The sequence below is a fragment of the Nelumbo lutea genome, chromosome 3, assembly GCF_056320005.1.
Source record: "Nelumbo lutea isolate HS-2025 chromosome 3, American lotus-T2T, whole genome shotgun sequence".
NCBI lineage: Eukaryota > Viridiplantae > Streptophyta > Magnoliopsida > Proteales > Nelumbonaceae > Nelumbo > Nelumbo lutea.
In genome coordinates, this window is record NC_142686.1 from 98,822,455 (window position 1) to 98,936,230 (window position 113,776).

The 113,776-nt window shown below is 38.6% G+C and overlaps 2 protein-coding genes and 1 long non-coding RNA gene across 23 annotated transcripts; all 3 read right to left on the reverse strand.

The window, feature by feature from the left end:
• Positions 1-8,256: 8,256 nt before the first annotated feature.
• On the reverse strand, positions 8,257-9,109 carry LOC148867113 (uncharacterized). Its single transcript, XR_016110667.1, has 2 exons — positions 8,956-9,109; positions 8,257-8,849 (listed from the first exon to the last, which is right to left on the reverse strand). It is a non-coding gene; the product is annotated as an uncharacterized LOC148867113 (long non-coding RNA).
• A 13,325-nt stretch (positions 9,110-22,434) lies between these two features.
• LOC148867114 (protein trichome birefringence-like 41) lies at positions 22,435-25,469 on the reverse strand. The gene is made up of 5 exons (XM_088975067.1): positions 24,985-25,469; positions 24,145-24,316; positions 23,166-23,341; positions 22,913-23,071; positions 22,435-22,811 (listed from the first exon to the last, which is right to left on the reverse strand). Exons 1-5 carry the CDS (start codon positions 25,263-25,265, stop codon positions 22,514-22,516), a joined length of 1,086 nt encoding a protein of 361 aa, XP_088831193.1. The 5' UTR covers positions 25,266-25,469; the 3' UTR covers positions 22,435-22,513.
• An 18,989-nt stretch (positions 25,470-44,458) lies between these two features.
• Positions 44,459-111,957, reverse strand: LOC148867115 (putative leucine-rich repeat receptor-like serine/threonine-protein kinase At3g14840). 21 transcript variants are annotated; one of them, XR_016109961.1, is made up of 25 exons: positions 111,800-111,957; positions 111,543-111,715; positions 111,245-111,419; positions 107,648-107,719; positions 107,459-107,527; positions 107,281-107,352; positions 107,129-107,200; positions 106,932-107,003; positions 106,754-106,825; positions 106,579-106,650; positions 106,385-106,456; positions 106,214-106,285; positions 104,918-104,989; positions 104,757-104,822; positions 104,511-104,579; positions 89,691-89,726; positions 89,483-89,529; positions 54,595-54,968; positions 54,317-54,515; positions 53,471-53,617; positions 52,850-52,968; positions 52,530-52,740; positions 52,181-52,418; positions 45,171-45,334; positions 44,459-45,084 (listed from the first exon to the last, which is right to left on the reverse strand). XR_016109961.1 is itself a non-coding variant. In XM_088978367.1 (25 exons), the coding sequence occupies exons 2-25, from the start codon at positions 111,640-111,642 to the stop codon at positions 44,689-44,691; spliced, it is 3,045 nt and encodes a 1,014-aa protein (XP_088834493.1). In that variant the 5' UTR covers positions 111,643-111,715; positions 111,800-111,957; the 3' UTR covers positions 44,459-44,688. The 21 variants fall into 21 exon arrangements, 16 of the variants coding, with proteins under 16 accessions (XP_088834493.1, XP_088834490.1, XP_088834499.1 ...); XR_016109963.1 differs by having other exon boundaries at positions 54,595-54,743; positions 54,837-54,968; positions 111,543-111,831; XM_088978367.1 differs by having other exon boundaries at positions 45,171-45,321.
• Between the last annotated feature and the right edge of the window lie 1,819 nt (positions 111,958-113,776).

A 113,776-nucleotide genomic window follows, 5' to 3' on the forward strand; every position in this document is an offset into this window, starting at 1 on the left:
ATTAGATTTAAATATTATGTATTCATATATACTTAAAATTTATATCATATCCGATCAGTAAAATTGGCCTAAATGTTGTATTTCTCAATAAATTCTCATATGTTCAAAATTCATATAAGTAATTTTCAATTCATTTTATTCATAAAATATAATATTAAAGTTAGTTTTAATTCATTTTATTAATAATATATATCATATTTTTAATATTTTTAATCTAATTTATTTATACTAATTAATACCCTATCATAACCCGAATTCAATTTGGATCCATTATATATCCAATGGATATGTTCCGATTCAAATCTAAGAATAAACGAATCAAATTTGGATCTACCTTTATCTGATTTGATTCGTTCTATTTGCAGCCCCAAGTGGAATCTCCACGTGTTGATACTTGAGGATGGGTGTGATATCGCTACTATGCTGATATGGGCTCCAAATGCAAATATGCAATGTTTTAAAGGACATGTTTGGGTACGGTCAATTTAACCGTTCTCATGGCTTTCTTCTACATTTTGTTGGAGCATGTTACCGCTTACCATTGAAAATGTGTCCACAGATCCATAGGTGTTGGCAGAATTTTAGGCTTTCTTGAACAGTGAAGTTTTCTGAGTTTTGTTGAAGATAGGAGTAATCAATAGTAGTGGATCTCTTCATGCGTGAAAATGAATCCATTTCTGAGTTTTAAACTCTAATCAAATGTACCTGCTTAAGAAATCTTCTCCGTTGAATCTACATCACAACATCTAAAACAAACAATCCAAACACTCAGCTTAGTCTTTTAGATAAGCTAGAACCCTTTTACAACAATGGATTTAGGTCAAATTTCGTCAAATTTGAACAAAGCCGTGGATAAAAAAATTGAGAAGATTTATTTCATGGGAAACTTATTTACAATATAAATTAAAATTATAAATATCGAAATAATAATAAAATTGCCAAGTAATCTGGCTCAAAATTCAAATATTTTGAAAAATTTCACCACCAAATGGCTTCATTTAGATTGTATTTGGTACTATTGCCACTTTTAGTTATAACATTTTATGTTGGTAAATATAAATTTTATGACTATATATATATATATATATATATATATATATATATATATATATAACATTTGGCACCAGTGCCACTTCTTCAGAAAACATCAAATGTAATATTTCTACCATGGTTTTCGAACTGCCATTGATTCAGACGGTTGGACTGTTCGACTCAGGAACCGTCTAGGCAATTGGTTCTGTTTTACCCCAAATCCAGTCTTTGGCCAAAAACTATTGAATCGATCAATGACCTGTTGACCCAGAAGGTCGAACCGTCAACCCATTCAATGGTGTTGGCCATTTTTTATTTTTAATTATTATTATTTTTTTATTTTTTTAATTTTTGTTGTCAGAACAGACCATCCATTCGAATCGGATGGTCAAACCATGGTTTCTACTATAAATGCCAACATGCAATTCAATACCTATATTTTTTATTTAGGAAAATGATTATCATATGTGATATGATAAGATAATTTCTCAAAATTTTATATTGATAAATTTCAAATGTTTCTTGCGAAAACAGCAATGATATCAAACACAACCTTAAAGGCCCACCCCCAAATTGTTCAGACTCTTAATCCATGAGTCCAGTCCCCAGTTCTGTTTCAAAAGCTCCACGTGGTATTTTTTTGGATTAAACCTTCTTGCGAAGAAAACTTCTGAGATTTCACCATTCCACATTGTTTACTTGTGTCAAGCGCCAAGAAACAAAGCTGGCCATTTGTTTGGCCAAACATTCTCTCTCTCATTTACACTTTACATATTTGTATTCGTACTCTTTCCAAAATGAGATACGACTGCGTTTGGTTGTAGTGCAATTTTATTTGTACTAGCATGAATGAATGAAAGTGCAAATAAAAAAATGTAAATTCTCATTTAATTTCATTTTAGGCTTTACTCTATTCTACTTTATCTCTTAATTTACTCCATTTGCACTGCAATCAAACAAAATAAGCTAAAATTTGAAGCAAAAATAAGTCAAAGTTTATACTCAAATTATTTGCACTATCATAGTTTTGCATAAATGCAAATTTATTTGCATTGCAACCAAACACAGCTTACGTTCATTTGGGATGAGTGCAAATACAAAGTTTAAAAATATCATATACAAGGTTTGCATTGAGTATATTTTTATTTGCACTCTTACCAAATTGAGCTTTCTTAATTTCCTTGCTTCCACTATAAGCTTTGATTTGTAATCAAGGTTTTCAATGAATGGAATTTGGTTTAGTGCCATAAAAAAATAAAATAAAATAAAATGCTTGTAAATTCTAGGGTTCATTTGGTTTGTGGAAATATGATTCTAAAATCAGAATCAGAATGCCCATTTGAATTCTAACCATTTGGTTGAACAGAATCAGAATCTGATTCTCATTCCTAGTGGGATGGCACTCCCCCATTTGAGGGAATAACCATTCCCTCCCCCTCCCTTGGGAATAAGAATTCCATTCTAGTCGATTTCAATTTCTATCTAAACCAAACAAGTAGGGGAATAGATCACTCCGATTCTGATTCCAAAGGATTTTGTATTTCAATTTTGACTGTGAACTAAATGAACCCTTAATTATAGTTAAGTCACACAAATGAGGGGAAACAATTAATTAACTATTGGCCATGGGAAAAAACCCTTAGTCCTTTTAAATCGTAGGTACAATCACTTTTAGCCCATGTTTGGGAATGCTTATTGGATAAATGCTCATGAGTGTTTGGTGAAAAGCCTTGTTTCAAATAAGGGTAATATAGGTATTTTCAAAATAACGTGATGGGCCAAGATAGGCCAAAAAGGAAATAGTGCTTAAAAATAAATTCAAAATTTGAACTTCAAGAATAAACACTTATTTGAGCTTTTTTTCCAAACACAAATAAGTTCTTATTGGTGTAATCTTGGCCCAAAATAAATGCTTAATTGAATAAGCACTCCAAGCCTTGTTGTGGATGACAAGGCCACACTGTTGGTTTTGAATGTTCACAGCTGTTGGACACTTAATGAAGTTTGTGTTGGTTTTGAATGTTCACAACTGTTGGATAAGTCTAGAGAGATTTATCCTGCCAAGGCCGACACTGGTGTGCTGCCAACTGTTGGGGTGGCTTGTCTCAGCCGCTAGGGTAAGACCCAAGGTACATGTAGTGTAGGATTAATTGAACCCTTGAACCGGACTAGATTTCCAGTATTGCCCTGGACCTTGGAGATAGATGGGCAAAACTAGAAAGTTACACCTGACCCCTAGACCCGATTATGGTACTGCACTAAGTGTCGGATTAGGCTGTCTTTGATATGTCAACTAGTGAGATCATTAGCGGGGGTCAAAACCTGGGTATGTTGGGACAGTCTGAGAATTCATCTGAGTGGGTGATCATAGTGACGGGATCAGCCCCTTTGTCGGACAAAGGTCATGATCGGTAATGCACACTCTCTGATGGAAACCAAACTGCCGACAATTGATTTCAATCGTTGGAATTTTGTTTTGCAAAATTTATATATGATATATAGATACGTACGGTTTCAAAATGTTTGCAAATGGTTTTAATTCATGGGATCCATGTGAGTAGAGAGTGCAACACTATTCCTTGCAGCCGAGGGAGAGGTCCTCTCTTGTCGGGTAGTGCTTGATCATTATGAGCTGAGAGGTTAAGTGTAAGGCCATTTGGGATAATACCTGATGGGCTAATCTTGCACCTGCCCACAGTCCCTGGGTTTTTATAAGATGGCTTGGCCCAGGGACCACTTAGTGTAAGTGTTGGGCCCATAGGGTGCATATGATGGGCTCAGGGGTTCACTGGGATTTCTAGTGAATTCAGCTAGGCCTTGTAATAAAGGCTAGGCCGAATCCATGTGGCTGATGTGTAGATCAATGCTTGGGTCCCATGCCATACAAAGAAGCCCAACTGGGCAGCAGATTGGAAACTAATTGAGCACTGATTATTTAATGGGCCAAAAGCCCATTTCAAACTGGGCTGATATGATCACCCACTTATGGGGCGGATCTGAGAGTAGGGTTAGCTGATAACCCCATCCAATCTTAGAGACCAGATTCATTTGAATCTGGTAACCTTTTGATAAGATCAGGAGTAAGCTAACCTAATCTACAGACAGGATTAAGATTATCCCCATCCAAATATAGATTTGGATTGGGATAACTCCTAATAGGATTAGGGGATTCTTAATCAACAAGAAAGGAGGAAACCCTATCAAGAATTATTAGAATTTGAACCTAGGATTTTCAGAGGCATTCTTCTGAAAGATAGAGATAGGATCTCATTCTCTCTAAGCTGAAAACTGCTTCTACGCCAATTTAGCATTAGGGAACTCCTCTAGTCGCCACCACTTGCTGCATAGTTCGATCTTCACTGAGAAGGGAATCAAGAAATCAGTTCTTGATATCAGTTTTTGCTGAAGAACTGATCGAGTTCGGCGCTCATTGTTTCCAGAGGATTCTTCTGAAGAATTCAGTGTGTAGGACACACTCTGCTGGTTCCGTTCCACAGTTGTTGTGTCATCTTCAGCAAGAGCGAATCTTGGTGTCTTCTTTGGGCATGAACACCAACTTTATGAGACATTATTTCTCTGGATCAGGTATAATCCCTCCATTGTCTTTTGATTCAGATCTGGTTTGGTTATGGTTTAAGTAGGATCATTGAATTTTGATTCTAAAATTAGGGAATATGATTCCCAGTTGGAAGAAAGTGGGAAATTTTTTAAATTCGCCCTACCCTATTCCGCAATCTTTGGCGTCCATACGATGGATCCCACCATTCTTTCACATCCACCATTAAAAAGTGATTATACCTACAATTAAAAAAATTATGTTCTTGGGTAAGTCTAGGGCTTGGGTCACCCGCACCTACTCTGGCTTATGTGTGATTGGTTGTGACAATTCGGATACAGGTGGGTGGGTTGGGCCAGAAATTACAACCCTCATTACCTTGGCAAGTTGCATGAGTTGGGCTTTCATTTGATTTGGTTAATAATAAGAGAAAAAAAAAAGCCTTTTGTTTCTAGTGGTGAGTCATGAGAAACAACAAACCAATGAACCGCATAATTTTTTTATAAGCCCGTAAGCAATTTCATTGCATTTAATTAGGGGTGGCAATGGGTGGGTTGGGTTGGGTTGGGTAAGGGTTGAATACCAACCAACCCATATTGACCCACCAACCTACTATGACCCATTATCAATCCTTGTTAAAGGGTCATAACTCATCCTACCAAAAAAATTGCAAAAAAAAAGGCAGAAAATATAAAAAAATACAGAAAATAACAAAAAATTACAGAAAATGCAAAATAATACAAAACATTTATAAAAGTGCTTTTATGAAAGTACTTCCACAAAAGTACTTATATAAAAGTGCTTTTATAAAAAGTGTTTTTGTGTAAAAGTACTTTTATAAAAGTGCTTTCGTGTAAAAGTATTTTTGTAAAGTAAGTCATTTTCATAAAATTGCTTTTGTGAAAGTGCTTTTGTATAAAATTGCATGTAAACACGAAAGTTTAATAAAATCGATTTTATTTTATTTTTAATCCTGAAGTGAAACGTGGCATAGTGGTTTCGAAGGTTCATAAGATATGGGCACCGTAGGAGGCATGAATTTGAGACCCTAATGGGTTACTCAACCCATATTGGCCCACCAATAAATTGGGTGGGTTTGGATGGATTCCAAAGTGGGTGGGTCAAATAGGTTAGGGTCAAGATTGCCGGCCCTACATTTAATCTTTCAACAGTACAGGTAAAAGAAATAAGGGGGAACAGACTACGCATTTGGTCTTGAAATAGAATAGGGATGTTTCACCCAACAATGAGCCATTGTATTACCCGTACGATGAATGAAGGAGATGCGGTAATGATCAAAGTCATGCAACAGGTTCCTGCAATCAGCCAAAACATGATGTAGCCGCCAAGGAACCTCTAAGGATTGGTCCAACAGGAAATTAATAATCTGTTGGGCATTTCCCTCTAAGCAAATTGATTTGATTCCTTGTTCGATTGCCAGCCTCAGACCCTCCCTAACTGCCATAGCTTCGAGCACTTCCGGGTGGTTACAAGGAACATTAATAGCCTGACCCAAACAAAAGTCCCCTTTGTGGTTGTGAAAATACTATATCAATACCTGATTGCAAACCACTAGAAGCCCCACCGAAATTCGGTTTAATGTAAGTAGTCGGTGGAGGGAACATGATCTAGGAGGAAGATTTGGAGATGGGTTGGACGTCATTGCTGTGTTCAACTCCTCGTGTTTGTACAGTTCGGCCAACTGGGCAGAAGCTCTATTGGTGACGTTTTAAGGGAAGAAGGCCTCTCCACTCATTAGACTCTTGCATCTGGCCTTCCAAGCATGCCACATGATGATGGCACATAATGTAAACATGGATTTCTCATTAATTTTCCACAACAGAGAAAGCCACTCTTTCAGATTCCAGACTTGCACTGGATCGATCTTAGTAGCCACCATCGAGCCAAACCACACCGGCCTCGTAGCTGGACAGAAAGCAAAGCGATGATGATCTACTGTTTCAAGCTCATTACCACACAAAGATACATGTACCATCGATTTTGGGATTATGCCTTGCCATGTTAGCACTGGTTGGTAAACAGTGATTTAAGCATCTCCAAAGAAATGTGAGAATCTTTGGTGGTAAATCACTGATGCTCCACAACTCTTTCCAGGAAGCATCGAGGAAGGCCTAACTTCTGTACGAGGAGCTAGTTTCACCCTCACACCGATAACGATATGCTGAGGCACTTGTGAGGTGACCTTTAGGGGTATATGTCCATACCCATCTATATCTTCTACAGGAGTGGGTCTCAGGGTGAGAGAAGTACCAATGGTAGCCTCTGTTACTGTCATTAAATAAGGCTTGAATCTTGGAAGTACACCATTGTCCAGTGATTGAGTCGATGAGCTCTGCCACTCTATAGACCTACACGGATGAATCAGCTTGTGGAGAAAAGGTAATGGGCATGTCAAGCCAGGGATCCTCAAAGACACAAACACTCCAAAGGTCCCCAATCAGAACTTTACAACCTCTACTTAAATGGTGTCTACAGACTCTACACTCAAGAATAGAAGACCATATTGGTAGAGGATTGATTATGTTAATTTATTGATCGCCCAGAAAGACTTGTTATCAGTTAAATACTATTCGGATAATACACGGGCTCATAATTTACGTCTTTCCGTTATAAATCTCCACGTCTCTATTCTTTTGGCGTTTAGCAAAAGAGTGCACTCCAAGCATTCTTGCTAGTAAAATTCTATGTCGTCTATGGGAATTTTTGCTGAAGTAGATAGAGGATTTTTCAAAATTAGCTCTCTGTCCTGAGAAGTCGTAGAGATCAATTGTCTCTTTAATACGGTTGATTTCTTGGGGAGTGCTTTGTTCGAAGATTAGCATGTCATCGGCAAAGAGAAGATGGTGAACTTTGCAATAACCTCTTCCAAATTTGAGTCCTTTTAATTCCCCCATCTCCAACTGTCTCAAAAGCATTCTAGAAAGAACATCAATACAGAGATTAAAGAGGTAAGGAGAGAGAGGGAAACCTTGTCTTAGTCCTCTCCCAGGCCTAAACCTCTCTCCTAAGTATCCATTTAAGGACACGAAAATTTGTAGTAGAGACACAACACATAATTAACTTACAGAAGGAGGGAGAGAAACCCCTTTGTCTGAGGACCCACTCAAGAAAATTCCATTCCATCCTATCGTAGGCTTTGGATAGGTCCAATTTTAAAGCAAAGCAACCAGTTCTCCCTTTCATGTGATTTAAACTATGGACAACCTCTGCAACAATGACACGACTATCATGAATGTGTATGCCAGGTGTAAAAGCATTTTAGAAAGGAGTGAGTAATTGGTCCATCAAACATTTTAATCTGTTCACAATGACCTTAATCAACACTTTGTATGGAACATTCATCTGGCCAATCGGTCGTAAATCCCTCACTGATTTGACCTTCTCCCCCTACGGAATGAGAGTAAGGGTGGTGTCATTCACTTCTCTAATCATTTCAGGGTTTTGGAATATTTCTTTAATAAATAAAGTGAACGCAGCCCAACATTTTTGGTAGAAAATGGCAGGAATGTCATCCGGACCCGGTGCTTTTAGAGATCCAATACACCGAGTGCAGATTTGATTTCTTCTTCACTAGGAGAACAGCAGAGGATCTCATTTTGTTCCATAGTAATCTGTGGAGGCAAAAGATCGGAAGGCAAAGACACTATGTTGAGATGGGAGGTTGAAAATAATTCACTGAAATATTCACTTACAGACTTTGTCATTGTAGTAGGATTTGAAACCCAACAACTGTGATCATTATAGAGACCATATATGGTGTTCTTCCGCCTCTGATTGGTAGCTTGGATGTGGAAATAAGTTGTGTTGTGGTCGCGCTGCTTCTAGAACAACTCCTTTGTCTCTAGAAAGATAATTGAGCTCCATTCTTAAGTTTATTTCTTCCATCTGGTTGCAATTAGTGGGTAGTTTCAAACGAAGTCTGCTCTTGCCCCATCTAGCCATATTGAATTTACAAGAATGGCATTTCTGGAGGAAATTACCGTTACACTCTTTACAAATTCTACCCAGCTCTTGATTGAATCCTGTTTCTTTCAACTAAGATTGGAACACAGAAGCTCCAGTTGAATCCACACTGACTGGCGATGCTCTTTAACAGGGTGCCCATAAACACAGATGAAATGCCAGTTTATGTTAAAAGGAAAATCTTTGACGCAAACATGAATAATATTGGAATTGGCAGACACAACTTCGACCTTAACATTTTTTGGCCAGCCCACCACCCATAGACCGCCAGACTGACCTGTGGAGCTTAAGACAAAAAACTGATAAAACTAAAAGCGGTGCAAAATTTTAAATGATTTAGCCTCTTCGCATCTAGTTTCAGAGATGAAAAGGTCCGGTTTTACCGTTCTGAGGAGGTTATGTAAATGTCGAATTGCCGATCTGCTCCCCCCTCCCCGGCGATTCCAGGCTAAAGCAATCATGGCTCCTGTGGTGGCACATTTGGGCTCGCCACCTTAGTCCCTGAGTTGATTGTCAGATGTGTTGGATTTGAGAAGGAAGACCCGAACTTGTACCTTGCTTTTTTCTTTATACTCCCGTGTTCCCCTGTTAGGCTTTCTCCACGTGGGCCCTTAGTATCATGGGTAATCCACTTCCTTTTTGCCTTCTCTCTTTGAGTAAAAAGTAGGAGTCGAAGAGTTCACCTCTGTTCCAGCTTCTTCAGGTGTTTGATGCACCACCACTTTTTTCTTTTGCTCTGATTTCCTTAGTGGAATGGATTGAATGCTATCATTGTGTTAAGATTTAAACTCTGAATTATCAATTAATTAGTATGGCAAACAAGAAAATAATTGAGAAATATGTGAATTATAAAGCAAATAATAAGAGCAAAAGAAAGGTAAAGATAGCACCAGATTTACGTGGTTCGGTCAAAGAGACCTACATCCACAGGAGAATAAAGAAAACTTGTTTATTCATGTCCTTGATGAGAAAACTATAAATTAACCACCTTACTAGTGTCGAAATGTCTTTAACAAAGCCTTGAAGCACTCAAAAGCATAGATGACTGCTTTGAACTGGTGTGAAAGAACCCTTGATGGCAGCAATGAATAGGAACAAATCTTGCTGGAAGATGGCGATGGAGTTCTCCCAATCTCTTCAGCTTTCTAATGCTCTCTCTCCATACCCTTACTACCCCTAGGAGGCACCATTTTTATAGAAGAAAATAGGGAACATGGTCCCTAAAATTCTGGCGAAAAATGGAGGGGCAGAAGTGGAGGAGTCAAAAATAAATGCAGCAGTTCTGGTGGAGTAATTGTGACTGTTGAGTCTTAGCAGTCATACCAAAAGACAATAGTTATTGTGGCTGTTGAATTCTTTAGCCACACCAAACGTCAACAATCTCCACCTTAGCGAGAATTCAAACAGTAAATCTTCCTCTCCAAATGCCTTAAGGGCATCAAGCATCAAATGAGACAAGACCCACCAAGTTGATGCAAGCATCAAACTTGGACGATGGTAATGGCTTTGTCAACATATCTACAGGATTCTTAGCAGAAGCTATTTTGTTGACCAAAACACGACCATCCTCAACAATATCACGAACAAAGTGATAACGCACATCAATGTGCTTGGTCCTCTCATGAAACATCTGGTCATGAATCAGATGTATGACACTCTAACTGTCACAATAGATCACTGTAGCCTCCTAACTACTTGTGAGTTCACTAACTAGATTTCGCAACCATAAAGCTTCCTTAGCGGCATCAGCCACCGCCATATACTCAGCTTCAGTCAAGACAAAGCAACAGTTGACAGAAGTGAAGCTTTTGCAGCTAACAGAGGTACTACCCAAAGTGAAACAATAGCCAGTGAGAGATCTCCTCCAATCAAGATCTCCAGCATAATCAGAATCAAAATAATCGACAAGCTTCTCTATAGATCTTCCAAACTTAAGGCAAAAATCAGATGTACCTCTTAAATACCTAAGTATCCACTTCACTGCTTCCCAATGAGCCTTCCCTGGACAGGACATATAATGACTTACAACACTGACTGCCTGAGCAATATCTGGACGCGAGCATAACATAGCATACATGATGCTACCAACAGCACTAGAGTAAGGCACACAAGCCTTATATACCTTCTCCTCATTAGACTTCAGTGACTGCTTCGTCGACAGTTTGAAGTGAGCTACTAGAGGAGTGGAGACAGGTTTGGCATCTAACATGCCAAAACGATCAAGAACTTACAGTTTCCCGTTCTCATGATCACGAATAATCTCCATACCCAAAATTTGCTTCGCTGGACCCAAATTCTTCATCTCGAACTCACTGTTCAAGAGAGACTTCAACTTCACAATTTCAGACTTATTCTTAGAAGCAATGAGCATATCATCAACATATAATAACAGATAAACGAAGGAATCATCAAAGAGCTTCTTGAAATAAACACAACTGTCAAAGGCACTCCTGGAATAACCATTAGAAGTCATAAAAGCGTCAAAGCGCTTATACCACTACCTTGGAGACTGCTTAAATCCATAGAAAGACTACTTCAACAAGCAAACGTGGTCTTCCTTTCCTTCCACAACAAAACCATTTGGTTGTTTCATATAAATCTTCTTTTTCAAATCACCATGCAAGAATGCAGTTTTAACATCTAACTGCTCTAATTCCATGTCATGCATAGCTACCAAAGCAAGCAAGGTATGAATTGAAGAATGTTTAACAACAGGGGAGAAGACTTCGCTATAGTTAATACCTTCAACTTGACTGAAACCCTGTGCCACTAGCCTTGCTTTGTGTCGAGCATCCTCAACACCAAGAATACCCTCCTTAGTCTTGTAGACCCATTTGCACCCAATAATTTTCTTCTTTGGTGGTGGCGATACAAGTTCCCACGTGCCATTCTTTTCGAGAGATGCAATCTCATCTTCCATGGCAACTAACCACTTACCACTATCCGAACTGGATATGACTTCATCATAAGTGGTTGGATCGGTAGTGCCTTCTACCTCACAAGCGACGGACAATGCATAAGACATGCAATCATCAAATCTTCTTGGTGGTCTCATCTGTCGCCTCGGTCTATCTTTGGCAATAGTATGCGACTCCTGACTGGGCTGAACATCACCCGATGTGACTGGCTCATCTGAAATAGACTGAGAAGGTTGTGAAGATGGACTGGCCTCCACCTCCACCTGCATCTAGGCATCCTGTGATGTACCTGAATCACCAGCAACATAATCCTCCTTCCTTGGACATAACATGTGTGATTCATCAATTATAATATCATGGCTAATAATAATTTTCTTGCTCGAAAGACCACAAAGATACATTTCTTGGCTCTAGGTTCTAGCTTTCCATCGTTAACATGATTATAAGTAGGACAACCAAAAATTCTTAAAGATGAATAGTCAGCAGGAGTACCTGACCAAATCTCAAATGGAGTCTTAGCCTCAAGAGCTGAATGCAGAGATCGGTTCACCAAATAGACTGCCAGGGAAACTGCCTCGGCCCAAAAGGACTTATCCAAACTTGCATTGGACAACATGCAACGGGCCCTTTCCAAGAGTGTTCGATTCATCCGCTCTGCCAAACCGTTCTATTGAGGTCGACCAACACAGGTGCAGTATCTAATGATACCTTCCTCCAAACAATAACTTGTAAAGTCAGACTCACAAAACTCGAGCCTATTATCAGTCCTCAACCTTTTAATCTGCCTCCCTGTCTACTTCTCGATCATAGTTTTCCATTGCAAGAAGACTCCAAACACATCATTTTTATTTTTGAGAAAATACACTCATACCATTCTGGAGAAATCATCGATGAATGTCAGAAGATAATTCACTCCACCCTTCAAAGAAACACGAGAAGGGCCCCATAAATCTGAATGGATGTAATCAAGCGTACCTTTGGTCCTATGTACCCCTTTGGCAAAGCTAACCTTTTTGTGTTTACCAAGCATACAATGTTCACAGAATTCAAGAGTACCTGTGACATGCCCACAAAGTAAGCCCCGCTTGCTTAAAGAAGTCATCCCTTTCTCGCTCATATGTCCGAGCCTCATATGCCACATCTTTGTAAGATCTTCCTTGGACATGGATGACGAGACCAAAGCAGAAGATTCTATCACAGTACTTCCCTGCAATACATATAATCTACCAACATTGTTAGCTTTCATAACTACCAAAGCACCTTTGGTTACTTTAAGAACTCCACCTTCAGCTGAATATCTACAACCCCTGGAGTCGAGTGTACCCAAAGAAATTAGGTTCTTCTTCAGATCAGGAATATGGCGGACTTCATTTAATGTCCTCACAATACCATTATGCATACGCACCCAAACGGTCCCTTTACCGACAACCTTGCAAGCTGCGTTGTTGCCCATCAAAACAACTCCACCATCAAAATTCTCATATGTGGATAATGCACTTTTGTCAGAACACATGTGGTAAGAACATCCTGAGTCCATAATCCATTCTAAACCCTTCCTTGCAACTGCATTTGCAATTAGCAGAAGATCATTCTCTGACTCATCTTTCGCAACACTTGCTTCGGCTTGAGGATCTTTCTTTGTGTCTCCACTTGCCTGATGTTTCTACTTATTTTGCAACTTGAAACATTCAACCTTAACATGACCTTTCTTTTTGCAGTAGTTGCAAGTCAAATTATGATGCTTTGACTTAGACTGACCCTTTGACTTACTGCTGCCACTTCTTTTAGATGGCCTGCCACGAACAATGAGACCCTCGGCTGTAGAGTTACTTGAGTTATTGGTCAGTTGATTATCAATCAATTCACATTGTAACAATGCATTTTTTACATCTTCAACTGTAATCTCCTCACGCCCATACAATAAGGTCTCTCTATAATGCTTATATGATGTGGGTAAAGAACATAAAAGAGTGATAGACAGATCTTCGTCATCAATTCAACATCCATATTTTGTAGATCCATGACAATCGAGAAAAACTCATCAAGATGGGTTTTAATCAATTTACCTTCTCGAAGACGAAAGTCTTTAAGTCTGCTTTTCAACAAAAGCTGATTGGTCACACTCTTTGTTATATAGAGTGACTCCAACTTGAGCCATAATTCTGCTGTAGAGGTTTATTTAGCAACTTCACTAAGAATCTCGTTCGATAAGCACAAATGAATAGCCGACGTGGCTTTCATATCAATCTCCTCCCGCTTTTCATCGGTCATGGATTCAAGCTTATTCTTTTGTCTTGCCAAGGCTTTCTCCAAGCCGTTTTGAATAAGAATTGCTCTCATCTTGAGCTTCCATAGGCCAAAATTCATAGGTCGATCAAAATTTTCAATGTCAAACTTCATTGATGCCATTAGTAACAAAATTAATCGGTAAATAATCCCATAAAAAACAATGCTCTGATACCAATTTGTCAGGATTTAAACTCTGAATTATTGATTAATTAGTATGGCAAACAAGAAAATAATTGAGAAATATGTGAATTATAAAGCAAATAATAAGAGCAAAAGAAAGGTAAAGATGGCACCAGATTTATGTGGTTCAGTCAAAGAGACCTACATCCACGGGAGAAGAAAGAAAACTTGTTTATTCATGTCCTTGATGAGAGAACTACAAACTGACCACCTTACTAGTGATGAAATGCCTTTAACAAAGCCTTGAAGCACTCAAAAGCATAGATGACTACTTTGAACTAGTGTGAAAAAACCCTTAATGACAACAGTCAATAGGAGCAGATCTTGCTGGAAGATGGCGATGGAGTTTTCCCAATCTCTTCAGCTTTCTAATGCTCTCTCTCCATGCCCTTACTATCCCCAGGAGGCACCCTTTTTATAGAAGAAAATAGGGAACATGGTCCCTAAAATTTTGGCAAAAAATGGAGGGGCAGAAGTGGAAGAGTCAAAAATAAATGCAACAGTTTTGGTGGAGTAATTGTGATTGTTGAGTCACAGCAGTCATTCCAAAAGACAATAGTAATTGTGGCTGTTGAATTCCTTAGCCACACCAAACGTTCAGCACATTGAAACTTGCTTCTTTTGGTCTCCTCACACCAGCATGTTTCAATTCGGTTTGTAATTCTTGCTTAATTTGAAGCTGCATTTCTCCATAGTATGTCCCAAACGTCCACACAAAAAACAGAACCTGGGCATTCTCTCATACTGCACTGTCACCATAATCCGTTCATCATTCAGCAACCTATAAGGTACCACCGGCACTAGAGGGCTATAAACATTCATGGATATTTGTATCCTTACGATCTCGCTCCATTTTTTGTTCTCCCCTTGCTTTGGTTTGTAGGGTCTACCAATTTCCTTACCAAATGATATAACTTCTGTCGTAAGGTATTCCACCGGAAGGCTATACAGATGTACCCAAACTTCAATCCTGTCGTCTAACTTGTATGTATATGGAGCTTTATTTGGGATGCAACATTCCACGATTAAAAAACTCATCATTGTAAGTGCAGGGACCTTTCTCCGCAACCGCATCTTTGTCAACTCTAGAGGGGAACTTGACCAGAAATGAATCCATGCAGACCTTGACCACTGCATTTGGGTCTTTTAAATTCCAAATCTGCACAAGGCATTCACGTAGACCAGGAAGTCGCGTAGTTTTGTTTGTTAGAACTCAAACCACCAGACATCTGTTCAAGTCGAGTTCCTTCGAGATGTCTTCTTTCCTCGCTTAAACTTCTTGGACATTTGGATTAAGTAGCTCCTTAAAGTATTTGATAAGCTCTTCATCTGTTTTACTGAGATCTGCTTCCTCTTCCGGTTTACAAAGATTGCAAAATAGGTAGTACAGGTCAGAAACTCATCATAGAAGGCGAGAAAGAGACTCACCCTAGCGGTGAGAGAAATCAACATTTGTTCAAATTGAGATAAGTTTGAACCACATCATTTATGGAATGTAATTTTTCTTTTGGTCATCCTTCAAAGTCTATTTTTCTCCATTCTTTTATTTCCATCTCACATAGGATTAAATAAGCAACAAAGTCAGCTGATAAACTAGTTTTCTTTGGGAGAAGGAAATTTAAGCCTACATTTGTTTCCAATCATTTTGAATCAGTGTAAATTCTGCTTCACTTTTCGTTCAAGTTTTACTTTGTTTTGTTGAGTTCAATTCCACTCATAGAGGATTAAATAAGCAACAAAGTTGAGCTGATAAACTAGTTTTCTCTGGGAGAAAGAAATTTAAGGGTACATTTGTTTCCAGTCATTTTGAATCAGTGTAAATTCTGCTTCACTTTTCGTTCAATTTTTACTTTGTTTTGTTGAGTTCAATTCCACTCATTTCATGAATGATGAAAATTTTAAATAAACACAAAAGTGATGCAAATTTTGAACTGAGTCTTGAGATGCAAAATTGGAACCATATACGAGTGCAGATGAGACAGAAAGAGCAAGTATTACGGAAAACAAAGGGTGTAAACTTTAATTTCAAGAAAACACATGCAAATCTAAACTGGGTACAAAATTGATATCAAATTTGAACTGGCACAGCAAACAAATAGAGTCTAAGGCTATGTTTGCTTGTGGTGCAATTTTATTTGCATTAGTACAAATGCATAGGACTGCAAATGAAAAAAAATTGTAAATTTTGATTCATTTTTGCTTTGGGTTTTATTTTATTTTGCTTCAGTATGTATTTTATTTCATCTGCACCATAAATAAATAAAGCGAAGTAAAACCTATAACCAAATTTTGGATTCAATTTATTTGCACATTGCATCAGTGCAAATGGAGTTACACTTCAAACAAATAAGAAGAATGAAATAATGAACCAAGGGTAGTAACCTTTGAGTATCACCATTTGAGTGATATGGTGGTGTAGAGGTGTAAATTGGGTCATGCCGAACGGCACGGCCCGACACAATTTTGAGCTGGCCTGGCCTACAGGTTTTCCCGAAGAACTAGCCGTTGGGGACCCCCCCCCCCCCGCTCAATGGGTAATTTCAACTTTTTGGGTTTTTTTTTTTTGCAGAAATACCCCCCATTTATGTATTTTGGCTTTGGGGGAAATAAAATGACAATAATGGCCCCCAACAACTAAATAACAACTCGCTTAGGGGGTATTTAGGTAAAGTGATAAATGACTTTATAATGACCAAAATATCCCTCCCAACAACTTAATATTGACTAATTTTTAGGGTATTTTGGGGAATTAAATTATTTTCAATTCCTATAAATATCCTTATCCTCCACCATTCTCATCACACCAATTCTCATACTCTGTTATATTCTCTCAAATCTCAATCTCTCATACATCATACTCTCACTGTCTCACATATACTGTCATACTCTCTCTACTCTCCAATTCTCAACTTGATTCAAGTTTCAACAAGAAGAAGGCTTGCTCGGGTATCTCAATTTAGCAATTTGGGAGACTTGGAGGCTTCAACCGTTGAAATCAAATTGATATTCTGAACCGAGAATCTGGGTAAGCGCAATTAAATTAATTTTTATTTTTTTATAATAAAAAAATGCTCGGTTCTTCTTCTAGCTCTTGACACCAATTCCCTAACGTGGTCAATGTTGACAATGGCGATGTTCAGTTGCAATATGATAGTGTTAGCGCCGATGTTGATATTGCTGACATTTCCACACCTAGTACCACTACTAGAGGTATGGGAAAGAAAAAGGAGAACACTAGGTTGATTAGTCCGGTTTGGACAATATTTAAAATAGAGGAGGTTGAGGGGAAGGTAAACAGAGCCATTTATCAAAAATGTAGGAGCGACTTTAGCTACAGTAGTAGTGGTGGTACTAACCACTTGTGTAGGCATTTGAAAGTTGAAACACCATATGATGAAAGAAGGGAAAGAAACATCACAAGCACAAACAGGAAGTGAGATTTTTGATACTTTTAAATATTCCCAAGAAAAAATGAGACAAGAGTTAACAAAATATATTGTGCATGATGAACATCCATTTTTATTAGCTAAAGATACGAAACTTGAAAAATTTTTACGTAGATCTGTAAGTCTACAATTTAAAAAAGTTTCTAGAAATACTATTAGAACAAATTCTTAAAAAAAAATTTATTCGTATAAACAAAATTTATTTTCTATGTTATCAAATCTTAATTCTAAAATTGCAATTAATTCAGATATTTGGACATCTATATTTAATATAAGTTATATTTGTGTTACTGATAATTTTATTGATGAAAACTGGTTTTACATAAAAGAATTTTAAGTTTGACTAGGCTTGAATGGCCACATATTGGCCCAATTATTGCTATAAGTATTTTAAATACTTTACATATTTATGGAATTGAAAATAAAATTTTTTCAATTAGTTTTGATAATGCTAGTAATAATGATTCAACAATAAATATTTTAAAATCTCAATTAAAACCATATTTAGATGGTAAATTATTGTATATTAGATGTGCATGTTATATCTTAAATTTATGTATTCAAGATGCTTTAAATATTATTTCTCACCATATTTCTAAAATTAGAAATTGTATAATATATATTAAAAATTATAGAAAAATTAACAAGAATTTAAATATTTATGTCAAAACTATGGTTTAAAAGATAAACATTTTGTATTAGATGTTCAGCATAGATGGAATTCTACCTATTCTATGTTAGAAAGTTGTATTTCTTATAAACAATTCTTACTTATTTTTATAATGCAAAAATGCCACACGATATGATACTTGAGGAAGACTGGGAAATGACAATTTGTATAAAAGATTTTTTATAATTTTTTATGATGCAACTAATGAAGTTTTGGGTGTTTATTATTCAACTAGTTGACTTTTAGTTAATCAATTATTTATGATTAGTGAATGTTTTGCAAAATATAGGAAAAATCCATAATTTCAAAGTATTGTTGAAATAATGGAAAATAAATTTTAAAAAAAATATTGGGGGAAAATTTCTCCCCTTTATTGCTTAGATACAATATTAGATCTTAGGATTAGGAAAGAAGGTTTAGAAGTTTTACTTGAATCATATTGTGAAAATATGAATATTAAAATTGGAAATAAAAAATAAGAAATTAATGGTTTATTATTTGAAATGTATAGTTTATATGAATCTTAAGTGGTAGGGCATAGGAAATCTTGTATAGGTGCAAGTTCCACTTCTGAAATAGATAATTCTAGTAGTAGAAAAGACAAAATTCGGTCTCTAATAAATAAGAGGCATAAATCTACTACCACTTCATTAACAAGTTTATTTAGTGAACTTAACTTTTATTTACAAAGAAAATTTTCTACTTTAGTTGATTCTTGCAATTCGAATGAATGAGATAGTTTTGATAATTTTGCATGATGGAGAGGGTATGAAAAAAAATATCCAGTCCTTGTCGCCATCACACATGATCTACTAACCCCTCCGGTGTCTACAATTCCATCGAAGTCATGTTTTAGTGCACATACCAGGGTGTTGGACAACAAGAACCTACATGAATGATGAAAGTCTGAACTCTGAAAATGTGAATTTACCTTAAAGATTGGTTGGATGCTAAGGATAAATTACAAAACAAAGGAGGGCATGACATTACACCTGATGTTTCACTTGAAGTAGATGATGAAAATCAAGGAGATGAAGATGCACGTAGAGGTGGAACTTAAAGAAAAATGATAAAGTCAATATTTTTTAATTTTTTGTATACTTAATATTTCAATTATTGTAATTTTTTTAATTTTTAAAGTTATTGTAATTTTTTCAATTTTATTTAAATTAGATGTTATTTTTTTCAATAATGTAGTTTTTATTTTCAATTTATAATTGCATTATATTTTTTTATATTTTATTCCATTCTCTATATTTCATTCATCCATTGACAATTGTGTTGTTCAAATTCAAGAAATAAAATTCCTTTTTTTTTTCTAATTTGTTGTCCATTTTATATTTTATTAAGTATTTAATTATTTTTTTCATTTCTTTGTTAGATTTTTTATTTTTCCAATTTGTTCCCAAAGTTCAAAGGAGTTAAGGAAAGTGAAGTAGTTTCGCCTGGTTCGGTCTAGGCCCAAGGCCCAACCTGACACAGGCCAGGCCCACGACATGGGCCACAGCACACCCGGCCCAAGCCTGCAGCACGATACGACCTGGCATTGGCTTGCACAGGCTCGAGCCGTGGGTCATGCTGGGCCAACCCCCTCAAGTGCCCCAGGGGAGGGAAGCATGGCCCGGCTCTGCCTGTGGGCTGCCCATGCCATTCCGGCCCAACATGGCCTGATTTACACCTCTCACTGGTGTAGAGAAGTTAAGCCAAATATGTTGTCTCTTGTTATTGTACATCATCTTTTGAGATTAAAAGCTGTGAATACCAAACTTGTCGCCCATTTTTTTTTAACATTCATAATTAATGTACATTATAAAGTATTTAAAACCAGTTTTTTCAGCAAATATAGCTTCTAGGCTTTTGTAAGGGGCTCACATTGGCTTTCCAAAAGCCGTTGCATGAAAGCCCTCCCAAATGAGTACGAAGTGCTTAATCCTTGACATTAATTAGGAATTAACAAAAACATGGATGAATTCACATCTATGCCCCACAGCATATCACAACCGTGTATTAAGAACATCTCCCAGAGATGTGTATGTGGGGCACCTTCTGTGGGGTGCAGATGTGATGTGCAGTAGTAAAATAGGTTAAGCATGAGGCAAAATGCTTGATACCACAGACGGCTATCAATTTCAGCTAATTAATCCGTTCTAGAATGAATCTGGTTCTTGACGCAGAATCATCATCATCATAATCTAAGCCTTGTCCAACTATATGGGGTCGGTTATGTGAATTTTGTCAATCATTTCGTTCAATTCAGTGTCATATCTCCAACCTATATCTCTTTTTTTTGCCGTTGCCTTTGGCAACCCTTCATTGTTGACCCGAAAAATAATTTCTAAATGATAAGAACGAACTTAGCCTATTTAATACTCCCAATTTAAAACCATACATAATAAATCTAGCTATCCATTGATATATAGGATAATACTCTTATCCATTCGAATGAATGATTTCTTTCTCCACCAAGAAAAAATTCTATCGAAATGAATGGTTCTCATTTGACCAATGGCCATAATCGTTTTTCCTCTCCATTTTTCTTGGGTGTAATGGTCTCCATCATCTCCTGGAAGGTCTTAATTTGTTTGGGCCCAATTGCCTCCATGATGAAGGCTATCATGGCCCATGATTTATTACATGTCTAATGGCTGAGTCATTAATTGTGGGCCTATAGGTCTTGGTAGTTGAGAAGTTGTAATTGTAATGAAAGTCATAATGGAAGAAAGTTGTAGGTAGTGGGGTTACCTGATCCATTGTAATACGGGTTTGTGTTGGGTAATTACTTTTAGTAGGGAGTGGGTGTAGTGAGTTTGGATATGTCATACGTGGGCCTCAAAGAATCCTTCTAACTTAAAAGTTTAAGCAGTTAGTTAAGCTATTAGATGAGGTCCTTGAATAGGTTTTTGTTATCTAAGGCATCCCCTCATGCAAAATTTCATTTGGGCTTGATGCATAGACAAGCATAGGCCCACCTATATCTTATGCTGAAATTTAATTAAGGGTCATTTACTAGAACACCCCCTATAGTTGCACATATTTACTTAAACCTACCCTATAGTTTGTATTTTACTAAAACACCCTTCCATTTTAGTTTTCAACCTATTAACTTAATTGACCTTTCATTAGGAATTATTTGTTTTGCCATCTGAAAATAGTAACACAATCACCTAAACTAAGTGGAAAATGTTCAGGGGCATGGACCCATGGTTGTTTATTCCAAAAGTACCCCTAAACTGAGTGAAAAATGTTCAAGGGTATGAAAACATGGTTTTTGATTCCAAAAGTACCCCTAAACTGAGTGGAAAATGTTCAAGGGTATGAAAACATGGTTTTTGATTCCAAAAGTACCCTTAACACTTTTGTATAGAAAAGAAAATTGACCAAATAGAGAAATATAGTGGTTGTTTGTGTTTTACTAGGGGCAAAAATGATATTTTTGTTCTTAGTTTCTTTCGATTAAATTTATTTGAATGGGTATTAGAGTTAAAACTGTCATTTTCCACTTTCATCTAATAGAATGTCCATTAAGTAAATCGATTACAAAGTATAGGGGATGTTTTAGTAAAATACAAACTATAAGATAAGTTTTAATAAATTCATGTAATAATAGGGGCATTTTAGCAAATAACCCTTTAATTAATTATAATAGAGTGATATGGATTAAACAGTAGACCAGTAGGCTTTTGTGTGAAAGGGCATATTAAAGACTAAAACCCCATTCAAGGACCTCATCTAAGAGCTTAAACTTTTAAGTTGAACAGTTATTTGATAATAGGTCATGGTGGTGCCAAAAATTTAAGAGTCAATTGTTGTTCAGGAGACTATTTTAAGTTGTAACTCTTCCCTTAATCAGATTATTATGAAATTATTTTTTTATCATCATGAGAGAAATCTCTTGGAGGTCTTTCATCCCTCTTAAAGAAGATGAAATTCTATTACGTAGTACCACGAATGTAACATGCTTAGATAAGGGTTGGGATCTTATGTGTAAGATGGATTGATTCATTGAATCATTTCTATATTTTCAACACCAAACTACATGGGAGACACCTTTCCCTAGCAGGTGGGCCCTGTTTTGGTCCATAGTAAGGGACAGATTCACCTTTCTCAATTGGGTGTAGACAAGGATCAAGGGTCCAGTGAGGGGCTAAGGACCCATACTTGAGTGGATAAAGCATAGAGGACACTTAATTAGGAGCTGATCTACCAATTGCCATCCCTCTCTTTGCAAGAAGAGAAGAACCCTCAGGCCTGCCAAAGGAAGATCAGTAAGACATCTTACTGTGTTTAGGCTGCACTTAGACATTAACATTTCCTCTTTCTAATGAGAAATTCATGTGCTTCAATCAACACTAAGGAATCTACTTCTTCAGCTTATTGCCATTTCTATTATTGATATAAAATTAATCAATACAATAATAATTCATATCATATGATCTCTTCAACGTATAAGAGCATTATAGAGGAGTTGGTTCCAAGTATCCGGAACGCCGGCCAGACACCAGTGGCTGCAGTCCATTCCCTCTCGCCCAGAAAACCCATAAATAGACGGATGGCCGTCCTTCCTCAGAAGCGAAAGACCCGTCACGTCAAGCAGGTAAACAGGCTTCACCATCTTCCTCAACACACTCTTCAGCACGTCCAAGGCCGGAGGTGAACCTCCTGGGTATGTAGACCCATTCACAGGCTGCGTCTGTCCATGGCAGCTCTTCACACTCGGCTCGTTCCACCCAGAACCGCTGATAATTCAGTCATCAATATGTATATTTAGAAAACATGAAAATTAATTCATCGATTAGTTAGCTATTAGCTACTCAGCTCAGTGTGTCTAGAGCCTTACTTGTAATGTGATGGAGAAATCCCCTGAAAGAAGACTAGAGACTTTGCGGGATCAACGTTGGCGTCTACCCATCCAGCCCAGGTGATAAGTGCTTTCTCGAAAGCAAGCAAACGATCTATGTCTCGGTAAATCCTGTTCCCCACTTGAATGAAGTCCCATCTGAAAATTAAACCACACCGAGTCATGAACGAATGGTTGAATGCTATCTGAAGGGAATATGTGCATGGGGTTTCCAGGAGTACGTAGTTCTCACGGTTGGGTGCTGCCTCTGCGATTCCACCAATGCCATGTGTTGAAGACCAACATATCGATGCCTAACCATGCCTTGCCTCCTTCGATGGAATCCAGCTTCAGAACTCGACCAATCTTTTCGCTTACAACGTCTACCAGAAACACATTACGAAGTAGCAGCACTGAAACTCCATAATCCTGCCAAACTTCTATCAACTTGTTTAATTTCTTAGCAAACAATGCTAATTAAAGTGTAGCTTATTATTCATTAGGGCTGCAACTTGGGCCGGTTTAGCCCACATCCAACCCAAAAAAGCGAAGTTGGTATGTATTGGGTTAAAGTTTGGGTTAGGGACCTGATTAACTTCGGGTTAGATTAGGGTTGAGGCATTTGTTGTTAACCCAATTTAATTTCATATTTTTATGTATAAATTTTTGTATTGAAGTATTGTGTGTATATATATGTATGTAAAATTTATATATAGAATTATGCATTCAAATATATAAATATATATATTCACTTTAATTTTTTTTCTAAAAAAAAGTCATTTTTCTGAAACATGCTAACTATATTGTTTTACACATAATAATCCTAAAATTGAAGTAACACAGGAAATAGGAATATTTGACAAAACAAAAAAAAACAATAGAGGAATTGGGCCAGAATCCAACCCAATCCCAACCCATTAGGGCTGTGGTTGGGGGCTGTTGAACAGCTCGGGTTGGATTGGGGTTGACCAACCCGACCCAACCCTGCTCGACTTGCACCCCTACTAATACTATTCACAGACTCTAATCCAAATTCATGAACCAAATTGACAACCAAATCCATGGATATATATTTACATTACATATACACATCTAATCCAAATTCATGAACCAAATTGACAACCCACTGTTTGGGTCCATTGGCTGGATGGGGAATTGACTATTGAGGGATGGGAAGTGGGCCCGTGCCAATCTGTCCTACAGAAATTGATTGAATCGTTGAGCAAACTCACCGGCAATGTGAAGTTAGAGAGGGAGTCTTGTCTCTGCAGGGTGTAGTTGGCATGTGGGACAGCAGTATGAAGCAAGCACGTCAGTGACTCCCACTGGTTCCGGCTGAGCGAGTCCCCTACGAACATTATGCTTTTCCCTTTAAATCTCATTAAGAAATCCTCACCGTTGAACCTTCACCATCAAATAAAGATGATCCCACAACATTAAAGTATTAAACAGTTTTTTCATTTAGTAAGTACAGCCTGCACTGAAAAAAGGCAAAGTAATATTATCACTCAATCCACTGGTCAGTGATCGACCAATCTCAATCTGGAATGTGGAGGATTCTAAATGAACGGTTCTTAATTTTGGGCCAGTCAGAGGCTGGTTGGACCGAAATGATGATTCGGTTTACCAATAAAAAAATGCCAAGTGGCGAACGTGAATGTATGTGATTTGTGACATAGATTCCTTGCCACATGATGACAGGGAATCTATGTCATGGTGCACATGCAATTGCACACGACATTGAAAAGGGAAGGAACCAAGAAGGGAATGAATATAGGGCTTAGGGCTTAGGCTATAGAAAATTAGAGACCCTTACCAAGGAGGCAAGGATCATCACTACATGAAAGCCATTGGATCGGAATCTTTTCTGGGCCAGGAGATAGGGAACCCACCAAGAAAAGGGGTACCCTAGCTACTACCCTTCATGTTGGGACAAATGGTGTCCTACGGAGATGGAGTCGGTGGCCAAGAAAAGGAAAGGCAGATTCTGTAAGTACTGTGTAGGGCAGCGGTGGGGCGAAAAGACGAGAGAAGAAAGGAAGAGAGAAGGAAAGGAAAGAAAAGAATGATACCTGGGCAAGTCGCAAGCAGTGGGCTTCCATCTGTAATTGAGGTACAGATGATCGGGACGGCCGTTCTTGAGGCAGGTGAACTCGTGCTCGACGAAGGGGCAGTGTGATGAGTTGTACATAGGGTAAGAGTCGTCGAACACCCAACTGCCTTCGAAGTAATTGCAGCCATGGCCGACGCTGCGGCCCAGCCGCCCAACATTGCCATTTGCGGGGTGGAGAAGACAAATCAACAGCAGCGTTGCAGCAGCAATGGCAGCGGAGTGATGAGACCGGAGATCCATCTCTCGCTCCGTTTGCAATCCCCCCCAATGGAGAAGAAAACAGATGGAGAGTGGGCTAATGTTCGGAAAGGAAGAAGATTAAAAGGATGGTTTATAGAGCGATGAGTAAGGAGGGAGAGTGAGAGGAGTTACTGTTTGGATTTGGGCCCCTTTAATTCCAGTATTTATGTCCAAATGTGGACTTGAATTTCTCTCTCTCTCTTTCTGTCTTAATATTTTTTTGGTAAAGACTTATATTTCTCATATTAAATGCCCAAAAGCATGAATGGTGATCCAATCCAACCCAGTCTACTGGACGGTGTAGGTGCTATATGTTTTACTCTGTTCAAATTGGAGGATTCTGATTCAATGAGGATCCTCTCACATGAGACAGCGATTTTCCATGGTCAGATTGGTATCTTTTTGGCTACCCACAATCTAAGTTGGTGGTTAAATGAATCAATCGTATGTTTGGAAAAACTGGCCCCCACTTTTGCGAAGATAAAAAGTTAAAAACTAACCTTTTAAACCGCACAATCCATCTACTGTCACTCAGTGAGAATGTTTAAATTCATAGAGATAAATTTCCAATGTGAGACGATACCCCTACTTTTACTTTTAGTGTGCGCGCGGAGTTTTTACTTGCAAAGATGTTATTGCATTAAGTCCATGCCTACATGGGAGATATTCCCTATGTATGACTGGATGTCATGCTTTGTACATAATTTTTGCTTTTAATAAATTGTGTGTAGAAGTCCCTTTTTTTTTTTCTTTTGCTAATCTATTTTATACATATTTATACCTTATATTTTGTATTTATTTACACTGTACATATTTACATATTGTACATATTTGCATTTCAACTACAAAGTCAACTAATACTAAGCACTCAATAGTGAAACTCCTATGGTTTCAGGTAGGAGTGCATCAGATTGTGCTGGGATTTAGCCAAATAACGAAACCCTAGGGCGCTCCCAAACGAATTTGAGATTTCTCTTAAAGAGACAATCATTCTATTAAAAATTATACATTTATGAATTCAACAACTCCATCCAAAACCAAACCATAATTTGTAAATGGTATTTTCATGTCAATTGATGCAAATTCAAAGAACAAATAAATCCATCTAAAAATAAAGATGAAACCAAAAAGAGAGAAAGCAATTCATTCCATCTATTAGAGCTATTCACCAAGCCGATGAAACTGATTAATCCGACTCAACTCAATCTGAATTGATCAATTTTCTATTATTTTTGACTAAATTGATTTAATCATTTATAAATTGACCAAAACCGAACCAACCCGTAAACCCCTATCATCTACACCTTAAGAGGCAAATAGTATCTAACATCGGAAGATATTTAATGGTGTTGAATATCATTAAAAAGGACTATAAGAATGGATAACTGTCCATTACATATTGTCACATTGACCCCTTTCTACAAGTTTATCAATTTATTACACAAAGAACCTCCAAGAAAAGAGAGCCTATTATAAAAAGCAGCAAATTAAATGCAGTTTAAAGCTATAGTGATATTCAATAAAGACAGGGTTGTCCATGAAACAAGATCTTCTTAACGTATTTTGATTTGATCAATCTACCCTAAAAACTTTTGAGTAAGAATCCAGTGGGTAATCCAGGATTAAATGATGTTTTACCATTGATCACTGCAGTTTATATGCTAAAGCAGTATCTCATCAGCTATTCTCCGTTCATGAAATCACCTTCTAATTAAAGCTGAAAAATCAGATTCTGATCGAGTGGTTTATAAAATAAAAAATAACCAAAATATACAAAAAAACTAAAAGGGTATAACCTCCAAGTAGAAACAAAATCCCAAAAAAAGGGAAAGAAAAAAGGAATAAATGAATGAATTAAAATTGAAGACAGGAACAATCTTATTATTGGTTATAAAGAATTAATATTGGTCTCGCTATTTCAAAGCTATAATGCATTCCCATAATTATATATATCCATTAATCTATTTTCTACTATTAATATGTTAGGATTATTTTGGTAATATTGAAGTTATTTCAAAGATGAGACTATTAAAGAGTCCAAGTCAAGGGCAGGCTAAAACACCTCAACTAAACATTTAAAATTTGATAAATATTAGTTGTGTATCATAGTCCATAAAGGTCTAATCCGTCATAAATAACAAAACCCTACGACGCTCTCAAAGGAATTTGGGGGCGGCTTCCTTCAAGGTTTCCTCTTGATTTTTCTCAAGGTTTTGTTTTTTGTTTATGGTTTTCCGGAAGATGATGATGAGATCTGTTCGTTGTTTTTCCGTTAATGGAAGTCGTTTGGAATTCTACTTGCCGATTCGCTCGCCTTGTGGATTGGAGATATGCTTTTCTACTTCAGTTTGTGATGTTTATTCACCATTATTTGACTGTAGAAATTCTTTATGTTCTCCTTCATCCAGTTCTTATTTTATTCTCTTGAGAAATTGTTTCTGGATTTTTCTTAATGGCTTTTTTGACATCTTTTATATCAATTTCTTGATTGAATGAAATATGACGCATATGAGCAATTTCAAAAAAAAAAACAAACAAACAAACCGTCATAAATCCTCCAAAGATTTGTGGTGGTTACGCTCCATAACCCTCCCACCTCCTTTTCAAAATGAAAATATTAGTTTTGAATCCTCATAATTGTTTTCCTATGTATAGTTGTGGTTATGTTCTGAATTATATAGGACCACAATCACCATTCATCTGGAATGAACATAATTTAGGAGATCCCTACCTACAATTAAGTAAGCATATCGTGGTGAAAATATACCTCTAAATTTTTCTAATGGACTTAAAAGATATTCACCATTATAAAACATAAAAATAAAGCCGTTAACATATAACATCACTTGAACCCTTTAAATTTTTTAAAGTCCTATTTTGACCTTCTTTGCCCAGTTAACTCGTGCAAATCAAATTCTGGGTTTAAAGAAACGGATGACACCCACCCATTAGGGAACGGGATCTGCTCCTCACACGGGGGCGCCTCACATGCACATTCACCCTGCATGGTTCGATATGGGTGTGAGGTATGAGTGAGGCGCCCTGTGTGAGGAGCAGATCCGGTCTGACCCATTAGAGGAAATGTCTGAACCACCTTCCTTAAATTTCTTAGGTGTCACAAAACTCATAACAAATATTCTGCACACCTATTACAATGAATTTGAAATCGTAAATTGAAGAAGCCCAACTATTTCTTCAAACTTTCAATTGACTCGATCCCAAGCGACGAAGACCCATCCCTCAAATTGCTATAACTGTATATCCTATATCCCCTTTAACAATAACGATAATAGATGATAGTTGAAACCCTAAAGTCTCAAAGAAATAGGGGCCAACAGAGGAAGTTCCTAAAATGACTACTTTCCATGGTTTTCAAAATCGGATCGGACCTGATAGTCAGACCAGAAAAACTGAGAATCGGTCAAGTGGTCAGTTCCGTTTTTCCCGAAAACTGAATTTTTCCATAAAATCATTGATTTTGGTTAGTGAACCGCTGAACCATATGGTTAATCGTTCAAACCGTTCGAATGGTTTTGACCTTTTTTATTTTTTATTAGAACGAGTCGAGTATTCAGTTCGAACGGTCGGACTATTTGACCCGGTAACCAAACCCCTGACCGGTTCGATCTCTGGATCGGTTTTAAAAACCATGCTACTTCGCACCGATCAAGACTTCCCCTTCTCATCGTTTTATTGTTAGATTTATCAAATTTGCAAGAATCAGTAGCCATCGGAACCCTAATGTCAAAGAAGGTAGGCACCTTTTATGTCTACAAGGCAATGGAGTTTGATTCTGGTGAAGGTGGTGTCTCAAGGTAGAAGACCATCCTACTTCACTTGTCAATGAAGAGTACATTATCTTTTCATTCAAACAGTATAAGATAAGGGTAAAAAAGGTATATTTAAGTCATTTTTAATAACCCATGGTACACTAAAATTAGGATATATTTTAACTCTTTTACTAAATAAATGTGAGATCCTTCTCTATATACTTCCACAGATCGATTTTTCTAGGTAAGATCACCCCAATGGTATGTCCAGTAGAGGAATCCAGAGACCATTATAAAAAATAACTTCAAACAAGAAGTAGTGGAGAAACAACCATATGGATTTGGGGCCCAAACTAGTCTAACATAATAGATGATGGTAGAGGAAGCCAAACTTGTAATAATATGGAATCAGTCGTGGTAGATGTGAACACAGAACACCTGTCTAAGAAGATCTCTCCATCAGCTCATATTAGAAAGGTTGATGAAGGTTGCAACCTACCAGGTTCTAGTTGAATTAGAAAAGGTATTATCAAATAGAATTACAAAAGCACTGAATGAATGGTAGGATCCATCTAATGGACGCCATGAAGGGTGCGGAATGGGGGGCGAATTTCAAAAAAATTTCCTACCTTCTTCCAACTGGGAATCATATTCACTAAATTTAGAATACATTATTCAAGGATCCTCTTGAACCATAAACAAACCAGATCTGAACTAAAAATAAACAAGAAAGATCATACCTGGTCTGGAGAAATAATATCTCCCAAAGTTGGTGTTCATGCCCAAACAAGAAACCAAGATCCGCTCCTGCTGAAGATGACATAGCTGTTGATGGAACGGAACCAGCAGGGTGTGTCTTACACACTGGATTCTTCACAAGAATCCTTTGGAAACCTTGAACACCGAATCCTTTTGTCTTTCTTGCAAAACTGTTGTCAAGAACTAATTTCTTGACTTCCTGTTGCTACAAAGATCCAATCTTCCAACAGGAAGTGGCGGCGGCTGAAGGAGGAGAAGTCCAAGGACGAAGAGGGCAGAACTGTCTCTTCTCTCTGGAGTCTGTGAGAAATCTGATCTCAATAATGCAGGATGTGTTTCTTGCTTACTCAAACCCGTAGTTCGAAATCTGATATTTCTGCTAGGGTTTTCTTCTCTTTCTTCTTGATTAAGAAACCTCCCAATATTTTTGGGAGTTATCCCAATCCAAATCAATATTTGGATAGGGGATAATCTTAATCCTATCTACAGATTAAGTTAGTTAACTCTTGATCTTATCACGAGGTTACCATATTCAAATCTAATTTGAATTTGGTCTCTTAGAGTGGATAAGGTTAAAGACCCAATCCTTTTACTAACACTAATCTCAGATTCGCCCCATGAACAGGTGATCATATCAGCCCAGTTCAAAATGGGCTTTTGGCCCATTAAATGTTTAGTGTTTAACTAGTTTCCAATCTGCTACCCAGTTGGGCTTCTTTGTATGGCGTGGGACCCAAGCATTGATCTACACACCAGCCACATGGGTTTGGCCCAGCCTTTATTACAAGGCCTAGCCGAATTCACTAAAAGACTCAGTGACCCCCTCGAGCCCATCACATGGACCTTATGGGCCCAACACTTGCATTAAGTGGTCCCTGGGCCAAGCCATCTTATAAAAACCCAGGGACTGTGGGCAGGTGCAAGATTAGTCCATCAGGTATTATCCTAAATGGTCTTACACTTAACCTCTCAGCCCTTAATGATCAAGCACTGCCCGACAAGAGAAGACCTCTCTCTCGGCTGCAAGGAACAGTGCCGCACTCTCTACTCACATGGATCCCGGGAATTAAAACCTTTTGCAAATCTTTTGAAACCATACATATACATACATATATATATATATATATATATATATATATATATATATATATATATATATATATATATATATATATATATATATATATATATATATATATTAATTTTGCAAAACAAAATTCCAACAATTGAAATCAACTGTCGGCGGTTTGGTTTCCATCAGAGAGAGTGCATTCCCGATCATTACCATTGTCCGACAAAGGGGCTGATCATATCACTATGACCACTCACTCAGATGAATTCTTTGACTACTCCAACATGTCCAGGTTTTGACCCCCACTAAGGATCTCACTGATTGACACATCAAAGACAGCACGAACCGACACCTAGTGATGTGTCATAATCGAGTCTAGGGGTCATGTGTAACTTTCCAGTTTTGCCCATCTATCTCCAAGGTCTAGGGCAATATTGGAAATCTGGTCCAGTTCAAGGGTTCAAGCAATCCCATACTACATGTGCCTTGGGTCTTACCCTGATGGTCGAAACAAGCCATCCCAACACTTGGTGGCACATTAGTATCAGCCTTGGCAGGATAAATCTCCCCAGACTTATCCAATGGCTGTGAACATTTAAAACTAACACAAGTTTCTATAAGTGTCCAGTTTTAGGGTCTTACACAGAATTATACCAAACAACATGCATCAAACATGCACTTTAATTTATTTCCACTAAATAATAAAAGTACATCAAATCCGATTGAAGCTAAGGGCATACAAGACTGTCTAATCTGATTAGTCTTTAAGGGGCAAATTCTGAGATAAGATCAGCTGATAGGATTGGGACCATACCCTATCCACTCAGAGAGTCCATGATCTAAATGAGATTTAGATTTGAAAACTTCCTAATTAGATTAGGAACTGGATGATCTAATCTGCAGATAAGATAAGGATTATCCCTTATCTTAAAGGGACTTCTAATCCAAATATGATTTGGGTTAGCAACTCCTAATGGGATTAGGAGTTGATCCCTTTAAGTCTATAAAAGGAAGAGGGGGCGGCAGCGTTTAGACACAACATCCAACTCAACAGACAACCAACAGTCTTGTCTTCAGAGCTGAGATCACAGAAGAGAGAATTCTGCACCCTGCAAATTCTCTTTAGCCGCCGCCTTTTGCAGTTTGATCTCCATTGTTTGGGAAAAATCAAGATTGGATCTTCATTCCAATCTTTTGGAGAAAAGATTGGTAGGAGTTGTATTCACAAGTCGTCTAGGTGATTCTTGGGAAGAATCAAGTTCTTATGAAGGACACTGTCGATTCTGCTCCACCTTGCACTGCGCCATCTTCAGTGGGAGCAGATTTTGGTTTCTACCTTGGGCGTGAACACCTCCATTGAGAGATATTGTTTCTCTGTGTCAGGTATTATCTCTCTCTCCTCCTTTTGGTTCAGATCTGGTTTAGTTTATGGTTCAAGAATGATCCTTGAAAATATGATTTTCTAAATAGGGAATTCGATTCCCAGTTGAAGGGAAAGAAAAAATTTTTAAAATTCGCCCCCTTTATTCTGCAATCTTGGGCGTCCATATGATGGATTTCCTATCCCTTCAGAAACAAGCCATCCCAACACTTGGTGGCACATCAGTATCAGCCTTGGCAGGATAAATCTCCCAAGACTTATCCAATGGTTGTGAACATTTAAAACTAACACAAGTTTCTATAAGTGTCTAGTTTTAGGCTCTTACACAGAATTATACCAAATAACATGAATCAAACATGCACTTTAATTTATTTCCACTAAATAACAAAAGTACATCAAATCCGATTGAAGCTAAGGGCATACAAGACTGTCTAACAAGCACTTCAGTGGGTAGCCACAGATCTTATAAGATATTTATATAATCTAACCATATATCCCCAATGATCCATTTACACCCCTTTCTCAAAACCTCTCGAGTCAAGTAAGCCCGCCTAGGTTCGGAATGTGTTTCCTTAGGGTTTATAACACTCGAAATGAATGATTAGTGAGGTATTTAGATTTTAACAGCCTAACTTAAAGGGAGTTTTCTTCTTTGCAGAAACTCCAACATAACTTTCCCATCAGTTCTTTGTTTCTCCATTCAACATCAACAAGGCCCAACCCATCAATCTTCTTTGGGCGCAAAACTGAGTTCCATGCCTTCAGATAAGCATTTTTTTAATCTATTGTACCATTGCACCAAAAGTCTCTCTATTGCACCAAAAGTCTATTGAGAGAGATTATTTCAGATGCAACCACCTTAGGGATCTAGATTTGCATGTGATACATGAGAATGGATTTCAGGATTGATTTAGTAGGTGCTTTAGAACAATGTTGCTTCTTTGAAAAATACGCCACATTAACACCATGTCTAAAATCTGTTTTTCGGACAATGCTTGATGTTTCATTATGAAATTTTTTCAAAGGAGAAATATTTTCTCAAACCATGCATTAGAAATTGAGAAAGGTGTGGTTTGAGTAAAACAGTACGCTAATATGGCATTCGAAAATGTCCATGTGGCACCAACAGCAATGGTACCTGATGGTGCATGATTTGGAAGCTTCGGATAGCTCAGACGTCGAACTATGTAGGTCACTTGGTCAAACTATAAAGAAAGAGAGAGGATCAGAGTACCCAGTACCCAGACTACTTTATCCGGTGTGGGCACTCCGATGTTTAAGTAAAAGAATTGGAGTTTTTTGAGAACTAGAAAGCAAGAGATAGAGAGTTTGAATGCTAAATCGTGCACACCTTATGAGGTTGGATGTGAGGCCCTTATATAGGCAAGTTGCCATGAGCCTCACGAAACGTGTCCAAGATCTCCGATTCGTCTAGTTTAGAGGTGGTTTCACGCTTGGAAGTGGACTCCCTGTAAGCAGTTAATGTCTATCCAATCCCACCCAAAGTAGGCAAGGTGATAACCAGCTCTTCCTATGTGGCATCATGATCTCGGGGAATTCGGAGACAATAGCCTTCTTAAGGGAAAGGTCGCTCGACATGTCAAGCAGGTCGCTAACTGGAAACAGGTTAGATCGGTGGAAGTATGTCGCCTCTTATACCAACCTGAGGTCTTGCCTAACTGTTCGTAGTTTAGCCTACCGAGGTGGTGCCGAGGTCGCTTATGCAATTGTGAAGTGTTCAAAGTGCTTTTGGGTTCTGCTCATGTGGTGCCAAGGTGTCATTCTGTTGTTCTACAATGCCATGTGTCATCATATCATTAGAGGACCAAATTACCCCTCATCAATATCAAATGGAAAAAATGTTTTTTTTTTAGAAAACGACATGCCAATGCAGCACATTTTCTCAAAAAACACCTCTCAGAAAATGGCATCGACTCCAAACACAACCTTGATAAGCATTGTTCTACTTGGCACAAGTTTTCCAGGTTTGAAACTTATTTTTTATATTCTCAATGAGGAAATTCCAACCCTCTCCTATTAGATTGGTATACAAATATAGGTCCACCCAAGTAGGAATAAATAGCCCTCATAATTTTGATACAAGGGAAGAGGCAATTCTCAACCTCATCCTTTTGTGAGGGCCTGTTCGCTTTCTCTAACTCTTACCTATTAAGAGGAATCTTACAACTTTAAGAGGAAAATGGCCGTTCACTTCCTCTTATCTCTTATCTCTTGAAGATGAATCTTAATTTTTTTTTTTTGTTTTCCAATGATACCCCCAAAACATAAAGCACTTCTCCTTCCTTATAACTCAAGGGCCTCATATGCACTAATAATTATTATTAATTATTAATTATAATTATTACAATTAAGAGTTAAATTATTAATTAATACTTATTTGTATAATCATTATTATTACACATCATTTAATTATTAATCATTATAACAATTTTTTAAATTATTTCTTTATTGAATTACAAAAAGTTAAATAATAAATTAATAATAATTATAGTTAATTATTAGTTATTAATTAACAATAATTATTAATTAATACAAATTATTATAATTATTGATTAAAAATAATAATTATTAATTAATTTATAAATTATTATAATAATTATTATTAGTTACAAATTAAATTTTAATTAATTATGAATTATTATTTGTTAATTAATTATTAATTATTATATTAATTAGTATTAATTAATAATTATGAATTATGAATTAATAAATATTATTAATTATTGAATAATTATTATTATAGTTAATTATTAATTATTGTTAATTAATTATTAATCATGAAAATAATTTTTAATATTATTTTTTAATTAATTACATAGACAAACAAAAATTCTCATATATGGGGTTAAAGTGGACATTTGACAATTTTTAGAATTTAGAATTTAGAATTCAAAATTCAAAATTCAAAATAACATTCTATGCATTCAGACTTTAGATGAAAGAAAAGTTCACCAATACCAATACACCTCTTTATATAATTATTGCTCTTTTAGATGTCAGACATCAAGACAAACGAATATGCCCTGAGTATTAGAGATAAAGAAAATTGATGATTTATGGACCAAATTGGTTTAGGATGTCTTTACCACCCTCCACTTTTCTTAGGGTGCACTTGCCAAAAATAAGAAGGTCATCTACAAATAAGAGATGATTTAGCCGGAGACTGCTCTACCAAACTGAATTCCATGAAGTTCTCAAGAGTTTAACATCTACTGCAACAACTGTGAGAGAACATCCATACCCAAAATAAATAAGGGCGAGAGAGGGTATACCTGCCTCAACCCCCTAGGAGAAAAACAATCATCCAACTACCCATTAACCAAAACTGCCAAACTAATGGTAGAGATACAATGATAGATCAAATTACAAATGTGTTCTACAAAGTGTTAAGAACCTCTTCCCATTGCCAGGGAGAGAGCTTCGAGTTTCCCCGAGCTATGGTGAGAATCACCGCTCGAAGGGGATGGCTAGAAGTGAGACCCAAGAGAACACTAATGATAAGGCAAGTTCAATCATTTATAATCATGGGCGGTCGGAGACCGTTACATTAATGATGAGACACTCAGTGCAATACTAACAACCTGTACGGAGGATCAAGTGGTTGGAGCAGAATATTTGGAGTGGCTGACATGGCTACTGTGAGGCGATAACGCCCCATATCATCCCCTCCTCCTCAGGAAATGCCTTGTCCTCGAGGCATGCTATTGGGTAGCGACGCAACATCTGGCTGAGAATTTCCCATGTGGCATCGGCTGGGCTTGTCCCTTCCCACTATACGAGGACTTCAGTGATTGCCCGGTTCCCCTGTTTTATCTTACGCCTATCGAGCATTGCCTTCGAGTAAGGAAGAAGGTCTCCTCTAGGGGTAAGTGGTGGTAGTTCAGGTCGAATACGAGCTGGATCCCCGACCGAGCATTTTAGCCATGACACATGAACCACCGGGTGTATCCGACTTTATGTGTGAAGGGCCAGCCTATAGGCTACCAGCCTGATGCGTTCGGTGATGGTGTAAGGGCCGTAATATTTGGCCAATAGCTTTTGCGAGCGGCGGGCAGCAATAGAAGCCTGTCGATACGGCTATAGCCTCAAGAAGACTTCATCTCCTACTTCGAACTCTCACTCGGTCCTCCATCAATCTGCCTGCTTCTTCATCCTTTCCTATGTTTGAGCTAAGTTTTCTTTTAACTTCATCAGTGCCATCTCTCAATCCTTGAACTCTTCTTCTACTGCTTGAACCTTGGTGGTACCGGGAATGTAGGTGAGGAGGTTGGGAGAAGGGCATCTGTAGACTGCCTGAAATGGGGTGGTGTGGATGGCGGAGTGGTAAGAGGTGTTATACCACCACTCTACCAAGGCTAGCCATTTGGTCCAAGTTTACAAGCTCTGTCTAGCAAAGCAGCGTAGATATGCCTCCAAGGAATGGTTTACCACCTCAATTTACCTGTTAGACTGAAGGTGGTAGGCCGAACTCATCTATAGTTGCGTGCCTTGGAGATGGACCAGTTCCTTCCAGAAGTTTCTAGTGAAGACTGGATCCCGATCACTCACGATACTATTGGGCATCCCATGAAGCTTGAAGATGTGCTTCATGAACGCATGAGCGACCACCTGAGCCGTGTAAGGGTGTGATAGGGCCACAGAATGGCTATACTTGGTCAATTGGTTGACCACCACCATGATAGTTGACTTCTTATTAGAAGGCCGCAGTCCGTCAATGAAATCCATTGACAGGTCTCTCCAAATGTACACCGGTATTGGCAGGGGCTACAATAGTCCTGAAGTGGGAATGTTTTCATTCTTGTTCCGCCGGCAAGTGTCGCACTCGCGGATCCACTGATGCACCTGCCTTTGGTACCCTTTCTAGAAGCAGATCCTTCCTAGTTGCCGCATTGTCTTGCGGTAACCAGCATGCCCTCCCAAGGGACTGGAGTGAGCTTCAGTAAATAGCTTCCGATGGTAGGCAGAGGTTGGCCCAAGAACCACACGTCCCCTTTGCCATACTAGTCCGTTCTTCCAAATGTACTTTGTGCTGGGGACCTATCCCTATTTAATCTTCTCTATCAGCCCTTTCACCCATTCATCCCACTCCTATTCTTGGCATAGCTCTTCCACCTACTACGACAATGGGCTCGAGATGGCCTACACCTTCCCTTCAATGCGGCGGGATAGCACATCCGCTGCGGCATTCTCCTGACCCTTCTTATATTGCAATGTCATACCTCATGATCTTGCTGAGAAGTCATTGTTGGTAAGGAGTGGTGATCCTCTGCTTGAGCAGGTATCCCAAGCTCTGATGGTCACCCTTAACTACGAATTGCTGCCCCAAGAAATACTACCGCCACAGTTGGATAGCCGTTACAACTGCTAAGAATTCCTTGTCGTATGTAGATCTGGCTGCGTTGGCTGGGTTTAGTGCCTGGCTGAAGAAGGCTATTGGTCTCCCTTGTTGTGATAGAATGGCGCCAATGCCAGCATATGCTGCATCACACTCCAGCTCAAAGGGAGAATTGAAATCTGATAACGCCAGTACCAGAGTGGATGTCAAGGTCTCTTTCAACCTTTGGAAAGCGTCCTCGGCTTCCGGGTTCCAGTCCCAAGCACCCTTCTTGAGCAGTCCGATCAATGGTCGAGCCAGTTTTCCATAATCCTGGACAAACTTTCGGTAGTACCCTATGAGTCCCAGAAATCCTCTGAGTTCTGTAGGGGAGTTGGGCCTGGACCATTTCACCATACAATCGATTTTATTGGGATCCGCTTCCACCCCGCCGGCTGAAATCACATGTCCGAGGTAGCTTACCTTGTCCACCCTGAAGTAGCACTTGTTTCTCTTGGCGTGCAATTTGTGGGCCTTGAGGGTTGACAGAACAGGAGATGCTTGATATGTTCTTCTGTTGATCAGCTGTAGACCAGGATGTCATGTAGGAAAACCAGGACGAATTTCCTCATAAACCCTTGAAAGACCTCGTGCATGAGTGCTTGGAAGGTGGCCGGTGCATTGGACAAGCCAAAGGGCATCACCAAAAATTCATAATGACCTTCATGCGTTCGAAATGCTATCTTAGGAACATCTGAGGCCTGTACTCAGATCTGATGGTAACCAGCTTGAAGGTCCAATTTGGAGAAAATTTGGGATCCGTGCAGCTCGTCCAAAAGTTCATCGATGTTAAGCATTGGATATTTGTCCTTCACTATTATTGCATTTTGTTGCCTGTAATCTATGTAGAATCTCCAGCCTCCATCTTTCTTCTTCACTAGTAGCACCAGTGAGGAGAACGGGCTTGCGCTGGGCCGGATGATCCCATGGTTGAGCATCTCCTAGACCAATTTCTCTATCTCCCCTTTGTGATAATGGGGATACCGATAAGGACACACACACACTGGTGCCACCCTCTGATGCAGCGAAATAGCATGGTCCAAGGCCCGTAGAGGAGGTAGACCCACCAGCTCTTCAAAGACCTCGAATTCTTTTAGTACTGATTGGACCCCGAGATCAATGGTGGGCTCCGTCATGCTGTGGTTGTCTAATATCTGTAATAGGAAACAACTCCCAGAAATTGCATACCTATCTCTCCATTCGATCCCCAACTACTGCTCTCAGCTTAGGGGGTCGGTGGCCATGCAAAAGGTGAATGTTGGCTTGGTCTTGGTATTCTAGGGAGAGGCTGTTGAAGTACCATGTGACTGGGCCTAAGGTCCAAAGCCATTGGACTCCGAGAATGGCATCCAATCCAGGCAACGATAACAAGAAGAAATCTGTAGTGATCTCGGCCCCTTGTGTCCGGATGCGGACTCCATCGCAGTGGCCCTGTCCAGATACCTGATCCCCATTTGCTACCATCACTCAGAACCTGGTGTCAGAAGTCAGTGCCACCCTCACCTTCATCGCCACCCTCAGGTCCATGAAGTTGTGTGAAGATCCTGAGTCCATGAGAATGGTCACAGGAAGTGCCCCTACCGTCCCATTTAAGCGCATAGTCTGTGGGGTTTCAGCCCCGGAGATGACATGTAGGGAGATGGTTGGTGTAGGCTCTAGTTCTTCTTCCTCCAGTGTCGGACCAGGGTCGTCACCTTCCTCCTCCTCCGCTTCCCAGTTGATCAACAACAACTTCCGTACCTTGCACCGATGGCCAAGGACATAGCGTCCCTCGCAGTTATAGCATAATTCTTTCTCCTACCTCTCTTTCATTTCCGTTGGTGTGAGCCGACGAATTTCCGGAAACCTCCTTGGAGACAACCTGCTCACCTAAAGGTCGCTTGCCGTTGCAGGACATGGTCGCAAGTGCTCCGGTCTAACGGTCTGTCTTCGAACTGCCCACTCTTCTTCCTCCAACAGTGCCAGGCGGAAGGCTCTAGCTAAAGTCACTGGTTTGAACTTTTCCACCCTTGCTCGTACCTTTGTTTTGAGACCCGCAATGAAACACCCGACTAGAGATTCTTCGTTCAGCCCTTTCACTCGACCGGAAATCCTTTGGAACTCCTCCATATACTCATGGACGGTGGAGGTTTGAGAGAGTTTCGCCATCCGCCCCACATGGTTGCTTCCTAGGGGCCTGTTGAATCGAGCATCCAAGGCAACTATAAATTGATGCCAAGTGGGCTCAACTTGATGATCCTTGTACCAGCTATACCACTCCACTGCCCGTCCTTCAAACCCAAGGCTCGCCATTGCAACCCAGCTTTCCTCGGGTACCTCCTGTAGGCGGAAGTACTATTGGATGAGGAGAACCCACCCGTCCAGCCCGGTGCCTCTGAACTTCGGCAGTTCCACCTTCCAGAACTTCTGCGGGGAGATGAAGCCACTGCCTGTTGCCCCCGAGCTCTTCGTCCCCTTCCCGAAGCCACCACCAATGGATGACCAGTGCTGGGACTCCTCCTGTTGGTCCATTTGTGAAGCGATGTAGTTTAGACGCTCCAGCATTTCAGCGAACTTCGTATTGATTTCTTCACGGGATTTTTCCAGGCTTCCTATGCGATCCTCCATTGCCAGTATCTGAACTGCCCAGGGATTCGCTTGCTCTGATACCACGATGTTAAGAACCTCTTCCCGTTGCCGAGGAGAGAGCTTCGAGTTTCCCCAAGCTATGGTGAGAATCACCGCTCGAAGGGGATGGCCAGAAGTGAAATCCAAGAGAATATTAATGATAAGGCAAATTCAATCATCCACTTCCATTATTCAATCATTTATAATCATGGGCGATCGGAGACTGTTACATTAATGATGTGACACTCAGCGCAATATTAACAACCTGTACGGAAGATCTGGTGGTTAGAGAGAAATATTCGAAGTGGCTGGCGTGGCTATGGTGAGGCGGTAACGCCCCGTATCACAAAGGCCAGGCTCCGAAGGACACTCATCATGAAGAACCACTCCAAGCTTTACTAAGGTCACACTTAAGCATGAAGTAGCTAATCTTGCACATCTACCTTTTCAACGTGTGAATAATCTCATGATAAATGATTGTATTATCTGAAATTTGCTTGCAAGGAGTGAAAGTTGACTGGTAGGGTGATATAATGTCATGGAGTAAGTGCTTGAGCCTATAATTAAGTAGTGATTTTGACTATAACCTTGTACAAAACATTACTCAAACCAATAGGACGAAAGTCCTTTGCTTCTTCAACCTGTTGCAGTTTGAGAATTGGACGAATAGTAGTTTGGTTGATCTCTCTAATTCTTTTAGGATCCCTAAAGCAGCCCTGGATGTATTCAATTAATTCATTACCAATAGTAGGCCAACTGGCCTCAAGAAAGTATGCAATCCATATATTTTGTATTATTTTGCATTTGTACTATTTCCAAACTAGGGAGAGAAGAAGTAAACAAAGACTAAAGTAACTATATACAGCAGAAAGTATGACCTAGGGGACCATTTGTCGTTGACGTCCTTTATGCACCGGTGTCCTTCAATATGCCATTTTACTTTAGCTTGTTGTTTCCAATAACACTCTTCATAATCAAGCCGAACTTAGGCCCCGGTTGGTTCGCAGGAATAGGGATCTGGAATCGGAATCGGTAGGAATGGCGACAGGATGGGGCGGGTGGGGCCAGGTTTTGCCTGTCCCGTACCCAACCCCAAATTTAGATTCCCCACCTCATATTCATGTTCTAAAAATCTTAACCCCATCCCCATCGCCGCGGGGGATGGAGATCTCCGACTTTGCCCCGCCCCACCCCGTCCATTCTTACTTGTATAGTTATTAATTTAATTTTTTATTTTTTGAAACCTACCTAGAACTAATTTATATTATATATTATGTAATATAATATATAATATTAATATATCTATATATATATATATTATGTAATATAATATATAATATTAATATATTTATATATATATATATATTATGTAATATATATTACCCCGACCCACCCCAATCAAGGTGGGGCCCCATAGGGACAGGTGAAATTGCCATCTCTATGAATCAGAAATGGGCTATTCCGATTCCAATTGTTTGGTTGGATAGAATGGAACCCTATTCCCATTCTTACTGGAATGGCATTCCCCCATTTGAGGGAATAGTCATTCCCTGCCCCTCCCTTGGAAATGAAATCCCATTCATGCCGATTCCAATTTATGTTACTATTCCTGTCTGAACCAAACAAACTATAGGAATAGACCATTCTGATTCCAATTCTGACTGTGAACCAAACGGACCCTTATTCTTATCTAGTTTTCAACTCCAACTCAGAATCTGCAGTGTTAATATCAGACCCCAATGTTTGAATACGCCTCAACTTAGCTTCCAAAGTTTGAGTAAGGTAAGAAATTTGACCAAACTGAACTGAGCATGTAGTTTTATAGAAATTTGAATACGGTAAGAAATTTGAATCGCCGCAAACTGTGCATAGAAAGTTTTATAGAAAGTACCTTCTATTGAAATAAAACTGTAGTTAAAGTCATCAATGGAGCATGGTCGCTAGCAATGATTGGTAGATGGATAACCGAAGCCTTTATGATATTTTTATTAATTAAATTAAAAAATAAGTTTAATAAACAGCAATTATTTTTATTGATGATAAAAATGATATATATAATTTAAAACTGATAAAAAATGAAATTATTTTACTATTTCACAAAGATCAATAGTTTAACTTTTGGGTCAAATGTAAACCTTAAATGTAATAAATAAATAAATAAAATTTAATGAAATACAAAAATACATAAATTTTGTAAAAAAAAATTCAAGCACATGTATAATCTCATATATTTATCATATTAAGCAATTAAGTGTGGCATATCAGAATTATATATATATATATATAGTGAGCATATCTATAATTCTATATCTACACTACTAATAGAAATATGAAATATAGTAGAACTTTCATTTGACTAAAATATTCACTTTGAATTTAGTCCCTATTTAGTTGTGAGGTTTAAATTGTAAATTAAACTACTACTTTTTACCTCATTCAATTCTCTCTATTTAAATGTTGCATTTTTTTTTGATAAATGAATAAGAAAAAATACACCAAAAAGATAAAACATTACAAAAGTTTCAATGATACTTGAAACTTCACAACTCAATCCGATTATCATATATTTGGATGAGGTGTTTTGTAATCAAATTTGGATTTGGCAATCTGCTTTCGATTAATAATTAAAAACAAAATATAAAAAATGCATAAAGCTTACAGAAATTTTTGACACATTATTATTATCATTATCATCATGTTGCACATGCACACTTACTAGTAACATAAGAAATATCAAATACAAAACTTTGGTCAATCATAAATTCTAGTAACAATGAAACTAATATTGTAATCTAAAACATCCACACGAAGATTTTTATACCAGCTTAACCACAGACCCCCAACTAAACTGATGGCTTCAACAATGTGTAAACGATAGTCTTTACAAAACTGAAGAATTTTCTTAAATTTAATTCTTTTACTTTTGTTTTAGAAATAAAGAAGAAAACGAGCTTGTACTTGTTTAAGAACCTTTGAAAAGGTCGAACTATAGGGGGGCTCCCTCCCCTTGACAGTTCTAGACCAAGAAGCTCATGGATTGAGAAGAAAGGTAAATTTTGTTGGGCTTTGACTTGCCAGTGTTTTCATGATTTTTGTGGGCCTAAGCAGCCCATCCAAATTCAATGGATTCTCCTGTGTATTCAAACTTTGTATTCTCTCGAAGGATTCACATGCCCATTTTTTTTAGGTCCACACTGGAATTTGAAGAAATTGAATGTGGCAAGGCACTAGTTACACCTTCCAAATTAGAGTGGCTTGGATCCAAATCCTTGGAGGGACGATTTTTTTGAATAATTATTTCCACACCAAGATTTTTGTCCAAAACTACTTCCTTATGCTTCTGTTTTATTTGAATGATCTTCGTCTTGACCAAAAATAAATAAATAAATAAATAAATCTGACTCCACCTTCCAAAAAGGATGGGACGTTAAAGTTATCCTTAAGGAAGGGTTCATTGGTTCTTTGGATTCTGAGAAGAAAAATCAGATTTGGTGCTCACAAAATTGCGCTTTACCATTCTCACAGCCTTTTTCAGCTTTGTATTGAGATTATCTCCCCATGAATAAATAGATACAACATATGGAGATATGTGATACCTATATCCCAGGTGTGTAAATAACTTTTCTGCCCCTTTAATAATGGATTTTTATGACTAAAACAGTCATTAACTAATTTACCTGGAAAATAAAAAAAAAAACATGGGTAAATACACTTACCCGAATATATAAATAACTTCCCGGAAAGCAAATGAGGGCTAATAGGTAATTTATCAGAATTACTGTTTAACTGCTCTCTAAGTCTCCGTCAATCTCTTGCATACCTTTTGTGCCCTCATTGTCAATCTCTTGTGGGTTCAAAACTAGAGGTTTATATTTCAATTCTTGTGAATGGTTTTCCGAAGGCTCTTAAATTTCTTCCTCGTCACTTCCGTTTTGCATGGTTCCATCCTGTCAAGAATATCAAACCTTATTTTACAACATTCATAGTCATGCCCTATCCTCCCACAAAGACTAATGAATTGAGGGAGTCACTCATAAATTGCTAATGAGATGAAAGATGAAAGCCATTCATGAAATGTGATGTTGAGCATTAAATTACCATATAAATTTGCTTTCCAAAATCGCCCATGTTTTGAAACTATGTTGAACCTGGTCACTGGTGCTGCTCTCAGTATGGAAAATATTATTCTAGTTCACAAGACGATGAAAATATTCAAACTTACGATAATCCCATAATTTATTTGTTCGATCATAAGCTTGTTTAAATTTTCTATAACTCACACTAAGGAGATTTTCATAAAAGCTTCCCAGAACTTCTGTACACTCATCTTTCACAGAACCCCAAGTGTCTGATCTTTGTAGGGAAAAATGAAGATCGTGAATACAAATGCAAAACATATACATACAATGTACAAAGAAGAACAATCCAGAAGTCATAAACTACTGCACTCTTTCATTCAGATATTCACATCCCAGTCTGATTGGGAAGAGATGATAGGGCGATGTGGAAGACTTAGTAGTCTGTGGCTCACCTGTCAAGTGGCTATGCATATCACTCTCACTGTTGCTATTTTCATTCTGTTGATAATGATCCATCACAGTCCCAACACTCGAATCATGACTGGACATACTTGTATCTAAAACAAATTCTTGAACAGTGGTTTGGCCTTCAAGCATTCTCACCACAGTAGACATGGTAGGCCTAACTGATGCAGATGCATTGGTGCATAGAAAAGCCACATTAATCACTGTTATAACCTCATCTTTGTTGAATTCAGGTCCCAACCTTGGATCTACTAGATGCATCAAATTTCCTTTCTCTTTTAGAATGAGGGCCTAAAATGGAAAAAGATGAATAGGCATTAATTCATAGAAATCTGCTTACACTAAACAATAGAAAAAAAAGTTAAAGTAAAAGTTACCCAATCAAGAAGATAATCGCATTCTTCCTTTCCCAAAAAACTAGTGTTGCTTCTCCCACTGACAATTTCCAAGGCAACAACTCCAAAACTATAAACATCTGCTTTATCTGTCAAACGACCCCTCATTGCATACTCTGGTGCCATATATCCACTGAAATTCAAGACTAACATACATTATATATCCCCCACTAAGATCATACCCACACAAAAGATTCAGTGGTGTATGTAAAGAACATTAATGTGGCCCCCACCTTGTTTATGTTCGCTTATTTATGTTTAGTTTCAGTCAGTAATTATTTTTCAGTTGGTAGTTATTGGTAGTTATTCTCTTTTCATTGTTTATGTAAACAGTAGGGGTAATTCAGGCTTTTCCCCCATTCTTAATTGTTAATATAAATTGCTGTGGGGCGACAATCATAGACATAACCCACAATTCTGTTGACTTCTCTTCGTCTTCTTCTTCTTTTCTTCTCTCCTTCTCTTATTCTCGAACTACTCTTCTTATTTTGTACTATCTAGAACTGACTGCAGTCCTACTTTACAACTTGGTATTAGAGCCAACCTAGGGCTTCTCATGTTAGTCTAATCAGGCCGACTACATGAGAACTTCCTAGGGTTGGAAGTTCCAGCAGAAAGAAGATCATCGGCTGATCCTTGGAGGTTGCTGGCAGTGTGCGGCTGCTACTCAAGGGACTGTAGAGCCTTGGAGAGATCCAGCGATCAGGAAGAATTAGAAGGGTAGAATCCTCAAGATTAGGGTTCAGACATCAGTTTGAAGGTGGCAGCCAGACTTTTTTCTGAAGTTTATTTTTTTGAGATCGATCTGAAAAGAAGCCTTTTTTTTATTATTCTGAGAGGTGCGGCTGGGAAATCTTCTCTTTTCTCCCGAGTTTTAGGGTTTTAATCCCAGGACTAATTGTAGATCAAGAGAAAACCCTAAAACTCAAGACTTGTTAATTCTGGGGCAGTAGTTGGACCTGTTTCACCATTCCAGACTAAGTGATTTAGTTTTCTGAAAATCTAGCAGAGCTGTTCTAATATTTCTGGGTAGTTGCCGAACCTAATTTGCCCTCCTAGGTTGGCTGTTAACAAATTCTGGGTGCGGTTTCACTTATCTCAGTGCTAAAAAGAGTGTTATTTGACCAATAACTTGACAAGAATGGAGTTTAAGAATCAAGGGGAAGGTGTTTTGGGGGCTGGTGGTTCTGATAACATGTCTGAGAACACATTTCAGATTACAACTGTCAAGTTTGGCGGATCAAATTACTTGGAATGGGTCCGATCAGCCATGATGGCCCTTGGGGGTAGAGAAAAACTGAACTATTTGTTGGGGGATGTGAAGGAACCAATTAAGGAGGACATGACCTATGCCAAATGGGTTCAGGAGAACTATTTGGTTATGACATGGTTGTGCAACTCCATGTAGCCTCACATCAACAAAAATTATTTGTGGGCAAAAACAACTAAGGAAATTTGGGGCATCATGAAAAAAAACCTATTCTCAACCTTTTAAGTGGCTAGGACTTATGAGCTGAAATGTGAAGTGAACAACCTTAAGTAAGGAGAGAAACCAGTCTCGGTTTACTTCTCAACCTTGAAATCCCTGTGGCATGAAATTGACCACCTAGAGACAATTGAGTGGGAAAGTCAAAAGGATGCACAAATTTATAGAAAGAAAGTTGAAACTAATAGGGTGTTTGAATTCCTGGCTGGTCTGAATTCTGAATATGATATTGTGAGACAACAACTTCTCACGAGAGAAAGTGTGACCTTATCACAAGCCTACTCCTTAGTGCACAGTGAAGAAAGTAGGAGAAAAGTTATACTGCAGCATCAACCTTTTGAATCAGCCTTGGCAGCAGTCAAACCAAAGTTTGGGGGTGATAAGGAGAGGGATATGAAGAAGGAAGATAAGAGGGTGCTAGTATGTGAATATTGCAAGAAACCAAAACATACTAAAGGCACCTGTTGGAAGTTACATCCTCATCTAGTTCTAGAAAGCTCAGAAACAAAAGGGGAAATTCTAATGTAGCTGCTACTACTGATGGAGCATCCTCATCGAGCACAAGAGCTACATCCCTAGACACCTTAGTTGCTGTCCGGGCTGCTCTGACTTAGTTGGAGAGTGAAGTTGGCAATTCAACACCATTGTCTTAGCCATCAGTCACACCTTCTATTACTCCCACTTCAATTTTTGCTCATTTAGGTACACGAGCCTCAAACTTATCATGCCTCAGGCCTAGGTAACACTGAACCTTATTGGGTAATAGACTCAGGTGCATCTGATAACATGACTAGCTTGCCTACGTTGTTTACTACCTATCACTTATCTTCTAGTAGAGACAAAGTGTCTATTGCTAATGGTTCTCTTGTTCCCATTTCTGGCAAGGGAGACATCAAATTGTCTAATGCCATTTCTTTGTCTTCAGTTTTGCATGTTCCTAAACTTAGTACTAATTTGCTTTCTATTAGTATTGTTAGTAAAACCCAAAATTGTTTAGTGACATTTCTTTCTGATCAATGTGTTTTTTAGGATTTGGAGACAAGGAAGGTGATTGGGATTGGCCGTAAAACAAATAGAATCTACCTGCTTGGAGGGAACTCACATGGGGAAGAGAGTGAAGTTGGGAGATCTTTTATTTCTCAGTCTATTGGTTAGGTTATGCTTTGGCATAACCGATTAGGTCATTTATCTTTTAGGTCTTTGAAAAGTTTATTTCCTAGTTTGTTTGAGTCAGTTCAAATGTCCAATTTGAAATGTGAAAGTTGTGAGATTGCAAAGCATTGTAGAACAACCTATTCCTTGAGTAATAAAAGTAGTATTCCTTTTGAAATTGTGCATACTGATGTTTGGAAGCCTTATCATATCACTGCTAGGAGGGGGGGTACAGATATTTCTTGTTGTTTGTTGATGACTATACTCACTTTTCATGGGTTTACCTTATGCGTTCTTCAGATGAGGTTCCTACTTTAACCAGATCTTTCATCAGATGATTTTAACCCAGTTTGGGGTCAAAATCAAAATTTTCAGATCTAATAATGCGAAAGAGTATTTTGCCAAACCCTTAGCTCATATTTCCTTGACCATGTGATTATCGATCAGAGTACTTGTCCTCATACACCTCAGCAAAATGGGGTTGCTAAGAGGAAGAATAGACACATATTAGAGGTGGTTAGAAGCACTATGTTTAACTCCAATGTGCCTATAAGATTCTGGGGAGATGTCATTGATACAGTTGTATATCGCATCAACAAGTTCCTTCACGGGTTCTAGACATGAAAGTTCCATTCACCCTCTTATATCCTGATAAAGAGTTGTTCACTATTCCCCTCAAGACTATTGGATGTACTTGCTTTGTTCAAACCCTTGGACCTCATCGTTCCAAAGTTGATCCTAGAGCCTCAAAAATGCATTTTCTTTGGTTATGCACAAACTCAAAAGGGATATTGCTACTATGAACCTACTTATGGAAGGAGGTTTGTCTCTATGGATGTCACTTTCTTTGAAGATGTATGTTATTATCCTAGGTTTCTTCTCAGGGGGAGAGTAGTGAGGTGGGGGTTAATTCATTAGAAATTCCATTACTTGTCCCAATCACTTAAGGAGAGTGTAGTGAGGAAAGTTGTCAGAGGTGTCGGGATTTGAGAATTTATCACAGACAGTGGAGGTAGGTTGATTTCAGTCATCAGCAGTCTAGGCCAGCTCCAGTTCCTTCTGCAAATCCAGATCCAGGTACCACAATTCCTTCATCTTCCATTACAGATGAGATACCTTCCATTATTGAGCCTTCACCTCCATTTGATGACCTTGATCTTCCCATTGCAATCCATAAAGGGAAACGTCATTGTACCTCATCTATGGCTCATAACATGACTCTATCAATAGAATCTGGCAAAAAGACTTCAAAGAAACTCCATTAGGTGGTCCAAGACTCCTATCAAGTGTGTCCAGCAAGTATATTCCATTCACCTCATAGCCACTCCCAATCATCCTCTGGGATTTTAGGTCCTGAAAAACACAATGAATTGGAAAAAAGGTTATGCAACAGTTCATAGATTTAGTTAAGCTGCTAACAGATAAAAGGTTGGTATTAAGCTTGGGGACATGAAGAACAGAGGATAAAATAAGTGTGCTAGAGGCCTTGATATCTCCTTTGCCAGATATGGGATCAAGAGACCCATCAGCAAGGGATATCTTCTCTCTACCAGAGAGGAGCTGATATGAACAAAAGAGGTTAAATAAACTGGTCATATGGCCTGATGCACTAGAGTTAATAATCCAAGGGATTTTATGATTACCTGAAATTGTAGCATGATTTGCAGAAGCACGAGTACCTAAGTGAGCAAATGTGGATGATGACGTGTTGCCTGAAGGGTTGGATGCTGAAACAGTGGTCTCAAGTGATTAAGTAACCTCCTATACTTTTCAAACTCTGCCCTTACTGCTGCCAGCTGGTCTTTCTTCACTTTCCTTGTTTCCACCCTCAAGCACTATGGAAACATTAGCATTCCTAGTTAGACCATTCTTCTTAAAGTTGTTGTTATTGTTGTCAAGGTTCATAGTATCAATACGATATGCCCCATACCGAGTGTATCGTATTGTATCTTTTGGTCTTGATACACCTACCTACAAGTGTTTTGGGACCCCCATTTATTTCAATAAAAAACACTTAAAAATCATCTCCATAAATCAAGTTTTGAAAAGAAAAACTAAAAAAAAGCATTGAGCGGTAAGTTTTTAATACCGATACGCCCTTGCCGATACACAGGGGCGTATCGATACTTTGAACCATGATTGTTGTTGTTTCAAAACTTGTTCAGGAGATGATCTAGATGAAGTTTCCAACAAGTGTCCTTAGTATGCTTCGGCTTCTTGCAGTATTCACATATTACTTCCTTCTTTTGAATTGGCCCCTTCGGCTTTATTCCAACATGTGCAAAGTGTTCTGTAGGTGGTCCTTGTAATTGTACTTGCTGCCTACTCCCTTCACTACTTACCATAGCATATGCTTGGGCAAGAGTGACCTCATCTTTGGCCAGGATGTTCTGCCTAGTAATATCGAACTCAGGGTTGAGTCTTATGAGAAATTCAAACACCCTATTTCGTTCCACCAGTTTTCTAAATGTCTCTACATCTTTACTACTATCTCATACAACTGTCTCCATAACATCAATTTCCTGCCATAGTGACTTCAACATGGAGTAATAAACTGCTACACTCTTCTCCCCCTATCTCAGATTGTTCACATCACTCTTCAGCTTATAGGCTCTTCCAACATTTAACTTCTGTGAATATGTTTCTGTGATACTATCCCAAATCTCCTTGGTTGACATCATCCAGAGGTAATGCTGACTTATATGGGGCTGCATAGAGTTGACCAACCACCTAATCACTATGTAGTTCTCCTGCATCCATTTCTCATATCCAAGGTCCATCTCTCCAGGTTTCACCTTACTACCTGTGAGATACCCTAGTTTACCTCTACTACAAACATAAATCCGTATGGACTATGCCTAGGCTAGATAGATGGTTCCATCTAGTTTAATTGTAGTTACACCAGTCAAAAAGGAATCTACCGAACCAACCCCGGATACCAGCATCTGCTTCATTCACTTCTAGATTGCTCCATTGATCAAACAAAAATAAAAAAACTACTTTTTTGTCTTTATAGACCTAGTTGAGGTCAGTACAGTTCCTAGAGATTCAAAAACTAAGGTTTCATAGCAACCGGCTGTCGGGGAGGAAGAGAGAAGAAATAGCCGCTCCTACCAAAGCTTCCCAATCCTCTTCAAATCTCAACCACACACTTCTGGGGATCAAACTACACCTCCCAAGCCCTGAGCGCTACACCCAACTCTTCTCCTTAACCTATAACTTGAAATCTCTCTAGTCAGCTAGGGTTTTGGGCAGAAGAATTACAACTCCAATTCCTAGCAATTTTAGGCCAGATTTTAACTCTCCAAATCCTCTACCAACTAGGCAAATAGTCCTCTGATTGATCAGCAACTTATCTCTCCATACACTCTTCTAATCGAAGGGTGTATGGGAAAAAAGGAGAACAAGAAAAGAGGAAGAACTACTTTGATACCGAGATGTGAATCTGTCCTTCAAATCTGATATAAAACTGATAAAAAAATAAGAAAAGTGAGAGAAAAAAGAAGGTTACAGCAGAATAGAATAAGATGGAAAAGAAGAGAAAAGAGAAGAGAGTTCGATGGGTTTCTCTCTCCCTTCACTAATCTTTTATTAATCTTAATAAATTATGCTAATTGCAAGTCTGCCCTTTAAGTGGGCAGCCAGAAGAGCAAGAACTTAAAAGAAATTAAAAAGAGATTAACAGGCCCATTAACTCATAAAACAGATAGAACACTACTTAAACATAAAACAAATATTAGGGCCCATTCAGCCCAGTCTCTCTACAGTAGCTTGTACCAAGAATGGTTCTCATAAAAGTCTAGTTTTATTTTTATGAGATTAACATATATTATATATGCCCTACTAAGATCATACCCATACACAAAAAAGATTCAATAATGTGCCTTCTACCAGAGAATAGTTCTCATAAAAGTCTACTTCAATTTTCTGGATAATAATTTTCCATGCAACTTAAACCAGTAAAGATTCCTATTGGCATTGTTCTAAAAAAGGGCAGCCCAGTGCATGGAGGCTCCAACCAATGTGGGGTCTGGGGAGAGACAGATGTATGCAGCCTTGCCCCTGCACATACAGAGAGGTTGTTTCCAAGATTTGAACCCTAGTCACCCAGGCCGCAATGGAGCAGTCCAAGTGTTGCGCCAAGGCCCACCCTCTTGCTATGGGTATAGTTCTCAAAAGATCAAATATAATTCAGAAAAATTGGCGAATCTCTTCCAATGAAAAAAAAATCGTTAAGTTCACAGAATTAATATAATATTTTCCCTATTCACTATGAATACAAAGAAGTATGTTAAACAATAAATTATGAATAAATTATGACATTTAATGCAGAATGTGGAGTATAGTAACTCACTAGGTTCCAGCTACTCGAGTGCTTAAGTGAGTCTTCTCTTCTGGATCAAGCTTAGCCAAGCCAAAGTCAGATATTTTAGGATGAAGATCTTTACCAAGCAGTACATTAGTAGCTTTGATGTCCCTATGAACAATCTTCAACCTTGATTCTTCGTGGAGATAAGCTAAACCTTTAGCTATTCCAACACATATTTTGTGCCGTGTTCTCCAATCCAATTTTAATTGGCATTCTTCTGGCCCTTCATATCATCAGATCAAAACAAATTAGAAAAGTAATCTTCTAGAAACAGAATCTACCAATTCTAATACAAAAGTAAACATGCAATTTAAGAAAATGGCACTCAAGTTACCAAATAAAGCGCGGGCAAGACTGTTATTTTCCATGTACTCATATACTAGCAATAATTGATTTCCTTCCACACAACATCCATAAAGGTTTACAAGGTGAGGATGTTGGAGAGCAGAAATAATGCCAATCTCATTCACAAATTCACGAGTTCCTTGTTTTGATTTTGAAGAAAGCTGCTTTACTGCTATCATGGTGCCATCAGATAGAAGACCCTACACTTGCAGGAAGGTTGAGTTTATTGTATGCAAAATTCAAATGAAAGAAATGAATACATTTGATGACAGAGAATTAGGTTATTCTAAATTTTTCTTTTTAGAATACCTTATAAACAGGTCCAAAGCCACCCTCTCCTATCTTGTTTGCAGCATCAAAATTGTTTGTGGCAACCTTAATTTGTGTCAAGGTAAAGGAACTAGTATGTAGGTCTAGACCAGTCAGATCTGTCCAAGGAGCTAAAAATGGATGTTATATGTCTCTTAATAAGCTAAAAATTGCTTTCTGCCTAGTATGTTGCATGTAAACCAGAAAAGTCCAAATCATGAGATTGTGAAATCATGTCTGAATAAAAAATCAAAAGATAAAAAGAAACAGAATGTCCAAAAATAAGAAATGCATGTAGATATTCCTTCGTCTTTTGATGGAATAGCATGAAATCTAAAACATAATCTTCAAAGGAAAAACCAAATGCATAGAATTTCAAGAAAAGTATGAAGAAGTATATGAAATATATAGAAAAACTTTCAAGAAAACACCAAGGACAAATTGCTAACTCTCTGTAGAAGAGTAATTTCTTATATGGTAAATTCTCACTCATTTCTGATGATACCAATGAAGCATATGAGTTTTCGTTGCTGTCCCCCAATCCCCTTACCATCATCTCCACCCTCCTAACTATATTAAAAAACAGAACAAAACTGGTAAGATATTGCCAGTTGCTCCCACCTTGATCCATTGTGTTTTTGTGACCCAGATAGCCTCTCCACCAAAGGAAACCCAGAATAAAGAAGATAAGCCCTGCTATGGAAAGCACAATTCCAGCCACAGTACCTGTAGATATCTTCTTTTCACCTTCTAGAGGAGGATGGAAATCTGTACAAGCAAACAATATCATCATGCTAATCGAATATTAGATGATTGTTCAAAGAATATATACATAATAATTGGTGCAACAGCATACTGAAAAACCAATTCCAAAAAGAAAGTATTCCATTAAACTGAAAGAAAGAAAGAAAGAAAGAAAGAAAATAGAAATACAAATGATAGGAAACGTCCAAAAAGACAATCAATATCAGATCCATACTCTCTAACAAGTCAATCCTCTTGAAAGGCCCATGTTTATTGAATTTTTTCAAATTCTTTTCCACATTTATTGAATAGAAGAATATCAGAACTCCTATATTTGAATGCCATTTTTCATGACTTTTTTATATTGACTAAAACACCATTACCCAACGTTGATTCAAGCTATCTGGGGTCTTGGGAGGAGTGGACTGGATATAGACCCAACTTTTGGCTCTTTATTGCATAAAGTGACCTCTCTCAGACTTGAACCCGCATTCTTACGCTTATCAGCCCAAGATTTTACTATTACATCAAGCAATGGCCCCTACCTTTTAATATCGAGTTTAAACTAGGGAAAACAAGCATGAAAGTTGGAGTGATCCAATTTAAATCAAATAATGCAGATAATAACATAAAATCACTATATTCAACTTGAGAGACTCGTATTAGAAACAAGACCAGAAAATTCAAAACATAACAATAGGAAGCTTTTCAAAGCAAACTTACTAGGTACCACAGAGATGGCAGATATGAGAGGACCATAGGTTCCTGGTGAAGGTATTCTTGTTGTCCCTTTCCCGGCCCAATAGAAGTGGATTTCTAACATGTGACTTCTTACATCTACCAAGGGAAATTTTTTCACAACTGCCTTCCCAGCTCCACCTGCTTCATCTACTATATTGAAATCTTTCAGCACTAATTCTTCCTGCATTATGCTTCATCTTAGTTAAACCTGACTTCTATAGACTTTTGAAAGTTTATAACTATATGACATGCTTAAGCACCTGAATATAAACATCAAATACACGCCTTGCAAAGCCAGTATGGTTTCTGTCACTTGTAAACATGATCTCCGCAAAATGAAGGCTCACAGTGTAACTCCCAGTCAGAAGACAGTATACTATATAAGTGAGAGAGATGGGAGAAATGCGTGCTGTTGTGTATAGTAAAGCATCATTCAATAAGAGTTCAGAGGTATTGGTCACTATAAAGTTATCTTTAGGATTTTTATTGTCTGTGAAGCTACCAGTGCTGCTAAATGCCCAATTGTTAACAGCAAAGTATTTTGCAGGTCCACCAACATCTTCATCGGCTTCATATTTGCTGCCATTAAATTCTGTCTCTTTTCCACCACAATTTATATGGAGCTCATATAATTCTAGCACCAAGGAGAAATAGATTAGAACTAACTGGACAGAACCAGGGAAAGATAGCATAGTCAAAATTGTCTAGTATAATCCAATTAAAAGCTGATGGTTAAGTAAAACCATATTACAGAAGATTTCTCGTATGTTTAGGCAATAGCTTGTCCAAAATAATAGTGACAACCTTCCACATTTTCTTTTTCATCCAACTATGGATGTGCATTCAAGAAAGTCTTTCAAGAAAAAGAGTGTTGGCTTCTTACTTCCCCCTTTCTTGCATTGTAAATTTCCAGCCGTTGAACTCAGAATACATATATACATTCATACATTCCTATTTTTGATTGATTACATGAAAATTGTATTGAAGTTTTGAAGATGAAGAGAATTAGTAGGTATAGTTACCTAGGCTTCCAAAAGGGGGAAGACAAGATGACAGATAACCACAAAACAAGGTAAGAAACACATGCATAAAAATCCCAATAGTGACAACTGAATAACATGGGGAATATAAAAGTTTTGAGATAATTTGATGTTGTAGTGGTCAGGGGCCAACAATTCCATCAGATGTTTATAAACCAAAAGTAGATATCTTAAATCAGTATTTCCTTTGTATTAGGCTTCCCAGAGTTTGAGTTCTATTTTTATCTGTAAGAACAAACTACAGAACAGGGATAAAAGGTGAAAAAGTGAAGAAAGTTTAGATGCTTCTCTTGCATCTCAACCATTAATGTGGAAAAGCATCTCTTTAACTTGTAATGGTTTAGGACAATTGCCATTACGACTAGAGAGAGAGAGAGAGAGAGGGAAAGAGAGAGGAGAAACACCAAGTAGAAGAAGCAGTCAGCAAGATTGTAGAGAAACTGGGCCGAATGGGGCCCAGTACTTGTTAGTTATTTAATAATGTCTTGTTTATGTTTTATTTGTTAATGGGCCTTTTCATTATGGGCCTGTTAGCTTCTGTTTTGTTTCTTTTAAGTGATTGATGAGCTGACCACCCACTTAAGGGCGAAGATGTAATTAATCTCAGTTAAGTTAGATTAAATAAAAGATTAGTGAGACAGGAGAGAAGATCATCGAACTCTCTTCTCCTTTCTGTTCTTCTCCATCTTCTTCTTAGTAGAAAAGTTTTGATAGCTGTTTTGATATAAACTCTGTGAAAAAGAAGAAAGAAGAAGGGAAAAGTTTTTGCTAGAAAAGAAAAGAAGAAATAGAAGAGAATGAGAGGAAGCCAAGAAAAATCAGATCTGGCTGCCCCTTTCTTTTTAATTATATACTCATAAAAAATGGTGTACAAGTATGCCCTTAGTAGGTCAGCTACTTGTAAGAAGCTAAAAGCCGACTTAACATAAACTAATGGGCCTCAACTTCCTAACTAAATTATGTAAATAAAAATAAATAAATCCAGCCCAATAACTCAACACTCCCCCCCAATCGAACGTGGATCAATGTCAGTTGAACCTGGAGTCTCCGAGGAGTCAATAGGAAGTGATGTGGGTTCTTCTGCTGTGGAATCAACCTCCCTGTGCAGTCGTAGACACTGTCATGTAAAACACTGAGGAACAGGACGCAAAGGAGGTGGTAAAGTGGGTGAAACAGGTGGGTTGAACACTGGAGTGGACAAGGGGCTAGAACCAAAAGTGGTATAGACTGCTCACTTCCTTCCCCAATGCACTCCCCCTGAGAAGAACCCCTCAAGAAGAAAGGTGTGGACTCAAAAAATGTGACATCCATAGTAACATACCGACTACCAGAGACTGGGTCATAACAACAATATTGTTGAGAAAGTTTAGGCAAGGGTGTTTTTAGTCTTTACCTCTTCTTTTTATACTCATTTTGTATTTGGGTGCCCAAGTAGGGACCTCTTTGTAATTTCTTGTTTCAAAATATAAAATGCTTTTTGAGGGTGTGAACAGTAACAAGAACACACCATTCGACACATTCCTCTCTTCTTCTCCTTTCTCTCTTTCTTTCTTCCTTTCTCATACAAACCCTAGATTTACAATACTAGTTGACAACTTGGTACTAGAGGAAGGTTAAGGCACTTGGGAATACCTTTCTTGCTAACTCTCTTGCACGAGATGAATTGCAAACGTTAGACTGCCACCGGATGACGTCAGAAGTCCTTACAGGTGTCGGCAGCAATACATGAATCATATATGGTGTGATTCGCCCTGATTTTAGAAGATTTTTGGTATGGCTCTTGTCTTCGTTTGAAGCTTCTATGATTTTTAATAGATTTTTCAAGCAGAAAATCGCAAAAAATCCGGATCTGATGTCAAGCCTTATACACTTTGTTTAATCAGTTTTTTTTGTTGCAAAACCTAGACCATTCAGGTCGTTTTTTACCTTGGGAGTAACGGGAAGTGGTCCTGTATTTTTCTAAGACCTAGACAATTTTTGGGAGATTTTCTTCTCCCTCTATTTTGGTGCCAACTTAGTTTTTTGGCCCTTTTTTGCTTCTTAACCGTGTGGTGGCCTAGTTTCTTGGGTCCTTAGCTATGGTTAAGTATTTGGGGCCCCTTTTGGTTGACGCAAAAGTGTTTTGATAGATTATGGAACCATCTAAGGATGTACAGATGGTTTCCAGTGTGTTCCTAGGAAGTGCAGACATTTCCAGTGGTATGATAACCACCATTAAACTTGATGGAACTAACTTTTTAGAGTGGTCCCAATCTACTAAAGTTACCATCAATGGGAGAGGTAAATTGCGATTCATCACAGGAAAGGAGGTGAAGCCAAATCTGAAAGATCCAAAATATGCAAAGTGGGAACAGGATAACTCCCTTGTAATGTCATGGTTGATTTGCTCAATGCAACCTCATATTGCCTGAATCTACATGTTTCTTCCAATGGCCAAAGATATTTGGGATAGAGTTGTTGCCACTTATTCCCAAGTTAACGATATTGCTAGAGTATACCAACTTCGGAGGGAAGCTTGCAATATGTGTCAGGGGGAGAGATCTGTGGCTATGTATTTCTCTTCTCTACAGTCTATCTGGGAAGAAATGGATCACCTGAAGACTCTTGTATGGAAGGACCCTGAAGACGGTGAGCAATATCGAAAGTATATAGAGGAGAATAGAGTCTTTGATTTCTTGGCTGGCTTGAATCCAAAGTTTGATTTTACTAGGCAACATATTCTTAGTGCCAGCATTGTCACTCTTGCTTTTGCATACTCCCTTGTACAAGGGAAAAAGAGTAGAAGGACAGCCATGATGCAACCTCCTATGATTGATCGCTTTGCCTTTATGACATCTCCATCCAAGAAAAATACTAGTAAGCACCATGTTATTGAGAAGGCTGAGGATGTGGTTTGTGATTATTGCAAGAAGCCAAGACATACTAAGGAAAAGTGTTGGAAGCTCAATCCTCACTTAAAACCAGAAAAGTACAAAACTGGGAGGAAGGGAAATGCTCACTTGGCTATAGTTGGTAATGATGTTCAACCTTCTAATGTTCATGACTCCTCTGATGTAATGGACAAACTCAGGAATTTACTGCTGCAACTGGAAAAGGGTGGTACACCCTCCTCATCTAATTCTGGACTTAGTAATCCATCTAGTTCATATGCCAAGATAGGTACTGCACTTGCTTGTTCCACATCTTTTAGTCCTTGGATTGTAGACTCTGGGGCCAGTGCCCATATGACTGGCATGCCTTCACATTTTACCTCGTATAAGTTAACCCCAAGGAAGGGCAAAATTACTGTTGTTGATGGATCTCAAACCCCTATTTTGGGTCAAGGTGAAGTCAAACTTACTCATAATCTTTCTCTTGAATCGGTTCTTCATGTGCCCCGATTACATAAAAGTTTGTTGTCTGTTAGTTCTCTTACAAAATCCCATAATTGCTCAGTGACCTTTTTTCCTACCCATTGTATTTTTCAAGACCTAAGCACGGGGAAGATGATTGGAAGTGGGCATGAAGCTGATGGAGTCGTATGTCTTTCAATTCTGTAAAACTTTTGTTTCCAAACTTATTTGACTCAGTGTCAAAGTTGAACTTTGAATGTGAAGTTTGTCATCTATCAAAACAGTGTAGAACCACATATTTTGCAAGTAGTAAAAGAAGTAATGTTGCTTTTCATTTGATTCATACTAATGTTTGGGGCCCATAACTATCCCTTGCATGAGTGGGTATAAATACTTCATCCTCTTCATTGATGACTACAGTCGGTATACATGGCTCTACTTGATGAAAAGTCGAGATGAAGTTCCTATGGTGGTTCAAAACTTCATGAATATGGTAGAAACACAGTTTGAGAAAAGAGTTAAGATAATAAGATCTAAGAATGCCAAGGAATACTTTGAACATCATTTGCATAGACTTCTTGAAGATCGGGGCACTATTCACCAGAGTTCATGTAGTCATACTCCACAACAAAATGGGGTAGCTGAAAGGAAGAATAGGCATGTGGTTGAAGTTGCTTGAGGTTTACTGTTTCAGACTCATGTTCCCACCCATTTCTGGGGTGATGCTATTGAGACATCTGTGTATCTCATCAACAGACTTCCTTCAAGGACCCTTAATCTTCAATCTCCTCATCAGTTTCTCTTTCCTAATGAACCTCTTTTCAATCTCCCCCTTAAAATCTTTGGTTATGTTTGTTTTGTTCATGATATGAGTCCTTCCCAGCGTAAGTTTGATCCTAAGTCAGTTAAATGTGTCTTCCTTGGTTACTCTCTTGTCCAGAAAGGCTATAGATGCTTTCATGCTATCTCTAGCAAGAGATACGTCTCTAAGGATGTTACCTTTTTGGAGTCGTCCTCCTTTTTCCAGTCATCCCATCTTTCTCTTTAGGGGGAGAATACAAGTGAAGATCAGACTCCCTTTTGCCTTCCTGTCCCTATCTCTTCTGTTCCTCCTTCTCCTCCCTTTCTTCCCTGTAACAATGGTATTCCTTCTCCTCCTGTGTATCGGCCTCGGTCCCCAAGTAGAATGCCCATCACAATCTAATCTCCCAGACTCAGGTAATCTTGAACCTCCTGATAATTCTATTACTGATCCTGACCTTGATCTTCTTATTGCCATTCGAAAAAGGAAGAGGGCATGCAACAAGTATCCTATTACTATGTGTCTTATGATGCTCTCTCACCTTCCTATTGTGCCTATATTTCTACCATCTCTTCTGTTTCCATCCCTCGCAATGCTACAGAGGCAATGAAGTCCCCTCACTGGAAGCTATGAACCAAGAGATGGAGGCCCTGATAAAGAACCAGACTTGGGAGGTTATTCCTTGTCCTAAGGATAAGACTCCTGTTGGGTGTAAGTGGGTTTACACTGTTAAGCACAAGGTAGATGGCTCAATTGAGAGGTACAAAGCTTGACTTGTAGCCAAAGGATACACACAAACTTATGGCATTGATTATCTGGAAACCTTTGCTCCAATTGCTAAAATGAACTCTATTCGTGTGGTCATTTCTCTTGCTGCCCATTACTCTTGGTCTTTATATCAAATGGACGTGAAGAATGCCTTCCTCAATGGGGACTCTTGACAGTGTAGCCGGCCAGAGATAAGAGGAGGAGGAGGGAAGAGAAGAGAAGAAGAAGAGAAGAGAATAGAGGATAGAAGAGAGAAGGTTTGCAATGTAACAGTACTGGCGGCGCCAGTGTTTATTTTAATATATATAGGGCGACAGAAATAACAAGGAAAAAGACCCTTTTGCCCCTGAGTACAACAACAGACATAACGGAAATAAAAAACGAAATAATAGCCAAACAGGCCCTAACATCTGCAACTAAGTTATTTTAACATTATTCTAACACTCCCCCTCAAGTTGGAGCATAGATGTCAATCATGCCCAACTTGTCACACAAATCTTTGTGCCACACATGATGAAGACCTTTGGTGAAGATATCTGCAAGTTGCTCTTCCGATCTGACATATGGTGTGCACACTTCTCCACTTTCAAGCTTCTCTCTGATAAAATGCTTGTCCACTTCAATGTGTTTCGCCCTATCATGCAGAACTAGATTAGCAGCAATATTGATGGTAGCTTTATTGTCACAGTAGAGTGACATAGGATTGCTTACTGCAAAACCCAGTTCACCTAACAGATTTCTTATCCACATGATTTCCGCAACCCCATGAGCCATCGCTCTATACTCTGCTTCAGCACTGGATCTAGCCACCACACTTTGTTTTTTGCTTCTCCATGTGACAAGGTTTCCTCCTACAAAGGCCCAATAACCACTGGTAGACTTTCGGTCATTGACTGCTCCTACCCAATCTGCATCAGTATATACTTCCACTTTTAAGTGACTGTGTTTTTGGAACAACAACCCAGCTCCAGGAAACTTCTTGAGATATCTCAAGATCCTCTCTGCAGCCTCAAAGTGAGTTGTCATCGGGTTGTGCATGAATTGACTAAGGACACCCACTGGATAGGTAATATCAGGCCTGGTCATAGACAAATACAGAAGTCTCCCCACGAGTCTCTGGAACATCTTTACATCTTTCAAAAAATCTCCCTGACTATCTCCCAGATGGTGATTAGGTTCAATAGGTGAATCAGATGGTTTTACCCCCAACTTTCCTGTATCTTCTAGTAGATCTAGTACATACTTCTGTTGGGAAATAAAGATGCCCTTGTGAGAGCGGGCAACTTCAATTCCAAGAAAGTATCGTAAGGGGCCTAGATCCTTCACCTCAAATTTAGTGGCTAAGAATTTTTTTAGTCTCTGGATTTCAGCCTCCCAATTTCCTGTGATCACTATGTCATCCACATACACGATAAGAGCTGCAATTTTACCTTCACCTCTTTTCACAAACAGGGTATGATTTGGCTGGCAGTGTTTGAATCCCATCTGTTGGACTGCTAAATGCAACTTACTAAACCAAGCTTGAGGTGATTGTTTCAACCCATATAGGGATTTTTTTAACCTGCACACCTTTTATTCATTGCCTTTGGCACAGAACCCTGGGGGTTGGGTCATGTACACTTCCTCTTCCAAGTCACCATTCAAGAAGGCATTCTTGATGTCCAATTGGTGAAGATCCCAGTCAAGATTTGCTGCCAAGGAAAGGAGAATCCGAATAGAGTTCATCTTTGCTATTAGAGCAAAAGTCTCTACATAATCCACTCCATATACCTGTGTGAAGCATCTTGCTACCAGTCTAGCCTTGTACCTTTCAACAGTTCCATCAACTTTGTGTTTCACTGTGAACACCCACTTGCACCCCACTGGTTCCTTCCCTTCAGGAAGATCTACCAACTCCCAAGTACCATTTTTGTGTAAGGCATCAATTTCTTCCTGCATTGCATCTGTCTATTCAGGTTTTGACAAAGCTTCTGCCACGGTCTTAGGAACGAAGACACTATCCACAGAAGAGAGAAAGGCACGGTACGAAGGTGAAACATGCTCATAGGACACAAAATTAGAGATAGGATGATTAGTGGTACAAGATCTAACACCCTTTCTCTTAGCAATAGGAATATTAAGATCATTAGTGACAGGGGAATCAACATTTAAAGGAGCAATGGGAACAAGTGTACCTGGCTTATGAGACGGATCTGCCTCAGGTGAATCTGATGATGTTGGTTGCATAGTGTCCGGCTCCACGGCTCTTGAACTCTGCTGGCTCTTATGGCGATGATGAAAAACCCGGAACGAAGGAGGATCGGGTAAAGGAGGTAGTTGAATCTGAGTCGTCGCCTGTTTCTCCTCAACCCTACTCTCCCCCTGAGGAGAAACCGAGAAAAACGGTTGACTCTTAAAGAATGAGACATCAATGGAAACATAGTACTTGTGGGCAATGGGATCATAGCAACGATACCCCTTTTGAGATGAAGGGTAACCAAGAAAAACACAAGGAATAGCCTAAGGGTCAAGTTTACCACGAGTAGGTGACAAGTTGAGGACAAAACAACGACACCCAAAAACACGCATTGGAATGGTGGATAGCGGGGTTGTAGGGAACAAGAGCTTATGTGGAGCCTTATACTCTAGTAGCTGAGAGGGCATGCGATTGATGATATATGTCGCACACAATACTGTATCCATCTACAACTGTTTTGGCACATTCATATGAATCGGCAAGCCACGAGCAACTTCGAGAAGGTAACGGTTTTTTCGTTCAGCCACACCATTTTGTTGGGGTGTCCTGGCACAAGAGCTTCGCTGAAGTGACCCATTCCAAGCAAAGAACTTCGTGAGATCACTATGGAAATATTCCTTTACATTGTCCAACTGGAAGATATGAATTTCCGTTTGGAACTGAGTGAACACCATGCATTGAAAATCTTTCACAATTTGTGGCACTTCATCTCGAGATCGCATAGGGTAAACCCAAGTGTATCGAGAATAATCATCAATCAAAGTAACAAAATACTTATAGCGGTAGAGTAACAGGGCCCCAAACATCAAAATAAACAATATGAAATGGAAAATCAGATCTTTTATTTCGTAAAGGTAAAGAACTTCTACAATGCTTAGTCAACTGACAAGTTTGACACTGTAACTGACTCACTAATAAGGACTCAAACAACTTTGGGAACATAACTTTTAACGACTCAAAAGAAAGATGACCTAAACGACTATGCCATAAATAGGCATGACTCTCACTCGATGAACTTGTGGACTCATTCGCCACTAGACCAGCATTATTCTCCAATACGTAGAGACCATCCACCATGCTTCCTCTACCAATCGTCTTCCCCGAGGTCAAATCCTGAAACACACATGAAGACGGAAAAAAGGTGACTGAGCAGTTCAAAGAGTGAGTAAGACTACTAATGGACAACAAATTAATAGGTAATTTCGGAACATGCAGAACATTAGGAAGAGTAAGGCCAAGTGGGAGAGATAGAGTGCCTCGGCTAGCTATGGTAGAAAAAGAACCATTAGCCAGTCTTACCTTTTCTCTCCCAGAGAGAAGGTTATATGTCTGGAACAAATTTGACTTACCGGTCATGTGATTTGAGGCTCCGGAGTAAATAATCCAAGGTGAATCAATAGTATGAGATGACACATGGAAGGTTGTGGCATTACCTGATGTAGACGCAAATGAGGAAGAAGGAGTAGGCCCAGGATCCACCTGGCGAAGAGTCCTACCATACAATTCCAAATGTTCACGGAAGGAGTTGATAATATCTTCCTTAGGGTCAGAACCGGTATGTCTCTCTTGAGTTACAGAAGGACTGGTCTCTGTCGATGCCATATTAGCTGAGTTATACCTTTTTTGATTCTACTGGCCTGGTTTCTTGCCTTGATCCGGTGCTGACTTCTTACCCAAATCCTATGCCCATTTAGGTTTTCCATGGAGATCCCAGCATATATCTTTCATGTGTCGTGTCTTCTGGCAGTGAGTGCACCAAAGCTTGCTTTTATCTTCTAATTTTTTCTGAGTGTCACCCTTTTAAAACCACCTCCGACATTTGTATCTGAATTTCCCCGGACTGCTAGGGCAACTGACTCCCCTTCTACACCATTCATCACACTTCTTCTGCTTTCTTCTGACTGCACCAAGGCATACACCTCCTGGACTGATGGCAAGTCTTTACTACCCAAGATCTGTACCCTGATGGACTCATATGACTGATTCAGCCCTAGGAGGAAGGCAAACACTCGTTGCTGTGATATAAGTGACTTATAGGCCTTTGCATCTTCATCACACTTCCAATTCACATTCTGATAGTGATCAAGTTCTTTCCATATTGATGTCAAATCAGAATAGTACATCGAGAGACTCCTCTCCCCCTGCTTGCAAGTAGAAGATTCAGCTTGTAGTTGATATATCTTGGCATAGTGTCTCTGTTCTAAATAAGTGGACTTCGCTTGTTCCCATATCTCACAAGCAGTTTCAACCCACATAAAAGTCTTCCTTACTTGTGGCAGCATTGAAACCAAGAGCCAAGACATCACCATACTGTTCTCTTGGTTCCACCTATCATGCTCAGCACTTCCATACTTCGGTTCCTTTACTCTCCCATTGATGTATCCTATTCGCCCCCTAGTAGTGATGTAGAGTTTTATCCCCCTAGACCACTTAAGGTAATTCAGACCATCAAAGGGAATGACAGCCATGGGAAAGCTCATATCCATTCCCCCACTCACTCCATTGTGGCTCCTTGAGATCTCTGAAGTAGCAGAATTCTTAGTCGACATGGTCAAGCAGTTAATCAGTCCCAAACACGGGACTTAGGACCCCTCCTTACACCACAAAACAATGATCCACTCAGTTTACACCCACACACTCGGGTTTACCAACCAGATTGAGCACAAACAGTACCAAATTCCAGACAAAAACTGAGGTAATACTCGGCAGATTTCAGACCTGTATAGTTTTAACAGTCCCCACCTACCAGAATTCCAGAATGTCTAACAGCCACGAATCAGCAGGAGAGATCCTTCTTACTTATAGTCAACTCAAACCCTTGAAAAGACAAGTCATCCTTGACCTACAGTTGTCTTAACACATGAACAGGATCACACGATCCAAGAAAACTAGGGTTACACAGGTTCGACAGCATTCAGCCGCCCCAGATTCATAGGGTTTTCACTCGGTACATGACCAAGGAGAGTAAAGAAGAGAAAAATAGGGAGAATTGTACCAGTTGTAGCTATTCTGTAGTCCATAATCAGATTTCTGTTCTGCTAGTTTGTTCAATCTGTTCTTTGGGTTGATTGATCTTCTCTTGATAGTAGGGTTGATCGATCTGCTCTCTTTTAATCAGCATTCCCACTCTGATACCATCTTGACAGGGTGCCGGCCAGAGATAAGAGGAGGAGAGAAGAGAAGAGAAGAAGAAGAGAAGAGAAGAGAAGAGAGGATAGAAGAGAGAAGGTTTGCAATGTAACAGTACTGGCGGCGCTAGTGTTTATTTTAATATATATAGGGTGACAGAAGGGAAAAGACCCTTGTGCCCCTGAGTACAATAACAGACATAACAGAAATAAAAAAACGAAATAAAAAAACACTTTAATTAGCCAAATAGGCCCTAACATCTGCAACTAAGTTATTTTAACATTATTCTAACAGGGACTTACAAGAGGAAGTGTATATGGACTTACCACCTGGGGTGAGCTTTCCTAACAGTGAAGGAAAAGTTTGTCACTTAAAAAAGTCCTTGTATGGGCTCAAGCAATCTCCTAGAGCTTTGTTTGACAAGTTCAGAAATGCCATCTTAAAAATTGGGTTTTCTCAATCTCAGGCAGACCACACTTTATTCATTAGAAGAGTTGATGGAAAGGTAACAATGTTGATAGTATATGTTGATGACATTGTTGTGATAGGTGACGATATCACAAGTATCTCCTAGTTAAAGTCCTTCCTTGCTTCCGAATTTGAGATTAAAGACCTTGGTGATCTATGATACCTTCTTGGAATTGAAGTTGCAAGATCTAAGAAGGGAATTTTTCTGTCACAAAGGAAATATGTATTCGACTTGCTTCATGAAGTTGGGAAATTAGGGTGTAAACCTGTAGAAACTCTAATTGATCCAAACCACAAGTTGAGTGCTACTAAAGGAGTTCTTCAAGACAGAGGGGTATATCAGAGATTGGTGGGCCGCCTTCTGTATCTCTATTTGACTAAACCTGACATATCCTATGCTGTTGGAGTGGTTAGCCAATATATGCATGAACCTAGGACCTCTCATATGTAGGCAGTTAATAGAATTTTAGCCTATTTGAAAGGATGCCTTAGTAAAGGGGTGTTGTATTCCAACCACAACCATCTAAAGATTAAGGCTTACATAGATGCAGATTGGGCAGGGTCCATTGATGATAGAAGATCAACATCTAGTTATTGTACATTAGTCGAAGGAAATGTGGTTTCATGGAGAAGTAAGAAACAATTTGTGGTTGCTCGTTCTAATGTTGAGGCAGAATACAGGGCAATGGCTCATGGAGTGTCTGAACTACTCTGGTTGAATACCTTATTGGCTGAGATGGGCATCCAAGCAAATATGCCAATGAGACCGTATTGTGACAATCAAGCAGCCATAAACACTACCCACAATCCTGTTCAACATGATCGTACAAAGCATATTGAGGTGGACAGACACTTTATTAGAGAAAAAATTGCTAGTGGAGAGATTTTCCTTCATTTTGTAAGATCAGAAGACCAACTAGCCAATTGCCTCACTAAAGGTGTTCACCATCCAAAGTTTGCTAAGAACCTTGCCAAGCTGGGCATGATTGACATATATGCTCAACTTGAGGGGGAGTGTTGAAAAAGTTTAGGCAAGGGTGTTTTTAGTCTTTACCTCTTCTCCTTGTACTCTTTTTGTATTTGGGTGCCCAAGTAGGGACCTCTTTGTAATTTCATATTTCAAAATATAAAATGCTTTTTGAGGGTATGAACAGTAACAAGAACGCACCATTTGACACATTCCTCTCTTCTTCTCCTTTCTCTCTTTCTTTCTTCCTTTCTCATACAAACCCTAGATTTATAAATCTAATTGACAATTAATACCCCTTCTGGTTTCTTGCATACCCAAGAAAGACACACTTCTTTGACTTAGGGTCTAGTTTTAAGCAGTGAGAACCAAGAACATGGACAAGGCATACACAACCAAGCACCCTTAGAGGAATATGGAACATCTCCCCCTCAAGAAAAAGAAGTTTGAATGAGATGTTATATCCAAGAATACGAGAAGGCACCCGATTAATCAAGAAACCGCTGTAAGAACTACATCACCTTAAAAACAAACCGGAATAGTAGAGGTCATCATCATGCTTCTTGTAACTTCCACAATGTGTCTATTCTTCCTTTCTACTACACCATTTTGCTCTGGAGTGTACGAGCAGCTGCTTTGATGGATTACTCCATGCTTTGGTAGGTATAATGCTAGGTTTTTTTCAAAATATTCCTTGGCATTGTCTAATCTAAACACTTTCACTTGTACCCCAAACTACGTTAGCACCATCTAATGAAACTATCGAACCAAAGATGGCACCTCTTTAAGAATGGTAGGATCCATCTAATGGACGCCATGAAGGGTGCGGAATGGGTGGGCGAATTTCAAAAATTTTCCTACCTTCCTCCAACTGGGAATCATATTCCCTAAATTTAGAATACAATATTCAATGATTCTATTTGAACAATAATCAAACCAGACCTGAACCAAAAGGAAACAGGAAGGGTTATACCTTATCCGGAGAAACAATATCTCCCAAAGTTGGTATTCACGCCCAAAGAAGAAACCAAGATCCGCTCCTCCTGAAGATGACAAAGTTGTGGATGGAACAGAACCAGCAGGGTGCGTTCTACACACTGGATCCTTAGCAAGAATCCTTAAGAAAATTTGAACACTAAATCTTTTTGGTCTTTCTTGCAAGACTGTTATCAAAAACTGATTTCTTGACTTCCTATTGCTGCAAAGATCCAATCTTGCAACAGGGAATGGCGGCAGTTGGAGGAGGAGAAATCTAGGGACGAAGAGGGCTGAACTATGTCTCTTCTCTCTGGAATCTGTGAGAGATCAAATCTCAATTCGCAGGAGGTATCTCTTGCATACAAACCCTAGTTCGAAATCTGATATTTCTATTAGGGTTTTCTCCTCTTTCTTCTTGATTAAGAAACCTCCTAATTTTTTGGAGTTATTCCAATCCAAATCAGTATTTAGATAGGGGATAATCTTAATCCTATCTGCAGATTAAGTTAGCCAACTCCAAATCTTATCAGGAGGTTACCAGATTCAAATCTAATTTGAATTTGGTCTCTTAGAGTGGATAAGGCTAAAGACCCAATCCTTTTACTAACATTAATCTCAGATTCGCCCCATGAATAGGTGATCATATCAGCCCAGTTCGAAATGGGCTTTTGGCCCATTAAGTGTTCAGTGTTTAACTACTTTCCAATCTGCTGCCCAGTTGGGCTTCTTTGTATGGTGTGGGACCCAAGCATTGATCTACACACCAGCCACATGGGTTCGGCCCAGCCTTTATTACAAGGCCCAACTGAATTCACTGAAAGACTCAGTGACCCCCTTGAGCCCATCACATGGACCCTATGGGCCCAACACTTACATTAAGTGGTCCCTGGGCCAAGCCATCTTATAAAAACCTAGGGACTGTGGGCAGGTGCAAGATTAGCCCATCAGGTATTATCCTAAATGGTCTTACACTTAACCTCTCAGCCCTTAATGATCAAGCACTGCCCGACAAGAGAAGACCTCTCCCTCGGCAGCAAGGAACAGTGCCACACTCTCTACTCACATGGATCCCGGGAATTAAAACCTTTTGCAAATCTTTTGAAACCGTACATATACATATACATATATATATATATATATAGATATATATATTAATTTTGCAAAACAAAATTCCAACGATTGAAATCAACTGCCGGCAGTTTGGTTTCCATCAGAGAGAGTGCATTCCCGATCATTACCATTGTTCGACAAAGGGGCTGATCCTGTCACTATGATCATTCACTCAGATGAATTCTCAGACTGCCCCAACATGTCCAGGTTTTGACCCCCACTAAGGATCTTACTGATTGACACATCAAAGATAACCCATCCGACACCTAGTGATGTGTCATAATCGAGCCCAGGGGTTAAGTGTAACTTTCTAGTTTTGCCCATCTGTCTCCAAGGTCTAGGGCAATACTAGAAATCTGATCCGATTCAAGGGTTCAAACAATCCCATACTGCATGTGCCTTGGGTCTTACCCTGATGACCGAAACAAGCCATCCCAACACTTGGTGGCACATTAGTATCAGCCTTGGCAAGATAAATCTTCCCAGACTTATCCAATGGCTGTGAACATTTAAAACTAACACAAGTTTCTATAAGTGTCTAGTTTTAGGGTTTTACACAGAATTATACCAAATAACATGAATCAAACATGTACTTTATTAATTTACACTAAATGTCAAAAGTACATCAAAATGGATTGAAGTTAAGGGCATACAATACTGTCTAACAGCTCCCACTTGCACTTAGGTCCAATCCGGTACAAGCCGGAGTCCCATGCTTTCCACGTGTTTCTCAAACACCTTCTGTGTCAGTGGCTTAGTCAATGGGTCTGCCACATTGTCCGCTGATGCTACCTTCTGAATTAGGATGTCCCCTCTACCAACGATCTCCCGCAGAACATGGTACTTCCTCTCGATGTGCTTTGACTTCGATTGAGCCCGAGGCTCTTTAGCCTGGGCGATCGCTCCATTGTTGTCACACAACAATGGGATGGGTGATGTGCTGGACGGAATCACTCCCAATTCGTGTATGAATTTCTTCATCCACACGGCTTCCTTGGCAGCTTCACTTGCGGCAATGTACTCGGCCTCGGTTGTGGAGTCTGTAGTGGACCCCTGTTTGCTGCTTTTCCAGCAAACAGCACACGATCCTATCGTGAAAACATACCCAGATGTAGACTTTCTATCATCTAGATCCGACTGGAAATTGGCATCGGTATACCCTAGAACTTGTAGTGAACCACCGTCGAATACCAGACAAAACTCTTTTGTCCTTCAAAGGTATTTAAGTATGTTCTTCACAGCAGTCCAATGCTCCTGGCCTGGGTTGACCTGGAATTTGCTTACTACACTCACCGCCTATGCTATGTCCGGGCGAGTGCACAGCATGGCATACATGATGCTCCCTACGGCTAGGCATAGGGAACGTCTCTCATGCCCTCAATCTCCTCAGAAGTCTTAGGAGACATCTTCTTGGAGAGAGTGACTCCATGTCTGAAAGGAACGTTTCCTTTCTTGGAGTTCTCCATGCTATACCTTTTGACAATTTTGTCAATGTAAGCAGCCTGGGATAATCCAATTATCCGCTTCGATCTATCTCTATAGAGTCGAAGACCCAGTATGTATGAAGCTTCTCCAAGATCTTTCATGGAGAACTACTGTGATAGCCATACCTTGACCGAAGTCAACATTCCTACATCATTCCCAATGAGTAGGATATCGTCCACGTACAATACCAAAAATGTGATCTTATCTCCACTGGACTTCCTATAAACACAGGGCTCATCCAGATTCTGCTCAAAGTCAAACGTTTTGACGGTAGAATCAAAACGGATGTTCCAACTCCTAGAAGCCTGCTTAAGTCCATATATGGATCTATTGAGTTTGCATACCATATGTTCCTGACCAACAACAATGAAGCCTTGCGGCTGCTGCATGTAGATATCTTCACTAAAATCTCCATTCAGGAACGCGGTTTTGACATCCATTTGCCAAATCTCATAGTTATGGTATGCTGCTACAGCTAGCAGGATCCTAATGGATTTAAGCATGGCCACGGGCGAAAAAGTTTCCTCATAACCGATGCCTTCTTTCTAAGTATACCCTTTCGCCACCAAGCGAGCTTTGTAGGTCTCAATCCTGCCATCGGGGCCCTTCTTCCTCTTGTAGATCCATTTGCAACCAATTTCTTTTACCCCGGAGGGCGGGTCTACTAGAGTCCAGACTCCATTGATCTCCATCGAGTCCATCTCAGCTCTCATGGCCTCCACCCACATCTGGGAATCTATGTCTAACATAGCTTCCGCGTAAGTCACGGGATCCTCTTCACTAGTCAAGGCTTCCACCAGGTAACTATCCTGGTCATAACCATATCGGACTGGTGGTCTGGATACCCGGGTGGACCTTCTAGGTTGGTCACTACCTGGAACTTGTGGGACATCTCCCACTGCTCCTGAGCTCTCCTCATCAAGAACTATTTCCTGACAGTGAGTGTCCATGATGTATTCGGATTCTAAGAATTGGGCATTTCGACTGCAGAACACTTTCTGCTCACTTGGGTCATAGAATAGATAACCCACTGAATCCTTTGGGTAGCCTATAAATAGGCAACGGCTGGTTTTGGATTCTAACTTGTCCGCACTTGTTCTTTTAACGTGTGCAGGACAACCCCAAATCTTCAAGTGTCTTACACTTGGCTTCCTTCCGGTCCATAATTCATATGGAGTTTTCGGAACTGATTTGGTTGGAACTCGATTCAGCACGTAGATAGCAATCTCTAATGCATATCCACAAAAAGATGTGGGTAATTCTGAGCGTACGAGAAGTGACCGGACCATGTCCAACAAGGTCCTATTCCTCATCTCTGAAACACCGTTGAGTTGAGGTGTAGCAGGAGGAGGTAGTTGTGACACTATCCCATTGTCCTTTAAGTAGTCCTTGAATTCGTCAGAGAGATACTCGCCTCCTCGATCCGATCGAAGGGCCTTAACTTCTCTCCCTAACTGTTTCTCGACTTCTTGTCTGAACTCTTTGAACTTTTCAAAGGATTCAGACTTGTGTCTCATTAGGTACACATAACCATATCGTGAAAAATCATCTATAAAGGTGATGAAATACACGTGTTGATTCTGTGTCCTAACACTCGGGGGACCACATACATCAATATGTATTAGGTCATGTGTGCCTCCAAATCTTTCAGGCTTACCGTCAAATGGCCGCTTAGTCATCTTACCTTGAAGGCAAAGCTCACAAGTGGGAAGATTTTCTACGGTTAGAAAATCCAAAGGACCATCCTTTACCAGCCTTGTGATTCGGTCAACACCGATATGGCCAAGTCGGTAATGCTAGAGGCACGTGAGATCTACTGTATCACGATTCCTTTTCTTGGGATTTTCAACCGACGTAGTTTCGGTTAGATTAGTTTCCAGAGAAGGATGTAGAACATAGAGACCGTTCTCCAGTTCCCCGCATGCGATGAATTTGTTGTTATGTTTAACAGTAATCGTATTACTAAAATAAACAGTATATCCATCAACACACGGTTTAGAAACAAAAATTAAATTTCTTCTCAAGTTTTGTACATAAAGACAATCTTTAAGTACAAAGACTCCTCTAAAAACTAATTCTACGGTTCCTATTGCTGCAGCTGCAACACTTGCAGTCGTTCCCAAAAATAGTGTCACTTCGCCTTCACTCAATCTTCTACTAACTTTGAACCCCTTTCTTAGATTCCAGGTAGGCAGGACAGTTCCTCTTCCAGTGGCCGGTCTGCTTGCAGAAGTGACAGACATCAGATGCCTTGTTCTTCTTCTGCTTCTTGGGTTTGGCAGCTTTCTTCTGTGCTTCTTTGCCTTTCTCTTTTTCTTGCCCGATTTGTTAGATTCAGCAAGCATAACCATAGGCTCATCCTTCTTGAATAGATCCTCGGCCCTCTGAAACATATTGTTGAGTTCCTGGACGCTGACATTCAGCTTATTCATATTGTAGTTCATTGTGAATGCATTGAAGGGAAGAGGGCAAAGAATTCAGGATGGCATCCACTTGCGTGCCAAGATCTAGCCTGGATCCAAGAGCTTCGAGTTCGTTAATGTATCCCATCTTCCGAAGACAATGGTCATGAACTTTCTGCCCTTTGGTCATTTGCGCGGTCATGAACAATTTCAGGACCTTCTGTTGAGTAGAACGATTTTGCTCTTCATACATTGTTCTTAGACTGTCCAATATGTCCTTGGATAGTTCGATCTGATCGAACTGCCCCTGTACCGAGTTGTCTAATGAGGCAATGACAAAGCAGCGGGCTAGGGAGTTCTTATCCTCCCAATCTTGGTAGTCCCTCCTACGGGCCTCAAAAGCCCTATCACTCGGATGTTTCGGGGCAGGATTTTTCACCACCTTGTCTAACTTTTCAGAAGTTAGGACCAGCATAAGATTTCTGTACCAGTCGGCATAGTTTGGGCCCTTAAGCTTGTTATCGTCTAGAAGCTTTGCAAATTGACCGTTTGCCATTTTCTGATAAAACAGTAAAGACGTTAGTCCACAACCTTAGTTTGATTCATTTACCTACATAGATATGGTTTTTAATCTATGTTCCATTCCCATTTGTTCATCTTTGAGATTTCCCTCATTTCTCAGTGACGGAAACGACGAAATGTCTCTGGAAATGTGAAAAATCACATAGGGTGCGTAAAGCCAACTGTTTTAGCTGCAAAACCTCACCACCTTTCTGTGACAGATCATATTCACTCATCAAATGAGTATCCCTTTGGCCTCTATCAGACAAGGTTCAGAGTCGTTTTCAGGTAAACATTTCTATCCAGTGAGTGCACACCCATCATATTCAGGTTACGCCAAGGTACGTGAGAGAGTTCCCATTTTCTGGTGAAGCCCCTCCCACATCGGTCTATGATGCCCTTATCATCTTATGAAACACTCTAACAGTCCAACAGCAAATGGATAGCCCAATTTTATGGTGCGTTTCCTCATTACTGATGGACCCATCACTATGCTAATGACGGAAGGCCTTTAGAGAGTCCATCATATGGATCTCACATGCATTCATATTTGCTGGAGGGAACAAAATTACGCCCTAGTTCTAATTTAGGTCAAACCAAAGTGGCTCCCACTGACTTTCATAAAGTCAGATTTCTGGTGGGCCTTAATCGGCTAGGGGTTCTGTATGCATCCTTTTTCAGGGTTATGGGGCCCACCAAGCAAAGAAAGGTCATCCAATGACCTTAAGGGACACCATGGCAATGATGTGCATTTAGCCACGGTGTACACAAGAGCCACTAACGATTCAACATGGGCCAAGTGCTTATGGCCCATGATCGCAGCACATCAAACACCCAAACATCACATGTAAATAAGGAATTGATCCAATCAATTAACTGCTGTAAAGCCCATCGAATAGCCCATCGAATAGCTCATTTAAACACCCAAAGCATTAACAATTAATGTCTACTAGGTGTATGGGCTGAATTGCAGTTAGCAGTTCGGCCCATACAGCTTTTCTCACAATAATGGGCTTTTGCAGTTTTAACCCTTTAAAAGTAGGCTTTACAGGTGGGCCGAATTAATCCCTGTAATTGAACATCAGATTTGGAACGACAAGTGTGAGAAATATGGACTGAAAAACAACCCCTTTCGAACCCCAGATTTGGTCCAAACAGTTTTGGTCCAATCTAGTCCGAAATGGTCCAAAACTGATTTTCAATTCAAGAATTAATTCATGAAAGATTTGAAATTAATAATCTTGATTTTAAACAAACACAAATCAACTATGGATTGTTCGCACCACTTGCAAAACAAAGGTTAATCACAAATGTTACAGTTTCATAAACTGTAAATCGCAGGAAGCGATTTCTCCATCTACAAATCTCCAGCGCCGCCATCTTCTTCCTTCTTTAATCAAGAAAATAAATAACATAAATCCCATTTCTATTAATTAATTACATTCTTGATCAAATCCTATACATTTAGTCTAGAAAAATAAAAAAAAAATTATTTACAGACCGAATTGAATAAAATAAATGAAAAAGGGTGCACAGATCATCTGCGCCAAAACTGCACTGCGATCTCCAGGTTTGAACAGTCCATTAAATCAAAAATAAATAAAGAACAATTCTAAATAAATTTTAGATTTAACAAAAATTAATTTCAGATCAATCGCCCTGAACAAGAAACCAATTCTTGAAAAAAAGAAAGAAAGCAATCTGCGCAAATCATGGCAGAGCATCTTCTGTCCATCTGCGCAGGGTCAGATCTAATTTTCTTTTGGTTCAAGATTTGAACCTGGGGCTCTGATACCACTGAAAGAATGGTAGGATCCATCTAATGGACGCCATGAAGGGTGAGGAAAGGGTGGGAGAATTTCAAAAATTTTCCTACATTCTTCCAACTGGGAATCATATTCCCTAAATTTAGAATACAATATTCAAGGATTCTACTTGAATCATAATCAAACCAGACCTGAACCAAAAGAAAACAGGAAGGATTATACTTGATCCGAAGAAACAATATCTTCCAAAGTTGGTGTTCACGCCCAAAGAAGAAACCAAGATCCGCTCCTACTGAAGATGACACAGCTGTGGATGGAACGGAACTAGTAGGGTGCGTCCTACACACTGGATCCTTCGCAAGATTCCTCTGGAAACTTTGAACACCGAATCTTTTTGGTCATTCTTGCAAGACTGTTGTCAAGAACTGATTTCTTAACTTCCTATTGCTGCAAAGATCCAATCTTGCAACAGGGAATGGCGGCGGCTGGAGGAGGAGAAATCCAGGGACGAAGAGGGCTGAACTGTGTCTCTTCTCTCTAGAGTCTGTGAGAGATCAAATCTCAATTCGCAGGAGATATCTCTTGCATACAAACCCTAGTTCGAAATCTGATATTTCTATTAGGGTTTTCTCCTCTTTCTTCTTGATTAAGAAACCTCCTAATTTTTTGGAGTTATCGCAATCCAAATCAGTATTTGGATAGGGGATAATCTTAATCCTATCTGCAGATTAAGTTAGCCAACTCCTGATCTTATCAGGAGGTTGCCAGATTCAAATCTAATTTGAATTTGGTCTCTTAGAGTGGATAAGGTTAAAGACCCAATCCTTTTACTAACATTAATCTTAGATTCGCCCCATGAATAGGTAATCATATCAGCCCAGTTCGAAATGGGCTTTTGGCCCATTAAGTGTTCAGTGTTTAACTACTTTCCAATCTGCTGCCCAGTTGGGCTTCTTTGTATGGTGTGGGACCCAAGCATTGATCTACACACCAGCCACATGGGTTCGGCCCAGCCTTTATTACAAGGCCCAACTGAATTCACTGAAAGACTCAGTGACCCCCTTGAGCCCATCACATGGACCCTATGGGCCCAACACTTACATTAAGTGGTCCCTGGGCCAAGCCATCTTATAAAAACCCAGGGACTGTGGGCAGGTGCAAGATTAGCCCATCAGGTATTATCCTAAATGGTCTTACACTTAACCTCTCAGCCCTTAATGATCAAGCACTGCCCGACAAGAGAAGACCTCTCCCTCAGCAGCAAGGAACAGTGCCGCACTCTCTACTCACATGGACCCCGGGAATTAAAACCTTTTGCAAATCTTTTGAAACCGTACATATACATATACATATATATATATATAGATATATATATTAATTTTGCAAAACAAAATTCCAACGATTGAAATCAACTGCCGACAGTTTGGTTTCCATCAGAGAAAGTGCATTCCCGATCATTACCATTGTTCGACAAAGGGGCTGATCCTGTCACTATGATCACTCACTCAGATGAATTCTCAGACTGCCCCAACATGTCCAGGTTTTGACCCCCACTAAGGATCTTACTGATTGACACATCAAAGACAGCCCGATCCGACACCTAGTGATGTGTCATAATTGAGTCCAGGGGTTAGGTGTAACTTTCTAGTTTTGCCCATCTGTCTCCAAGGTCTAGGGCAATACTAGAAATCTGGTCTGGTTCAAGGGTTCAAGCAATCTCATACTGCATGTGCCTTGGGTCTTACCCTGATGACCGAAACAAGCCATCCCAACACTTGGTAGCACATCAGTATCAGCCTTGGCAGGATAAATCTCCCCAGACTTATCCAATGGCTGTGAACATTTAAAACTAACACAAGTTTCTATAAGTGTCCAGTTTTAGGGTTTTACACAGAATTATACCAAACAACATGAATCAAACATGTACTTTATTAATTTACACTAAATGTCAAAAGTACATCAAAATGGATTGAAGCTAAGGGCATACAAAACTGTCTAACAACCTCATCACGGGATCTCATCAAATATAGCCATGAATATCGAGAATAATCATCTACCAACAGAAGGAAATACCGATAGCCACCCATAGAGGGAATGTGATATGGCCCCCACACATCAGTATGAACAATATCAAAAGCAGAAGAACATCTTTTATTATTAGTTTTAAAGGAATGTCTACAATGATTTCCATGTTGACAACCTTCACACTCTAAACTAGATAAACTAATAGACTCAAACAACTTTGGAAACAAGAAACGCAAAGAAGCAAAGGACAAATGCCCTAACCGATTATGCCAAAGAATAATCTGGCCCACTGACTCTGACTCAATACCCCTGCTGACATGATAACTCTAGTGACTAGGAATCACATCAAGAAGGTAGATTCCATTTACCTTACGACCACTCCCAATCGTCCTCTTTGATTCTAGATCCTGCAAAACACAATGACCAGGAGAGAATCACTTAACAATTCAAATTCTTTGTCAAACTACTAATGGATAAAAGGTTAGTACTCGGTCTAGGAACATGGAGGACAAAGGGTAGGGAAATGGTATTGGTTATCTTAACAGACCCTTTCCCAGCAATGGGAACATGTGATCCATCAGCTGTGGAAACTTTATCTCTGCCAAAGCAGAGGTGGTATGAGGAGAAAATGAAGGAAATGTTGGTCATATGCTTTGAGGCTCTTGAATCTATAATCCTAGGGGGTCCCTCCTTACCTGTAGTGGAAACATAGTTTGTAGTGGCATGTGAACTACCTGTATGTACAAAAGAAGTAGAATGGCTACCTCTTGATCCTAGGGGGTCTCTCCAATTCGGGCCTCATTGCAGCTACTGCAATAGACTCTAGGGAAGCGGTAGTAAGTGGTCCTAATAAGTTACCAATCACTACCATATTCACATTTCCCTTCTTTTTTTTTTGAGCCAGCTCGGCACAAGGTGAGGGTAAAGCTTCCAGCAGGTATCTTTGGTATGTTTACGCTTCTTACAGTAATCACAGATTAAATCCTTCTTATCTTCCTTCCTAAGTTCATTTCCACCCTTGTCTCCACTCTGCTTAGGTTTCACTGTGCTAACCATAGCCGACTTCTCAAGGCCTAGGTTCCTCATCATCACATTCCTCTTACTCTCCTCTCCTTGACACAAAGGCATATGCTTGAGAGAGAGTTACACTATCTCTAGAATGAATATGCTGCTGTGCAATGTCATACTCGAGGTTAAGTCCAGCTAGAAACTCAAAAAACCTATTCTTCTCTACTGGCTTCTGATTAGTTGTTGCATCCTTGCCACTTTCCCAAAACACAGTCTCCAAATGATCTATCTCCTGCCATAAGGTTTTGAGGGCTGAAATAAATAGCAACAGATTTATCTCCCTGTCTAGTAGCAATTACCTAGTTTCTCAACTGTTAGGCTCTAACAACATTCTCATTCTGTGTACATCATTATCCAGCCCCCCCCCCCCCAACTTGTAGCAGCCCAGAAAAGTTGCTCCTGCTACCAGTCCATTTTCTTTTCTGCTAATGCAATTAAATGTGGCTCTCAACTCGCATGCTATTCTGTTTACTGCTCTTATAGTGTGCCTGTAACACCAAGGACCAGCTCTTTTATTCTTCATGCACCTGATTACCATACTCGAGTCACTTTCAACCAATAAATTGTTGTAATTTAAAGTTTGCCCAATTTTCAGCCCTTGGAACAGTGCCATCAGTTCTGCCTGACAGAGTTAGCATGCCCTATGGGACCTGAAAGTATTGACAAGATTGTTCCTTCCTCATATCTGAAAAGCACCCCTATCCCTACCAGGTGAGGATTACCTAAGCTGCACCCATCAAAATTCAATTTAATAGCATTTGGTGGTGGAGGGGTCCAAACATAAGATACTAGAAACCTTGGTATAGATGAGTTAGCAATCTGCTTTCAGTCTCTAATTATGTTATCCACCATGTAATGGGTAAAGGCATTTGTAGTTTTGACCCAAGAAGCAAACTTAACTGCTACATTTTTCAATCATTACTTCAGTAGTATGGCTTCAATCCTCAAAAATTATGGCATTCCTTTCTTCCCAAATCACCCAAAGAATGGCAGCTCTAGTGCAAGGGAAAAGAAATTAACACCTAAAAGGCTACTCAAATCTGTTGGAGCAGGCCACCTGCATCCAAAAAGATTAAAAAAAAATGTTCCCACATGCCATAAGCAAAGTGGCAGGAGATTAGCAAGTGTAGAGTAGTTTCACTACTTGACCAACAAAAGAAACAAGCATGAGGTGAAAGACACCAATTTGGACTTATTTTCTGCAAAACCTCACAGGTATTGATCTTTTGATGATAAACCACCAGAAAAAAGCTCTAACTTTGGCTGGAGATGCACAAATAATACAAAGTTTAGGATTGATGTATACAATGGTTTCACATAGAGTTTGTGAAGTTTTATGAATAAAATCAGTTCTTCAAGAGATGCAATCCTCTACATCTTTGGGGACAATATCGTTCAAAGTTTATGGATGATACCATCATCACTGGGAAGTTTACAAGCATTCAAGAAATTGGCTATCTGATAGGATCCTAGAGATTGCAGAGGTAGTTTGGAAAGTAAAAATTAATCAGTCAAAATGCAATTTAGTGGGGATTCATTCTTGAACATGATGAGGTGAAAGAGTGTGCTAGTGCTTCGAGTTGCGAGGCTAAGGATTGGCTAATTAAAGATCTCCAATTGCCTTTTGAGAGTGCTCTGATGGATGTTTCATTTTGGGAAGCGGTCATTGAAAGGTTTGCTAAAAAACTGGCAACCTGGAAAAAGAAATATATCCAAGGGAGGTAGGTTGACTCTAATGAAATCCACCTTTCCAATCTTTCGATGTATTTCTTCTCCTTCTCCAAAGCTCCTGTTGAGGACATTAAGAGAACAGAAAAAATTATTAGGGGTTTCCTTTGAAACCTAGGGGATGAGAAAAATAATTACTTGACAAACTGGAAAAGTGACACTAAAAATAACGTAATAGGTGGTTGGGTGTTGAGAGATTTAAAGCAAAAAAAAAAAATATGCTTTATTGGGGAAATGGATGTGAAGGTTTGCCAAGGAGAGGGATGCTTCATGGCATTCAATGAACAAAAGTATTTATAGAATGGATCCCAATGGGAGGGATTCTAGGTGCCCAAAAATCTCAGTCTTAACGTTTCCTTTAAAAGTCATTTTGACCACACTGCCTACTTTCTCTCAATCTATCAAACATTGTTGGAAATAATATTTCCATGTATTCACTCAGAGTCAAATGTACTTTGTATTTGATCATCTTTGTTAACAAACCAAGACTTTTGTTAATAAGCTATTCTTATTACAGTTGTACCTACTTTTAGCTGGAAGGTCCTCAGGCTCAGGTTATAGGGCATCCACATGACAAGTGGGACTTATCATGGGAGATCTAACCCAAATCCTTATAGCCTATGGTTGGTACATGGATGGTTTCTATTGTTAGACAGTTATGCCCTTAGCTCCAATCAGATTGATGTATCTTTTGACATTTATTGTAAATGAATAAAGTACATAATTGATCAATGTCATTGTGGTGTGTTTCTGGGTAATACCCTTAAACTGGACACTTATGAGACTCGTGTTAGTTTAGAATCTTCACAGCCGTTGGATAGATCTGGGGAGATTTATCCTGCCAAGGCTGACACAGATGTGCCGCCAAGTTGGTTGGGGTGGCTTGTCTCAGCTACCAGGGTGAGACCTGAGGTACATGCAGTGTGGGTTTTCTTGAAACCCTGAACCAAACCAAATTTCAATGTTGCCCTGGACCTTGAAGATAGATGGGCAAAACTGGAATGTTACACCTAACACCTAGACTCGATTATGGTACTGCACTAGGTGTTGAATTGGGTTGTCTTTGATATGCCAATCAGTGAGATCCTTAGAGGGGGTCAAAAGCTGGGTATGTTGGGGCAGTCTGAGAATTCACCTGAGTGGGTGATCATAGTGACAGAATCAACCCCTTTGTCGGACAAAGTGAATGATCGGGTATTGCACTCTCTCTGATGGAAACCTAAACTGCCAGCTGCTGATTTCAAACGTTGAAATTTGTTTTTGCAAAATATATTTATATAGAGATATACAAATATATTATGGTTTCTGCTAGAATGCTCGAGTCAGGGGTATTTTGGTCATTCTGGTTTATCTTCTTGAAAGTGAAAGGTCTATTGTATCTAAGTTTAAGTTATGTGTCCATCTTCTATGAGGAACAGAATTGTCTTTCTTGTAACTTAAGTTTTATGAATAAAATTCAAGTGGGTCGGCTAGGAGAGTGATTTTTCACATTCTCTCTTCCAGTCTGGCCGAATACTCTTCTTCTCTCCTTCTTTCTCTTTTCTTTCTTCTTTCTTCTTTTCTACTTTGACCTAGAATCAACTAGGGTTCATTCACATGGTATCTGAGCCATAAGGTCTCGTGTTTTTCTTGTTGCTGTCTTCTTCTTGGGTTCGCCACCAGCTTCACAGTAGGTTTCATCATCCTACAGCTGACCTGATTGGAGACTTGATAAAAGGCTGAAAAGGAGTTGCCATTTTGAGGGCCTGGAGGTGAGAATGCCTCTGGCCGGTGCTGTGGTGGACAGGTATGAACACTACTGTTGTTTGTCCAAATAAGGGACTGTGAATGTTTTCTTTTTGCTTCGAAAGTTAGTTGTGGTGATGTTCGGTGTGACTGATATGCATTTCAGTCGTGTTCCTCTGCATTTCCCTTTGTATGTATGTTGAAGGAAGAGTTGTCGACTGCTGAAGCTCACAACAGCAGTAGATTGGTGGTGGTTGTGTCGTGGTGATTGGTGTATCTATGTTTCCTATACCTTGTGTGTAATCAGTTCTGCAGTGTGCAGCCCAAGTGTTTGATGTGAGGACTGAGTGATTTCAGTCTTAGTGTGTTGATGGTGAAGGGTTCTGCAGTGTGCAGCCCAAGTGTTGGATGTGAAGACTGAGTGATTTCAGCCTTAGTGTGTGGTGTGTAATGTGTATTTAAAGAAGCTGGAATTAGTGGTGTTATAAGTGAGATAAGTCTTGTGAAAGAGTGTGAGGTTGTGTTGTATATTTGAAGGTGAAATAATTAAGATGGCTTCATTTGCAAATGGGAATGACAACAAAACTGGCATCAAGCTATCCTCAGATTATCTAACTGTTCAAATGACATCCATCAAGTTGAATGATGAGAACTATGTACCATGGGCAAAATCCGTGGAGGTGTTCTTGAAGGCTAAGAGGAAAGTGAAACATGTGAGAGAGGAGAAACCTCCCTCTGATTCCCCTGGGTTCAGTGATTGGGAACAAGATGATGCACAAATAATGACATGGCTTTGGAACAGCATGGAACCAAAGATTAGTGTGAACTTCATGTTCCTAGATACGGCCAAAGAAATCTGGGATCATGCTAAAAAGTTGTATTCTGGACAGGACAACACAACTAGGGTATATCAGTTATACCAAGAGTACTTCAATTTGAAGCAAGGAAGTCAAAGCTTAGAAGAGTATTCTGCAAGTTTGAGGAACATCCGCAATGAGCTGAATGTGTATCATCATCTAACATCAGATGTCCAGATCCAATAACAGCAACGTGAACAGCTTGATGTGACTAGGTTTCTTGTGGGCTTGAAGGCTGAGTATGAGCCTGTCAGAGTACAGATATTGGGGAGATCAGCTCTCCCTTCAGTTGAAGAAGTTTTTGCCCGTCTTAAGAGAACATCCATTGAGCCAGTAAAACATTCTTCCTTCTCTGATAGATTTGGTCTGGTAGTGACTAAAGGGAGTGGCCGTGGAAGTAGAAGTGGTGGCAGCAGTGGCCCTCCAAGCAACCGTGGTGGGCACATGTTTAACCGGACTAGTAGCTGAACTGGAGGCCGAGAGTCAGGGGGGGCCGTGGAAAAGGAAGAGGTAATGCTCAGAGAAAATGTACACATTGTGGCTTAGAGGGGCACACAGTTAATTTCTGCTATGATTTACGTGGTCCACCCAACACTTGGGCTAACCATGCTACATCTAAGGGTAGTAGCACAATTACTGAAAGCCAGCAAACTGACCCAAGTCCCTCCGCACCCGCTTGTGCCTCTGGACAGGAAATGGTGAGTGTACCACGGGCAGTATATGAGAAGTTCCTTCAAACATCTCAGCAGAATTCAGCTACGCTTGCCCACTCAGGTATGACTTGTTTAGCTTCCAAAGCCTCACCCTGGATCATTGATTCTGGAGCCTCAGACCATATGTCTGGGACTTCTAATGTTTTTTCTTCCCTTTCTCACTCCTCCACATCTTCGACAATTACACTTGCTAATGGTTCTACATCTCCTATTTGTGGTGTTGGTGATGTTGATCTCTCCTCCTTGTTTTTATCTTCTGTTTTATATGTTCCTAAGTTCCCTTTTAACCTTATGTCTGTTAGTAGATTAACCAAGTCCCTTAATTGTTCTGTAACCTTCTATCCTTCTTCTTGTGTGTTTCAAGATCTCAAGACGGGGAAGAAGATTAGTGGAGGGCATGAAACAGGTGGTTTGTATTACCTTGATGGTGGTGGCCCCCCAGTGGCTTTTCAGTCCTCTCTTACTCCTCTCCAATGGCACTACAGACTTGGTCATCCCTCTCTCAAGGCTTTGATGCTGCTCGTTCCTTCCTTGAGTCATCTTTCATCATTAGATTGTGAGTCATGTCAGTTGGGAAAACATCATCGAGTCTCATTTAGTCCAAGAACTGATAGTCGTGTCTCAAGTCCTTTTGCTTTAGTTCATTCTGATGTATGGGGTCCAGTTAAAGTGGTGTCATACAATGGGTTTAAGTATTTTGTAATCTTTGTTGATGACTTTTCAAGGATGACATGGATCTATCTTATGAAAGACCGTAGTGAAATCTTCTCTATTTTTTAGAAATTTCATGCTGAAATACGCACTCAATTTGGTGTTCATATGAAAATACTTCGCTTCGATAATGCCGAAGAATACATCTCTTCACCATTTCAGCAATACCTAGAACATCATGGAATAATTCATCAAACTTCTTGTGCCTACACCCCGCAACAAAACGGTGTAGCTGAATGGAAAAATAGACATCTTTTTGAAACTGCTCGGTCCTTGATGATCAATATGCATGTTCCAAAGCATTTTTGGAGTGATGCTATTCTTACATCCTGTTATCTAATAAATAGGATGCCCATGTCAATCCTTGGAAGTCAATCCCCCTTCTCCGTGTTGTTTCCCACTTTGTCTCCATTTCCTCTCACCCCAAGAGTCTTTGGCTGTGTTTGTTTTGTTCAACACTTGGGGCCTGGAGTAGACAAGCTAGATGCTCGAGCTACGAAGTGTATTTTTCTTGGTTACTCTAGGACTCAGAAAGGGTATAAGTGTTATAACCCAAAATTTCATAAATCGTTTGTGTGCTCTGATGTCACCTTCTTTGAATCAGTCCCATTTTTCTCAGATGTTGGGGTCTCTTCTCCCTCTGTGGTTCCTCTTCCTGTACCGGTTGTGGACCCTCCTTCCGTAGCTCCCATTCCTACTGTAGATGCACATCATATGCCTGTTACTACAGAGAGGCCACCAATTACTCAAGTGTATACCCGCAGAAGTGCTTCAGCCCCTCCTCCACTTCAGCACTTGTCGACGGATCCTGCTACTGCTCCTCCCTCAGATCTTGATCTCCCTATTGCTTTGCAGAAAGGTAAACGTACTTGTACTTCTCATCCCATTTCAGACTATGTTTCCACTGCTCACCTTTCTGCTTCTCATTGCAAGTTTATATCATTACTCTCATCGGTTCCCATTCCCAAGACTGTATAGGAAGCCCTTACCGCCCCAGGGTGGCGGCAAGCCATGGAAGAGGAACTCTCTGCTCTCCAACATAATCACACATGGGAACTCACCGCCCTTCCTCCTGGTAAGCACACTGTTGGGTGTAAATGGGTCTATACAGTGAAGCATCTTCCTGATGGCAGTGTGGAACGATTGAAGGCACGGTTAGTGGCCAAGGGCTATTCTCAGTTATATGGTGTGGACTATATAGAGACATTCTCTCCTGTGGGTAAAATTGGTTCAGTTCGGGTGTTGATCTCATTAGTTGCTATGTATGATTGGCCTCTTGTACAACTTGACATCAAAAATGCCGTTCTACATGGTGATCTTGTTGAGGAGGTGTATATGGAGCAACCACCAGGGTTTGTTGCTCAGGGGGAGGCTGGTAAGGTGTGTAGGCTCAAAAAGGCAATTTATGGACTGAAACAATCTCCACGTGCATGGTTTGGCAGGTTCAATGAAGTGGTGAAGGCCTTTGGGATGAAACAGTGTCAGTTTGATCATTTTGTGTTCAGCTATAACTCAAAGGATGGGAAAATCTTGCTAGTCGTGTATGTGGATGATATTGTCATAACTGGAAGTGACAGCAATGGAATTGACAGGCTAAAAAGATTTTTACAGGACTCCTTCAATACGAAAGATCTGGGAAAGCTAAAGTATTTCCTAGGAATAGAGGTTGCGAGGTCAAAACAGGGAATCAACCTATGTCAGAGAAAATATGTCCTTGATCTACTTGAAGAAACAGGGTTGCTAGGTGCCAGACCAGCAGAGACTCCTATAGAACTCAATGCCAAGTGTGGATGTAGGTGAAGAGTTTGATGATCCTGGAAGATACAGAAGGTTGGTGGGAAAGTTGAACTACCTGACCATTACCCGACCAGATATATCATTTGCTATGAGTGTGGTGAGTCAGTTTATGCAACATCCCCGGGTTCCTCACTGAGAAGCTGTTCTGAGAATTGTTAGGTACCTAAAGGGTGCTCTAGGTTGTGGTTTGTTATACCAAAAGGGAGGAACTCTTGAGATAGTAGGGTACACAGATGCTGACTGGGCTGGCTCTATATTAGACAGGAGGTCAACCACAGGGTATTGTACTTTCCTAGGTGGAAATCTTGTAACTTGGAAGAGCAAGAAACAAACAATGGTGGCAAGAAGTAGTGCAGAAGCAGAGTACAGGGCTATGGCCCATACCACATGTGAACTAGTATGGCTAAAGAACTTACTAGAGGAGATGGGATTCTCAATTGACAAACCCATGAAACTATACTATGATAACCAAGCTGCTGTTCACATCTCATCCAATCCCGCCTTATCTCTTTACAAAGGGATTGTCTCGGGGAAGGATAGATTACATTTGTAACAAGCTGGGACTATATGATATATATTTTCCATCTTGAGGGGGAGTGTTAGAATGCTCGAGTCAGGGATATTTTGGTCATTCTGGATTATCTTCTTGAAAGTGAAAGGTCTATTGTATCTAAGTTTAAGTTATGTGTCCCATCTTCTATGAGGGATAGAATTGTCTTTCTTGTAACTTAAGTCTTCTGTTGAGACTCCTCCTCCTTCAAATGAGTCAAGGGAGGATCAGTCATTTCATTCTCATTCCAGTGTTCCTATCCCTCCTCCTTTACCTCCTCATCCTCTTTTTAATCCCAGGTCGTATCAATGGCAGAGAACCAAAAATGAGCATATTGTTTCCCCTACAACACATGAGCCTCCTACACTTCCAGTCACAGAAGAGACAACAAGTACTGATACAGCCCCTTTGGAGTCATCCTTCCCAGACCTTGATATCCCTATTGCTATTAGGAAAGGAAAAAGGAAGTGTACTGCACATTGCATTTCCAAACACCTTTCTTATAGTTTGCTCTCTCCTTCATATTTTGCCTACCTTTCTTCTGTTGCTTCTAACCCAATTCCCAGGTCTGTGTCATAAGCTCTTACTATTCCAGAATGGAGGGATGCTATGAGAACAAAAATTGATGCCCTGCACAAGAATGACACTTAGGAAGTGGTTGATTTACCTAAAGGGAAGGATCCAGTAGGCTCTAAGTGGGTTTTTACTATTAAATATCATGTTGATGGCACCATTGAAAGGTACAAGGCTAGGCTGGTTGCTAAAGGTTATACACAAACATATGGGATTGATTATTTGGAGCCCTTTGCTCCCGTTGCCAAGATGACTTCTGTGAGAGTTCTGCTATCTCTGGCTGCACACTCAGACTGGCCACTTTATCAGCTGGATGTAAAGAATGCATTTCTGAATGGAGAGTTACATGAGGAGGTATATATGTCTCTTCCTCCAATGATGTATGAAACATATATGAAAGGGAAGGTCTACAGGCTAAAGAAATCTCTTTATGGACTTAAACAGTCCCCTAGAGCATGGTTTGAAAGGTTTAGGGCTGCCCTTGTTAGCTTTGGCTATGTACGAACACAGTCTGATCATACCCTCTTTGTGAAGAGGAGAGGATCCTTGGCCGTTTACCCGATTGTGTATGTTGATGATATTGATGTGACTGGTAATTATGTATCAGGGATTAATGATCTCAAATCTTTCCTTCATACAAAGTTTGAGATCAAAGATCTAGTGGAATTGAGATACTTTCTTGGCATAGAAGTTGCTAGATCCAAGGATGGGATCCTTATCTCTCAGAGAAAGTATGTACTTGATTTGCTCTCTGAAACAGGGAAGATGGGTGCTAGACCAGTTGCTACTCCTATTGATATGAGTCATAAATTCTCTACTTCAGATGGAATATTGTTGAAAGATAAGGGAGTCTTCCAGAGACTACGTGGAAAACTTCTCTATCTATGCATGACTTAGCTAGACATTGCATATGCTGTCAGTTGCATTAGTCATGCATGCTCCTAGGGATACTCACATGGCAGCAGTAGAGAGGATTTTGTGTTATTTGAAGGGTTCCCCTAGAAAGGGAACTCTATTTGCTAAGCATGACCATATGAAAATTGAAACTTACACAGATGCTGATTGGGCCGGAAACATTGATGTCAGAAGATCTACCTCTAGGTACTGTAGCTTGGTGGCAGGTAATATTATCTCTTGGAGAGTAAGAAACAATTAGTTATTGCCCGATCTTCAACCAAAGCTGAATACAGAGCCATGGCTCATGGAGTTTTTGAACTACTGTGGCTTAGATCCTTGATGGAGGAATTGGGTATTGAGCATGTAAGCCAATGATGTTATACTATGATAATCAGGCTGCCATCAACATTACTCACAATCCAGTACAACATTACAGAACTAAACATATTGAAGTTGACAAACACTTCATTCGATAAAGAGTAGCTTCTGGAGAGGTGTCTACCTTTCATCACTTCTGAAGGACAGTTAGTTGATTTCTTCACCAAGGGCATTCCCAAGGTTAAACTTCAGCATGATACTGACAAGCTTGGCATGATTGACATCTATGCTCAGCTTGAGGGGGTGTGTAGAGAAGATGGGCCGAATGGACCATAGGCTGTTTATCTTTTTTTATCTTTTATGTTCTTTGCTGTAATGGGCCTTAATCTGAGCTTTATTCTTTCTTATGTTATGTTTTTTAATTTCTGCCCAACTAGGGGCCTCTCTATAAATTACTAAAGTTTAACTTAATGAAATAGAATTAAGGGAGTAAGATAGGAGGTTATGTTCGAAAATCTCTCTCTCTAAACCCTAGTTGCCACCACCTTCTTCTTCTTCTCTCTTCTTGAAATCTGATTTCTGCAACTTTTTAAACAGTCCTTTCTTTTCAAAAGGCTATTTTTCTTCTGATACTTGCCTTGGGTTCCATGTAGGTCATAAAAGTTAAATTTAATTATACAATGATAACTTATATTTTACCCTTTACTTGCACACGTGCATAACACTTGCTCTTAGACTAGTATTAATAAAACTAAACACTGGACCAGTTCTCTTATTCTTTCTTTTTCTTTGCTTTCTCCTTAATGCAGAAATCTCCATGTTGTAACCTTATTAATGCATTCACTTGAAAATGTTCATTTTTATTTTGCTTGAAATGGATAATGGATCTTTAAAATGGTTTGAAGTTTGATTCGTAAAAATCATTTGCATGGGGCTTGAAATGGTTTGAAGTTTCATTCTTAAAAATCATTTGCATAGTTTGAAGTTTGATTTTTAAAAATCATTTGCTTGAAATGCATTCTCAAAAATAGATAATTTATTGGAAACATAAAGTAGAATGTTAACATCAAGAACAAATATCTGAAGCAAAAAAAAAGAACATAAAAAGCAACATATACTTTTTTATTTTCAAAAGAACATACTTTTCTCTCGACACTGAGAACTTTGCAAGCATGGCTGTGCTCCATTTCTAGGTCCAATACCACACCAAGATCAAGTAAGTTTCAACAGAAACATAGTCAGATGATGATTTGACATGTAACAATCAAACTAATAAAATAGCAAACACATTTTTCATTGTTTTCTGATCTAAATCAAAACTTAAAATGCAATTCTAAAGAAAGAACTTACGAGCTGTTTCTAAACGTAGAGCTCCTGAATAAGTTTCTGCAGGACATAATATAGAGTGAAACATAAGGATTTTTTAACAAAGTATCTAAACAATAGAAGAAATCAATATTTATTTAATAATAATGGAGCAGTTGATTACACATCTTGAATTCAAAGTTTTGGATGATTTGCCTTTTGGAGATGATATTTTGTCAACTTCAAACCTTATACATGATGATCAATGCTGATGTACTTCTTAGTTTTATTTCTTCTTTCTTTGATGAAATATATGATGTAGGATGGGTAGGGCCCTACTAACTTAGGATCTGGTGGTGGGCTTTGTGAGGTTAAATGAATGCTGTGGGTGTTTAGAGGTGAAGAATATGAATAGAAAAGCAAGTAGAATACTTGCTGCTAGGGTAAACAGAAATTTGACAGGCCACTTATAAAGGAAACAGATATGAAGAGAGGGGAGAAAAAGAGAAAATTTTCTGGCAACAACCAGAGTTAACTAAACCAATTTTTCTTTCATCAAATCACCCTTCTCAACTCCCATTACAATGCCTCTATTTATAGACTCAACTTACTAACTCGGATGTTCCCTTACAGACTTCAATTTGGACTCAGAAACTGATCCTAAACAACTCCTAATTGCTATAAAAAATAAGACAAATCCACAAGTAACTCGTTAGGACACTTAAACAAGTACTGCAACTCCTAAACAAATCTAGTAACACTTTAGTCCTACTAAGACTAACTAAATTTAAAGACACCAGAAATTACTAAAAATAGGAATTATGAAAATTACTATAAATAGTAAATCTGAGAGTTACCAAAAATAGTGATTTTGAAATAAAAATCTAAAAAAAACAAAACCATGTTCTTAAGGCACCAACAACTAGAAAATAAATAAAAAAATGAAACAATACCAATATTCTATAACCCAAAAATTCTGAAATTGGTATAGGAATTGGAATATTGGTTTCTTCCCCATAAATTCTTTCCATGTTTCTACCCCTGCAACAATATCTTAAGTTTTTCTGTAAAATCCTTTTTTGTTAATGGATGTCTTTTTTTATTATTGAGAAAAATAGAGACAAAGTCTTAACTATGGAAATATTTTATCACAATATTAGTTGAGGACCCAAACAACATATCCAGAAAATGAATGCAGCAAAAATGCGAATGCTAAGATGGATGAGTGAAAAAACTAGAAAGGATAGGATTAGGAATGAATTTATCCATAGGAAACTAGGAGTAGCTCCAATAAGTGAAAATGAGAGAGAGTAGACTAAAGATGGTTTGGGCATGTGCATAGAAGACCACCAACTGCGCTAGTTAGAAGAAGTGATATGTTACACATTGAAGGTGCTAGAAGAGCTCGGAGTAGACCAAAAAGGACATGGATAGAAGTAGTAAGAAATGATCTAAGCACTAATAATTTAACAATGGATTTTTTTTGTGATAAAATGAAATTTCATTAAAAGAAAATTGAGTACATTCTTTCAGGTGAGAAGACATCACCATAAACATGAATACAATCAGAAAATTACTAGCTTATCATAAAGTTTTCTAGATTATAATTTAACAATGGATATGACTTTAAATAGAACAGAGTGGCAAAACAGGATTCATGTAGCCACCCCATATAGTTGGGATAATACATGGATGATGATGATGATGAATACTAGTCAAGGACCCGTGCGGTGCAATGGGCTTTGTTAAGAGAAAGAAAGGCATAAGGAGTCTTACGACATTGTGGATTGGGCTAAGATGAACTCAACCTACCCTAAGAATTATTTTGGGTTATGTATTTTTTGATAAATTGTATTATCCAATGACCCAATGGTTAAGTTAGTCACTCAACATCCCTCCAAAAATGGAGGTATAGGATCAAGCCCATAAAACACAGCCTTTCTATGGTTAAGTTGGTCGACCTTGCATGCACCTTGCTCTGTTCCCACCCCAAGTTCCGCTATATTGTGTACTATGTAATACCAAAAAAAAAGGGATAATTTGTATTAATTTTTATTAAATTTATATTTTAAATTGATTTAAATTTTATTTGCAATGCACAGGTTTTGTTAAGTGAAATAGCATTAGAGTAAAAGTAGCATTAATACATTTACAAGAAAGCCCTTATAGACCAAAAGGATTACAAGAAAGCCCTTATAGAGTTGATAGAAAAAAAAAACAAAGTAATAAAAGATGCAATACAACAAGGGCTATAATATTAGAATTTATCAATACTCTCCACACTCTCCATCAAGAAACATGTCTCAGATAAACTAACAATCCACCTTAATATATTTAATCCTCATGAAAAATGGGATTCGAGGCAATCTTGATAGCATTGGTGTTGTCAACATAAAGAGAAATCAAAGTACAAAGATGAACACCAAGATCATCAAAGAGGGATTGCAACCAAACAATTTCACTACAGATAGATGACATAGCTCTATACTCTACTTCTATAGAGGACTTGGAGACTGTTTGTTTTTTCTTGCATTTTTAAGAAATAAGGGTCACGTATGACCTGCTTTCTCTACTTGTTGGCTTGATGCCTTGTGTGTAAGTATCTCCCCTTGTGATTATTGCTTGTAGACCTGCTGAGAAAACTAGTAGGCTGGGACTGCTACTCCGTACAGGTCTGAAAATCAGATCTTTCATCTTGTTTTTTCTAGAAATTGGTGCTGGTCTTGTGCTCAGATTAAGTCTAAAAACTGCAGTGTGGGTGGACTAATCACTTGTTGTGTGTGGAGTTTTTTGTTCTGATATAAGGAGGGATCCTAAGTGGAAGTTTTTTGATAAAAAAAATCTGTCTTGACCATGTTTTCTGAGAATTCTGCTACTTCAGGGATTTTTGGAAATCAAAATGGGGTAAGTGGGGGAGTGGATATGAGTTTCCCCATGGCTGTCATTCCCTTTGATGGTCTGAATTACCTTGAATGTTCTAGGGGAATAAAACTCTACATCACTTCTAGGGGAAAAATATGATACATCAATGGGAAAGTGAAGTAACCGAAGAGCAGAAGTGCTGAATATGATAGATGGAAGCAAGAAAATAGTATGGTGATGTCTTGGCTCTTGGTTTCCATGCTGCCACAGGTGAGAAAAACTTTTATGTGGGCTGAAACTACTTGTGAAATATGGGAACAAGCAAAGTCCACCTATTCAGAGCAAAGACACTACGCCAAGATATACCAACTGCAAGCTGAATCGTCCACTTGTAAGCAGGGAAAAAGGAGTCTCTCGGGGTACTATTCGGATCTGACATCGATATGGGAAGAACTTGATTACTATCAGAATGTTAACTGGAAGTGTGATGAGGATGCAAAGGCATACAAATCACTTGTATCTCAACAATGGGTACTTGCCTTCCTCTTGGGGCTGAATCCTTCATATGAGTCCATCAAGGTGCAGATCTTGGGAAGTAAAGACTTGCCATCAATTCAGGAGGTTTATGCCTTGGTTCAGTCAGAATAAAGTAGAAGAAACGTGATGATTTCTAAGAGGGGGAGCCAGTTGCTCTAGCAGTCCGGGGAAATTCAGATACTAATGTTGGAGGTGGTTCTAAGAAGGGTGACTCTCAGAAGAGAACAGATGATAAGAGTAAGCTTTGGTGCACTCATTGCCAAAAGGCAAGACACCAGGGGAGCCAGTTGCTCTAGCAGTCCGGGGAAGTTCAGATACTAATGTTGGAGGTGGTTCTAAGAAGGGAGACTCTCAGAAGAGAACAGATGATAAGAGTAAGCTTTGGTGCACTCACTGCCATAAGGCAAGACACCAAAGATACTTGCTAGGATCTCCATGGAAAACCTAAATGGGCACAGGATTTGGGTAAGAAGTCAACAATGATCAGGGCAAGAAACCAAGTCAGCAGAATCAGAAAAGGTATAACTCAACTAATATGGCATTTCAAGAGATTGGTCCCATGGTAACTCAGGAAAGGCATCCCAGTTCTGATCCTAAGGAAGAGATCATCAACTCTTTCCGTGACCATTTGGAGTTATATGGTAGGACTCTTCGCCAGATGGATACTGGTCCTAGTCCTTCTACCTCTTTTGCATCTGCTTCAGGTAACACTGCCACTGCCTTTCATGTGTCATCTCGTACCTCTATTACCCTTGGGTAATTGACTCCGGAGCCTCAAACCACATGACCAGTAAGTCAAATTCATTTCAGGCATACAATCTTCTCTCTAGGAGAGATAAGGTGAGACTAGCTGATGGCTCTTTCTCCACCATAGTCGGCCAAGGAACCATATCTCTCCCACTCAGCCTTACCCTTTCTAGCGTACTACATGTTCCTAAATTACCTAAAAATCTGCTTTCCATTAGTAGTATTACTCACTCATTGAACTGTTCAGTTACTTTCTATCCGTCTTCATGTGTGTTTTAGGATTTGGCCTCGGGGAAGACGATTGGTAGAGGAAGCATGGTGGATGGTCTCTACGTGTTGGAGAATAAAGTTGGTCTTGTGGCTATAGAGTCTTTGAGTTCGTCCGGTGAGAGTTAAGCTTATTTATGGCATAGTCGTCTTGGTCATCTTTCTTTTGAGTCGTTAAAAGTTATGTTTCCAAAGTTGTTTGAGTCTTTATCAGTGAGTCAGTTATAGTGTCAGATATGTCAATTGAGTAAACATTGTAGAAGCTCTTTTCCTTTGAGAAATAAAATATCTGAATTTCCGTTTCATATTGTTTATTCTGATGTTTGGGGCCCTGTTACTCTACCTAATGAGGCTGGATATAAGTACTTCATTACCTTGATCGATGATTACTCTAGATACACCTGGGTTTACCCTATGAGATCTAGAGAGGAAGTGCCTAAAATTGTGAAAGACTTTCAACGCATGGCATTCACTCAGTTCCAAACTGAAATCCATATTTTCCAGTCGGACAATGCAAAGGAATACTTCCATAGTGATCTCACTGAATTCTTTGCTTCGAGTGGATCACTTCAACGAAGCTCTTGTGCTAGGACACCTCAACAAAACGGTGTTGCTGAAAGAAAAAACCGTCATCTTCTTGAAGTAGCTCATGGCTTGTTAATCCATATGAATGTTCCGAAGCGCTTTTGGATGGATATTGTTCTAAATGCTACGTACATCATCAACCGTATGCCCTCTCGGTTACTAGAGTATAAGGCCCCACATCAGCTTTTGTTTCCTACAACTCTGTTGTTCCCCATTCCAATGCATGTTTTTGGGTGTCGTTGCTTTGTTCATAACTTGTCACCTACTCGGTGTAAACTTGATCTTCATGCTATTCCTTGTGTCTTCCTTGGTTACCCTCTATCTTAAAAGGGGTACCGTTGCTATGATACCGTCTCTCGTAAGTACTATGTCTCAATAGATGTGTCCTTCTTTGAGAATCAACCTTTCTTCTTGGTTTCTCCTCAAGGGGAGAGTAGGGTTGAGGAGAAACAGGCTCAGACTCAACTACCTCCTCTACCTGACCCTCCTCCATTCCGTGTCTTTCTTTGCTGCCACAAAAGCCAGCAGAGTTCAAGAGCCGTGGAACCTGACACTATGCAACCAACATCATCGGCTTCACCGAAGGTTGATCCTTCCCATCAGCCAGGTACACTTGCTTCCATTGATATGCCTGCTCCTCTCAAAGTTGATTCCCCTATCATTAATGATCTTGATGTTCCTATTGCTAAGAGAAAGGGTGTTAGATCTTATACCACTAATCATCCTATCTCTAATTTTGCATCCTATGATCACGTTTCACGTTCATTTTGTGCATTCCTCTCCTCTGTGGACAGTGTCCCTATTCCTAAGAATGTGGCAGAAGCTTTATCCAAACTTGAATGGACAGATGCAATGTAGGAAGAAATTGATGCATTACACAAAAATGGCACTTAGGAGTTGGTGGATCTTCCTGAAGGGAAGGAACCAGTGGGTTGCAAGTGGGTGTTCACAGTGAAACACAAGGTTGATGGAACTATTGAAAGGTACAAGGCTAAATTGGTAGCAAGAGGTTTTACACAGGTATATGGAGTGGACTGTGCAGAGACTTTTAAACCAATAGCCAAGATGAAATCTATTAGGATTCTTCTTTCATTAGCAACAAATCTTGATTGGGAACTTCACTAATTGGACATCAAAAATGCTTTACTGAATGGTGATTTGGAAGAGGAAGTGTACATGACCCAACCTCCAGGTTTTTGTGCCAAAAGCAATGAACAAAAAGTGTGCAGGCTAAAAAAATCTTTATATGGGTTGAAACAATCACCTCGGGCTTGGTTTAGTAAGTTCCACTTAGTAGTTCAATAGATGGAGTTCAAACAAGGCCAGTCAGATCACACTTTATTTGTGAAAAAATGTGAAAGGAAAATTGCAGCTCTAATTGTGTATGTGGATGACATAGTGATCACAGGAGATTGGGAGGCTAAAATACGGAGACTAAAAAAATTCTTAGCCACTCAATCTGAGGTGAAAGATCTAGGCCCCTTATGTTATTTCCTTGGAATTGAATTTGCCCGCTCTCACAAGGGCATCTTTATTTCCCAACGGAAATATGTACTAGATCTACTAGAAGATATAGGCAAGTTGGGAGTAAAACCAATTGACTCACCAATTGAACCTAACCATCATCTAAGAGACAGTCAGGGAGAGTTCTTAAAAGATGTGAAGAAGTTTCAAAGACTTGTAGGGAGACTCTTGTATTTGTCTATGACCAGGCCTGGTATTGCTTATACAGTGGGTGTCCTTAGTCAGTTCATGCACAATCCTAAGATAAATCACCTTGAAGCTGCAGAGAGGATCCTCAGATACCTCAAGAAGTTTCTTGGAGCTGGTTTGCTGTTCCAGAAACATGGACATTTGAAGGTGGAGGTATATACTGATGCTAATTGGGCAGGGGCAGTTGATGACCAAAAGTCAACCAATGGATATTGTGCCTTTGTAGGGGGAAACCAAGTCACATGGAGAAGTAAGAAGCAAAGTGTGGTGGCTAGGTTTAGTGCTGAAGCAGAATACAAAGCTATGTCTCATGGAGTTGCTAAAATCATGTGGATAAGAAATTTGTTAGGAGAATTGGGTTTTAGAGTTAGCAACCCTATGTCACTCTATTGCGACAATATGGCTGTTATCAACATTGCAGCTAATCCAGTCCTCCATGATAAAACGAAACACATTGAAGTGGACAAGCATTTTATTAGAGAGAAACTTGTAAATGGAGAAATGTATACTCCATATGTCAGCTCAGAGGAACAACTTGTAGATATCTTCACCAAAGGTCTTCATCATGTACGACACAATGATTTGTGTGACAAGTTAGGCATGATTGACATCTATGCCCAACTGGAGGGGGAGTGTTGAAATAATTTAGTTATTTGTGCTAGGGTCTGTTTGGCTAGTTAAAACCTTTTTTTTATTTTCTATTATTGTACTTCACTTACAGTAGGGGCACAAGAGTCTTTTCCCTTCTTATTTTTGCTGCCCTATATAATATAATAGAAGTTGGCACCGCTAGCACTGTTCCATTGCTCCAAACCTTTTCTTCTTCCTTTCTTTCTTCTTCTTTTCTCTCTTCTTCCCTTCTCTTCTCTACTTCCCTTCTCTTCTCTACTTCCTCATATTTCAATCGGATTTATTGCCAAGAGGAGTATCTAGATAACTTTGTTAAACTTGTATCTCATAAGTCTTCAAATAAGATAGGAAGTCTCCATTAGTGTACTCCCCCCCTAAATCTGAGCAAACGATACATACATAAGACTAAAACAGAACTCCTACCATGGCACAAAATAACCGAAATGTTAGGAAAACTCCAAATGTGTGCCTAAGAAAATAAATCCAAGTGTACCTAATACAATCATCAATAAATAATAAAAAATACTTGTATCCCAACTAAGAAGTAATAGAAGAGGTCCAAACATCAGTATGTATAATTTCAAATGGAGAAGTAGCATGCTTAGACTTAATGAGAAAAAGGCAAAGTATGGCTCTTACTCAAACAACAAGAAGCATATGAAGAATCAAATGTTTGCAAAGAAGGAATTTTGTTTCTTATAAAACCAAAGTCAAACAAAAACTTTAAGTTTTCAAAATGTGGATGACCCAAACGCTTAGGCCATAAATCCGAGACATTGTTTCTTTGACCATAAAAGGAATTAGATGAGGAGTTGAAATAAGCAGATGACTTGGCTGTGAGAGGCTTCTTGAACTCCAATGCAAATAGTCAACCTAGCCTATGCCCCTTCCCTTTCACCTTCCTAGTGCACCAGTCTTGAATCAAGCAACCATCAAAAGAAAAAGTAAGAATATGACCTTCATCAACAAATTGTCCAATTGAAATAAGGTTTGCGGTGAGATTTGAGACAAGGAAGATCTTAGTAAGGGAGAGGCAAGAAGAGGGAGAAAGCCTAAGGGACAAATCATTACTACCAATGATGCCCAATTTTTCACCATTGGCAGTAACAATATGTTTGTGATGGGTTTCAATATTGTTGTTTGAGGGTTCAGGCGGGCTCTAGTCATATGATTAGTAGCTCTAGAATCAATAATCCAAATAGGAAATGAGGAAGGATAATAACCAAAGCCAATAGCAAAGAAATCAGAAGACATAACAAAAGATACCAATTGTCGAATTTCCCCTTTATCCATAGAAGCAAATGATTCACCTTTAGCAAATGAATCAGACTTTATAGGGATGATATCAGAAGTCTAGCTCTCAGTTGCTTGGTAAGCACAATGTTGGTCCTTTTTCTGAACACCTTTTAGCTGGTTGAATAGGACATTCTGGAATAATATGACCATGTTGCTTACAATAAATGCACACGTTTTTCTTTTTACAATGTGAAGCAATATGGCAGAACCCTTTACACTCATAGCATTGAACCTTGGAGGCATCCTTATTGGTTGGTTTCTTATTTCCATGGGCAATGAAAGCAGTATCAGCCCCAATATCAGCTCATTTTCCATCAATTCCCGCAACAATCAAGAGTCTAGTCTCCTCCCTAAGGAATTCACCAATCACTAAGTCTAGGTTGAAGAGTCCCTCTGCTCAAGAATAACCTTCACTCTTGAGTTGAAATCAGATGCTGATAGCTGATACAAAGAACCTGCTCTGATACCATGTCAATAAGATGAACAGTAGAGAGCCTTTGTTATATTATGAATATTTACGAGTAAACCCATATGAGCTTAAAGAATTTACAAAAAATCCCTTATGGGACAAAAGGATTACAAGAAAGCCCTAATAGGGTTGATAGAGAAAAAATAAAGTAATAGAAAATACAATACAGTGGGGGCTATAATATTAGAATACATCAATACTCTCCACAACAAAGTACACCCCTGCCCTATGCAACCCCATTCCAACTGGCTTTTGAACACCCCAACCTAGCTAGAGAGTTCACTAGACCATTAGCATATCTGGGCACCCAACTGAATGAGGTGTTCGAAGAGGCGGCCAAGGAACGTGCCTGAGTCACCAACATCCTGAACATCCAAGGTATTCTGTCTCGTCTTCTCATCCACATAATAATGGTTTGACAGTCACCCTCTACTTCAATATTTCTCATTTTTTTCAAGCACATCAATTCAAGCCCTTGGATTAAAGCTTTCAACTCATCTCTTAAGGAATTACCAAAACCAATAGGACCAGAGAAACTAAGAACCACCACTCCAGTATGACCCCAGATTACTACTGGTGCGCACCAGCTAACCACCCTATTAGTAATTCAAAATTAACAAGTTTGGGTCACATATTATTAGATAAATTTGTCTTATATTTAGTTGGATTTTTTTAAGTTAATAGTATTATCTTAAATGGATTTTAAAAATTAATTTCAAAATTAAAAAGTTTTTATTAATTGGTGAATATTTTATATTATTTTAAATGAAAATTAAATGGATTTCATTTTTATTAGTATTTAATAATTATTAATATAATAAATGATTTTATTTTTTTATAAGTTATTGTTAGATAAATTTGCATTAATTATTATTGTGTCAAAATGAAATTTAATTTAATACCCAAAATACTTTTGTCTCGTTCATTAGGTACAGATTGGGTAATGGGAATGAAATAAAATTTTGGACTGACCTCTGGTGGGGAAACAATCCCCTATCAGTTTCCTTACCTTCCCTATTTTCCATAGTAAGAGATAAAATGCTCTAGTCTCTTCAACCATCCTCTTGGCAAACAACCAGGTTTCTTATAATTTTAACTTACGTAGAGACTGAAGAGAAATAGAAATCTCAGATATTTCCCGACTCCTCTCCTTGATCTTAGAAATCTTCCTCACCCCCTCATCTCAAGATAAGTTAATTTGGTCACTTACTCCCTCAGGCTAGTTCACCACTAACTCCTACTTTCAAAAGCTAATAGAGAACCCTTCCCCCCTACTTTCAAAAGCTAATAGAGAACCCTTCCCCCCTACCTTCCCAGACAAAAGGATTTGACTCTCCTTTGTTCCCCCCAAAGTTTCCTTGTTTGTTTGGGAGACAGCCTGTGGCAAGTTGAACACCTGTGACAGACTACAAAAGAAATACTTAGGAAGAAGATGTATTTCCCCCCATGTTTGCTTCATGTGCTTTGAGAATGGAGAGTCAATTGGCCACTTATTAATCAACTGCAGCATTGTCAGAAGCCTCTGGCAATTTTTTCTGGATGCACTCTTAGATGGTAACTACAACTGGACTCCTCCAAACTCAAACTCAGTCACTGATTTTGCTACCCCCAGTGGACCAATCCAAAGATGGGGAAAAGAGGAAAGCTCTTTTGGAAAGCAATAATTCATGCAGTGATGTGGGGAATCTGGGAACAAAGGTCCAAAAAAATATTTGAAGATAGTTTCTCCTCCATGGGTAGTGTTCGTGAGAAGATCTTTTCAAAAATTTTCTATTGGATGCTGGTCCACCAGCTCTTTGGGTGAGCAGAGGGAAGCTACAGAGAAACTGGTTGCAAATCCTGTATGGTGTTAACTCTTTTCCATCTTTAATCTGATACAGGCTTTTCTTTTGTGCTTTTGGCCTGTTTGTACATCCCTCCCCCCCCCCCCTTTTTAATATAAGTTATCTTCTTCTCAAAAAAAAAATTAACTTAATAAAATTGAATTTTTAAATTTAATAAAGTTGATTGGATTATTAATTAAAGTTAATCTAATTAATTAATCAAGTTATTAATGGGGCTATTAATTTAGTTAATTAATACATAGGGTTGATTACTTAAATATACTATGTACTTTCACTATACTACTTATATATACCCTGTGGCTTCCAAAACTACTTAAAATATAACATGTCAAGCATTATATATCAATATTGGTGTAATTATAATTAAAAGACAAAAGCCCTACATGACATATTGAACCAAAACAAACTGCAATAGTTGTCTGTGCGTTCAAAGTCCAATCACCGCTGCAACGTTGGTGTTGGTGAGAATGGTAGAACACAAATAAAGTTTAATTTTAAAATTATCTGTTCATTGTCTCCATCCAAACTCTCTGTCCTTCTTCCTCATCCTAACTGTCTCTTTCTTTCCTTTACTTCTCCTTCATCCCTTCCCCTCTTCCACTCTCTTTCTCCTTCTCCACTGCAGCTGACAAACACAGCAGAAATTGAGCTCTTCTCAACCACCAATCAGAGCACCACCAATCCCCTCTTTTTCTTCCTCACTTCTCCTTCTCTACCTTTTTTTGTCTTCTAAATTCAAAAGGCTCCACTAGCTACACCCTGAACCCTAATCATATAAGAGTTGGTGGACCCACCAAAAAAACTAGAGGATTCTCGCACAGTGCCACCTCTGCAATATTGTTTATGTAGGTGTAGCAGAGGCTTGTGGACAAACAAACCTTCTAGATTAGAGCATTCTCACACAGAACCACCTCTACTATTGACAGCCAACAGGATGGAAACCATGTAGGTGCTCATAGAAGATCATGTTGGGGATGTATTTGTAGACCATAAGGGGTTGTCTTAGCTCAACACAGGAGTTGAAAAGGCTACGATGGTTGACCTTCCACAGGATCTTGACCTTGTTGAGGGCCTAATGGAGAAAAATGAGTGGAGAGCGGACAGTGGAGGCTGACTGATTGATTGGTGAGAGAAGGAAATGGATCTTCACGATAATGGAGGCCCGGTTTGGTGGTGGCAGAGCTGCAACTGGTTCAAGCCTCTGTTATGGCATGTAACTAATAGATTGAAATGTGGAAAAAGAAGGCAGCTAGTGTTGATGACAGGGGGAATCGGTGGTGACAAGTGAAACAGAGGTGGTTTCAATGGTTCAAGGACCAAAGAAGGGGAGAAAGAAAGAAGAGGACGGAAGAGGCAAAACCAGAATTATAATAATAACATATGAACAGCTGTAAATGTTTCATTAAAGAGGGCTTATGTGTGTCAAGTAGGGCTACGGACTACTTAAGAAGGTGAGAAGGTATATTTAAGTAGTTTTCAAAACCACAAGGCATATCTAAGTAGTTTAGAGAAACCACAGAGTATATTTAAGTAATTAACCATAATAGAAATGGCATCTGTGTACAATATTGGTCATTGATTAACGTATGGAACTTTTAGATGATGTATGCCCTTAACTTCAATCAGATTGACGTACAGATACATTTATTGTAAATGAATAAAAGTACATTATTGTTTCGTATTGATATTGGTATGTTTTTGTGTAATTACCCCTTAAACTGGACACTTATGAGACTCGTGTTAATTTAGAATGTTCTCAACCATTGGATAGACTTGGGGAGCTTATCCTGCCAAGGCTGGCACTGATGTGCTACCAAAGAAGTTGGGGCAGCTTGTCTCAGTTGCTAGGGTTAGACCCGAAGCACATGTAGTGTGTATTTGGATGAAACACTAAACCCGGACCATTTTCCAGTTATGTCTTAGACCTTGGAGATTGATGGGCAAAACTAGAAAGTTACACATAACCCCTAGTCTTGATTATGGTACTACACTAGTGTTGGATTGGGTTGTCTTTGAAATGCCAATCAGTGAAATCCATCAAGGGTCAAAACCTGAGTATGTTGGGGCAATCTGAGAATTCATCTGAGTGGGTGATCATAGTCATACGATCGGCCCCTTTGTCGGACAAAGTGAATGATAGGGCTTACACTCTTTTTGATGAAAACCTAAACTGTCGGTAGTGGATTTCAACTATGTTTGGGATTTGGTTTTGCAAAATATATTTGATATATATATATATAGATAGATATATTATGATTCATGAAAAATGTTTGCAAAAGGTTTTAATTCCTAGGATCTATCCGAGTAGAGAGTGTGACACTACACCTTGCAGCTAGAGGAAAAGTCATTCCCTGTCGGGTAGTGTTTGATCATTATGGGCCGAGAGGTTAAGTGTAAGAGAACATTACAGGGCTGATTACTTGATGGGTGTTATCTTACTTAAGTCCATTATCCTTGGGTCTTCATAGGATGTCTGAATTCAATGATCATTTAGGTGTAAATGTTGGGCCCATATTGAGCCCATAGTGATGTGCTCAGGGGTTCATTGCTTTTAGTAGTAAATTCGTTTAAGCCTTTTCATAGAGGTTGGGCTGAACCCATGTGGACTTATGTGAGGTCATTGTGGGGTCTCATGCCATACAAATCAGGCCTAAGTTGGCCATGCAACATCTTGGGTCATGAGCCTTTGAAGGAAATGGACCTAAGGCCCATAATTAATAAGATTAAGTAAGTTGTCACATGACAACTTGCTCTAGGTCAAATCTGGGTTTGGAAATGGGTATAGAGCACCCATCCTCTTAAGAGGATATGGCTTATCTCTTAATAGAGACTAGATCCAAATTAGATTTGGATAATCTCCTAATTTGATTAGGAGAGTGCTCCATAAGAAGATAAAAGAAGAGGGCGAACTAGACTAGAATACCACTCTCTTTTGTTCTCTCTTCTTCTCTTTTGTCTTCCAAGAAACCTTATCACGACCTAGGCTTTCAAGGACTGGTAGAAATTAGCTTTTTTCTGATTTTTCAAGAAAAATTCAACAGAATTTCAGGCTCACCTTCCCCAATTCGATCCAAGCAATTAGGTTGTAGTTTTGCTAAAAACTGTGTTGTTGAATCAACTTCACCTATACACTGTACCATCTTCAATGGAAGATGATTTTAGGACTAATTTAGGTGTGAACTTCCACCTTGGAATCTGCATTTGTGGTATCCGTATCAGGTATAAATCTCCCTCTTTATTTGGTTTCAAATTTGGTGCAAGACCGATCCGGAAAAATGTAGTTTTCCAAAACATAGGGAGTTCAATTCCTAGAAGGATTAGAAAATTTTTTAAATTTCGCCCAGCCATCTAGCAAGGTTTGGCCATCTATATGATGGATCCTAACCCTTCCAACAGGAACCACTATACGGTCATGCAAAAAATTGTTCTAGATGTATGGAACCTATATACTACATGGGTTCTGACTTCTAATCATCGGTTAATGTGTGGGACCCATATTCTATATGGGTAATGTGAAAATTGTAGGAAAATTATCAAGAATAGGCCTATTTATTAGGGAGTGTGAAAGATTGTAGGATAAGGGAAGACGTGGAAGTAGATAGAACTTCTAAAAATGTGGAGAGATATAATTCAAAAGAATTAAAAATATGAAGGAAAATTTGCAAAAATTAAAAAAAAAAAAGATAAATAGGGAAAGCTGGTAGAATAGAGATTGTAGGATAAGGGGAGACGTGAAAGTAAATAGAACTTCTAAAAACATTGAGAGATATAATTCAAAAAAATATGAATGAAATTTTGCAAAAATTCAAAAAGAAAAAGATAAATAGGAAAGCTGGCAGCACGAACACCTTGTTTTAGTATATAGAGAATATGAATTAAGAGTCATAAGGAAGCAACATTACAAAATTTTCTTACATGCTCCTTTCTTGACAATCCGGTGCATCTGAGCCATCTATTGTGAAGTTCTTGTTGTAAGAGAGATCACTGCATAGAAAAGAAATTAGAGCAACCATCACATAAAATTAACAGTGGCAATAATAATAGAAATGAAAATGACAATAGCAAATTATGATGATAAATAAAATTATTTGGTAAAACCAAAGATGTTAGTCACCCATAGACAACATTAAAATTACCAAGTACTTGAGAAAATTAACTTACATGTATCTTCCATTATCCAGCATCTGTTTAGGCACAGGACCACCCAGTAAGTTTGCAGTTAAAAACCTAATCAAAATCCACACCAGTGATTGTAACTAAGCACTAACCCTCTTATGAAGTTCTTATAAAACAAGATATAGCTATAAAATTAGATCACATACACGTAATCCACTTCTGAAAAACTGTTAAAGCTGCTATTAACTTGTCCTGTTAGCTTGTTAAAACTGAGGTCTCTGTAGAAAAAACAGAGAAACTAGAATAAGAAATAAGCTTGATGCAAACAAACTTTTCTATCCATTTGATTTTCATCAATCAAAACTTACCATTTGTCAAAAGAAAAGTGGAACAGCATATTCATCATTATATATCCTAGATCTCTTGAAGGACACAAAAAAACTAGGAGTTAAACCAATTGATATTCCCATTGATAACAACCACAATCTTGGTGAAGATGATTGTGAGTCAATTCTTAATGTTCGATAGTTTCATAGACTTATTGGTAAACTCCCATACCTTTCTATGACTCATCATGATATTGCCTATGTAGTTGGAGTACTTAGTCACTATATGCATTCCCCTAGGGCCATTCATCTTGCAGTAGTAGAGCGAGTTCTTAGATGTCTGAAGAAATATTTTGGGAAGGGTATTCTCTTTTCTAATGATGGGAACTTTAAGGTATAAGCATATAAAGATGCAAACTAGGTGATAACTTAGTAACCTGAAAAAGCAACTTAGTAACCTAGTATATAATCTCAACTTAGTGTACATTTGTTGGAGGTAACTTAGTAACCTAGAAGTGCAAGAAACAAAGTGTTGTGGCAAGTATAGAGCCATGGAACATGGAGTTGCAAAGATCTTGTTGCTCAAAAACATTATATTTGAGTTAGGGTTTGAAATTCTAAAACTAATGTCCCTATTGTGATAATAAGGCTGCAATCATCATTGCTCACAATCCAGTAATGCACGAAAGAACCAAACACATTGAAGTGGATGAAAATTTTATTCTTGAGAATCTAGAGGGGGTGAAATTTGCATTCCTTATGTAAGCTCTAATAAGCAATTGGGCAATATTTTCATTTAAGGGTGTAACTCGCATTCAACATACTGATATTTGTAACAACTAACAAGTTGGGTATGATAGATATATACAACCCAACTTGAGGAGGAGTGTTGTTAGGAGCACATTTATTTGTTTTCTTAGTTTGATATGTACCTAGGGGTATACTTGTCTTTTCCCCCTTTTTTACTGACTCCCTGATATATAATCTCAGGTGGGGAACCACCAGTCCATATGATTGCTTCAATTTTCACCTTTTTCTCTTCTGTTTTACCTTCTTTCTCTTCTGACAGCAACCTACAAATGTATGCAAATGCAACATATACAAACAAATATGTGCATTACATATGTATAGCAAGAGAGGGAGGGAGGGAGAGAGAGAGAGAGAGAGAGACAATACAATGTAAATAGGTCTGTCATTTCCCCAATATATGGAGGTAACTCTCCAGTAAGATTGCAACTCCTTAATATCCTATGGTAAGAAATCAAACAAATATCAATTTAAACAACGAAATATTACAGATAGTCTTACTTCCACAGATTCTAAGAAATGTATAATAACTCAACTCACAATGTCTTCAAGCTTTTCATCTTACTTAATAGAGGAAAAGATGCTTCTGGTCCATTTATATCACTGATCCTCCTGCTTATGAAGATTTCATTCAGAGTGACTACCAGAAGTTGGTGAACTAAAGATTAAGAGAGAAAGTATGACTTACTGCAAACATTCTAAAAGAGCATGGTCCATAGAAGCTTTACACTCACAAATTAGTTAAGTTCTCTAAAAGAGAAATCTCTGAAGGAATGGGCCCTTCAAAACCGCTTGCTTGTATTTCTCTGTTGTTAAGCAAATTTAAGTTGCACAAATGAGAACGAAAGGACCTTCTTTGAATTGTAAATTTCTAAAGGGTAATCAGATTTTGAAACCAGAAACACTTACAATCTGGTAAGTTTTGTCCAGTTCCCTATAATACCAGGGATCTTCTCACTGAATTTGTTATCATTTACCCGACTACAGTATGTCAAATGGTAAAACAGACGAGAGTTATTGAGAAGGAAAAAAGAAAAGAAATTTAGACATGAAAAACGAAAATTATCAAAATTTTATAAAAACCCACAAGTCCTTCAAATTGGTCAGTGCAGAGAGTCTTTCCGGCAACTGCCCCGTGAAATTGTTCGAGGAAATCACGCTGGAACGAGATAGAGAAGAGAGATGACCCTTTATATAATAAAATCCTTTAAAGATATAGAAATTGTAGAAAACCCTATTAAATCTAAGATACATAAAGAATTTATACTGACGGAAAGGCCATACAGTCTCTCTAAGTTGATTAGATTCCCAAGCTCTGGAGGAAGAACTCCAGACATGTGATTGGCCTCCAGGACCCTGAAAATTCAAACTACATTATATAAATTAACTTGAATAACTCAACAGATTGAAGCACAGAAGGAAAAATCAAAGCTTACAGTTCTCTGAGAGTGGTCATACTCCCTAATTCTTTCGGGATTGATCCCGATACACGGTTCCCATAAATCGAGCTGCAGTAAGTCCAGTGACACACCATTTGATTAATTTTAGACAAAGGAAAAATGGTGGTCGCTGTAGTACACCATCAGTGTGATAATAAGCGAATGGAATACTTACATGATCTCCAACCGCATAGAACCCCATACTGGGGGAATGGCACCACTAAGGTAGTTCAAGGTGAGATCACTGCAAAAGAGAGACAGAGATGAGTTTGCAGTTAAGTTAGTTAATACTGAAATTGAAAACTAAATGGTTCAAGGTGGAGAAAGGCTTAAATGAAGAGTGGGGAACATGAGAAATTCTTACATTTCTTTCAGGTACGGAAGCTTAAACAACTCCGGCGGGAGCACTCCTTGTAGACCCTGAGACTTGAGGAGTCTGCAATTCGAATCAAAGGAGGTTTAGACATAAGAAACTGCGCATTTACTCAAAAAATCTGAAAGCAAAGAAACCCAATTAAAGCCAATCTATGCAGTTATCCCCTGTTTGAAGAATTAAAATTAATGGCTCCCATACTATTTTGCCATCTATGTTCTATAAGGCAAAGGCAAACAAACCGTTGGCTCTAATGCTTTTAATTTTCTTGTTTCTGAAATTGAAACATCAACACTAGAATTTGAAAATGTTATTGAACTTCTGTTCTCTAACGACAATGTGAAACGTGTTAAATATGAATAACAGGGGCTACCATTCTGGGAAGGCATCATGGCAGCTTCTTTTAGCTCTTCCTAGTTTGACTCAGTTCATCAGTTTTTTCAGGTTAAGAATGCGCCTGTATGTTTAGTTACATTCCCGCGTAAGAGGTTGTTCTGTTCTGTGGTCGGAAAAAGTGTGGGCCCCAGACCACACCACACCACATTACCAAGGTACGTAGTGTCGTGTGTTCTAACAATTGAGTTAAGGCAAATTTGTTCAAATTACCTTTATGGTTTAGTAGGAAATTGATTTGTTTGTAAACCAAGCTTTTTTACAATTGATACCGTGGTTAAGTATTAGTGAGAAAATTGAAATGTCGAATTTATCCTTTTACATTTTATTTGAGGGAATATAGAACTGTGCAAAGTACAATGAAACACTGTGAGGGTGAAGGTAGCGGAGAGAAGAATTGATTGGAAACAGAACATTTTAGTTTGACAGGAGGAGAAGGTGAAACGGCTTCGTATGGTGTTGAAAGGTATTTTAGTAGGGGTGTTAACGAATCGAATTGGAATAGGATATTGAATTTGATTAAAAAATTCGATATTCGATATCGAATATTAATATTCGAATTCAAATTAGATTAAATATTTGAATATTTGATTTGATTTGAATTTGACTAATTAATCATTAGGTAATTAATAAATATATAAAATAAATATTTTATTTATATAAAGTATATAAATATATAAATTATTTATATAATTTCATTATTATATATAAATTATATAAAATATTTAAAATTTTATATATTATATATAGGAATTAAATAATCGGTCTAATTCAGATATTTATCAAATCGAATCAGGTCATATCCGAATTCGACCGATTAGATATTTGAATTATCTAAATTCGATTCGATTATATCGAATCTTGATTTCGAAATCGGATTTTGAGCACCGTTGACACCCCTATATTTTAGGAATTTTAAAAAATATATCAATCACGTGATTTCAAATGTGAACCGAGTGTGATGGAAAGTTAACGGTAAGAGAGGTTTTAGACAATTGTTAGAAAACTTAAGGGTACTCAAATAGTAAGGGTAGAATTAGTTAATTTCCTAAACCATAGGGGTACTTTAAGAAATTTGCATTAAACAAAGTGACATGGTGTGCATTATAAATTTATGATGTTAGTAAAATATGTTAATGTGTGGCACATATATAACATACATTGATACTAATATTATTTATAATGCATAAATGTATATTTTCAACATGTTTGTTATATGTGTTACATTTTACAATTAATCAAAAGAAATTTTAAAATTAATTTATACAAATAATATACCATAAAATCAATGTTTTAAAACCAACATGGAGTATGAACTCTTTTTACCTTCTAGTCATCGATTACCACCGATTTGACCGTTTGGGTCGAATGAGTCAGATCATGTCATATTATCATTCTGTATATTAAATATATATCATCACACACATACACACACACACACACACACACACACACACACATATATATATATATATATATATATATACATACATATACATTTTATCAATATAAACAATATATAATTATATTCTACATGTAATATATGTATTATTTTATATTTAATTTATATTTTTTATTTAGTTTTAAATTTTTATTTATAAAAATATTAAAAATTGTAATTCGAGGCCAAAAAATTGTTTTTTTTTTACGGAAATAGATGTTCAAAAGTTACAAAAAATCAAAAAGAAAAAAATCACTCCAATCAAAAATCAAAACGCAAAGTTATGGCCTTTAGAAAGTTTGCATACACATTATTGTGCAATTTGTGACATGGTCACCAGGTTGGATGGGTCAATGGTTCGACAACTTAATTGAATAATTGTTATTGGTTTTAATAGAATTGGACCCAGAATCATGATTAGGTGACGATCCAAATAGTTGAACTAGTTAGGTCAACGATGGGTTAAAAACACTTGATAAAATAATTAAATCTAATATAAAATAATATAAGTAAATGTAATAAAAATAATTATTAAAATTATTAAATATAATAAAAATTATTTCAATAAATCTAATGTATAAAATAATAATTAATTATTAATATATAAATTATAATTTTAGTATATTTAATAAAAAATAAATCAAATAACAAATGTTTACAAACAAAGGTTAATAAAATGTAGAACAAATAATAAGGGTGAAGAGCAGGGAGTCAAAAAATAACATAGAGGAGGGGTGTGACACGTTTTACATCATGGGATACTGGTGTAGCTGTAGTAGAACGAGCCACACCTCTAAACAAAGGCGTTTCAGAACGTTCTAAAACATGGCAAAATCACTTTGTCTAACACCCCTGAATGCATATTTTATACTTTAGGCATAGTGTCATTTTGGTCTCTAAACTTTAAAATGCGACAATTTAGTATCCGAATTTTCGAAATGTGACAATTTAGTACCTACTTTTAACTAGCCGTTAAGTGACATTTAAAAAAGACATAGATGGCCTTCAAGTGTCATTTAATTTTGTTTATCAATCATCTAAACATTGACAAAAAATTAAGCCTCTTGCATTCAAGAAAATTGGGATTACATTTGAGTGAGTGACCCTAACTTTCTTAAATAGAAGAGACAATGATTTAGAGACCATTAATTTTTTATTGATATTTGGATGATTGATAAAGAAAATTAGATGACACTCAGAAATTTATTTATATCTTTTTTAAATGTCACTCAACAGCCAACTAACAATAAATTAACCACAAGCACTGGATTGTCACACTTTCAAAATTTGAATACTAATGATCGCATTTTAAAATTTAGAGATAAAAATGTTACTAAGCCCAAAATAAAGGGTATTAATTGGAGAATTTTCCATGAAAAAATGCACTTTAGGCTGTCTTTCAAATACTCAAAACGAGCATATGAATACGAGATGATAGCTATTTCATCAGCTGTGACAGTGAATCCAATAATAACGTCCACCAAACCAGTCAAAATAAATGGGGCCTACAACCATTCAACCTGTAGAATGGGGGCATTGTCATTTATTCGACAGCCCACCGAAAAATTCGAATTAGCTGAAGTCTTTATCTACGTACACTTGATAGCTAGCTGACGTGGGGCGTTATTGTCGGTTAAACAGCCGAACTTTGTCAATTTCTGAAACTGTCGTTACCATGGTGAAAAGTTGACTGGTAGCAGACAAGAGAATGCCGTAAAAACGGTAAAATCGAACAAAGAAAGAAAGAGACGTACATTCTAGTGACGTGGCAAGTACTGTTGTTGACCAAGGAGCAATCGCAGCCGACGATGTTCAACCGTCGATACGTCGCCCCGGGCGTCGTCCATCCCGACTGGCCGCTACACGGATCCACGCTGAAATTCCAGTCCCTCTTCCCCAATCTCTTCGCTATTTCCCTCAAAGCCTCCACTGTCACACAATATATATAACTTCGAAGATTATCGTAAAACTGAAAATCAGAATAAAAGCTCCGAGGCAAAGAACATCTCTCTCTATGAATCAACCACACGGTGCGGGGAACTGTGGTCTTACCTTCATCAGAGACGAGGGTGGGCTGAGCAACTCCGAATCTGAACGATGATAATAAGAAGAGACTGAACCCCGTTACCCATATCATGGATGAACTTGCCATGGTTATGTCATCATATTTCTAAATCTTCTCCCACGGACTTGCCAAAAAACCAGACGAGCTAGGGACGATCTTCCTGAGTGAATGAAGCTAGTTAGTCGAAGAGAAGCAGAAAGAGGAAATCCAAGAGAGAACTGGAGAAGAGTTGAGATTTTTGTACAGCGGATATCGGGTCATTCACCAACCATCCACAATGTGATCTCCTTCCTTTTTCTTTACCCACTAAGGTAATGATACTGACGATGACAACTGATAAGACAAAAATGAAAGCAGAGAGATCAGATCGGCGCCCTACACTACAGAGGGCGCCCCACCCACATCACCTGATTCACTTCCCACCCTGTAAAACGGGCCGTGCTGGCACGGCCCGCCTGCAGCCCACGCAGAGTGGGGCCATGCCGTGCCGGACTGTTGGCCGATCTGGGCCTTATTGCCCTCTCAGGGATAATTTGGGGGTCGGCCCGATACGGCCCATGGCTCAAGCCCGTGGGGGCCCATGCCGTGTCACAGGCATGTCATGACATTATACCTTATGTTTCAGCTGAAGCAATGATCAAAGTCAAGAACAATAAGAGAAAATGATAAAGTTAATATTTTTGTATACTCAATAGTTGTATACCATTTTTTCAAATTATGGTAAATTTTGTTTTAATTTTATTTAATTTATTTGATATTTTTTAATAATGTAATTTTATTTTCAATTTGTAACTATATTGTATTTTTTTATATTTGATTATTTTATTCTATTTTCCAATTTTCATATTTCATTCATCCAACCATTATATGCTTTGTATCATTCAAATTTAAATGAAATAAATTTCTTGTTTTTCTTCCAATTTGTTATTCACTTTGAGTCTTTGTCTTTTTAACTTCTTATTTGGTTAAGTATTTCTTTCATTTCTTTGTTAAATTTCTTATTTTTCAAATAATTCTCAAAGGAAAGTTAAATAATTTAGTTTTACTTAACAAAGAAATAAAAGAAATAGACATTGGAGGGGTTAATAGATCACGTGACATGGCGGTAAGAACTGGATAATTTTTTGCATGTTCACTCCACTAGGCTAAAATATCAAAATTATTTATTCCCTCCGAGGTGAAGGAAGAATCACCTAAAGCAGAAAAATTTGCTTGTAAATAAAAATTAAGTTCAATAAATGAACTTATTGTCGAGGCAATGGATATATACCTCTTATTAAATAAAAAAGTTTTTCTTTTTCACTACTTGACTCAAATTCACAAGTTGTAGAATTTTTATTATTCCATGTTACTTAAGATTCATATAAATTATACATTTTAAATGATAAACTATTAATTTTTTCTTTTTATTTCCAATTTCGATATTCATATTTTCACAATATGTTTCATATAAAATATCTAAACCATCTTTCTTAATCATAGGATCTAATTTTGTAACTAAACAATAAAGAGGAGAAATGTTCTCCCAATATTTTTTAAATTTATTTTTCATTATTCCAACAATACTTTTAAATTGTGGATCATTTTTATATTTTGCAAAATAATCACTAATCATCATTAGTTGATAAGCTAAATTACAACTAGTTGGACAATAAATACCCGATAATTCATTATTTGCACCATAAAAATGTTTTAAAAAATCTACACAAATTTCCATTTCCTGGTCCTCCTCAAATATAATATCAGTAGGCATTTTTGCATTATAAAAAATCACTAAGAATTTGTTTATGAGAAATACAACTTTCTAACATAACTTAAGTAGAATTCAATTTATGTTTAACATATAATATAAAATGTTTATATTTTAAACCTTAATTTTGACATAAATATTTGAATTCTTGTTTGCTTGCTCCATTACTTTTAATATAATAATAAAATTTCTAATTTTAGAAATGTGAGTAGAAATAATATTTAAAGCATCTTGAATACATAAATTTAAGATGTGACATGCATGTACATCTGATATGAAATAATTTATCATTTAAATACAACTTTAAATTGAGATTTTAAAATATTTATTGCTAAATCATTATTACTATCGTTATCAAAACTAATAGAAAATAATTTATTGTTAATTCTATAAGCATGTAAAGTATTTAAAATACTTGCAGCAATAGCTGGGCCACAATGTGGCCATTCAAGCCTAGTAAAACTTAAAATT

Coding starts and splice junctions, on each gene's coding strand:
- LOC148867114 (XM_088975067.1), bottom strand. CDS start 25,265: ATGGATCTCCGGTCTCATCACTCCGCTGCCATTGCTGCTGCAACGCTG. Junction 23,072..23,165: donor CGCAGAGGCAGCACCCAACC/GTGAGAACTACG, acceptor TTTAATTTTCAG/ATGGGACTTCATTCAAGTGG. Junction 22,812..22,912: donor ATTTCTCCATCACATTACAA/GTAAGGCTCTAG, acceptor CTGAATTATCAG/CGGTTCTGGGTGGAACGAGC.
- LOC148867115 (XM_088978364.1), bottom strand. CDS start 111,642: ATGGCAAGTTCATCCATGATATGGGTAACGGGGTTCAGTCTCTTCTTA. Junction 107,004..107,128: donor CTAATCAACTTAGAGAGACT/GTATGGCCTTTC, acceptor ATCTCGTTCCAG/CGTGATTTCCTCGAACAATT. Junction 54,969..89,482: donor TTCTCAGTGTCGAGAGAAAA/GTATGTTCTTTT, acceptor CCTTGGTGCTAG/AATTATATGAGCTCCATATA.